Raw genomic sequence first — 101,297 nt, 5'->3', positions numbered from 1 at the left:
TAGTTCATCAAATAAATCATTTACAATTTCAGCTCTAATTAATATTAATACTAATTGCCAATTGGAACGTTTGATTGGCATCACATCGTATATTTCCTTTTACCTAATTATATTTACCGGACTTTTTCACCACTGGTTATTTATGCCTTGGATTTTTTAACCATGGACCCTTTTACTCAGACTTATTTTCCTAGGACTTTTTTACCTCAAATTTACTTGGGTAAAGAGCGAGAATATTGTTCTCGTTTCTGTATTTCAAAAATTCTATTTTGTAAACATTAACTTAAGTTAAGGTTAACTGTCATTTATGTTTAAATTACATAATATAAATAATTACCGATTTACTTTTTTTGCGGTGTAACTTTTAAATCATATCATTCATCACTTTCATTGACAATGAAAACCTACTAGATACCTTTGATAAACAATATTTTCGATTTGAGTATTTACAAACTTAATTATTTTATTTCAATACCTAGGTACCCCTGCATAGGCTATGTAGTATGTGCTAACATATTATTTCGCGCATTCAAAAAATATACCTACAATATTTCCAATAATTATTCTGGCGAGTTTTAATTCATCAATCGATGTATTTTAGGAAGTTATAGGTTTTTAATAAATAGTCGATCGTCCGAAAAAAAGAACAATTTTTTAGTTTTAATTCCATAAGTATATAATAATAATAACAAATAAATCATAAAAATACATCATACATATTTATACTTAAGAATGATATTAGTAAGACTCCCGTTGTAGTAAATTTTAAAATAATTATGGTAGGTAGGTACCTAATTTAATATATTCCTACCTATGACATTAATAGGTAATTTTCATTAAAAATATATAGGTATCTTGATATATTCGTTTTGTGTTTTTAAATATATAGATATTTGTTATCATAAATAAATGATGATAATAATAATAATAATAATATTATATTATATTAGATATGGCTATAAATATTTCTATTTGTATGGTTAAATACTGATACCTACATAATACATATTACCTGGATAATCATTTCTATGAACAAAATATGATGTCTAAATTTTAATTAAATGCCAAAGATGACAGAAACAAATTATGAACTCCTTATTAAGAACTTTTGAAATTATTTTAATATGCAGGTAAGTAGGGGCAGTAAGTCAAATCTTGAATGATACATACAACTTTTTACATTTGGGTAGATAGGCGATAAGTATCTAAATAGGTAACTATTTTTTAAATTATGTAACATTCTATTTTAATAATTTAAATGGTTATAAAAATGTATTTTGCCTTGATTCTAATTCGAACTGATATTATATCTATGCAAAACGTTTAGTAAATTATGTAAATTCTTGATGTAAATCTAGGTACGACAATAGTTTTTAGTTTAGGTATCATAATAATCAGCTGCACCAAAATGTAATTTTTTTCAAAAGGCAGATACCCAACTTTTTTAGATTACCTATTTAGTATTTAGGTACTCCGATATTTCGCATAAAGATACAAATATTAATAATAATAATATATTTTTTAAATTAACTTAAAAGGTTATCGTGTGAAAATTCCATCTGTACAAAACATAAATCTAAAACTTTAAAATCATTTTTAGTTTTATACAAACATCATTTTATTATATGTAACATGGGCACCTATTTAATTGAAAGTATTGCATATTCTAACAGAGATTATTGGTTGACCGACAAAGTAATGAATTAAGAAATTATAAATGTTTTTGTTTATTTATGTTATTTTATAAATGGTTTTAAAAAAATATAAGATACTTAATCCAGTGCTGTATCGTAGCTTGTAAGACAGTATAAGTTATCTACTAACCTGTATTTAAGATTAAGTCATGACATCATTGGGATATAATTAAATTGGTAGAATATCTACTTAAATAATAATTTCGTAACATTTATTTATTTTTATTTATTCTAACAGCTAATGTTAAAAGTTCACATTACACGATGACCGGATGACACGTATCAGATTAAATATTCAGAACTAAAATGCAGGTACATAATTGTTGTTATTTTATTGTCTATATAGTAGTTTGGGATGTGGGTATATTATATCAGTAGTATTAAAGATATCGTTGATAGTAATAATAATAATTTCTAAAAATATACTACCCAGGGAAGAGTGTTACAAGATGACGAATCGGTTTTATTTCTTTTAACAAATTATTGTATCAATTGATATTACTAGTGTAACCGATTAATACACATAATATATGATACCTAGTACTAATAACTTATTTCTGGATACCGAGATGATAATGAAAAGCATTTTATATTTTATTAATGTTTCTTATTTAAACCCATTTTGATGTTTTTAATATATTTACTGTAAAAATGTCTGAAGTACCATAATTATTATTACTCAATCGATTATATACTAAATAAATATTGTTATAGGTAAGCTATATTTTTGACGTAGGTATTTATGATAAATATGATAAATTGTACAGGCAGAAAATTAATTAAAATGTTTAAAAAATATTTATGAGGCAAGATGACATTATGTATTTTAATTTAATTTAAACTGAATAAATGTTTTTGAATCATTGTTATTTAATTAGATAATAATTTTTATCATGATGTAAATTTCAAATTTTATCATGCGTAGATACAATTTGTACACAATTTTTATAATAAAATAAAATAAATTAATTAATTCTTCAAATATTATTTGACTAAAAATACATTTACTTTGAGTTGTTTATTACAGTAATATGCATACTATTATCATAGATTAATTAGGTATAATTAATATTTATACTACATTTCACTGATTTGTCTATTGAATAATATACACCAGTCAACTTATCTCAGGTAAAGGAATAATAGATACTTTAATAAATCAAATATTTTTTCGGGCTATTATTTAATAGTTTAAGTATTAATCAATATTTAGGTTTGTCAATTTACCATAATCTCCCCTATTCAATAATTTGAAAAATTTTTATATTATACCTATATGCTATATCCGCAGACCCACAGTTGGAAAATATTTTTTTTCAGAACAGCATTGTAATAATAATAAATTAATCTTCAGCTATAACATTTTTGCGATTAAGTCGTTGAAGCGTTTCAATGAAATCACTGTATTATTTTCTACACATAAATATAAATGTTTGGACAGCGGTGAGTTTAAATGTTTTCAAATATAACAAATATAAATGGTAGTTTAATGAAATAAAAATTTTAAGTTTATTTTTTTCTAAAAAGTTTTATCATTTTCATCATCGAAATATTAAGAAACTCGTTATGGACAAAATCTTCGCAGTCTAATGCATGTAACGGCCTGTTATCTGTATATTATAGTCGTCTATTTGAACCCGTAACCATATATTATAAAATAATAATTATAATATAACATTGTCATAACAATATAATGTATTGTGTTAGAAAATGAAAAAATACATTGTAATATGGTACAATGTTAGATAGGTAGCTACTGATCAGTGCGTTCTTTTTAGGAATTCATTATTTTCATTATAACCAATTATTCCTTTTTTAAGGTGCCTGTAACTCTCGGGAGCTTATAATTATGACATATAGGTACGTCACATTATGATACCTAATATTATTACCATAGGTATTTCAATTGATGTTGAAATTTCACTACAGCCCACCCTCAGCCCTATATTTTTCACTAATACCTAAATTTTAGTATAATGATATCGATATTGGAACTAACTGCAGGCATCAAAAATGTCCAAAAAGAAAAAAAAATATAATATATTATTACCAATTCGAAGCCAACTTACAATGTGACTATTTTTTTTTCAACGGTTATAGTGGTATTTTGATATTATACTATTTTTATGTTCACAAAGAAACGTCCCCGATATCCGTTTCGAGCCGTATGCCTAAAGTTTGCGGGTTGCACGACTTCATTTCGAGATTGCACTCGTACCGGTTGGCGTACGTCGCGGACCGTCGGTGTTCGTCGTGCGCCAAGCAGCACATTATCAGACCCGGCGAATGGTCGGCGCCACCGTTGCTCATGTGATGAGTTGGCAGCTCTTGGTGACCGGTCATCAATTTGGTCATGTTCGTGGTGATGTCCGCGTCTAGCGAGACTTCCGACAACGTGCTCGAGATGTTCAGGAACCGTTTCCACGCAGACCGGAACTGTGAACGAAAATTGAACCAATTACCGTAAGTACTAGGTAGATAAAATACAATTTTAAAACACTACAACAATAATTAATCCGAAAGACAAAATCCAATATATTTGAAATAAACCACAAGACAAACAGAAAAAAGATTCCGGTAAAAACGTCATCGTAAAAAAAAATATACTCATTATTCGTTAATCATAAAAATAATAAATAATTGTACATATTAATTATTATTTTTATTGAAACTAATTATTCAAGTAATTAGTAGTTAATTACTTTTACATGAATTTTTCTCATTAAAGCCCAATAGTTCTTAAAAAAATAAGTTACGATTAAATTACGATAAGGGGGACATGGTAAGAGCCTGCACGTGGCGTCCCTTGCATCAAGATATTGAGTCTACACCTGGACATATATATCGCGAACTAATCTTACCAATACCGGTGCTAGAATGCCTAGGCGTTCAAATTCAAAACGACCCTTTTCAGGGCCACCCCCACCACCGGACACGATAAGAAGAAGAATCACGATAAGAAACTCGGTAGTTAACTAAAAAAATGTATGTGAACAATTTACTAGGGGTGATTTAATATTGGTTTATTTTCAACTAATATAGCCAATATAGGACGTAATATAAGGATGAAATGTGATAGGATTTGCAATGTGTAATATTTGTTGTTTTTAAAATAAAACTATAACGGTAGGTGTAACATATGAATAGTAGAAAATAAATAAAAAATAAATAATAATTTATGTGATTAATCGTATTTAATCGTATTTAATATATTCAATATTGTGCTACAATAAAGTATACTTATATTTCTGTATAATTAGGCACCTAGGTATATAGGATAAATATACCAAAAAATAATAATACACAGTAATAATATTACCTATAGTACCAATACGGTCTATTTATTTCCAATAACATGTAACATGCAATTTGTGTTACACATATTGTTGATTAGTGAATAACGATTCATGAGTTGCGACAATATTGAGAAATTATCGTAGTTATAAATTATAATTGTGTTTCATGTTTATCTATGTGCGAAATTGGGAAACGTCACTACTCACTAACATGATTATTCTCTTTACAGTATTTCCTTAGCTCTTCGGTCCTTTAGACTCTAAAGTTTAGAGTATTAACTATTATTATCATCATTATCATTATCATTATAATCATCATCATCATCATCATCAGTCGGGTATGCTTTATCTCGGATATTTTTTACCGTGGGTATTTTGTTCCATCTTCCGGTTGCCGTTTAAATTAAAAACAAAATAATATTATGTACCTACCTATACAACAATAATAATATCGGTTTGGTTGTCGTAGCTTACTTGCGTATTGAGTCCAATGTATATAATTGGATTCCAGCATATGCTCGACTTGGCACACAAAGCCGGTATTATGCTGACGACCGGACTGATATGAACGCCGCCAAATGCAATCATGAGAGCTAGTACTGAATACGGCATCCACGCAGTTAAAAACGCCAATATCATCACGGCCACCATAATGGCTACCCTGCATTCTGCTTTAGTCGCTTGTCCGATGACTTTTTCAGCAGATCTCTGTTGAACGCAAAACATTGCAATACGTTATTGTTATTGTCGCGCTGACAGCACGCAGGGAGTTTTTTTTAAAAAAAATTTTCACTTTATTTTTTTCATCTCTACTATATTATATTTTACTATTTTAGTGTATATTATTATATATTTCAATTATTCAGTTATTGTCTTATTGAGTAGACATAATTTTAAATAAATTACAGTACATTTTTTAGATATTTTTAATTATTAGGCATAATTATAATAACAATCAATAAACGTTCATAATATAATTCAGTACTCTTGTATAATTTGTGTTCGGATTACTTTGCAATTCATCGTCTTATTTGTCAAGAGCTATAAAATTCAAAATTATTTGACGATCGCATTTACCGCACGAAGTAAACTTCCCACCATGTTCAGTTAACTTTGAACGCCATGTCAGTCGTAACTAAAACTATACTTATTGTTAAATAATATATATATATATATATATATATACCAGCGTGTATTAGGTACGTGTTATGGCCTTATCCAGTAGGGACTGACAGGCTTAAGTCCCTCACGAAATGTCCGATGATCATTTTTGTATCAGTAAATTAATCCTTAATGATGACATTTATTTTTAAACATCAAATATTGGAGTTCTTCCCAAGAAACAAAAATCTGGCACTACAGTAGGTATAGGTACTGTTAAACTGGACCTGTACATAAAATATGTAGAACTAGACCTAATATTATCTATAATACTTGTAGTACTGAAATCGTAAATAACTTGTATCATGAAGATTTATTTTTATACATTAATATTAATGGTGGATATGGTTATATTTTTTTCTTATTATGTGTATAACGTTTAATTCCACCATGCGATAACCGTCTCTTTTGACATGAATATTTCTTTTAACATCGGCCATTCCATTTGTGGACTAAACGAATCATATTCTTAGTATTTCATCATAATCAAGTACGTTACTGAATGTCTTAGTAAATTTAATAGTAAATATAAAATTATTTTGATCACACGGCGTTATGGGTAGGTTATTTAGCTACATTGCTGTTATAGGCCTGTAAGTTACCCAGTATTTTATAAAGTTTTGTATAATATCATGGCGTAGTACATTTTAGTTAGAGTATATTTACTTCATTGATAAAATTTAATAATTCGAAAAAAAAACTGTATATTTATAATTTTTAATTTTTAAATATTATGTATTTTAATATACAATTTTTATGAAAAATCTTAATATTTTACCTTTCTTACTGTAACGACGAGGCTCACATACGAATAGATAATCACTGTAACTGGTAGAAAAAGTCCAAAAACAAATATGTATATAACATAATTGCTATGCTCACCACTCTCCCAGTCTATTGAACAACTAGAAAATATTGTTTAACTTTACTAAATTGACAACTGACAAGTGACAATACATCATGTAACTAAAACTGATTTAAGAATAAGACCTTTGATTTTATTACATGGAATATGCATATATAGTTGATAATATCGTTTTGATACTTCTTTACAATAATTGTGGTATATTATTTTATTCGAAATACAAAGAAAAAAAAATATTTAAAGTTGTATTTTTAGAAAATTTTTGAAAGGATATACTTGAAATATTGTTCTAAAAAAATTTTCCTCGATGAATGAATAATATGATTTTGTGACCAATTCCCAGTCATTGAGTTTATACACAGTACTTCTTAATATAAAAATTAGGATTCCTTTAAATTTATATTTTTACTAATTTGTGAAATCTGAAAAAATGAAACGCATGTATTTTGTTTATTTTGTTATTTTTTCTATTATCTGTTAAATAAACTATTACAAGCATAAGAATAGTCGCATAGATTAATGCCATTACGATTAGATTTTAATGGGCTCCAGGGGTACTTAATCATAGTAGATTTTCTGTAAATATTCTTTTATCACGAGTTACGTCATTGTCAGATTCAGTATTACCTGATATTTGCAGATTCGTTGACGTAACGATTCCACCCGAACAACGGAGGTCCTGTTACAGCAAACGCATATATCCATATTCCAACTATTGCGTATATTGCAGTTTCTTTTGTCAACCTGGTGCTGCTGAACGGATATCGTATCATTAAATATCGATCGTATGCCAGCACTGTTAATGTTGTTATTGACGCTATTCCTGAAAAAATAAGATTAAAAATAAGTTAACTCGGAAATTTGTGTATAGGTATGGATTTATTTATATTTAATTTATTGATTTTATTATTTGATGTAATTATGAATGATGTTTCATTTACCTACTATAATTTATGACATCATTAATATCGATAAATTAATGTTTTAGTAGGTAATGATTTTGGTAATTTTCAACTTTTTCATAGTACCTACATGTAATAAATTAACTATTAAGACGTACAGGTACTATTTGCAATAATTGTTGACGAGAGTAATTATATTTAATGTGGTCACAATATGATTAAAATATTATTTGGTTAATACCTTAATAATTTATTCCACCTACTTGAAATACTATATTATAAAGGTGAATAATATAAAATATACACGATAAATGGCTCTATTTTTTTTTTTTTAATACTTACGTCTTACGTACTTAAAAAGTAACAAATAAACTAGTAAAGATCAAACGAACATTATAAGTTTGAGGAAAATTATTTATTCTAGACTCCACTCTTTAAAATATTCATTTAATTATTTTATTTAGATTTTTGTTTGTAAATAAAATTTTGTTATTTCATGTTAACGTAAATTAAATTTGACTTTATAAGTTGCACCAACAACACTAAAAACATTAACAACATTTAGCTTAAGAAATTCAGAATTTAAGTGATGTATATTACATTATATATTAGTCTAATTCGTAATAAATAAATAATTTGTTTTTATTCAACAGAAAGTTTTATACATTTAAATAAAAAACTATTATTTATACTTGATAAGTATTTAGTTCTAGTTGAAAATGTCTTTAAAATATATGTATATAATATTTATCTCTGTACTATCATAAACAACGCATGCAATAAAAGTTTATATTTAAAAATGTCGATAAATATAATTAATGATACATTTTTGCACAAGAACCTAAACATTTTAAGTTCAAATTTGGACAAAATTACATATAATCGAGAATTTAAGTTATTTTTTTATAATTTTAACATTATTATTCATGGGTAATAGCTAGAGATTTTTAGAATAAATTGTAAATAATTTTTACACACAATGAAATTCTCAAATATAATATTTTGGAAAATAATTAATTCAACCTACTCTAATACTAAAGCCTTCTAATTATAAAAATGAATTATTTCAATCACAATAATATTATAAAAGTTATACTTGTCATATTATATGATTATTAGATTCACTCAAAATCGTTTTTCGTATGCAATGATGATTAAATTCATACAACCATTACAATGACTCTCTAGATACCTAATGTCAAACAAAGCATTACCCACTTAACCGCTTTTTAATTAATTTAAAAACTCATGACGTTATGTCTAATATAGTATTAGTTATCAATAATAATAGTCTATAAGTATAATTGTTATTCAAATAAGTTTTATATTTACGTAAATATATTTAATAATTGTTTTATAATTATAGAGTACATTAAAGTATTTTCAGATCCTTGGTATAACGATGAATATATTGATTTTACAATGATGTATATTTTGTTTTGTATGTATTCAAGGGAAGTAGTAGAAAATTGTTTCAATCTTAAAACTTTAGGGTAGGTTCTAATAGAAAATTGTATCTAGTTGCTACTTTTAAGAGGTAAAAATTAAAAACTCGCAGTATTTTTCAAAATATTTGTTAAAAACAAAAGATTGAGATTTTAAAACAAATTAACCACGCAGTATAATTTATTATAAGGGTGAATATTTACTATTGTAACATATCATTTTTAATTTACACCCACAATATTTTTATTTTATTTTATTATTGACGGGCGTTAAACCATTTGATATAATAGTACAGTAATATTAGTATTTACAACTAATAATAATATTATACAAAAATATACTGAATATTATTGGTTCTATATTAAATTATATTCTGAAGCTAAAGAAAAATACTTTTCTACATAAATAATTTAGTATATATACCTACTAATAGTCAATTATTTATAAACACTAAAGTTTGGAGAAGAGAAGTATTGGCGTAATTAGAAATTTACTTCGTTATTGCGGCGCACGATATGTTACTATACGTTAACGTATCTAAGTATTAGAGTAGATACTAGACAACAACATTTTGGTTGAAGCAAATACGTGTAAATTTCCTACGCAATCACATATGCCAAATTTGTTAGAAGTTTATACTGTAATGTGCACTGATGTATCGTTATTGGTTTATGACAGAATCGAGTTCATATCGTAGGTACTTATGAAAAATAAACACATTTTATAGTATTAGTTTATCAGAGATTATTGCAAATGATCGATTGAAGCCTCAAGTTTTTATAATATAATAAATAATACTGTAGACTGTAATATAAACAACTAAACAATTATTAAGGTGTTATAGTCGGAGCATATTAGTATACTACTGCAAGATTTTTATTTTTTTTTTATTACTTTAAAGTCTCAACAACTAATGTTATTAGCTTACATATTTAAATATTACATCTACATTAGGTACAATTTACAATACATTTTACAATATTCCAATATAATTATTTTTGATATGTGCAATGTCGAAAAGGAAAAAAAATCAAAGAAAAAATATAAAATTATATAAAGTTATACAGTTTGGTTATTTTTAGAAAGGTTAAAATATTGTTAGAATTTTAATAATCTGGTCCAAGTGTTTCATAAAGGTGTTCTGGAATGTTTAAGGAGGTTCTGGTATCAGCAAAATTGCTGCTGTAAGATTTTACTGTAAAGAATGCGTGGGGTATTGGGCACCATCGTCAAGTGTTTTGTATCACTCAACTTGGTGTTAGGTAAAATGCTTATAACTCGATCGTTAGTTCAATATGTGCAGACTTAATTATTATAAATATATTTATTTAACTTTAGCAGCATTATTATCAGAGACGAAAAATTATACCATCAATAACAAGAAACTATAATTCCTTTATACCTACTATAAATTCTGTGCGTTCGATTAAAAATTAAAAAGACAGGAATTGAGATGAGTAACATCAAGCCCAACACTCAACAGATATACATATTAATAATCTGAATTATTAGAACAAAGATTTATTAACACCTGGATAGATAAGTTTATAAATCAATACTATAGTATTTCCCAGCTATAATATTATACACAATATTATGCTCTTTTGTGTGTGTTCTTTTTCATGAAAGTGTATGTATATGTTGGCAGTTCATGTTTTGTTTGAAACTCTTTACCCAACATTCAGTACTCCATCCCATACCGTTAACGATAAGGTACTTCTTCAGCGGCAGTGAGTTATTACGTATTGTAAGAAACAATATTTAATTTGTATTCTCCACAATGGCGTTTAATATTTAATGATTAATTTCATATTGAGTACTTTTTTGTTTTGTGTGTATGTAATAATATGTATTATAATAATTTATACATGCAATTTGTATGAACCATGTATCAATATTGGTGTGATAATTATTGAAAACAATGAATTGATAATAATAATTACCAAATAATGCCATAAAGAATCCATAGATAACACATATGGTTTGACCAAAAATCCAGCCTTTGGTGATGGCAGCAGCCAAGGTAACTGGGTTTCCCAGTACAGACACGGCTAAGTCGGACGTTGCTAAGTTGAATATTATCACGTTTTGTGGGGTCCATAGCTAAATGAAAAATATTATTTAACAATTAATCGAGTGTTGATAACAATACATATTTAATAGATAATAAAATATTCTTATGCATTATACCTATATGTTATACTAAACTTTTGTGATTGTATTTTATACGTTCGACTGTCGTAGAACATCACCAAAACATTTAATATTAAACTACAATTTAATGATAAGTAGTAGATAATTGAAACTTAATTATATTTATATACTCGTAGAGTTATGAATGCAGAAAGTCTAAGGGACGCTGCCTCATAAACTAAAGTTTTAAGTATGTTATTTAATATTTGTGTATAAAATATATCATTTTATATTTCAATATTATAATGGATCGTTTTATTCGAGTGTTTTATGACTAGGGTTAGAGAAAAAAGTGGTAAAATTAAATATTTATTCTATTATTGGAACTTGAATTGAAAATTATTTAATTTTTAACTGCACACTGAACAAATAATTGAAATTATTAAATGACTACCATCGGTTAGGTTAGATTTTATTATTATATTAGGTAAATATTCGATTCAGGTCCTCGTGATTTTAAAGATTAATTAAGCCTACACAAAAATTATAACGAGATATGAGTGGTAGATGGTAGACAACTTTAAAATACAAGTATAGAAAAATCTATCAAATATGCAAACATATGCACATTCAAATTTTAGATCTAATATTATGGCACCGAGAAATGAATTTATTTTGTAAATATGTTATATTTATCAATAATTATTAAAATTATGCAAATACTAAAGCATATTTTTCAACTAATTGAATTATTTACCCGTGGATCCCTAATCATGATGAAAATGACACAAGTGTTGAAGAGGAATCCAACTATTCCGATAATACTCAGTACGATGGCAGCACCTAGGTAGATGGAATCTGAAATGTGCTGTGGCTGAGCGTATTCTCCGTTCATAAGGACACATCATAAGACCACATTGAATGCTTGACATCAACGTATTTGATTTTCAACAGCACCTAAAAACAATAAGCATAAACTATTTTAATAGGTACCTAACAGTAATTGGCTATATTATGGACAATTTGTTTTTGATTTATTTATTAGATTCTATTATCAAAATATGAGATCCACTGGTGAGGGAAAGGTAACTGACAGTAAAAGTTTTCAACTTTGAAATCACTATAATTAGTATAACTATGTTTGAGTTAAGATCGGGGCTAGATTTAGCTAAGAATGGTAAAAATGTAAATAAAAATGTAAATGTAATACATGGGTAGCTATCGGTACTGTCTATAATTCTATATATTTGTTAACGAAAACTACAGGGTAAACAAAAAAATTAAACTTGTGTGAAACGAAAACCGTAAGTAGTAAAGCTTATTTAGCAATATGGGTATCAGTTAAGTAGTCTATACTCTATAAACTAGGTATTGTTTGTATTGTATGTTAAGAGTTATGACATATAATATCATATAAATGTACCTATATAATATATGTTTGTACATTGCACCTATAGTATGTTAATATTATTATTGCACATAATGTTATAGAAAATATTAATATTATGAATGCTATTAATTATTATACGAAGAAGTTAATTACAAATATTTATTTTTAAAGTACCTACCTAATTATTATATAATATTTACAATGTTTAATTACATTTCATACTATAAGTTATGTCTTTTAAAATTCAATTAAAAATAAATAAATATACTACATAAAAGAAGACAATTATACAATAATAAGGATATTACTTATGAACATTTGAAGTATTGATTAGTGATGCTAGTGATTGGTAATTTTTACTTCTTCCAAACAGTTCAAGAAACGATCAACGATGAATAATTATAATGAGCCGTCAAAATCTTCTGAATAAGTTTATGAGTTATTGACAAGAGGTATCTCATTCAAATTAATTGGATGTTGGAAGAAAAAAATTTGGTACTTTATGAACAATACATTTAGTATAAATGAATTATTAACATGTAAAAAAAATTACTGATATCATTATGAATAGACAATTTAGATGTATTATTTTTATAGGTTGGATAGTGATACTGAAAAATCACATCAAATATTTTATTGCTTTATAATTAATGACAAAAAAGTAAAATAACAGATATGTAAGAATTACACTATAGGTATCATGTGAAACTCAAATTGACATTCCTAAACGAGGGTTTATCAATAAATATATTCTACAAAATAAATTAAAACTAAACCAAAATTAAAACGGAATCATAAGTTGTTAATAATGTATTATTTTTTATGACTAAAATTCAATGTAAAACTATCAATTCATCTACACTTCAAAACAATTTTCTTTGTAGTAAAAATGAATGGTTGAGTTAAAGGTAAAAAGAGTAAAAATATACTTTTGAGTTTTAATAGAAGACTCATTATTTAAAAATGTAGGATTGTAATTTATAATTAAAAATACGTTTTCACCTAAAGATAATATTTTTCATTGCCAACTGCTATGGAGATTGGTGCAGTTATAGTGAAAAGATTATAGATATTAACTGGTTAAACGACGGTGAAACATATTTGAATTAAAAAAAGAATTTTGGAATTAAAAATTTCTAATATCCTTTTGGTACCTTGATCATATAATTTTTATAAAATTCTTATTTTAAATTTTTGATTTGTACTAGAGCTCAACCACAGCGGTTATTACTTATTTCACTTGTTAGGTATATATGCAATAAACATTTATGATTATTAAGGTCCATAAAAAAACTATTTTTAATTTAAAATCACACATTCACCAAATATAAAATAAAAATGTCTGGCATAACATATAAATTAATACAGTCAGATTTTGTTTGTATAATATATTTTTCAAGAAATATTCAACCTATTTGGAAATTTGTATTGTATTTATTTGCTGAGTGTGAATTTTGTGAACATCTACAATGTATGGAAATATAGAACATTATAATATAAATAATGAAAATAGGTAAATGACACGAATATTCTTAGTTTATAGACATTTTGTTTGTAGAAACAAATAAATAAAAAAAATCTAGCATATATAGATACTATTTTGTAAAAATGTACGATGAAAACAATGAAATAATGAATTATTATTGGTATTACCATTGATTAAATATATATATATATATATATATATGTTTATCACTGGTTGTAACCCGTGTATAGTACTATAGTATTCCTATATACCTATCTATCTGTTATGAAACTACCTATATGGCTATATTATAAAGTGATAAAATAAACGTCCGTTGTATTTTACAGCATATAAATACATTTACGAAAAGCATGGAGATAAATTGAATCCATCAATAAAGCTTTTCGTAAATTTGGTTTCGAACGCAATTTATTGCGTTTCTCACATAGGTAGGTGACAACGGTAAAAACTTTATTATAAAGACAATAAAAAATATTTCTCGCTTCACACGGAATTCATTTTTTCTTTAAGCACAATATATGGTAGATATTTTTTCAAGTAGCCAAAAATTTATAGTTTTCAATATATATTTTGATAATCACCACATATCTATAAGTGCCAATAAGTGTTGAAAATCGCAAATAATTATAGAATATTTTGTTTACGTCACTAAATATTCTAATGGACATACAGTACCTATACGTCACATTTATAGATATTAGGAATTAGGATTATACCCATTAATTCGTCATAACCGATTTAAACGGTTTTTGCGGTAAAATACGCTATATCTAGAGAAAAATTAGTATACTTACTTGCATTCCGTCAAAAAGGTATACACGAATTGCGTTCTGTATTTTTTGGGACGCAATTCGTGTATTAAGTATTTTAATCAGGAGTTCTTAAACAACTAACAAAAATAAATATTATCACAAGGTAATTAAAAAATTGCTTATGAAATGTAATAAAAAAGTAAATAAATATTAAATCATTTAGATGTTAGATCTAATCAAAATCAAAATCAATACAGTTCATAATATAATAAATAAATAAATAAATAAATGATAATAATTATAATGCTGTATTGCTGTTAATCAAAATTTCAATCAAAAATTAGGTTTATATTTATTCATCATCGTAATTTATATCATTATCAAAACATCATATCAGAGTCTAAGGTCCCTTATATTTCTGGGATTCTACTACCTAACCTGCAATATAGTGGGACGCAATTTATGTATACCTTTTTAACGAGACGTAACTAAAGTGCCTCTATGCCCTCCCTTAAATGAATCATTGTATACAAGTGATCCACATCAGGTAATTCATCAGTTGTATTGATGTTTTAATATAAATGATAAACAGTCATTGTGTTTTTGAGAATTTATTATTATGCATTTATTTTACGATATCAATCGTCACATTTGAAAACGATTCTGAACGATGTGATAATTATTATTAAGATAGCGTCAAATAAATGTATAATGATAATAGTGATATACCTATTTGCAAACGTTACTGTAAAATGTAAGTTCATTAGAGTTAACTTGATGCAATCGTATCCAGTTAATAATGTTACTTTTCTTGATGCGAATTAAAATGGCAATTAGCTATACCTACATGCTACTAACCTCCAAACATAAACTTAATCTGTGCACATTAATGATGAAAATTAATGTGGTCGTTTTTAATATTATGTTTTAAAAAAAAAACAAAAAATGAATATGCATTTTATTAAAATAGAGATGTGCCATGAATATAATACAATATTACTTATTAAAAAATTGGCAACACTCCTGGTCAACCCAACGTACTAAACTAAACGAAATCAAACCCAGCATTCTCCCATGGCCAACCACTCCACTTACCAGGCGTCAAGAAGTAATTCTTAATAGACTTAGAATCGGTCACACATGGTTAACCCACAAACACCTAATGTCCAAAACGGATCCCGAACCTTGTCTCTCATGCGGCGAAACACCTTCAGTCAAACACATCATATGCTTCTGCCGTGAACACAACGATGTTAGAGTCAACCTCAAACTAGCTGACAATCTCTACGAAGCTCTTGGTCCTGACCCCGACAACACTCAGAAGATATTTACCTTTTTAAAATTATCTAAATTATATAACCTAATCTAAACACACCTTCACACCCCAAGCTTGAATTGTATAAATATCCCTCCTTTTATCACCATATGTTAAATTTAACTTCAGCCAATAATCTTTGTTGTTGCGGCTTAATTTTAAATAAAAAAAAAAAAAAAAATATTACTTATTGTTTATATCGATATTGATCGATATGTTTTTCAGTTTTTCACCCGTCACAATCCAAAAACCGAATACTCACTTTTACTATTTTGAAATATAGGTATAAGCTTTTGTAAAAAAGTTTTCAGTTTAATATAATATTATAAGTATACCAAATAAATTTTATATTCATACAATAATAAATTTTTCATTTCTGATTAAGGTTTTTGAAATAGTAAATAGCTAAAATTGTATGTAAAAAACACTTACCTACTGTTATAAGGATATACTTTATGAAATAAAAAGTTTAATACTGACATAGAATTATTAAATAAAATGGAGGAATATAGAGTTATTCGTTTTATGAAAATTCACGTTTTCGTCCTAATAAATATTAAACTTTGCACTTACAACAATACATATTATTATTATAAACTGCATGTGTATAAAACTATAAACCATTTGTTGGAAATACTGTGACATTAATATATATGAATTGCACCAAAATATACATCGATGAATTTAAAAATTATAATTGCAATTACAATTATATTTGTTTTTCAGTAATATTTTAGACCTGTAAAATGAAAACTATAAATATTCCACTTGAGCCAAGGCACAAGTAATATTAAGTAATAATATACATATCTCAGACACTTCATATTAAGAAATGTTGAAAATCACCTGATTTTTTGACTCAAAATACTGAATTTATGGTAGTGGCTTTTTGAGTGCTATATAAATCCAATTACAAATACCAGTTGTGAGGGTTCTCTTTCATATTAGGATGCTCGGGAATTAAATAAGCAGACTGGGTAGAAAACAAAGTCACCTTATCTCAACATTCAACAATAATAAACCTAATAACTTCAGAGACATATAATATTATCATCATTATCATCAATAACAAAATGATGGAATCATGACAGAAAATCTGTAATAACGTACAACTAACGAATATATTATAAAGAAATATAAAACTCACTATTAAAAAAATGGAAATTTCTCGTTTTGATAAAAAGAAGAGAAGAATTAATACTCGCTACCAGAGTGACACACGGATCCGACTCTTAGATCATCACCAAAAATCGACTACTGATTTAATTCCCAAAATACACTGAGCTATAGGTTTCATGTCATAATATCTTTGAAATAATATCTTCGGTCAAAATATCTTTTGTAAAAATATCTTATGAAAAAAATGTCTTTGATCAAAATATCTTTTTAACTGATTTTTTAAAATAAGATAAGATAATATTTATTGGCTAAAAAAACAAAATAGTTAAAATAAATACAAGAATAATTATTAATTACTTAATTTTTGACTTTTAATAAAAGTAAGAGTCATATTGAAGAAAAAAAATCAAAAGCCAAGTACATCAATTGACGAGTAAAACTGTTATGACAAAATTATACATAAATCTGCTCAAATTTCCAGCTAGTTAAGTTATATCTAATAAACCGATAAGGCCTTTACCATTTTTATCTTAATGGCAATATGGCATAATATGTATACGTATTAAATACCTATATAGTCTATAGTGATGGGGATCAGCAGCCAGTTTTTGTGTTATATTATATTATATTATATTTTAATATTATATTTATACAATAAAATATAAAATTTAAACCGGAAATACAATGATATGTAATAAGCTAATAAAAATAAAATAAAAAGATATTTTGTTCGAAAACATTTTTGTTTAAAGATATTTTGACTAAGATATTTTAACCAAAGATATTATTTCGAAGATATTTTTACCGGTCACCGAGCTATAGAGGCACGAAAAATCATCTACCCAGCCTCTTTACTACATACACTCAACGCAGAAAACACAGAAAACAGTAGATAATACACATGTATTTATGAACAAAATATATCAATATTAACTACCTACTCAATGTACAGACGAGTAACTACGAGTAAGTTGTTTTTAACATATAATTAGTTTTTATGGTTTTTCTATTATTTCAAATTGAATACTAGGTTGGTTATTCGAGTATGGGTCAATAAATGATTCACAAAAACATCCAATTTCATATAGTTCCACAAGAATAGACGATTAATTAAAAAACAAAAGAAAAAAAAATCAACAGTGAAATGTAATTATTAATTATCATTCAATATCATCGCATAAATTATAAATATCAAATTCAACAATAAATATAAGTAAGTACATTATTTTAATTTTATGTATTAAAATAATATGTTTTTGAAGATCTCATAAAATATTTATAACATTAAACTTAATTTAAGTTATACTATGGTATAAATTGAAATGCATAACAGATAATTATTCTAATATTGTAGGAATAAATTTATCATGACTGTTCGGTATAAACGAATAAGTGAATAAGGGAGTACAACATTTGGTGAGGTTGAAGAAGTCGTTGAGATGTTTGTTGGAATGTACAATCAGTAAATTATTTGAATTCCATAGGTATTCATAGGATAAACCAATGTTCTCAAAAAACTTATTAAATAAGAGCAGTCAAACTTCTAATAAATTGAGATCGAATTCTATGCATTGTAATTTGTAATATTATTAACTAGATCACTTACTAGAACGCTATTTTGGCTTGATTTATTAAAATGTATGAAAGAAACACAATTATAAAAATATACTTTTGTTCATATGATAATAATTATGTTCTCAAAAAATTTTTTTAACTACAATGTATAATTTTAACACTTTAATTTAAAGTTCGTTAAATTAACTTCTCCAAGTTTTAAATGTATAAAAAAAAGTATTGTAGCAACAATTATAAATAGTTTTTGGGTAATTAATACAAATACATGTTTTGTGAAAAAATAATTTAAAAAAAAGTCTTATTGAGCTTAATAACAAAAAATAAAAATGATTATACAATAATTGTTTCATAATTATCCATAGAATAATCATGCTTATTTTTAGATTAAAATATGTATATAAAATAAAGATTATTAACCATCAATTATTTAATAAACACACACGCACAGAATACCTATATAATATTATATCACGTGGATCAGCCAAGTACACTTTTGCTGTGCGTGGTGCCTCATCGGTACACTTTGGTCGACACACGCCACCAGAAAATAATTTTGACAAAGCTTGTTATAGTTGCCTGTTATATTTTTTAAAACGTCGTAATATTATTATGATAACAACCAACAAGACCAATATTTTTCCCTCCCTCCAATACCACCTTATTAGTTATTGCACAATTTTTAATAAACATTTTGTGTATCCAAGTATTTTTATTTATTTAATACCAATACGTCATATGAATATATGATACGTGTGAATATTTTGAACAGAGGAAATACAACAATACGAATAAAACACCATACTAACATAATGAAAACGAAACAGGGTTAGTATGCAAAAATATAATACACTATTGCGGTGTATGGACACCGCGTATATGCTAGCCATGTCATTTTAATGATCATCTAAATAATTAAATGATAATTAAAATTGTGTACCTACTGTAAATATTATACTGAGTTTATTAATCTAATAATAGACGGTATATAAGGTAGGTATATAAAATAATAACGACAGTTGGATGACAAAAACACAATACAAATATCACAAAGAGTAATACATATTAAATTGTTGAACTCTTCATACAAATATTATACTCCATAGACTAATAAAGTATAATATAAATTTAACATAAGAATATAAATATTCAATCACATTATATTAAAGGAAAAAAAAAGCGGAAAAGTGGATGTCGCTCTGCTGTACAGTAGGTTACAAGTGGGTTACTGTAATGGATGGAATTAAATTTGAATCCAATGATATTATATCATTGTATACGAAAAACGATTCTGAGCGAAGACGGTTTATCTGTCTAGGATATATTATAGATTATTAAAAATTTTCAAATCTTAGATTTAAAATAAAATTTTTTTATGAATTTCTAGCTAAAAATATTTGCGAAGTTTCGTGATTTTTACGTATGTTGTCAAAATTAAAATTTGATTGCTTGTAAAAAAAAATTGTGAAAGTGTATTTCTTTTATTTTTCAACTGCTATTATAAAAATATATTAGGAGCCTTGTATTAAATTTTCAAATCTTGGGTATAAAGGGAACAATTTTTAGCGTAGAATAATTTACGAATTTTCATGGTTTTTACGTATGTTATCAAAATTCAAACTTTAAATGCTTATAAAAAAAAAAATCGTATCTATGTATTTTTAATATTTTTCAACTGCTATTGTTACAATGTATTAGAAGTCTTGTATTAAATTTTCAAGCTTTTCTACCCAACAAATACATTTTTATTGATAGTTATAGGAAAAAAACCCAAAAAAGGCAAAAAAGTTAAAAAATTAAAATGTCAGTAAACAGCTTAAATAAATCTAAATATTTTGAAAATTATATCAAATATATAAAATGCCTATATAAACATTGAGTGAAAATTTCAAGTATCTACGGTCATTTGTTTTAGAGTTACACCAAAATAAGAAATTCGCTAAATGTGAAATCCAGTGAAAATCCAATGTTGTAAAAATTTAAAATTGAAATGGTCATAAAAATTTAATTTGAATTTACGGTGGACATTTTTTTGTGATAAAGATTGAAAAACTTGTAAGGAATCTTGTATTAAATTTTCAAATCTTAGATTTAAAAAGAAATTTTTTTATGAATTTCTAGCTTAAAATAATTTGCGAATTTTTACGTATTTTGTCAAAATTCAAACTTTGAATGCTTATAAAAAAAAATATATATATGGATTTATTTTATTTTTCAACTGCTATTGTAACAATATGTTGAGAGTATTGTATTAAATTTTCAAGCTCTTTTACCCAAAAAATAAATTTTTATCGATATTTATTTAAAAAAAATTAATAATTATTTAAAATTGCAAATACCTATGAGGCTATGAATAGTTCAAATTAAGTCAACATTTTTTTAAAATTGCATGGTGGATAGAATATACTTACATAAACATTCGGTGAAAATTTCATGTATCTATGATCATTTTTTTTAAAGTTACATCAAAAACCAAAATCGATTTTGTTGAAAACTGATTGTGCGTAAAATTTTCCGTTTTTCCCTTAATTTTTGTTTGTTTATCCCGATTATTTAGAAAAATATTGAGAATTTTTTACTTTTACTGGTACTGAAGTCAAAAATCGAAGTACTTTTACTGCCCCAAAACACGATGACAGACACAAAAAATTTAAAAAAAAACACACACACGGTAAAATCAATACATTCATCGCTCCGTTTAGAATCTAAAATGAACCTGGAAATTTGTAATACTATTTTTATTTAAATTTTTAAGTAATACAATGTTTTCATACTAATTGTATAATATTACATACAAAATACAATATTATTCCTTGTGTGTCGTAAGTTTTTCTACTTTGTTCTACAACATAACGTGACTTGCACTTCGTGTTTAAATAGTAAATAAGTAGTATGATTTAACTTTTCAAATTTATCAAATTAGAGACTACTTTATTTTACTTGTCAGTTATACTTTTTTTTATTCTTATTCGGACATATAATTATTATTTATTCATCACCTTATACTCAATTTATAACTAGGTACTAGTAGTGACTACTATTTTATAGGTCATACTACCATTTTTTAACTTTCTGTTTAATAGTACCAATGTTGCACACCCAAATTAAAGTCTAAACATTGAAACGGAAAATAATTGTGTTTTAGATTCTAAACGAAATGAGGAATGTATTGATTTTACAATGATGTGTATTTTTTTGTGTTTGTCATCACGTTTTGGGGAAGAAATAATGCTTTGAGTTTTTACTTCAGCCCCACTTTGAAAAAGAAAATTCATTTAGTTGACTTGGGGGGGGGGGGGTCAAAAGTAAAAAATGTCCAGTTGTTTTCAAAATGCGTGAAAAAACACCCTATAAAAGTAACGAAAAAACAGGAATTATTCTTCATAATCAGTTATCGACGAAATTGATTTTTTTATTTTGCTGTAACTCAAAAACGACGCATAAGGCATAAATATTAGTACACTTCTACTGAATGTCAAAAGAAGTATAATTACAAGTTTAACCCATGGCCAATAGCATATAGATTATTACTATTGTTGTAACGGTACAAACCACAATAAAATGGCTTTTCTCAAAGCCAACAAACGATTTGACAAAAATAGGACATAATGGCAAACTTAAATTACATCGTTTAATCTATATACCTCACAGAAGCATGCGCAAATAGAGCATCAAACACAAGATTGACCATCAAATCAGGGTATAGACCATATCGACAAACAAGTATATATACCAGCCGGTTTACTGAGACTGAATACACTTTTTCAACACTAAGCTCTCAACAACTAAGCCTAAAAAGCCAAGAAGAAACTGAAGCCGAAGAAACCAACCAGCAGCGATCAAGTATTACAGCTCTAGGCTCTAGCACGACAAAGAATACATCAGACCACGATTACGATTCCAAGCATCGCCAAGAAGAACGACCTGAACCTAGTTTCATAAACTAAACCAGCTGTCCTTGTTGATGGCGCACATTGCGGGTTGCCTACCTCACCGACTAACGGCAACTAAATCGACGAACACCTCTCAAAGTTAATCGATTATCGGCTACGATCTAATCAAAACGTCCGACGAACGCTCTCGACGTGTCGCTGATTGTGTCGGTCATCTGCGAATCGAGCACCTGCGGGATATCAGTTGTATATAGGCTAGGCTGCTCCACAGCAGCGGACATCAAAGACAGCGACATCGATCATTTTCCTTCTGTACGGCTGATACCCGTTACAGTGACAACGGGAAACCATAAAATAGCCCTTTTCAGGGCTTACAAATTTGAGTTCTCCCAAGCGAACTTGTTTAGGTCACGCATCCTGGTCGGACCTTAGTGCCAGACGCCACTTGTTTAAGCGTGCCTGACACTCGGGCATACTCTAAATTACGTTGCGTAACAGATTGCAGCGACCGCGCCATGCCAAACAACAAAGGCAGTTTAAATTGAGCTTCTACTGCATTATTGGTATTAATATTAAAGTAGATACATAGACATCTACCTATTTGTATTATTAATTACTGTACCGTTGTTAAATTTAAGTGAACTTTACTGTTATTAGTTTTACTATTTATAATACGCTGTTCATTGGTCATAGTATAGGAAACTATTGTAAAAGGTTCAAAACATTTGGAAACGCTTTAATTACTGTTTGTATTTATTTATGCCTTCATTAATAACAGCTAACGCTCCAGCACTTTCATTAGGTATGTAAAATATTTTTATATTGTTGAGTTATCATAGTTGTACTAAAAGTTCTAAAAAAAGCGTTTTAATAATCTCGTTAATTATACCATACACCTAATCGTATTTCAATAAAATGATCAGTATACTAATAACTAATCTAATGACTAATTAAACACTTAATTAATGACCGTTTCTAAGCTTTTTGAACAGTATATTTAACAATTTGATTTTTTACTATCCGTATAAATTACATTTTTAGGTATCCCTAAACTTAATCAACAAATTGAGTCTTAACAGTAATCGGGTTACATTGTGAATGTATAACCGGCGGCGTTTCAATAAAAATATATCGATTATCATCATTTAAAGCAATATGCCAATATGACTAGACCTATGCCTTGTACATTTTTATAATAAATTGTAAACCGTTTGTAAGAGTTGTGACTTATGACACAAACAATAATATCTACCGATATGACCTTGTGGGTATTGCCTATAATCGAATGTCCGTAAAAGTATGTTGGTTGTAGGTACCTAATATGCTATGCACATGCTTGTATAGCGTGAACGATATTACGAGGAACTGTAAAAACTAATAATAAAGAATATATATCCATATCATTTTACTTTTAATCTAAAATGTCATAATACAAACCTACAATGTAAACAATGTAAAAAAAAACAAGCTAAGCTAGGTAAATAAGCAAAAAAAAAAAAATTATTTATAGAAAAAACTAAAAAATACAGTGTAAAAATCGAATAAAATTATTATAAAAATGAAATGCTTTTACGCCATACTAAACGAAATTGTATCCAACTTTGTTTGTAATGTGTGCATGACTTTTATTCATAATATTATGTAACACTCGGTAAAAGTAATAAATATCATGAACATAACCCTATAGCAATGATACTAAAAATAATTTATTTTTAGTCAAACAGGTCGAGACCTATCTGGTTGAGAAAATTGAATTAAAGGTGATTATATTTTACAATCTGCATTTTGCATATTATATTATATTGTATATTAATATTATGAGATAACTTGACTAGATAGCCTGAATCCCTGACGGCCGCGTCAGGGAGAATATAATAATATGTTTTTACTGTTGTATAATATTTGAGAAAAGTTCAAAATATTAATTATTATCGTCTTCTGATAAGTTAAGTTGACATAACGAAAATAATATAACATACATTGTAGAATCATATTTAATATTATGTAGCATTAAGCATTACTTATATTATAACATTAATGTTAACCAAAAACTACAATTACCTATACAGTAATATAAAAATAAATATATACTAATATTAACAATATTTTATATTATGTTCAATATTGCATTACCTCAATCCAAATTTATCCATGATTCAATAACTGTTTTGATATATTGTGCTCTTATGTAATTGAAGATAGGTATTGACAGTAAACTTTCGTAACATAATATAATATAATAATATATTTATAATTTATGCATAATTTACTATGCGTGTTCATCGCGATATCGAGTATGAATTGCTTGCGCAAGGCGCTTGTCGAACGCAGTTTCTCGCCCGCCGCGATCACAACGAACGAAATGTTGTTTGAACAACTAAAAAACAAGACGCACGACCATCAAGTGCAGTGCGAAAGATATATATAATAATGATAGGCCACGGGCAACCTGAACCGCGGTCGGTGCTTCATTTAGAGCAGCACTGGTACCAGGACCGCAGCTGGCTGTGGCGCGTGGTTCCGTCAATGTGCCCGACGACGTCGCCGATCGGGCTGTGGCGGGAACACCAACCGCCGCGCCGGCGCTACCGCTAACCAGCTTTACACCGCAGATGTGCTCATACTATTCTGGTACACGGCTTCCTCGTTGTCAAAGAAGAAAAACAAGCAAACAAAAACGCATCAAAACGTTTCGAACGTCACCGCTGTCGGTGAACGTCTTTTTAAATGCGCGAGAGAATCGCTGAAGACGTCCACCGCCACGTTTGGCTGCAAATAAACTGTAAGCGCTGTAGCGGAATTTTCGAAAGAAGTAATGTGTTGCACGACGAATAATTATTCGAATTCATCACACCGCATTATAGGTATGCAATATAATTATAATGTGAACGAAGTTAAATATTAGAATATTAGAATTACAAATTTGTAACCACCGACAGTCGTAGCAAATAGAAAATAATATATGTGTCGGAAAAAGCAATAATTTCGTAATATTGCAAAAAATCTAGTAGAATATTGGACCAATTTAAACGAAATAATATAATAGACAAAACGCACCGTTCGATTCCCGAATATAACGTTTTAGGTAACTTGTAAGATATGTATCAGAGCATCAGACACTTATATAAAGTTATAACTTATAAGGTAAATATTTTATTTACAAGTTCCAAGTAGGAAATAGGAATAAGTTAGGTAATATAAAGTTGATGAAAGTTATAATGTTCTGCTGAAATTCTTGAAAATTGAACGATTATGATATTCCACATAAGATATTACAGTAATTTAAGTAAATTTAAAATATATAAGAAATAGGCGGGAATGAGACTTTACGGCGCAAGTGATTCAGCACCGATAGTTCGGCGAAAATTGATACAAAAAAAAAAAAATTATAATATAATGTAAAAACGTATTATAAAATTTAATTAAAATGATTAAAATTTTAATAGTAATATTTTAAATCATAAATAAATAAACCAGTCGAAATAATTATAATTATTTATAGTCAATACAGTTAAAATGTATTAATTCCACAGTCACTTTAAATCATAAATAAATAAATAAATAAATAATAATAATAATGATAGTTATATATAATATAATATAGTAAAACATTTGTATAGGTACCACAGTCCCTTAAAATTGTAAATAAATAGATCAAAATAATTATAATTATTTTTATCTAGTTAGTATAGTAATAAAGTAACATTTCTATTACAGGCATCGTCATCAAATTGACTTATCTCCGAAACGTCCATGCCAAATCGCCAGGGCCGAAAAGTCCTAGATCCGCAAGTTATTATATTATAGGTTAACTGTTCGAGTTATTTATTTTGACAAAAATCAAAAATTTGCCAATTATTTTATTATTAAAATTAATTATTATATACTTAAAACTTTTTTGATAACTAAGGCTTGAAAATTCAAGGTTTATATTATATAGGTTTTCTAATAATTTAATTAACTTGATAAAAAAAGGAAGCTTTGCGCAGGGATGTTAATTTGTTGTATAGGTATCGGGCGCATCGAAATAGCGTATCACACACGTGACGTACTGGCTTAGTACAAAATACGTATAGTCGAATGGATTTGTAGAAGGGAATATGAAAATAAAGCAAAATTACTCGTATAACAGAATCGATGAACTTTCATATAATAATAATAATAATAATAATAATAACAATAATAATAACAAACACTGATTTAAGCGAGAACCTTGGCGATTTTAGCCATCTGCAGTCCTTCATTTATGAAAGGTCTCATTTTTATTCGTTATATTTTAATATAATTATTGTATAGATTAATTTCGTTTAAGGACAGCATTTTTGTATAGATTAATATAATAACATTAATAACTATAAAAAAATAAAAAAGCCAGATATCATCAAGAGTAGTTACCAAGTGTGTTAGTCTTTTTCCTGATGAAATGGATAAAGACATTTTTATTGACAAAATGGTACAATTTCATGAGTTTAAATGTCGATGTTTAATGATGCGATTATGTGTGATTGAGTGATTGTCAAACCAACTTAAATAACTATGATAATGAACATAAAACATACATTTCCTAAAGGCTAACGTTGAAACAGATATTATACAAAAATGTCCGAGAAAAAATGTCCACGTTAAAAATGTCCGAAAAAAATGTCCAAAATCAAAAATGCCCGCAGTGAAAATGTCCGAAACCGAGAATGTCCGAGGTAAAAATGTCCCAAACCAAGAATGTCCATGGTAAAATTTTCCAAAATCGAAAAATTGATTCATCGTTATATAATAAAATGGCAACACCCTGTATCACATTAGTTATCCATTTAAAAAAAACCCTGTATGGCTGTATATTTTCTATACTATGACTGAGAATACCTGAAGATATTTATAACTACCTACCTAATTTGTGATTAACATCATGTAACGGTTATTACGAATATTACTATAAGATTATCGACACAATTTTGTGACAAGGTATTATTCGGTAGGTAACACCTAATTAATAAATTTTTTTTTTATATTATTCTAGTCAATGTTGTAAATACGCATTTAGTTCTACTATTATGTAGGTATACTGTGTATAATATTATATTTAACCTGCACATATTTTATCCTAGTTTTGATTAAAATTAAAAAAAGTATGTGAGGAGTACAACAATAATGAAAAAAGTATTGATAACTTTTTAAAATGTTTATCATTGACGTTTATAAATTTTAATTAGGTAATATGTGTTTGCGTAAATTTTATGATTTTTTTTTTTGACAATTTTGGACAACTTTACCACGGACATTTTTTTCCGGACATTTTTTAGTAAGATAATCTGACATTAGTTAGTGTTGAACATTACACAACCAAAAAATATCCTATTACGAAATGTTTGGTGATTTTTCAAAGGATTGTAGAAAAAAGACCATGTTCTTATAAATTATAATACAGTTTTTAAATAAAATACATTTTGTTTATTTATTTTTTTTAAGATCAATATGAATTGATATAGTATTTACTATTTATTATTATTGAGGTACCATTTTACAGATATGTGGTCAGACTGTGGAACTGTTACAACGTTTTTTTTTTTTGAATTTATAGCTTAAAAGTTACACACGGATTATGTTTTTAAATTGCAGTGTAATATATTTTGTTCAAATTCAAACATTATTTTATAAATTTTCTAGAATCTAGATAGAGCACAAATAAAATATATAGGTACAAACAATAATCAGGTTTTAACGAAATATTCACACCCTTATTTAGATAAAACCTAGCTCAGTTTTAAGGCAATTTTATGAAGTACCTAGATTTGTTTTATTTATCATATGTTGTAGATAATACGTTTTGAATTCATCCACTTCTGTTGTTTATAGCCTACTTACTACCTTAATAAGCCTATTCTTTTATTTCTTTTATTCGTATTGTAATACTATTCTTTTTTTAGCATATTTATCTGAAATAAAAATTCTTTGCCTTTAATAATATTTTTATAATGTTATGTAATTTCGATATATATTTTTATTAACAAAAAAAAATTAATTAACAATCTATGCATGTGAAGCACAATAAGTAAACATGGAGACATAATATGAATTATATGAGGAGGGAGGCCGTCCATTGATAGAACCTAACGCGACATATTTAAAATTTATTTTGTGTAGATATTTCGCCTGGGAGATGGAGCGTATTAAAGATAATTTCGCAATAAAAAAAACGTTAAATTAAGTATTGAAGATTAATTGCGTTTTTATTCAATTATAATATGTGGTTATTTGGACTGTTTATTCAATTTGTATAAACATAGAATAACTTTTATTTTTAGATTGCCAATTTTGATGATTTTAAAAGTATTCCTTTACATTTTTATAATATGACAATTTTATATATCAATATACAATAAATAAATTGATTTTAAAGTAGTATAGGTACATTTATAAAATAATGTCGAATGTATTATATGAATTATATTAATTGAAATGCATATAATATATATATTATATTATCATTATGTAATTATTATTTTAATCATTTTAAAATTTAAATCTATATAATGATATTTAAAATATTTTTTTCAAAAACGAACTATCTTGTAATATAAGATAGTTTAGATAATTATGGTCTGTGATATTGATCTTTCAAAATATAAAAAAATCCGATTTATATGAAATTTAAAAACCAAGATTTATAGGTAATTATTTTAAAATAAATTGTTAAATTGGTTATAATATGATAAAAAAATTAAGAATGTCATAGGTATAATCTAGGCTAATAAAATTGATGTTGGGTCAACATTTTTCGAATGAAACATCTCAACGCTGCGTTGCGATTTGTCCTTGACGTATCGTGTGATGTTTTCAAAAGTTTCATGCCACACAGGTATTTTGGCGTGAGTGAAATGCAACTATTCAAAGTTCGCCTACGCTATTGAATTTTCAACACTCCGCGGACCATTCATCTGTTGCACGCAGGGGCGGATATGTCGCCTCCTCTTAATACATCTCATCATCATCATAGACCCATCCACTCCCTTTCTACCGGAGATCGAAGTATCGTCACCGCATACAAACATAACAAACCGTGGACTGGCATCGCCTTGCGCCCCTCAGTTCACCAGCATCCAGCACACAACAAGCCACCCGTCGCAACATATACTTACGTATACTGGGTATGCTAGTCTATTTATTTTATATTTATAATATTGTACCGTACTTGATGGGATCCTGGTACTAGGCGTACGCATTCGCCGACACAACGCAACTCGGCAAAATATTTTCGACGACTTATACGAACGCTCGATTTCGGTCTGCGGTCCTGATACAAGACCGAGCGATATGCATTTCGTATGGTCGTATCGTGGTTTTTGAAAATCCGAGGGAAATTCGTGCGCACGAGTGTCGACGATCGTCGATCATCGTCGATCATCGTCGCCGCATCGGACATTTTGGAGAGAATGGTAAAAAAAAATACTTGATCGACGGATCTTCGTCGTTGATCCGGATACATTTTAATCCACAAACATCACGGCCGCATCCTATCATTATATCCATAATATGATCATAATTTAACCACTTACTCTTTCCCATACCGTCTGTCACCAGATGAATTTTTTCCACTCCAAACGCTTTTTTTTCATCGAGGTAGACCCGGTAAGCATGACTACCAGGGCAACATGCGGCCAGAACGGTGGTTTCGTAGCTTATCATACGAGTAATAATTATGCTATACAGTAATATTCTTCAAAAATGTTATACGCAATTTGTCTTTTATTTTTCGGATAGCCTATTTATGAATCAGAGTAATTTTGATGATATCTAAGTCAAGTAGTTTATTTTTTACAATTTTTCTTAAATTCAATATTTTTTTAGTTAAACTAATTTGGAAAGTAAAAACTTTTTAAAAATATGATTTTTGAAAATTTGCTTACATGAGTATATATTTCTTAAATTATTTACATAATATTAACAATTTTTTTCATATATTTAATTACCTAGCAAATTTTTTTTTGCCAGGTCTTTCTGTTACATCCTGTATGGCTGTATATTATGTATAAAAATGCTCTGAGGGTAGTATTTTAGGGGTTATTTTCGCCCCCTTGAAAATCATGTATAACTGCCACTGCGAGTCGATAGTGTTTATTTTAAAAACTTGTCGGATTCGACATCCAGATGAATTAAAATATCAATCGTTATTATAATACAATACACAATAGCAACGAAGAGTGTAACGGGAATAGTTTGAATTGTTAGGCTTCGTTAAATTTTAATATCAGATAATTATTATAGAATTAATTAAAAATGTGATATCTATATCGTATACACATTAAGATTTTATAGTTTTGTAAATTTGTAAATTTGAAGCATTTCAGGGAGCTTTAATAAGTAAACATAATATTGTGTTACGCCATTGTGGGGTTTGAGTTGTAATAATTATAGCGGAAGAAATAATATCAATTACCCATCTTTGAAAGCTAAAACAAAATGTTTGTTGTATTATTCTATATTATGTATACTGTACCTATAACTGGTACAATATATATATATATATATATACAGGTGTCCCACAGAGATCTGACATTCTGACAAATGAAATAACTTTTGTTCTGATCAATATTTAAAAAAAAATTCTTTTAAATATAATTCATAGACACTTGTGCTACATTTTTAGAATACATTTTTTATTTTTTAATACTGAAAATAAAAAACTTAAAAATTGATAAAAATTTTTTCGAAATATTCAATATAGTCAATTTGTATTAAATCTGATTTTTAGAAAAATTTATATGGTAAAAACACTTATTTAAGTCAAATGGCTGATTTTTACTATTTTTTCAAATATCAATATTTTCGTTAAGTAAATTACGATCTAGTTTATGTTAGAAATCTTGTAATTTCAAATAATAATAAAGTTTTATAAGAACATTTTTAAATAAGTGCATGTTAAAATCTAATTATTTTTTTTATTGTATTTATTTTAATAATATGTGATGTGTAAACTATAAATTTCATATAGCTACGTGTTTTTCATATTGATAAATAATATACAGCTTTTTTTGTATATAAAATAGCAATAAATAACTGATAGAAAATATATTTAAATTTTTAAAATAACACAAAATGTTTTTTATTATTTACCTGGCATGAAATAGGCATTTAGTCACATGCCTAGTCATTTAATTAAATAACTTGGCATTTAAATAAATATCTAGGCGGATAGTGAAATTGCATAAATATTAAATTCTCTGACTATATGCCTAGGCATTTAATAAAATGCCTGATTTGACTATATGCCTACGACATATAGATCTAATGATCTTAATGCATTTGTAGATTATGGTTCTAGTGCTATAATGTGTAATTTATTATTTTCTGGCAATGGTGACGCAGGACATTGTAGTGTTTTAGTTTTGATAATAATATGAATATTCAAAATTAATTTATGTTATCTAGGCTCATCAAATGTTCGTAATCATTAGAATTATAAATAGGTAGTCTATATACGAAGGCTCACCAATGAAAAATCATTTGTACACATCCCAATTATTTACCGCCAAGTTAACCACTCTTAAACTCTTAATGGTTCTTCTTGCGTGCCGAATATTAAATGTGATACGGAACGAAATAAACAATTTCCATCGCCTGGTATTGGAATTAATTGATATTCCATTTTTCGACGATGGTTCAGACGACAACACTACGACGATAACTGTTCAACAACAGTAACAATTATTAAACAATAATAATTCAACTATTTGTTTTTTTTTTATCCTAACCCGGCAGCGACGGGTAATTCAGCTAGTAGGTATAATATAATAAAGTTGTAAAGATGACAGATATGTGAGTGCACACGGCAAGCAACGCGCGTCGCTATGTAACAATAGCGCAAACTTTATACTTCCAATAAATATTTAAATAATTGTTTTTTTGGACTTTTATCTTTTAATGGCTCATCTACACACCGAGTACTTTGGTTTAAAATAAAAATCGTCAAAATTGGACAGGTAGAACTTCAGATATAAGTGTCACAAGATATCGCTTCATGTTTTAATAATATATAAAGATAAGCAATGCACTTATTTTAAATTCGCAAGCGTACACTTATCAAATATCAATTAATGTTAGATTTTATACTTATTTTAATATTTATTTATATTTTTAATTTTTTAACTATTAGTACAATAGTATCTATAATTCTATACAGCCCACATAATAAATAATTAAATGAACCTATATTTACATAACAAAATAATTATATTTATTCAAAATTCAATGTTATTAAATAAAAGTACCTATAAATATTATTGTATCCAAAATCTTTACTTATTACTTATAAAAAATCAGCAATATTTAACTCCACTTTTGAATTAACTATTTTAATGTTTAATTATAGGTATACAAATTATACTTATAATGAAAAATTATGAATAAAAATACACACATAGACCTTTGTTACATAAAGACATAAAGTGACTCGTCAGTCGTCAAGCATTCTGTTTTATTGTTCATTCTGTTATTCAAAATCAAATTTTTGGAATTTGTCTGAAGTATACTCGTAGTAGTCGTAGATAACAAATTACATTATTTAGATTTTTAGATTCTAAGCGGAGCGATGAATTTATTGATTTTACCATGATGTGTGTGTTTTTTTTTTTTTTTTTTGTGTCTGTCATCACGTTTTGGGGCAGTAAAAATGCTTCGATTTTTGATTTCAGTACCTCGTTCGATCAGAAAGTGAAGCTAGTTGGTACTTTGGGGGGTCAAAAGTAAAAAATTCTCAATACTTTTCTAAATAATCAAGAAAAACACAACAAAATTCGACAAAATCGATTTTGGTTTTTGATGTAACTTTAAAACAAATGACCGAAAATACATGAAATTTTCACCGAATGTTTATATAAGTATATTCTATCCACCATGCAATTTTCAAAAAATTTCGACTTAAGTTGAACTATTCATAGGCATTTGAAAATTTCGATCATTATTAGTTTTTTTAAAATTAATATTGATAAAAATTTATTTGTTGGACAGAAAAGCTTGAAAATTTAATACAAGGCTCTTAACATATTGTTACAATAGCAGTTGAAAAATAAAAGAAATTCATAGTCACAATTCTTTTTTATAAGCATTCAAAGTTTGAATTTTGACAAAATACGTAAAAATCACGAAAATTCACAAATTATTTTAAGCTAGGAATTCATAAAAAATTTTATTTTTATATCTAAGATTTAAAATTTTTTTACAAGATTCCTTACAAGTTTTTCAATCTTTATCACAAATAAAAAGTCCACCGGAAATTCAAATAACATTTTTATAAGCATTTGAAATTTAAATTTTTACAACATTGGATTTTCACTTTTAGCGATTTTCTTATTTTGGAGTAACTCTAAAACAAATGACCGCAGATACTTGAAACTTTGACTGAATGTTTATATAGGAATTTTATATATTTGATAAAATTTTCAAAATATTTAGATTTGTTTTGAGCTGTTTACTGACATTTTAATTTTTCAACTTTTTTAGTTTTTTTTTCATATTTTTTAGTTTTTTTTCTATAAATATCGATAAAAATTTATTTGTTCGATAGAAAAGCTTGAAAATTTAATACAAGGCTCCTAACACTATTTTACAATAGCAGTTGCAAAATAAAAGAAATTCATAGTCACAATTCTTTTTTTTAAGTATTCAAAGTTTTAGTTTTGACAACATATTATGTAAAAATCACGAAAAATCACGAAAAATCACGAAAATTCACAAATTATTTTAAGCTAGAAATTCAGAAAAAATGTTCTTTTTAAATCTAAGATTTGAAAATTTATTACAAGATTCCTTACAAATTTGTCAATCTTTATCACAAATAAAAAGTCCACGGGGAATTCAAATTAAATTTGTATGACCATTTGAAATTTAAATTTTTACAACATTGGATTTTTACTGGATTTCACATTTAGTAATTTTCTTATTTTGGTGTAACTCTAAAAGTCTAAAATAAATGACAGCAGATACTTGAAATTTTCACTGAATGTTTATATAGGCATTTTCTATATTTGATAACATTTTCAAGATATTTAGATTTGTTTTGAGCTGTTTACTGACATTTTAATTTTTCATCTTTTTTAGTTTTTTTTCTATAAATATCGATAAAAATTTATTTGTTCGGTAGAAAAGCTTGAAAATTTAATACAAGGCTTCTAACACATTTCAACAATAGCAGTTGAAAAGTAAAATAAATTCATAGTCACAACTTTTTTTTACGAGCATTCAAAGTTTGAATTTTGATAACATACGTAAAAACCATGAAAATTCGTAAATTATTCTACGCTAAAAATTCATAAAAATTGTTCCTTTTATATCCAAGATTTGAAAATTTAATACATGGCTCCTATCATATTTTTACAATAGCAATTGAAAAATAAAATAAATGCGTAGTCACAATTTTTTTTTACCAGCATTCGAAGTTTGAATTTTGACTAAATACGTAAAAATTACGGCAAAGTTCAAATTATTTTATGCTAGAAATTCATAAAAAATTTTTATTTTAAATCTAAGTTTTGATTTTTCATAATCTATAATATATCCTAGACAGATAAACCGTCTTCGCTCAGAATCGTTTTTCGTATACAATGATATAATATCATTGGGTTCAAATTTAATTCCATCCATTACAGTGACCCACTTGTAACCTACTGTACAGCAGAGCGACATCCACGACTTACTCGCCTTTTTTTTTATTTCAAGTAAGACAGTTCGCGGCAACTGTGCCCATTGGACGCATTATTTAGATTTACTACGCCGTTTATTAAGGTATACTCCTGTGGCAATTCAAAAGTATTTTTTTCAAGTAGATAGTTTTTTTTTTTCATGTATTTTAGATTCTAAGCGAAGCGATGAATGTATTGATTATACATAATGGGCGTGTTTTTTTTTTTTTTTTGTGTCAATCATCACCATTTGGGGCAGTAAAAATGCTTCGACTTTCTTCAAAAGTTTCTTTTCTCATAGGAAAGTGAATCTAATTAGTGATTTGGGAGGGGGGTCAAAAGTAAAAAACTCTAAATAGTTTTTAATAATGGTAAGAAAAACAAACATAAAATTAAGGAAGAACATGAATATTAGTATTTATTCTATACACAATAAAATTTTCAAAATATTTTGACTTGTTTTAAACCGTGTATGGATATTTTCAGTTTCCAAATATTTTAGTTTTTTTTTTCTATAAATGGCAATAAAATTTTATTTGTTAAGTAAAAGAGCTAGAAAATTTAATACAAGGCTTCTAATTTATTGCTACAATCGCAGTGGAAAATTAGTAAGAATACATAATTTTCTTTTATAAACATTCAATGTTTGAATTTTGGCAAAATACGTAAAAATGATGAAAATTTGTAGATTAGAAGTTTGAGTTGCAGGAAATCCATAAAAATGTTTCATTTTATATCTATGATTTAAAATTTTAAATAATATTCCTCATAAGTTTGTCTACCTTTATCAAAAAATAAAAAATGTCTACTAGAAAGTCAAATCAAATTTTTATGTGTTTGAAGTTCAAAGTTTTACAACATTCAATATTCGTTCGATTTTCGTTCGATTTTCTCATTCAATAATGATTTTCTTATTTTGTTGTTAATCAAAAACTATTGACCGTAGGTTCTTAAATTTTTCATTAAATGTTTATTTTATAATTTTCTTTACTTGATAAAATTTTCAAAATATTCCAATTTTGTTTAAGTTGTTCATAGTCTCATAGACACTTGACATTTTTTTTTCTATTAAGGTTAGTTTTATTTGTTAGGTCTAAAAGCTTGAAAATGTAATACAAGGTTTCCCATAAGTTAATATAATAGCAGTTGGATAATATTAAAAATAAATAGGCATGTTTTTTTTATACCTAATCGTTTAAAGTTCAAATCTTAACAAAATTTATTAAATTGAATATTTACAAATTATTTTGTTAAAATATCCTAGATTGACAAACTGTCATCTCCCCTCAGAATCGTTTTTTGTATACAATCATATCATATAATTGAATTCAAATTTAATACCATCCATTACAATGGTTAGTGACCCACTTGTAATCTACTGTACAGTAGAGCGGATGTCATTCAACCGTTTTTTTTTTTTTTGGAAAATTGTTAATGGCTAAATCTGATAACATTTTTAGAAAATGTTGATGTAAATAATTTAAATTTAAGCTTAAACGAGTAGTTTTTGAATTATTAATATGTTTAAATTATAAATAGTTTTTTAATTATAAAAAGGTGATTATCAAAAATAAGTTTTATCTAGACAGAACACTACTTAAATGGCTCCAGAAATCTAATTTGAAGATATGGTAATTATAAGTAAAAACTTCAAAAATCAGGAATTGAGTACCTAATTAATGCTTCATTAAAAGATTAAAGTTGGGTAAGTTTATTCTATTTTGAAAAGTAATATTTATTTTATGACCTGTGATCAAAAATATATATTTTCTTGAAAAATTAAGGTACCTACTTCAATCTTTGATGCTATTGTGACACGGGTTAATTATTTCCAATCATTTCCAAACTTTACAAAACTCATTGTTATCAGTATTCAAACAACTGGGAGGGGGGATATTGTATTCTGAATAAATTAGAGATCAAAAAATAAGAACCATATTAGTATATTATATTGAGTATAATGATATGCTTGCAGGGAAATCTACAGGTATACTTAAATATATGAATAAATCAGTATAATATATAAAACTAAATTTAGTTGATTTTTTTATGAGTGTCAATTAGCTAAATTATCTTAAATAAATTAAACTATAAAGTAAAAAAAGTGAGTCAGTGGATGTCGCTCTGCTGTACATTAGGAGGTGAGGTGGACCTCTGACTAGGGTAAGTTAGATTTGAATGCAATGATAGGTATCATTGTATACTAAAAACGGAGATGATTTGTCCGTCTAGGATATATTATATTTAAATATTGTCATATATTCTATTTTGAAACAAATATGTTATTTTTCAATTAGGACGCATTTTGAATAAAGCATGGTTAATCAATTTTTCCAAAAACATTGCATACATGTTTCATAATTCATAATACCTTATATTATCATAGATATACATATACCTGATTACATAAAAATTTAAAACTCAAACGCTCAAAACATTTTTCCTATAATGACCCTTCAAATTTTCTCTATAGCTATTTGAAGCAAAATTTATGTAAAACTTAGTGTTGAATTTTTTAACCTTAGATATAAATACAAACAATTTTATGAATTGTGAACTGCAAAATAATTTGCAAATATTCATGGTTTTGACGAATTTTTGTCAATATTTGAATTTCAAATGCTATTAAAAAAAAATTGTGCATATGTATTCTTATAAATTTTTAATCACTATAAGAATAACTTATGAGAAACTTTGTATTAAATATTCAAATATTTTGATAGGGCCAAAAAAATTTTATCGACACTTCAAAAAAAATTTTCAGAAAAATTGAAAATTTCAGTTGTCTATAAATACCTCAAAAAAGTCAAAATATTTTGAAAATTAAATCATGTAAAGAAAATGCCAATCTAAATAACTGGTAAAATTTTCAAGTATCTACGACTTATAATTTTTGAATAATAACAAATTTTTAAAGTCGTTTGAGGATAAATCGTTATCGTACGCTATTTCGTAAAAAGTTAAAATTCAAACGCACTTAAAATTTTCCCTATAATGATGCTTCGAGTTTTCTCTATAGCTACTTGAAAGAAAACTTATGAAAAATTTAGTGTTGTATTTTTAATTCTTAGTTATAAACACAACAATTTTTATGATTTTTCAACTTCAAAATTACTTGCAAATTTTCGCGTTTTCGACAGATTTCGTAAAAATTTGAACTATAAACGCTTATAAAAAAAAATTGTGAACCTAACAATTTTTATGTTTTTTAGCTACAATAAGAAAAACTCATAAGGAACCTTGTATAACATTTTCAAGTTTTTTTGGTCATCTAAAATTTTTTTACCGACACTTCAAAAAAAATTTTCATAAAAATCGAAAATTTCTGTCATGTATAAATAACTCAAAAAAATTCAAAAATTTTGAAAATTAACTGTATATAGATAAATAACATAAACATTTGGTGAAAATTTCAAGTATTTATAGTGATTAGTTTTTGAATTACAACCATATAAAAAAAATCGATTGGGTCGAAAACTCGTTTTGCGTAAAAATTCCTGTTTTTCTGTCATTTTTTTTTTGTTTTTCTTGATTTTTTGAATACTGTTGAAAAATTTTTACTTTTGACCTCTATAATGCACCAAGGATATTCACTTTTACATCGGAAACCACCCCCAAAGTTTGAAATTGAAGCATTATTTCGACTACTTATGCTGTACTCAGCCATCCCCCCCCAAAAAAACACAAATCATTGTAAAGTCAATTATACATTCATCACTTCTTTCAGAATCTAAAATTAAAACTTTAAATGTTGATTAATTTTAAAATGCCTCTTAAAATTTATTATTTTTTTTTTTAAATTGTTTTCTTGTATATTTTATACGCCCCTAAGCCTGGTTATAGGGTAATCATACTATACCTATAGGCTGGTTGGATAAAAAATAATAGTAAAATTTTGGTTTGTTGTAGATACGCTATGTCAAACGTCATGTTGAACTTAATATCTTGAAAAACTACAACATATTTTTGAATATAATATATGTTATATTAGGTAGAGTTGCGATATAGTTAAATAGCATAGTATGTAGTTGGATCTTTATCGATTGCATAGTCCATGACATTTCATTTTTCGATCTCTTGAGTTGTTTCCTGAACATCACAAAAAGAAATATCAAAGGAAAATGAATGTGACTTACCTTATATTCAATATACATACATTTAAACGAGACACGCAAAAAAAATAAGACGATATAGGTACTTTATTGATATATCTGAAGAAAAAAAATAAATGGAAAACGGTGAACTCGGTCAAACAATGTATAGATGTAATATAATATTGTATTATTTGTATATAGGTATCACAATGATAGCCAATAGTGCCGCGAGCTTTTATATGATTAAAAAAAAAAAAAAAAATATAAAATTTAATTATAGTATTATATAATATGATATGACTGATATAAAGCTAAATTTACCCTTATAAAATAGACGCATGTATAAAATGGAGTAGTTACAAAGATACGCAGTTTCTACACTTATAATAATAATAATATTTTTTTTTTGGTTATACGGAAATTATCTAACAACTCACGATATGTACATTATTTTATAAGCATTATATTATAGTTACTCCATTATAGTCTTCAGTAAATATCAACATCATTGAATTCATCAAAGCCACCAATCTAACCAAGTTTTAAAAAATATTTAGTTTAACTTCAATAAAAGAAAATGCGTTTAATTTAACCATTTATAATTAACTAAACATTATATTTACCTAACCTTAATAATAATAAAATAAATATTATTTTATTATTATCGAATAACATTATTACGTAAATGCAGTGGCGTATTTAGGGGATGGGTTTGGGAGTTTAACCCCCCCCCACCCCCTAGCTAAATAAATAAAACTAATAGTACCTAGCAATATTATATGTTTTTTGTATAAAAATATTATTAAGAGTACGTAACAGTGGTATTTGTTGTCTTCGTCTTACTAGTGCGTAATATAGCAAATTTACGCTCAACAGAACACCTGTAGCTCCTTTAGTTTAAAAATTACAGTGAATCGACCTATTATGAAACTTGATGGTAAGAACATTATCTGTGTTTGTACGTTGGTTTTTTACGAAAATTCAATTTTTAAGTGAGTTATGAATATATAATATACAGTACATTAAAAATGCTCATAATTCACTTAAAAATTGAATTATCGTAAAAAACCAACGTAGGTACAAACACAGATAATGTTCTTACCATCAAGTTTCATAATAAGTCGATTCACTGTAATTTTTAAACTAAAGGAGCTACAAGTGTTTGCTGAGCGTAAATTTGGTATATTACGCACTAGTAAGACGAAGACAACAAATACCACTGTTACGTACTCTTAATGCATCATTTGTGATAATATTTTCTCTCCGAGTTGAAAATATCTTAAGCCACAATGTGAACGCAAATACCTGCGATAATACATATACAATTATCACCAGTTTTACATTCCTTAGTCTGAGTAACAAATATCTTATTATATAATTTCCCAATTTCTGAGAGTATTAGATATTTTTTTTTAATTTAACGTTCAAAATATTTCCCTTGTTTGCGTTTCTTGGAATTTATTCAATATTTACCGAAATTCGGACATTGATTTATAAAATTCGCTTCAAAACAGAGATACTAAAAAAAATTTTAAATACCTCTATAATCAAAAATATTTTTTATTAATTTTATAAAACAATAGTAAATAAATTATTTTATTTTATTTTTATTAGACATTTAATGTACCTATATCGTATAGCCTATTATAGGTATACCGTATAGGTACAAATTAGTACGTATTAACAGGACCCGGAGCAAACGTATTGCGTGCGTTAAACCTTGGGGAATGTGAAATGTGTGGGAATCGGCTGTTTTGGCGGTGGCGATAGTCAAATATTCTGTGGCCCTGGTACCGAGTTCCCCTGTATTTCGTTAGTTTTGTGTCGTTGACGTCGTTGACGGCCAATGACGGGCACGTTATTATCATTATTATTATTATTATTATTATTATTGTTGTTGTTGTTATTGTTGTTGTTAAAGACGTAGCATTACACTTTAATAATAATAATAATATTATAGATGACAGAATGCGTGGTATCGTGCACGCTTGGTTGAAACGCACTCCTCACGGACGGACGCTTGACGCCCGTCGGAATGGATCGGCAAATATTAATAATAGTAATAATAATAACGATATGAATTGATTTCGGCGAATAAATTTTTGCCCGGCGCGTCTGGCTAATCAGGGGATCATGAGCACGACGGCCGTCATTCGCGGACGCACGCCGCACGCAACCGAATTGCACGTGCGCCGGCAGCAGGATACCAGCCGGTTAAGCCACCACTCACAATACGCGACGTGAGCGAGTAAAAGAAACAAATTTGTACTCATCACAATATTATTGTTATTATAGCGAAACGTGCATCAGCATCATATTATTATTATAATCATTAAAGTAAATTTGCGTCTGACGTCTCCGTGACCGTATAATATTGGTTTATCATTATGCATCGTGGAATTACAGAGTAATGGATAATATAATATTCTATGGTATTCAATGGACGGCGTACTCATGGGGGGGGGGCAAGATGGGGCACTCGCCTTCTCCTAGAATTTTACACTTGTTTTACAAAGCATTTATCAGCTGTAATGTGCAAATTTAGTAAACATTGATCACTTTTAATTTATGCATGGAATGTATAAAAAACTTAATTAAAAAAAAAAAATTAATTTTGACCACCATAAAATTTTCTGGGGACGTCCATGGGTATTACCTGCACTTTACCATACCTATTATTGTATAAATTATAAAAAAAATATATTTATAATTCTTATAGCTTGGTAATATGATTTGAAAATATTATATAATATGTTATATGTACCTACTATATTATGTACTATATGACAATATTTTATCTGCTATTATAAATCATTAGACAAGTTTAAGCTGTAAGTATATGTGTGCAGCCTATTTCTAGGAATGGTAAGGAATATGTAATAAAAGAAGATCAAACAAATTCAGTAGGTGAGGGCCATAACTCCCTCCCCACTCAAATCACTAAACTAGTAATTATTTATTTACATTAATTATTCGTTTTTGTAATGAATATTTAACATTTTCACATAATTCACAGATAATATTCTGTTTGAGGTATTTGAGTGAGTATTTTTTGTTACAAGTATTTGATTTTCCCGCAATAGTATCGATTTTATTGGCATACATGTATAATATGCTAAGTCCCTAAATATTTTCAAAGCACATACAAGGTATACCTTATGTCGTTAAAAGCGAGTGGTTTTAATGATAATTGGAAAATATATATGGAATTTCAAAAAAAAAATCTAATGAAGACTCGCTGTGTTTCTTTATTTTCCCTGGCAATTTTTTTAATCCGAATTTCATGTTTTTTTTTTTTTTCATAATCATTATAACTTTAGTTGCTTATTGCTATCAGTTTTAATTTATATTATAATTTATAAATGTTAATTCCTTTTTTTCTATTAATTAACCCGCGAAAATATAGGCCATTGTTTGGTTATGTTTCGTAGGTTTTTTTAGTTGTATCGTTGTATATGTGGGCTTTTAATGATTATGGATCAATAATAAGGAATTTCAAAAGAACGAAAAAGACAAAACGACGTATTTAAAGACATATTTTATATATTTTACAATAATAAGGCCTTACAAATGTACAAAGTGAGAAAATAGAAGTAACTGCAGTGTAAGGGGAATGTTTTGTAGAGCTTTACAAATAAAAATATGAATGTTACAGTCTCCCAAAATTGTTGCACTATTTGAAACTACACTTTCTCCACACCCTCAAACGGCTCAACTAGGCAATAGTACAGATGTAGTAACATACGAACGTCGTGTAATTAAATATAGCACACATAATATTATAGTATATTACTTATACTTAGGTATTATTCGGGAGCGCGTACACTCGCAGCGGCACAACTAAAGCTAAAATGTTGAGGAAGTTGTGACCCCCCCCTGTTATTACGTGGAAAGTAACCTCTGGGGGCGCTGCCCCTCTCCATACATCAAGAAATATTTTTAATATTTTTTCAATTATTGACATAAATTGTTTTCTTAAAAACAAATTCAAGCATACAGCTAATATTATGATATTTACTATATTTATAATAATACAATATCATAAAATAATAAATATAAAATAATCATAAGCTTTAAATAAAAATTAATTAAATACATTTTTTACGCAGCTCAATTATAAAAGGTTTTTTTTATATTTTAGGAATCAAATAATTTTTTATTTTTTTGAGGGGATAAGCTAAGTCCCTCTAGTCTCCCTAGTTTCACCTATATGCGTGAGTGTCAAGCGACATTTTCGACGTTCGGATATTAAATATCAACAAATGGATATGTCAAAATTTACGAGTGTATAGCATGTTTAGATAAAAATCGTTATACGTACCTATACATTATACTAGTTTAGTTTAAATATTTCAGCTATTGTTATGGAATCTTTTGTTATTAAGTAGGTATTTATTAAGCTTGTAAATTGTGACGGAAGTGTAATAAATAATTTTTATAGTGACAACGGGAAAATGTGTTTAACTGATGATATAGGTAGGTAAAATCATTATATACTAAATTATTGTTCTAAATAAAGTAAATGTCTCCCTTCACTAAAAATAGTTATATTGGAAATGAAAAAAAAAGTCGGTCAATAATATTAATATACACGTGCAGAAATTAATGAAAAAATTGATTAAATTATTATGCTTTCTTTTACAAAAGAATCCTCATGAGGACGCTATAGGATGCGAATCAGTTAAAATTCACGCTCGAATAGACTATACAACCCATACTCAAAATATGAATTGTAGTAATTCTAAGTTTAAAAGAATACCCATGCCATACGTTTAATTAATTTACAACTGTTTAGATACAAATGTAAAATGATACAATATATAAATAGATTTTAACTTCACGCATTACTTTTAAAATTTAATTTGTTACAATGGATTATTTTAATAGATAGTTAAGTTATAAATTAAATTAGGAACAAACTCGGTGGTTTAGTTAAAAAGATTAAAATACATTTTAACTTGGCCTTAGCTTTTAAACTAGTTAACACCCACCTTATATATATATATATATATATATACTCCTAGTTATATGTAATTATATATAACAGACATTAGTAGCACTCTCTAATACTGTTGCCGCAGTATAGACTTGAACAGTATACTTCAATACATTATTGTACATTGTAAATATCTATAAAGATTGACAATATGGCGTAGGTATAATATAATATATTATACGAAATTGTATTACTTTATTACGCTTTCGTATTGTCACTTACTCTGCTGTATGGTATCATTGACACACAATATAGTACATAGACATCTTAGAGTTGGATCATTTAATGTACACATATAATTCAAACAATAAGGTGATATAGCCATATAGGTACAATAATATTATATGCAACAGCCCTACCTCCTATAAAATATTATACAATGTTATAATAACTATATCATAAGTCATTACTAAAATCTGTTGTATTGTTAACAAAAATTAAAAACGTTTTTATCCTTTTTTCTTTTATTATTATTCTATTATATGCATAGATTCACAATTAGTAATTCAAATCATATAATGCAATAGGAACAAAATTGAAAATCTAGGAAAAACTTAATTATATTTATTTTACTGTAGTTTGGGAGCATAATAAGTCCATTCGTTATACATATACACACACATTTTTATATATATATATTAATTAAATGGGTCAAATGTCATAGATTTTTAATATTTAAAAGACACTTTTTTTGTTTTTAATTTTATTAAAACATCAGATGGTCATGGTAAGTTTGTTCACTAATTTTTTTTACTGTTGGTTTTTAAAATTTTACGATTGTGCACGTGTCATAATTAAGATTTCTAAGAATAATTATTTTGACAAAAAACATTACGATTATAAATCAATAGCTGATGATCTTTAGGTTATTATAATAAAGGGGTATTATTTTATTATTCAAATTAAATTCATACAACTAAACTAATTATCATTGGAATTTGATTCGATTTTGTAAACTAGTTAGGTACTTAACTAGGCATTATGAGTAATATATTTTATTATTATCACGACTAGCAATTAGCAAACTTGATTCGGTATTTTATTTAATTTTTCAATTAAATTTTTGAAATCACTGTAGTCCAGTGATACTAGTTATAAGTCCACAGTTCTCCTTCCATACACTTTGGTACATTTTCTCATGTGTTATTTGAACTCAGGTGGGGACTGCGTTAGTATTAATTTCACTTCAGCCACATAGTTTATTGTTCGACGATTACAAATTTAGAAATGATTTATGCAATATTCCACAAATTATTACTATTACAGGAATTTAAAAAGTCAGGTGATATCTTCTTTGGAACCTAACGAAGACATTAAACATGGGTGTATGTACATAGTAAATTGTATAGGTTACTTAAAACTATATAAGTATTTATCTAACCTATTGGTGTCTGGAAAAAAATTACATAAAAACAACAATTAGTTAATATTGCCTATAATAGGAAGTTTAGACAGCTTAAATGACTTTTAGATAATTTTTATAATTATAAAAATTAATAACTAACCATATTGTCTATATTTACCTAAATAAATGTTTTAATAAATAAACCAACCTACCCATATTGAAGTAACTTCAATGGAATAATATAAATAAATTTCCGCTTTGACAATACATGCCACTAGTGTTACATTTTTAGTAAAATACAATCATATAATAATAAATATTATGGTATATATCTTAAATAATTTTACAATATTTTAGTTGTGACTTGCAGTAGGTTTATTATTTTTATTGTTGTGTATTGAAAAATTCTATTGTGTTGGATTCATTTTCAGGGTTTGGACCTAGACTTATTCCGATGCCGTGGCTAATGTTTAGTTCTTCTTCTTTTTTTTTTAAATTGTATACACTGTTCATCCAATTAATTGTTTTCAAACTAAATTTACAAAATATTTTCCACAAAATTTCTTATTACCCATGCTTGCTATATCTTAATAATTATTATAGTGGTTATACCTACATTATGTTATGAAAGGCAGGTATACGTTTATACCACTGCATTTAAATTACCTATTATAAATATTTAATGATTATTAATTTTATATAATATTTCAAAGAATACATTTCAGTCTAATTAATTTCTTGTACTTATATTTTAAATTATTATTTATTTTAATTTGCATTACATTTTTTCAAAGTTGTTTTTGCAAATTAAAAAAATGGTGTAGCAATTATTGAAAAACTAACATAACCGGCGATTTTTTCATTGTGGTTTTATATTTAAATACGGCAATGAAACCTATCTAGGGATAAGTGTATTCCCTAAAGTGAAAAATTCAAATGATGAAAGATAATATTTAAATCATTCATAATAATAATAAAAAGTGTGTTTAAATAATCATTAAAAATATTTATTTTAAAATTAAAAGATCCCACCAATTATTTTTAAATGAAAAAGCTATTCGATACTTTTCCCTAGTGGTTATAGGGAACTTTATCATGACGAATATACACGAATACAAAATAATCCATGAGTTTATCAAGACCTTTCTTTGAATATTGTAATTTATAGGCATGTCATATTAATTTATTATACTCGTAAGTTATAATCAGTAATAGCTCTCAGAAAAGTTTGTTAATTAGTTAACCCTTAGTCTTTATTTTATATTTATGCATTTTTAATGTGTTATTACTTGTAAGTTTAAAAATGCAACATTAAAAATATATGACCTGCAAAAAATTAACAAATCTTAACAATCACGTCTTGTATCATATTATTATGATTACTAGACAAAACACTTTGTTTAGCCAATAACCAAGTTGGGAGCATATTATATTTTTAAGGGTAAAAAAATTTGCATGTTTGTGTTTCAACAATTGTATGTTTTTATTACGTTATGGACGTTATAACGCCACGATACCTATTATTTCCAAACTATTTATAATATAATATGAAACATTTTTAGGTTTTTAACAGATTATAATTAATTTACATACCTATTTGATTAATATTAGTAAATAATTCAGATAAACGAAACGAGAAATTAAACTTCTCTATACTGAATTAATTTTGAATTTTAACTAAGAAATTACTTCTGTCACGGACACCTAATACAATAATATATTATACTATTATGTAATCAGTAATCAAAATGCAGCTATTGTAGTTAAGTTAATTTTCTTAATGTGATTTATATTTGTGTACACGTGTACTTAAATATAGAGATAGATTAACGTAAGCAAATATTCAAACATATTTTAGATTTAATTAATACAAAATTAAAATTTGATATTGAGAAAAATGTTCTATGATAAATATATAATAATTTTGACACTTGAAAACATTGTTTATAACTTATTTATAATGCACATTTTAACATTAGGTTAGATAAAGATATATATGGATTTATAATAAATGTGATTATTTTTTTTTTTTAAGTTTTGCTGTTTGATACTCTTACTAGTGGGAGTGGTTAACATTTTTCTTCGCAACTTTCGACATTTGTCGACATTCACTCTTAATGAATCATTTTAATACAATATTCATCACATCATGTAATGCATGCCACAATGTTATTACTCCAACGAAGTAGACATGTTATACAATATGATTATATGTACACAGTACAATATTTATAAAGTACCTATTATCAATAATGCTATTATAAATATAATAATTGAATATCAAATTAGCGAGTATAATATTTATTTTATGACGGGTGTGTTTTCATTAAATCTTATATTTATTTATTAATTGTATTAGAAAGCGTTTTTAATCAAATTCAATTATTCATGTATCGAAGTATTTACTTAATACTTCTTCATCTTATTTCGCTGAAATTCGATTGTTACCTATTGATGCATATTAATATTATACCTGCACTATAGTACACTCTAAATCCACATTAAAAAATATCTATTAAATCTGAATAAAAAATAAAATAGAAAAAATAATTATTCAAAAAACTGCAAAGTTACAAAGTTAACACTGATAATTCACCGTAAAAAGTTTATATTCTATAAAACACTAAGATATTGAACATTTAGATTTACCTTCCTATTCATCGTTATTAAAAGGAATGTACAGCCTCACCATCCAAAATCGTGGAAAATAATTTTGTTTAGTATTTGTATCACGTCTCAGGTTGAATTGTACGTTGAAAATCACTTAAGGTAAAATATCAAGTCGAAATGTGAGATTTTTATTTATAATAATTATTTGTACGTCAGTTTACTTATCTTAACCACATTTTAGTTTCAATGAAGGTCGAGAGCATAAGCGTAGGACTTACTAAATAGCGTATTTTAAATTTATTTTAATATACAAGTTTTTAAATAATATACATGTATTTCTTCTTTGTGTAAATTAACATAATACAAACACAATATTTCTTCAGAAAAAATAAAATAATGAAACAGTTATTGTTGCTATTCGATAATATTGTAATATTTTAATAGATGGTACTCACGAATGGTTGTCACCGGGCAGTAAAGTCGTGAGTTTTGGAGAAATCGCCGAGAGCACGAAAAATATTTTAACCAAAATCGAAAGTTGCGCCAAACAACCACAATAATAATAATACGAAATTATTATTACAAACGTTACGACGAGTGGTAGTATGGTGGTATATTATGACGGAATATTTTAATATTGTTATGGATAACGGCCTGAGGCGAAACGATACCGTGGAACGTATGGTGGTAGCGACTGGTGGCTGTGACCGAACGGTTAGGGAGACTACACGGGCGCAAACAATGTATTTTTCTGTTTTATTTTTTTTTTCACCGAAAATCGCGGTACCGCAGCTGTCTACGACGATAATATCGAAGATCACACGCGCATCACGTCGTAGACGTCGTCGTCGTCTGTCGGTCTTTACACACGTTTTGAGTTCGGGGGCACTGTTGTTAAGTCGCCGCGTTAGCGCTTGGCTGGCGTATCGCGCGAACCGAACGGTGGCAAAACGGAGCGCTAATGTCCGCGAGCTGACTAGTGCGGCGGAGTACGCACCGCGACGGTCGCGTGGACGTCCATAATAATATTATATAACTGCGACGAAAATAGTATAAAATTATACGATCGACAAGCGCCGCCGTGGAAACAATTTCGTCGTACGAATTATGTATTACTATATATCATTTATACTATACTGCAGTATATTTTCAAACCGTAGTGGTTAATTAGTGAACGGCGAGTGGTTGGCGGGATTGTTATACCTATGAGCATCGAACAATGAACAATATTATGATGAATCCACTCGTCCGTAGTTTGACCGTGAAGTTCGATAGGTCCGATCGGGTTAGAAACGCCAAGTGCAATTTTCCCGACCGGTGTTTAGTGCAAACACAGTTGAAAATAATACAATACATCACTTAATTATGCACATTAGGTATTGTGTTACCTATATAACAATGTAATTAAAATTTAATAATAATGTAATATTAATACAACAATGTCGATTTTCCATGTAAAACTTGTAGTTTTTTTTTCTAATTATACTATAACCACGAATATTAGCTGTACGTCAATTCAGTGAGTATATGATTGGCCCGTGTATAATTGTGTTATTTTAATTGAAATACATTTTGCAATGTATATATTCTATGGCGTAATGACAACTGATTATTGGTTTTAATTTCTATTTTGTAAGAAGCAAAAGTATATACTAAATGAGATAATAATTATGTTGAGATGATTGAAATCTCGATTTTATTTTATTTTTAATTAAAATATTATAATTTTTGAAAAAGAGGTACCTAGTTATTTTTAATTGTGTCAATAAAAATGATTTCTGAGACTCGAAAAAAAGGTTAACACAAATTATAAAAAGTCATTCAAATTGTTGCGTGTGAAATACTGTCGTATATCATAATCCAACACATATTTTACTGAATGATGTTGAATACAGTATGTCAGGTATATTATACTAGCTATTTACATGGCTGGGTATATATTTTGTTCACGTTCTCAAAATATATTATATATATTACTCGACTTGTGCACCTATTATGCAATTATTCAGTTGCGTAACTAGGACATCATGACATAATATTATATTCAACTACGGGGTTGAAAAAAAAAACCGGCTTAACTGTCTTGTGAATGTACCTATAGTGACAAAAATTATGTTACATTAAAATAGCAGGGGCTTTCAACTGTTAGTTAGCAATAACAATAAAATATTTTATACATAAATTAAGTTTTTTTCATTTGCTCGAATTCACTCATGCGTGTACCTAATATGATACACATATTTATCGATGTGTTGATGTTCATATTCAATATAGGTACTTTATTATTAATTATAAACTTTTATTTATTATTAAGATATATATTTTATCACTCTACTAACTACGACTGTTAAAACATTTATGAAGTTAACTTATATTACCTACAGGCTACAATCCAATTTACTCATCATGTCAACATTTCAAATTTGTTACAATATTATAGTGATATTGCTCCATGTTTTCAAAAATAATTGACTAGTCTAAAAAACTATCAGATTATACCGAATTAACTTTTTTTTGTAATTATTAAGTGAAAAGTATACAGAATACTTTTATCATTCTTTTAAGTACACATTTTAACTAACATTGTCAATATAAATTGATAATCCACTCAATACAAACAAAAAAGTAATAAATGATAATGATAAAATAATAATAATAATGATCATAACAATTACAATTGTGTGAATAATAATACAAACAATTTTTTTCAATCCAATTTTAATTCAGCGTTATACAAGATTTTATCAGCTACTTAGTCAAGATTAATTATCGAGAATCTAGTTAATGTATTTAGGGACATAAAGTACACGGGTATCGTCGTAGAGTTATAATGAATGAATAATCTGGATTTTACTTTTTTCTTATATATATCTATAGATATTTAAAATAAATGGTTTACATATTTTTTTTTATAAGACTTCTAACATAGAAATGAACATATAATGGAAAATAATATATTTACTACGACGACTACTAAACTGATGAGTGGCATAGTAGATTGAATATGCAATGATGCCTCTATATTGCCTATACAATACGCCGTTCAATGTAACATTTAATATGATATTTTACACTATATGAGTATTAGATATTATATAATACGCGCATTACGTATATTTTCATGTTTGATGAGAGTCATAAATTGAAATTTAAAAATATATACATATTATGATCCATTGAGTTCTACTAAGAAAATTATATTTTAGTTTAAAAACTCAAAGCAAAAATAAATTACTTTTGTAATTTCTTTTTTTAAAACATTGAATATTGAATTAATATACAGTGGGTTCCGTTTAATGTGATCACTTTGGTGGGGTCATTTCTATTTTTTATTTATTTTTATTTAATGATTCTATATTTAGATATACATTTATGATTGAAATGAAATAAAAATAAAATAAATCCTACATTCAAAACAAATTAAAGAAGCTATATATTTTTGATTGTACTTGGCTTGACAGTCTACTAATTTAATTTTCATGTTAGCCTAAAATTAAATTAAATTTTATATTATTCATATTCATTAATTTTTAGGTTTTTTGTTTATTTGTTAACAGTATATCTACAGGGTGTCCTGTAAGGATTTACCCATTGCGATATCTCACGAAATAATGGAGATAACAATAATCTGGTTTTGTTATGAGACTCATGGGCAGTGACGGCGCGAGGGGGAGGGCAATCGGGCAGTTGCCACGGGCCCCGCGATTTTAAAACTATAATCAAGGCCCCGCAGTTCTTAAATGATATTTTATACTGTTCAGAGATTAGTTAGTTTGGATAATATGTAATGTGACTGTTATTTATTTTGCCCGGGGCCCCGCAAATCCTAGCACCGTTCCTACTCATGGGGATAAGAATTACAATTATTTCATTTTTAAATTTATTTTAATGTTTTGGTAAAATAGTTCAAAAATATTTTTTTATATTTAACTAAAAATAAATTTATATTCTTTAGATTGATGATGGCTATTTTTTGAAGTTTATTTTTAAGTAGCCTATAACGATCAAATGGGTTAATATGTCAAGTACCAGCTATGAGTACAGGAAAATATTTTTAATAAATTAGTATTTCACAAATTTACTTAGTTATTCAGAAAAAAAATGTTTGGAGGATTATAAACTGATAGCATCTCTATACTATGAAGTAACAACTAAAAATCAATGGGCATAGTTTTTGAAGTTTTTGATCTAACTAAAAAAAAAATTGTCATAAAATCCATGAAATATTTGTTTAACAATCACAGATACCACGTTGTTTTTGGAACATACGTTATTTAATATCTACCTTCTAGAGACTAGAATATAGATATTATGCATTAACATGGTACCTCAATGTAATCACTACTCTTTGAATTGTTTTCCTTTGTCAATTAAATGCCACTACTATTGTTGATTTGAAATACAATAACATAATTATTCCACTCTATAATATTACCAAAATAATTTGCATACTTGGGATTCTTACAAATACTTGTGGTACATATTACATAAAGCATAACTATATCTATGGTCGAGTTTTGAAATGTGTAATGCACTTACTACAACAGCTGTGATACATAGATAAATAATCACTGATTCAAGATGTCAATGTTTAAGTCAACAAAATTAATATACACTTGTAATTAAACAGTTTAACTTATAAGTTATAGCATAGGAAGATTAGAAAAGAGGTGACAAAATATTATATCATTATATACAAGGTATCCCGTGAGGATTAACCCATTGCGATGTCTCTCAAAATAATAGAGATATCAAAATTCTGATTTTTTAATAAGACTCACAGGGATAATGTCTAAATTATTTGATAATTTAACTAATTTTAATGTTTGGTAAAACAGTTTCGAAACTAGAAAAAATATTAAAAACTAAGATATTAATGAAAATTAAATATTGAAACTTCATTTTTCAGAAAAATAAACTTTAAAAAATGGCTATATTTAAAAAAAATATATTTTTGAGATTTTTTAACAAAACATTAAAATAAATTTAAAAATAAAATAATTATAGTTCTTATCCCTGTGAGTCTTATTATAAAATCAGAATTTTGATATCTCAATTATTTCAGGAGATACCGCGATGGGTAAATCTTCGGGGAATACTGTTTATAATAATACAATATTCTGTCTCGTCTTTTAAAATTTATTGTCTCATGCTATTATGTATAAGTGATACTGTTTTATCATAAGTGTATATTAATTTTGTTGATGTACCTAAACATTGACATATTGAATCTGTGATTATGTATGTATCTAACTATATATATCACAGCCGGAAATTATTAACGATTATAGTGCATAATGTGCATAATTGAGTATGCATTGGCATAATATTATTATAGTGGACGTAACAATTATCTAATCACTTTATGTCATTTTAAAGAACTTTAAAAAGAATACGGTCAATTTTTGTTGAGATGTTTTAGTTCCATCGACGATATTGAAATATGCTTGTTAGTTGTCCGTATGTATGTGAAATGGAAATGACACAATGAATATACGAATAATTTATTCGAGTGAAAAACAGATACGAAATAACAAACAATATGATTTTGTATAGGCTATAGGTATCATTGATTTTTAGATACATGTACGTAAACCTAAGTACATATACGCAGTTTTCTGTGGCTCATTGTTAAGGCTATCGTGTAGTTGTAGTAGTTGCATATATTGCTGTTTTTCTTCTGAATAGAATCAACATATTCATCATATGTATACATTTTGTAAATACAAGCACGCCGATAAAGTATTTTATAAATTTTATTAAAAATAAATAAATATAATACTGTCATACTGATCACGTTACAAAAACCAATGAAATAAAATAGTTGATTTCATAATAATTAAAAATTAAGAATCTTGGATTTGAATAATCTAATCCAAGTGTTGATATTATAGGTGTCTGTTGTAATTGAGATTAAATTCTAAAGGTCAATTTTTAGTCTTGTTTGTTATGTAAAAAAAAATGTTTATAAGATAATTTAAAAATTAAAAGAGTTATTCGTTAATTAAATGTAAAATGTTTAAATAACATTACTTTATGATAAAGTGATAAGCTTCTAACACAGCTTAAATAGTATAGTGATGTTTTATTAGATGATATAAATTTTGATATCTCAAAGAAAAAAAACATCCATTTAAAAATATAGGTACATCATTGGTGATTAATAAGAAATATTACCAATGTCAGTATTGTTTTTTTGTAAATAATCTATAGATGTTCATTAGGCTTAAAATCAAAAGTTATAATGAAGTAAAAATAAAATCTTGGATTTATATAGGTTGAAAACCTTTACTTTCATTATTTCAGTTGAAATAATTCATAAACTATATCATAATGAGTTATCATTGTATTCGATTAAAATACAAACCTCTTATTTTACTCTTTTCTTAGCCGTCATGAAAAATATTAATTTTATAAATATACATTTAAAATGTTTTAAATTAAATTTCAAGTATAATGACAATTATTAATTTCCACGAGGAAGAAGGAAAGAGTAATACAAATATTTTGTATTTTAATCAAATACATAATGATAATTCATTATAATGTGGTTTGTGAATTGTTTCATCTGAAATTCTCAATGGGATGGATTTTGAATAATATTACTTCTACGTCCTAAAATATAATATATTTTGTCAGCCAATGCTTCCAACTTGAATTTGTTGACGTAAATCTATTTCCTAAATTGGTGGTGTGCGTTTAAGTATATAATAAAGTATATAAATGCAAAATAATACAGTTTTTTTTAAACATTTAAGTCTCAATCTGTCTATAAATTAGTTATAATTGACAATGCTGCGACTTTGATTTAACTTTTCGTTAATTTAGTGGTTTTATTGTATATACTATGTGTATAATTAATATTAATATTTTAATATATTATATACACAATATGTGTTTTAATACTCATTATAAGTTAGAGCTTGGGTTTATAAGCACTAATAAGATTTACTTACTGAAAAACTGCAATTAAATAGTTAAAATAAAGTCAATTTATGTGCTCATAACATACATTCATAAATTCATTACAATCAAACACTAAGATATTATATAGTTCATAATAATAATAACATTTATTTCAAAACTATTCAGTAAATTCCAAAAATATTGAACATCGAAAAATAGAAAAATATGCAGTTGAAAATTATTGTATATGTGTATAATATACGTTCTAAATTTATAACAAATACAGGATAGTCGACTTAAACATTTTTACTCCCTTTTTTTCATTAGTAAAGATTTTTTTCAAATTCTGATATTTTAAAATTGTTAAATATACCTATGTTATTTTCTCAGCCATAAGCATTTTCATACTATAATTATGGTAATTTTTGAAAATGGTTTTACAAAAATATAAAATACTTGCAAAATCATTTATTATACTTTTTACCATATTAACAAATTATAAACAATAATTCTCATATTAATTATTGTCATTTTAAAAACATCATAGACCCTAAATGTTTTCCGAACCTATTATTACGGACCTTTAGTCTTTCGTATATAAAATTAAATTAAGTACTCAAAAATACATGCTCGAATTTGAAATTGATAAATCAAAATTTTCAGAAAAATTATTCGATAGATAGTTTAAAGTAAAAGTAGAAGAGAGGACCTAATTTGAAAATTGGAAGTTTTTATCTCCATAGAATACTGCTTTAGTAGTGTATAAATCTTGGGAATTAAAAATACCGTTTTTGATCATAATACAAATTCAATAAAATCATATTTTTAAAACTGCATATTTTATGAAAAAATAAGGGGAGAGCATGCTTGGCGAATCACTGTGTTTAATGTTTATAAGTAGCGATATATTTTTGTATTTATAAATACTATCCTTTGTAATAGTCGTTGACTCGATTACGTTATACAAATGTAAATATACATTTATCTAATGCAGTGTTTCCCAATCTTTTTATCTTTAACGCCCACTTTCAAAAAAAATCCGACAAACGCCCCCTTAAAAAATATATTGTTACAAAAGTATGCAATAAAAAATGAAATTTATTGTTTATAAATATACATATATAATGTATAGGTGAAGTATAAAATATAAATGGAAAAAAAATATCATAATGAGATGGATGTGGTTAGGTTAGGTTACCTTCATTTGAAAACACTTTTTGTCAAATTAGACACATTGGTACTCGGTAGTGTAATATTTGTAGGTGATTAAATAAAATCGTACTTCAAATATTCAATATTATACTGTCTACATTTTTTCTCTGATTCAGCCATGATGTGAAGAACGTTTAAAATTTAAATAAAATAATACACAACAAATAGGTACGAAAATTAATATAAAAACGACAACGAATAAGGTCTGCATTCGCGAGTGTACTAAATACAAAAATAATTCAGATAATGTAAGTCACGTAAATTGTTTCTGTTATCGAATGTCAATAGACGAAGAACGATTAATCTAAAAATACAAAATACACAATTTAGATAATTTAGATTACGCCTCCCTTTTGTAATGAAATGCGCCCCCAATTAAGTTTTTAACTTACATTGCCCCCTGGATATCTCTACCCCCTCCCCCCAAGGGGACGATATCGTCCACTTTGGGAAACACTGATCTAATGGAACATGATTGTCCATGGCTGTGTTAACTGTGCAGATTGTAACGTATTACGATAAAACATGGTCTGCATCCAAGCCTTATACATCCAGGATTTATTTTCCTTTTATAATGTTACGTAAAAAAATTTAAAACTGGTTTTGTGTAGAAATGTTAGCTTAATTAATTTTTTTTGCACCAGTTATATTGAAAGATGCTGTAAATTTTCGATTTTTACCTCTCAAAAATATCAATTAGGGACAGTAATTTTTTGGCAAAAACCACCCTAAAAGTTTAAAATTGAAGGATTTTATTTAATAATTTTTGTTTATACATATATAAGTACTAAAAACATACATAATCATAAATCAATTATTCATTACTCCGTTAAAATCTAAAATCTAATGAAATTCTAAATGTTTATCTAAATGTAAGAAGCTTATTGCAGTGATAAATACTTTATTAGTTTGACATTTTTTATATAAAATCAACGATACAAGATGAATACTATTCAAGCCTGAGTATATACTACAAATATGATATAGCTTAGCTGTGTAGTTTTATAATACCTATTTTGTTTTTATATTGTATAGCCGTATAGGTACATATGTTTTAAGGATAAAAAATATAAAATAATTTTCTATGGTCTAGAGAAGCTATGTTTGAAATAGATGTAAAAAATGGTTAATAATAGACTCTTTGTTTCTTCTGGATGCTTAATTATTCTGTATACATTAGTTTTATTAAGTTCTTATATACATCCCTAAGTTGTCATAATTAAGGACAGGAAATTTAGATTGCTAAACATTACTTGTTCTACTACCAAAAACAATTTGCATATAATTTAGTTATTTAAAACTATGTCACATTTTTCGTTTCTCTCTATTTGGTAATTTAATTATATACATTGTTAGTAAGTCGTTTATTATTTTTCAGTTTTTGCTGTTATACTAAGTTTGATGAATATGCCTTTAAAAAGTATTTTTACATTGTAAAAATACTTGGTGTATTGAAGCAATTATAATAATACATTTTTAAAAAAAATTGTATTTTTATTTCATTAATTATTGTGGCTTCTATGTAGTTTGTAGTTTTATATCTAGAAAAAAGTAAGAACTTAATACTATTGCTATTATATACATCATACGTTTTTAATAATAATACGTAATTATTATTATTAGAGACATCAAAAGAGGAATAACGTTCATTTATGCAAAGCATTCGAGTCATCTAATTAGTGAGATAATCAGAGGCCATTCATTTTGATTTGAACAGTTTTAAATTCTCGCTTAAATAATATATTGAATAGAATAAAAATAAAATAAACAGAAAATGTTGGCGTATTAACTTATTAAACTATAAAAAAAACTATAAAACAAACCAATTTAATAAGACTTTCAATATCCAAGACATACCGAGTTATCTGCTAAGGAAAAAAAGGTATACATAAGTTTATTTACCGATGAACATGAAGGAAACAAGTTTCAGTTTACGCTTATAAAATACATTTATAATATTTCAAAGGAATTTTTCAATGTCTGAGTAAATATGTTAGGAACACAGAACTCACAGTTATATAAATCAACTTTTATTTTGTATATACTAAATCAAAATTAATAATTACAAAAAAAATATTCCACATAATATCATCTGACTTATCGTCAATTAATTTTTTATGTTTATATCCATATTATATAGTGTTTTTACGGGCTGATCATAGTTAATGCGATAAATACATAGAATTCACTATATTACGTTATACATGTCAATATATTTGAGAATTGAAATAATTCTATGACTGTTGTCGTCAATGGGATACAGAGGTTTATAGAGGCTACTTCTGGTTTCCATGTGGTTTCGACAGTGCACAATGAGGTGTTTAATTGTAAGCGGTTCTCACAGATTTGGCATAGTGTGTGTTCTTCATCTCTTCGCATGAGAGGTCCATGGACATTTTTATGTGACTTATACGTAATCTGATTAAAATTACTTCATCTTTACGATCAAATAAATTGAGTTTAGGCCAGTATATGGTAATATTTTTATCTCTCTTAGATTTTTATTTGGTGTATGCCACTATTTGGGTTCCCAAAAATGAGTAATAGTTTGTAAGACATGGATAAGTTGTCGTATATGATAAGTTATCATTATCATTGATAACAATCGCCATACCTGAGTTGGGTTTGGAAGCACCTGTATTAGTTTAGAAGGTTTGACGTGGAAGAGTATAAAATTTCGTTAATTAAGTTTTTATACATAGTGTTTGGGGTTTATTTTTAGCATAATCTGATAGATTAGTGTTCACAAGAAAAGTTGGCACCTGCCAAGGAGGCACCACATTGATTTCACGTTTGATTATTAGCATAGGATCAATATTGGCTAGTGCCATTCCATTTTTCATTCTTAAACCTAATAGTTAGATTTGTATGATTAGTTAATTCTTTTTAAATAAAATCCAGTAATATCCACAGATATCTCAACCTAATATAAAAACTTATGCAGATTAAAAAAAAAATTAAAGAGCTCTTCCTAATTAAACGACAGACCGACTTGAGCTAGCAGAACACAATAAGGAGAAAAAACACAGTATTCAGCTGGTTTATCCCACTTCTTAACAGCAGAGATAGGATGATATTAAATAGATTCCACATCGGCCAAACCCATATTGCATATGAATATCTCATAACAAAAGAAGAGAATCGAACGTGCAGTTATTGTGAAAATGAACTCTTATTCAACCGCATAATTTATTACAGAATCCCAACAATACACAGAAAAAATCAGCAATCTCGACTTATTCAACATCTCAGGAGCAGCCCTCGGACCCAACACGGGCACCACCACGTTATTTTATATATTTTTTTTAATATCAAATTGTACATCTAAATATATATATATAAAAAATTGTAACTATAATGATCATTACCACCTTTTTTTTTATCAACAAAAAAATAAAATAAATTTCTTAGTAAGTATTTTCTATATCATTAATTATAGGCTAATTTGATTTAAACTGGGTTAAGTTATTAACTTCCTTATTAAACTATTTTTTAATTAATTATTATTTAGGTCAAACCATATTCTACCTAAATACATAAATACTAAGTACCTATGTGAGAAATTATTATATCATGAATGCTATTTTCCCGTTATGAGTAAAACTAATAGAAAACTTAAATATTGTCTTTTTATTAAAATGTAACCTTAATAGACCAACATCTGATTTGGGACATAGGTACATATCAAAGTCAAGCAAACACCAGATTTTGTCTTTTAGTCCAATATTAAAATTGAAACTTCCTTAAAAATAATCTTAAAATTTACCTATAATTTATCAAATATCCTTTCTGTTTCACGTTTGTATCTACGGAGTTTAATTTTTGAGTACGAAAGTATAGGAAAGTAAGTAGGTATACGAAAGTATATAAATAATGAAAGTATCCACTCCATTTTAAGATAAACAAAATAAGATTTTACACTTCTCGTCTAAAATTTCTTTATTAAATGTACACCATGTTTTATATCTTCTGCTTACGAAATAATCGTGTTTTTAATGATTAAAATAATTTTTTTGCAATGAAAAAATATAGTTGTGTTATACTATGATATGTATTACTATGTTAGATATTTAATTGTTAAGAGTACAAAAAGGATCAAATTATGGATTTTTTACTTTTAGAACTACTAGGTAGACAATTTATTTACTACTACGTTTTTGAGAAACCTAAAAATAAATAATTCTACATATCAACCACAAATCAATAATCAATAATTGAATATTAAGCTGACATAACGAAGCATGATAACATTAATAAACAATATCATAGAATAATTGTCATCCCTTCATTCTTCAATGTTAGGTTGGGGTTTTAGTTAATAATCTTTTTTTTTATTGATGAATAACTGCCTCGGCGACTGGGCCCATTGGCTACATTAAATAATTACATGAGATTAAAACTTTATCGTTATACCTATTTTATCATTACTTATTATAACAGTTTTACTGTATTTCATCGTATGATGAGATTTGGTAACTGCTGTTCGTTCGTATGTGTATAACCATCATTTCGTTATGACTAGTGGTATAAAACGTAAAGCGCTATCGATTTCGGACAAGCTCAACATTTTGAAGAAGTACGATGAAGGATTGACTGAGAAAAAAAACAAAAGGATATTGCTAACGAACTGGGGATACCTCCCTTCTTCTTAAAGTACTTTATTGAAAAACAGACGTTAAATAGAACAAAGCAGCTTGTTAGGTAGCAGCAAACGACAAAAATTAAAACACGGGAAGTATGAAGAGTTGGAAAATGTTTGATTGGAGTGGTTTCAACAAGCTCGCAGATAAATTACCTGATAAATGGAGGCGTAATCACAGAAAAGGTTATGGAGATTGCCGCACGTCTCAATTTAACAGAATTTGGTGGTTCGACTGGCTGGCTGGATAGATTTTGGAGTAGGCATGGTATTGTGTACTGGCAAATTTCAGGTGAGGCTAAATCTGTTAATAATGATGATATAGCTTCATGGCAAAATAACGTGTGGCCTTCATTAATGCGTGATTGTGCTCCTAACGATGTATACAACGCTGATGAATTCGGATTGTTTTTTAAACTTAATTTTTTTTAATAAACAATAATAAAATATGTAACAATAATATTTTTTTAAATTAAATTCAGTAGCAAAAATATAAATATATAATTTATAAGTAGTAGTTACGGAGGTTAGATTTTCCTATAAATGGTCGGTTAAAGTGTATTTCTTATGTTGAGTTTCGTACTTCCTACATTCTGTTAATATGTGTTTGACCGTCAGAAGGAATTTGCAGGTTGGGCATATTTAGTCTTCTTTTTTCATAAAAAAAACCGTGAGTTAACCTGGTATGACCTATTCTGAGCCTATTTATGATTACTTATTCTTTTCTACTGATACATTTGGCTTTGGATTGCATCTGCTGATTCAATGGCCTCTTTCGCTAGTTTGTCCGTTCATTCGTTTCCCATGACATCAGTGTGGCTAGGTGTCATCAGTAAGAAATATCCAAAAGTTAGTGTCGTCTAGATTGATTACTAGAGAAAGAGTGAGTTTGGCTTAGTATTCAGGGCTTATATAATATATTTGTCTCCCACAACTAGTTATGTGTGCAAGTTCACTTGTGTTAAACCTTCTTTGAGAACTGGTATATTTAAAGTGGTGTGGATGCCCATCTCATTTAATACTGTGCTAATTGTGTTGTGTGGGATACTGGGGTAAACATTAGACAGAATGATATGTTTTAATGGATTAATTATTTTCCTAATAGTAATTGTGTGTACGTTTATCAGTAGGGCTCAGATGTTATTGCATTTGCAATTTTTTTTTCTATTGTTCGGATTCATTGCTAAGTAAGTAATAAATTTTTTCAAACGAGTACCAATTAATATATAAACATTTTAAGTGCAACTTTTTGACCTTTTTTCAATTTTATTTCAATTTTGTTGATTGTCGTCATTTTTAACACAATTTTATATATTTTTTTTATGTTTTCACTTTTTTTTGTTAGATTATACATTGCAATAACATTCAAGGTAAGGTAAGGTTATTTAAAAAAAAGAAATCAAAAATAGTTTAAATAAAAAGTTTTACATTTTGATAAAATTATTTCTAGATATGTGAAAAAATAAGAAGACCACAAAATTTACCAGATTTTTAATGACAACTGACGAGAATTTGAATTTGAATCTTTTTTATTATCTACTCGTTTAAAACCTATCTAATAAAACTTTATAATATTACTTAATAAAATGACTTAATCCATTTCAAAAAAAATTTTGTTAATACATTTTTTTTTTTTTTTGATACAAAATATTTTTTTATTGCAATTTTTAAGTGCAATTTGGGTTTTTTTTCACAGCAATAATGCAATCAATTTTATAACACTTTTAGTGCAACAACATCCGAGCCCTATTTATCAGGATATTTTGATATAATCTAGCGATGTTTTCAGCTAATGTGTGGCTGGCAAGAAAAATACAAAAGCTGTCATTAAATATGTGGGAAGCCGAAATTATATTGGACGGCTTCATAAGTTTGCTGATGGTGATAACGAAATCGATTTGCTTAATATCTTCAATAATAGGTAGTAAGATTGCCTGACTCATGTTTTTGATTTTCGCAAAACTTTTTGAGTTATTCACTGTGTTATTGCAGTTATTTGCGAGTTCTGGTTGTTTGATATGTTATTTTGCGTGTTGGACATTGGTTTATTAATAGATTTTTTAGATGCTATAAACCTTTCATTGACAGACATTTTATTGTTGGATGGAGTGATGTTGTTGTCGTAGTTCTTTGAATGTGAGTTGTTACGAATATGCGTATTACCCTTCTGGGAGTTAGGCTCATAGGTTTTGGTATTGTACTTAGTGTAACAAATATATATCATATTATATCATAATACTGTTATTACTTATTGTATAAGACTCGTACTACTCGCTATCGTAAGCTATAAATGCGGATGTGATAAAGGCGGGACACGTATTGCTCAGACGGAGGTAAACACGAACTGTTTGGATAATAATGTAGGTATTCTTAATGGGATATATTGGAGTACCTATTGAAGAGTTGTACATTGTAGGTATATCTTTATTGTTAAAAAAATAAAATATAAGTTTCATCTGATTCATTCATACTTATGTACCCTTTTTTACTATAGTTTGACCAACAGCCACTTGAGTGATTATCACAAAAATAAATAATAATACACTCCTACGCAAAGACTATAAAGTATTATATAAAAAAATTATACTATTCAATTATTGATCAGGTAAATTTTAAACACGAGATTTTTAATAATATCACATTGCATCTTAACTCTCAATAAAGTTTTTAATAATTTATATATATACCTATAAAAAAACAACGTAAGTATCATAATTGAAACCATTTCAGTAGGCAGCAAATTATTTTATGCAATGCATATTTTAGTGATTTAAAATTTTCAAAATTTCATTGCAATATTTTAGCTTAAGATAAAGTGAAATATTTTTATACCCTCATTTTTGAAGGTTTTTATAATAACCCATACATAATAATATAATTATTAATAGAAGTAGATTAATATTGTATACGTATACTGATACTTTATTTATATATATTTATTGATACAAACAATTTTATTATATGAACTACAATCTAGTAATAACTTTATGTCTAGTTTGAACCTTAGAAAATTATAATTATATTACTAGGATATTGATAATATTAATTTAATAATATACAATAGAATATATTATGCAATTCTACTAAATACCTTTAAAAAAAAAATTTTAATTTACTTAATAGTTCATTAATGAGTGGTATGTATTACAAGTAGGTTTACCTTGAAAATAATATATTAGAAGTATGTTGTATTTATACATGTGAACATTGTGTTCCTATTTGTATCTTATAGTATGCTCAATTTCAAGAGTACATGTTTTTAAAATAAAATATATTAAAAGTTAAATGTATAGTTGGTTATTAATAGAATATTATTAATTATTTCTCTAAGCCAACGAAACTAAAAATATATTTACAAAGTGAATCTATTCATAATATACAAAAACAAAAATATCTTTACTTCTGTGAGATCTATTTTAATATAAAGTATTTCAAAAATTGTTTTTCACGATCATTGAATTCTAATATTTTGGTGTGACTTCCATTGTCTTAACACTATTGTAGTTGATGACCACTGCCAATATGATGAACACAATACCAAAAATCACAAATATGTATTTAACGTATTTTATGATGGTAATTGGCAAGTATAATTTATTTTTTATTTGATTAGTCCACGTCTTATTTAAAGCAATTCCCTGTAATTGTATGAACAAGTTTTAATAAATGCATAATTACTTGTAAAACATATTCTGAGAGGAAAGTCATTAAATATATTCATCATAGGGATAAGTTGTTAATCTAGATTATATTTACTAGACGAAAGTTGTACAACTTAAGTTCAATTTAAGTGTATTATAATTTCTGATTAATTAATTAATTCACCTCTTCAACCCAAAACAGTGGTATTAGTTTCTCATCTTCATTGAGCGTTTTCATAACGTTTATTTTTGATTCTTTCTTCAAAAACATATTGAACTGTAAACGTTTGTAACCCAATAACGGAGAACCAGTCATCTGAACAAAAAATATCATTAAATTGTATGATATAATCGGTACTATCAATAGAATACAATTAGGTTGGTAGTGTTAAGAGGTATAGGTAGTGTTTACTCACAATTTACACTTTTTGTTATTCGGTCATATGGATAAAGTGCAAATAAAATCAACTTACAGGTTCAAAGTACATTTGAATTTTATGTTTTTCAACGTTAGGGCTTAGTCCATCAACATTGTTCAGATAGTCTTCGGATTTATAAAAATGAGGAAGAGTTGCAATTATAGGCGAACCTGCAGTATAACACAATAATTAATTGTATTACAGCTTCTAAAATTTTATTTTTAATGAACTGTTAAGTATCTATTATAATATATTTGAAATCTATATTCAGACATTTAAAAATTTTAAGGGAAAATTGTAGTATATAACAACATAAAAAATACTGACCTGAACAGTTTGTCAAATCCAATGCTCCAGGTTTTAAACATTTTTTTTGATTCAGACAAAAACATTTTTCCTCTGGTTTTACTAAAATGGCCGAATACTCAAATACATTTAATCCATTATATTTTGTTTCTCGTACATAGTCGGGAACCAATGATCTACAAAAACGATTGAAACAATTTTATAAAGGCATAGTAATATTTTAAACCAAGTAAACATTAATAATAATTTTAATTATAAGTTAATAGTTTCACAACAAAATATTGGGTTTATTCCATTTTAATAGAAATTAAATTAATACATATTTTGTATTAATCTTTGTATCATTAAAAAAACAAAATAAAAACATCGGTGGTGGAGTGACCGAGTGGACCAAGGCGTCGGTTGCGACGCACGCAGTCGCCGGTTCGAATCTCGGTCACGGGCGGCATCGCTCTTTGGGAATTTCGCGGTGTCTAGAGAGAGAGCCCCCCCCCCCCCCCCCGACCGGGCATGGCAGAAACCTACGGGTGCCCATTCAAAATTCTGCCAAAAGCCCACGCGTTAAAACCTACAGTACCTTCTTCTACAGTTCCCCAAGCTAATGACATCAGTTGTTAAAGCCCTAACCCTAAAAAAAAAAAATTAAAAACATTTGTTTTCAAAGCTAAAGCAGAAATTAAAAACGAAGCTAAATAGAAATAAGCTAGGACATTAACAAAGAAAATAAATTTGAAAATGTTTTGAATAATAATAATTTACATTTCAACTCCCAAATCGAAAAAAAAATCAACTTATGTGTACAAAAATGGTATATAGTTTCTGTTACCTGTGCCATACTATTAATTCAAATATTATTATCTCACTTATGAGCCAACTTCGGAATTAAACGAAGATTTACTGTATTACCAAATATATATAAGAGTGTAAAAATATATAAAAACTAGAAACAACTTAAAGTTAAGGTATTACAGTAGGTAGGGATGTGTTAATTATTTGATACTATTTTAACTAGATAAATCACGTAAGAGGCATAAAAAAATATTGAAGTGTAGAAGAAAAATTCTAAATATAATTTATCAGTTTGTCCGTAACAGACATTGTTGCATTATGTATGTGAAGCTCATATTTTTAAATGTTCGATTCTAGTGAAATATTTCCCGGATACTTTTATGTTAATAGTTAGTGTAAACATAAAATGTTTTATTTCAAGATGCGTATATGTGTGACCTATAATATGTATAATATATAACGTAAGTACACTGCACCGACAAATATCACCGCTAAAGCTGGCCAGGTTGGTGTCCTTTGTAATGAACGGTTGAAATATCGTGGTGTCTGTCCCGTATATCTTGTTGCATTCGTCACCAGGCCACACGTCCATTTTGTGTTTGTCGTTGAATCGGATCACCTGGCCAACTTCCGTCGCTGGCGAAGTGTAGGCGCGTTTCACTGTATAACGATTGCTCTCGATGGTTCCGTTTTTCTGGACCAAAAAAACGCAATAACTATTTTAAGTGACGGCGAACAGCTGCTTAAAATGATGAATGCTACATGGATTTCCGCAGGTATAGTAAACGCGCTGCTATATTCCAATGAAACCCATCGTAAGTAAAAACGATTGGGCATTGATATTATTGTTACTATTTTTTATTTTTTTTAAACTTGTTGCTCAACCTTTTAGGCCATCCATTCGCCATAATAGAACATCGAAAGTTTATACGAAGATGATACGAAGTGATAGAACTTATTAGAGAGATAAAACTAAATAATTACAAAATCTGTACTGATGGCTGACGTTAAATAAAACTTTCACCTAATGGCAAGAGAAGAAGCTCCCAAATCATGGTTGTTGTCTGCGATGTCAGACTCGTGACGAAAAATATTGCAACTGAATGATTAAAATACGAAAGTGTCTGACATTCAATCAAAATTGACGAGACCCTTGGGCATTGACACAGCAATTGGACTCAAAACCGAAAACTACTTAAAAATGATCGAATTTTTAAAAGCATTGGAACTTTATAATTTAATTTAATAATATGTCCCCTTTTTTTATATGCTATAACGCTTTTTATACTAAATTTTATTTTATTACTCCATGTGTAAATATTGCAAGTTGTCATAACTATAATAGTATAATTATATTAATTAGGTGTTTTCTTAACAATATTTGACACCCTACTATTTTAAATTAAATGCAACATCCTTTTAAACATACCTGTAACCATTGTATGATTACCATAACTAATGGCCGAGTTCTCGTTTTTTTTTTTTTAAATATTTATTAGAAAAATAAACAATCTATACAAGAAATGTACAATAAGCTTATGTGTTAAGAGAATACATGGCATGAAAAATTGAATAAGAAGCCATCCACTGGCAACACTTAGCATGATTTATTTATATTTATGTTTTGTTTTTATTTTATTTTTTTTTATTTATTTATTTTTCCTCATGTTGAGATTAAATGAATATATACATGCAATGAACAAAGTAAATTTTAAATTTATAATTTTAGTAGGTCACGGCACCATTTACTTTTTAGCCTGCGCCTTAGATTCCCTGGGAGGGTTAGAGAGGAGAGGTTTTTAATAAAAGGATTTTGGTGGGATAGAAGTCGTGTGCGGAAGCGCAAGTAAAATGATTGAGCTTCTTCATTGATGGTTTTTAAGTGAAAATCATTATGCAATGTTAGGTTAAAGACGTATGGTGGTGCATTGGACAGACGACGAAGAGCTAGGTTTTGGAATACTTGGATTTTATTGGTATTGGATTTTTTTGCTGAGCCCCAGAGCTGAATGCCATAAGTCCAAATAGGTTTTAGGAGGGTTTTGTAAATTAGAAGTTTGGTTTTCAGATTTGTTTTATTATTTCTCGTTATTAGAGGGTTGAGGATGCGCATTCGGGCGTTGAGAGTCAGTCTTTTGGTTCGTATATGATTTTTCCATGTTAGTTGTTTATCAAGATTAAGTCCCAGGTATTTTATTGTGTCCGATGTGGGGATTGGGATGTTATTTAATGAGACAGTTGGACAAATGCCCTTCTTGAGAGTAAATGTAGTGTGACTTGATTTGTTTTGGTTTATTTTGATACGCCATTTGTTGTACCAGTTAGACATTAGGTGGCAGAGTTCTCGATTTAAAATTTAAAAAAAAAACCTCTCACCTCATAGGTACTCTTGGCACGAAAACTATAGGTTTATCCTTTAAGTATTATACATACAAACCATACAGTCATATGTTTCAATGATAAAATAATACTGTACCACTCCGAATAATGAAAATTTGAAATGTTCATTGCTGATTTTGTGTAGGCTCGCTGAATTTTGTCTTATCTGTGTACAAATAGCAACGGCTGCAAACTCTCTGGAAGTGCAATTTATATCCAATCCATTCCACATGATATCATTAGCGGTTCCCATCATAAATACACTAGTTTGATCTGGATACAAGAAAGGAATTGCTTTATTTACCAAACCCAGTGCGGCTGGTTTCATCATCTTAGTCATTGTTACCATTCCCTACACAAAGTCATAATTTAACTATATGAGAATAATTTTAATTTAAATTAATTATTTAATAACTATATATGAATATAGTCTATTTAGAATACCGCTTAAGCACCTATATATTATTAGCAAACATATTTTCAAAAATCAAACATTTAAATAGCATTACAAAGTGATATTCGTGTATAATAAGTATATTGCTAGAACTATATAATTATAATTACCTATTTAATAAAATAAATATTTTATTTCACAAAGTAATATTACGATTATATAATATAACATTGAACATACTATCATAGCCAAATGAGGCATAACTATAATTTCATCTCCAGTTAATGGTAGTGTCGACATTTCATCAAAAATAAAAGTATTTTTGAAACTAAACTCAACTGTGTCTGCATCCATATCGTCGATTAAATTTTCTTTTTCTTTCCATTCGCTTAATTACAAAATGTACGTTGTAATGCGTTCGCTGATTCAATTAATGTGAAATATAATTGCAAAAGCTTACTGATAAACATAAGGCCCAACTTCTTTGATTATAATTTTTTCACCCTTCTGGGCTTCTTCAGGATTAGTTACGTTGAACAAATAAATTTTAAAATCTGCATATATCGGAGGATGTGACCACATCTGACGCATAGCTGATCTCGGATTTATTGATTTACTCTAAAACAAACACGATTTTACGTCTCGTCAAATCATTTAAAAGTTTTAATAAGTTCTAAACATAATACTACTTTACACACTAATAATAATTTAATTACATTTTTCTTTAGATTCGTATGGTAAATATTTATGATTTTTTTAATTCAATATTAAATACGTAACACACTCCTCTCTCATCCACATAAAACGCAGTAGCTAACGTAATAATAGACTGAAAAATTGATATTTTGAATTAACGGATTAAAATTGAAAATTAAATTAATTGAAGTATATGTATCATTAATTCGTAAAATTGTATCTGTACTTAAGTGTTCGTAATTGTTTTGTATTAAAATTCATTATATTAATGAAAAAAACACATACAAAATGTAATTTATATTTTATCATTGATTTTGAGTGGGTATTGTTTTTATCTTGCTGAATTTATTGGTAATAATTTTATGAAATATTTATAATTCATTTTGATTTTTTGATTTTTAAAAGACATTAAGATAAAGTAAGTGGGTAAGTTATTATTTAACGATAAATATATAATTTAGTAAAATTATCATTGACTTGCGATGTGAGGGAAATCTTGTGATATTTTGAGGCAAGTTACAATTTAAATTGTCATTGGTGATATTTGAAAAGACCTAAATGTGTATTTATTGTTAATAAAAACTATAAGAGGCATCAGAACGATGTATTTGACGGATGTGAAGAATGTCACAGTGTTCAATTAATAATGCCATGTATAATATTATTCTAATTACATTTTTGATGCATATTTGAAAAAATTATAATATAAAATAAATTATAGGTTATTCAATCACTGTATAGGTTCATATTTTTCTATTTATTTTCTATTTGTTCCATAATACTGTAAATGAATAATACAGTTATTTCCGCACGAAAAATTCTACACAAATAGGTAACGCTTAGATCATCAAGAATATACATAATTTAACTATTTCAAATGTGAATGAATATTTTAATTACTTAGAATACTATTCATGTTTAAGTTACAATAATACATACATGTTTTATAATATCCATATATTTATAACTAATGTATATGGTTTTATGCCAAAACCTTAATAAAGTTACATAGGTAACTAAGAATCTAAGTCTAGAAAATTATATTATTATTGAATTCACTTACCAAATAAATAAATAATAAAGTATTTAACTAACGTTATTTTAGTAGAATAGTTGTTATATACACAATATTGTCATGATCATAAATATTACATATATTTTATTCACAATGTATTTTTAGATTCTGAGATAAGCGATGAATGTATTGGTCTTCCAATATTGTGATTTTTTTGGTCTGAAAACACTTTTTATAGTAGAAAAAAATGCTTATGTTTTCAACTTTGAAAGTGGTTTTACAAAATTTTTTAGACATGATATACATTTAAAAATATTTTGATTCTTTTTGTGTTATTTTTTTAAAAATTTTAAATTAAAAAAAATATATATTATAGGCCACATACTTATATGTGAGTGATTGAAGTTTATATTATGTTAATGGCATTGGTTATTCATACTAAAAATAACGATTTCGTTCTTACAATTTTTGTTATTTTATTAAAATTGAAAAAAAAATATTAATCATACGTACTTAAAAATTTCACTATTGCTTAAATAAATTATTACTTTCTATAAACAATGGCATTTTGAAAATATTTAGTTCAAAACCAGAGAAATAAATATTATTATAACTCTGAAATACATAAAATAAAATTTATAATAAAAACATGTTGAAAATATATGTATTAGATAAACAAAATAACTATATAATAAAAAATGATTCCAGAATTTTTAAAAATAATTTTTATTTCACATAATAATCTATAGGTATTAGTATTTTGAGTTTAAAATGTCAGCTATTTACTATAGTAAAATTACAATTTTAGATGCATATATAATAAAATTAGTAAATAGTAAATTTTTAGTAAAATAATATTTAATGTAAGGAACTTAAAAACTAGAATCAAGTCTTCTACATGACTGCATGTTACATACAAAATTAGTCAGCATATATCTATTCTAATTTTCGAGTTTATTAGTGAGGAGTTTGAAAACTTCTGTTAAGGAAATAAATTAAAAGGGGAAAATAAATACATAGTACATTAAAATGTACGTACAAGTATAGAGGAGGGTCTGATTGGATGTTATGAACTGTAAAAGCTTACCACGAATATTTTGTAAAGAAGACAATAAAATAAATGTATTCGTAATTTCAATAATTCAAATTTTATTTTGCTTTAATGCTTTTGCATAATGATTCAAAATGTTTAGTATAATATAATCCATTTTATAATATTTTCAATAATTTAATACAATCATATTATACTCGAATAAAATTTATCTTATGCAAATATGTTTTCCGATGTATATATTGTATTAAATGCAATAAATAAATACAGTAAACACATATTGATATCACATGTTTTACTCAGAATACATGTAATTCTTATTTAATTCATAAACATTAATTTACATTTTTCCTTAAATATTGGACTTTTTTTCCTTAAAATCTTAAACAATCAGCAATCTGATTTATCATTAAATAAAGACTACAATTTGAATACTTATATTATTCTCGCACTTAACTAAAAGAGCGTACCTAGTAGTTTCATTCATTGGACAGATATTTAAGGGAAACAAGGCAGGGACTTCGGAGCCTCGGTTTTCGGTGATTAAGCAAAGACAGATATCTTAGAAAGCTTGAATGATTCTCTTATTATAGTACATAGCAAAACCCCATATTACAATGCCATACTTCATAGTAGATTTAGGAATGTAATATATAGAATGAAATCAAGAGATAATATTAAGTTTTAACGTAGATATAGCCTTAATTAGTGAAGCTTATAATGATAAGTAAAATTATAGTACAGTTAATTAATATATTTTAAATTAACTTTTAATTTGTCTCGATTTTGATGTCAACGTTTACTTTTCTAAAAAATTTAATTTAAATTAAAAAGTTTAGATATAATTTATAATTATAGATTTTTATTTAAATGCTTCATACATTTTTTTTTTGTAGTGGTAGCTTATCCGTTGTACACATCCTAATATATCTGAATTTCCATTTAAATATTTGACTATATTTACTTCAATTAGAATGGAAACAATATTTTTTACATATATATATATATATTTAAGAATCGATCATCGCAATTGAAGTACCTTCAAAATTTTTTATATCATCCGTACATTTTTCTTATCTCATATTAATTTGAATAGCCAATTACTAAAAAATACAAAACATAAACCCACCATTTTATGAGTTTTTTTATTATAAATTAACGTATACTATTATATGACGCCTGCTGGATGCTTCTTCATGAGACACATTATTCCTATTATACTCAATGGTACTACCTAGCTCTATATCAATTAAATCGGCATACAACGAAAAAATATTCTATTCCATTGTTTTATAGTTTATACGGATATTTTTTGTAATATAGATCTTGCTTATTTATTTTTAAAGAAATAATTAATATCATTTAAAATAGTTTGTTTTCATTTTTTTCAATGTAATATGCAATCTTTACAATTTAGGTACAATAAGCATATGCGAACAAAGTAACACAACAAATAAAGCAAAAAAAAAGGAATTTAAAATATAAAATTTAAAATTTACAGAATTGTATAAAAAATGAAGTAGGTATTCTGGTAGGTACTCATTACATTTATAATTATATAGCTGTTTATCATTTATAATGTTCAGTTGGTAAAGAATTCTTCAGGTCAATGGTTGATAATTGGTTGTTAAATTACGTCTATTAAAAAAAATCTATGTACAAATTAAGTATTTTAATAAGACTTACTACATTGCATGTAATTTGTGTGTAATAACTAAAATAGATAATACGTAATATTATATATTATATAATTACTTTTAAGAGTAATAAAATGTTTTTATACTTATAAAAAATAAATAAACTGGTAATATTTTTTTTTATTTATAATAATATCTGATATTCTTTTACTCCGAAAGAACTATTTATATCAACCGCATACAATTAAATAAATGGTTCGTTAAATTATGTAAAATTGATAACAATGTAATTTATGCATTAAGTGAAGAGTACTCAAAAAGAGGGAGAACGACAAAAAAGTTATGCATGGGAAAAAATTAATTGTATTACGGAATAACATTATAATATTATACTACTGAACACAAGTTAGAATAGTGTGGTAGAGTACCTTTTTTTTTTTCCCGTTTTAACCGACGAAACCGCGGGATCTGCTTTCGCACTGCTTCCGCGGCGCCGCCATCGTTTATTGACAGTATCAAATATTAATTACATTACAAGTTTTACTTGACTTCTTCCTGTCCTTCTCGAGCCGACCGGAGTCTGCCGCCCTTGAATGTCATCCGATTGGCGAGCCGACCGGAGTCCACCACTCTGGATGTTTCATTCTCCATCAGGGCGGTCGCACGTTTTCCTGTGCCCTTCGCAAGGCATCTTCCTCATGTTCATCCTTTTCCTTGGTCGACAGAATCGTCTCGACCATGCGGATGAACTCCAGGCGATTGGTTTCGAACTGTTTAATAATTCTCCTTCGGGCTTGGGCGTCTTCTGGCAAGTCATGTGACAGGGGACCACACAGGATTTCCTCAACGTCGCCCGCGTTCGGAGGTCGCCTCATAATCTCAGTCATTCGAACGCGGTCGTTCTCGAGCAATCCATCTTGGGCAGGTGAAAACTGTGTGCTCAGCAGTGTCATCGGGGTTGACGCAGTATAAGCAATAACTGTCGTCCGCCCGATTAAACCTCTTCAGGTAGCTCCGGAAGCACCCGTGCCCCGAAAGCACCTGCGTCAGTCGGAAAGTCAGGGTTAGCGGTGGCTTTGTTAACCAGCGCCCAACGTCAGGGAGGAGCCGGTATGTCCATCTGCCTTTATCAGACCGGTCCCACCGAGCTTGCCAAGCTGCAATGCTGATTATTCTCTCTTGGTTTTAACAGGTCTGCAGGTAGCATTGAGGCCAATACTGACGAAGCGTCGGCCGAGACTGTCCTGTAGGCACGTGTTATGCGGAGTGTGACGGCCCTCTGCGCTCTTGCCAATTCTGCGCGATTCTTAGCCGTTTTTGTCCCGCGGACGGCCCAGGTCTGCGAGGCGTACAGCGTCTTACTGTTTGCCACAGTGCCAAGAAGCGCTCTTTTGCTTTGCGACGGTCCGCCGATGTTGGGCATCAGTCTGCCTTTGGCTGTCGCTGAGTCGGTAGCCTTACGGGAGGCCTGTTGTATGTGTTTGGTGAAAGAGAGCCGAGTGTCGATCTCAACACCAAGGTATCGCATTGATCGTTTAATAGGAATTACGTGTCCTTCAACCAGAAGCTCCGGGTTGTCATATTTGTTTTTCCTTGTCAGGACTACAGCCTCAGTTTTGGTGGGGGCTAACTTCAGTCCGTTTTGTTCCATCCAAGCCGATACCCTAGCTAACACAGGATTAAGCAGGGTAGCGGCTGCCTCGCCTGTGCGGGCGATGCCTATGACGCACACATCATCGGCAAATGCCACGAGTTGGACACCCGAAAGGGTTCCCATGTCCAATAAATCATCGTAAAAGACATTCCACAAGGCTGGTCCAAGAACCAAGCCCTGGGGCACGCCACACGTCGTACTTCGACGGTGGAGTGTTTCGCCAACCAATATGGATCGATCCTGTAGGTAGGATCTTATCATTTTCACAAGGTAAGAGGGTACATTCTTAACCCGGAGGGCATTATCTACCTTCTTCCAAGGAGCCGTGTTGAATGCATTCTTCACATCTAGAGACACAGCCACGCAAATATCCCTGTGCTGTGCCGCATCTAACGCTGCGCCGTGTGCGGCGTTCAGCAGTTGTTCAATTGCGTTAGAAGTCGAGCTGCCTTGGCGAAACCCGTATTGGTTTGGTGATCTATGACCGGTGCTATCGAGGTGCGTGTCGAGTCTTGCCAGAATTAGCCGCTCTAAGATTTTCCCCGAGGAATCAAGCATACACAGCGGCCTATAGCTGGACGGTTCGGTTGTCGGCTTGCCGGGGCCTTTGTGCAATAGTACTAGTCTGGATTCCTTCCATCGGGAAGGGGACGTGGTGTTGGCCAAGCAGTTGTTGTAGACGCTGAGTAGGATGTTAGGCTTCCGGAGGAACACCTTGGCTAGAACCTCGTTGGGGATACCATCAGGGCCGGTTGCCTTGCCAGGGGGAAGTCTTTTGCAGGCTTGGGCCAGTTCGGCCAGGGTGAAGTCTTCAACGGTTTCATCTTCTGCGGTTTCTGGTGGGTGGGGCTCTAGTGCCCAGTCCGTCGCTGGGGGGTTGGGAAAGAGGTGATCGGCGATCTCCGACTCCATGCCGCGGGCTTCAATTCCTGGACGCCGACGACCGATGCGTTTGGTGACGTTTTTGTAAGGAAGACCCCACGGGCCAGAGTCAACGGATCTGCATAGGTCGGACCAGCATTTAGCCTGGGAGGATCTTATTGCCTGCTGCAATACCTTCCTCTTGACCTTATATGCGGTTCGGTAAACATCCAGTTGTTCGTGTGACTCTCGCCTTCTTGCCGCCGTGTGGTAACTCCTACGCAGTCGACCGTATTCGTCGCGTAGCGTGGCAATTTCTTGGTTCCACCAGTGGGTTTGCCTTCTGCCGTGAGGCGGTGGTGCCCTGGGCGGCATGCATGCGTCGCAAGCAGATGTCAAGTATGAAATATGCTGGTCAGCAGCTTGATCAGTGGGCGTGTTTTCATCAGTAACGGGCAGAGGTGCTATTGCCAGGTGGGAAGTTAGTGCGTCTAAATTGAACCATCTGTAGGCTCATCCCCTGAGGCGTTCCGGGGGATCGTCCTGATCAGGAGTCCATTCTAACCGTTCTAACCGGAACTGAATGTATCTGTGGTCACTCGCCGATTCGACTTCGTCTATGACTCTCCAATGGGTGAGGGCGAGGCAAGGTCGACAGCGGTGGAATGTGACATCGATCACCGACTCAGCGTTTATTCTGCGGTACGTAGGCTTGGTGCAAACGTTACCGACCAACAGGTCCAAACTAGCAGCTAGGTCAGCTAATTGGTCGCCTCTAGCATCGTTCCACGCTGAGCCCCACTCCTGCGACCAGGCATTAAAATCGCCTCCGATGATAACCGAGCAGTGCAAGTCTGCCGAGCGAACAGACTGCTCGACGTCTCCCAGGAAGTTGGCGAAGTTAGCATCCGTGTCGTTCCGGGAGATGTAGCAGCTGTATATCCTAAAGCTCCGTGACTGAATCCAGGCGAAGCCGTGACCCGAACCGATCGAGTCAGGTACAAAGTCAGCGGTGGCCGTGAGTGCAACTGCACAAGTTCCATCGGTGCTGGCTACCCATCGGTCATCATGAGTCGGATTCCAGTTCTGTTCAGAGACTATGAGAATTTGAGCGCCTGTGGCAGCGGAAGTCTGTTGGAGCAAGCTCTGTGGTATGGAACTCCGTTGAAGATTGATCTGTAGGCAGCGAATCATTTCAGCGTGCTTACTCCATCTCTGCTGCCTACCTGCTGAGACTGGGTTTGTGGATTGCGCCCGGTTGGCTTCTTGATTGCCTCCTTCCTGGCTTTGCACGTACCTGAGCCAGGCTTATGCTCGTAGCGCACAAAGCCAGCTCTCTCACACGCTACACATAAGTCTTTGTCTGCCAGGCATTGTTTTAGCTCGTGCCCTGGTTCTCCACAGCGTTTGCAATTGGACGATAGGTCGGGCCCGGAGCAATTACCACTTTTGTGTCCAAATCCGTGGCATCGGAAGCACTTTTCTGGTTCAGACTGCCTAGGGCGAACGCGGCACATTGTCCATCCAATTGGTACTCGGCTTATTCTAGAGGCGGCGGCTCTAATCATTCTGGCAGTAGCAATCTGCTGGCTGGACCTAGTGGGCCAGAGACCAGTGATCCACATAGCCTGCGGTTCACAGATGGCAGCTTGGTCGTCATCAGATCCTGGTATTGCCACCAGTGTTGTAGAGTACCTACCTATATTGTGTCTAACTGGACAATTTGCGAAAAAAGAAATGCTATAATTATGTGATAGCCCTCCTACATTTAATTCGACAAATCATGGAAATTTGTGTCAATTAGTAATCAATATACCATGTACCACCAATGAATTGAAGCAGCACCATTCGTGTTACTTCCGGAGATGAATTGATTTAACTTTAGAAAAAGAAAATAGGAGAAAAAATAATATTTACTATTCAGTCTGAAATGTTTTATTTTTTATTTTTCGATATGAATTTATACTCGAGAAAAAAGTGGCCATTAAATCAATGATATAACTACGAGTTTATCTAAAAAATAATATTATATACCGATTATCGATATATCAATTTGTGAACATTAGAGTAGGAATACCTGTAATATATTGTAAACAATAGGGGCTCCGTTTAAGTGTTTACGCTATTTACAGCCACAATTTCAAAAAGTTTTTTTATTCATAATTTGATATCATTGTGGGACTATATTTTATAATTAATATTTTTTACTATTTTTATCGTTTTAGTTTTTTGAACACCATATTTTCCGAAGTACTATGTAAAAAACTATTTTTGAAACAATAATTAAAACTAGTTATGATAATTATCTATTTAAAATACAGATTAGGTGAGTAGAGTTGCACAGAGCTATTCTACAAAATGTTAGTCCACTTCAATGCTTATTAAAACTTAAAATACTTCGAGATATGAAACTAAAAATGTATGTTGTCGTTCAAACAATTAAATAACTTAGAAATAAATTGCAATAAAAAACTGAAGAAGAAGATATTTTTTCCATCAAAAATGTTGTTTTCAAATGTCATAAAATTATATAAAAATATTAAAACTTCGAAATAATAAGTGTTTAAAATAGAGGCTTAAATTGCTCACATTTTGGTTTTTTGCAATAAGTGTTTATAGCATCTTCATATTTGATTAAATGAAACGTATAAAAGCATTAATAATTTAGTTATTATTATAAAGAAATAGCTTATTCGAATAAAGTAAGTTGTGCGTATTGCTTATTGACAAAGACATGCGCTGATTTGGTCGCAATGTACCTATGTGAAATATTGTGAAAGAAATATTTATTTTGCTGATAAAATGTGCCAACAAATAAATAAACACTTACACGAATGCTTTGAAAATATTTATTATTGCAGCTGTTATTATTATAACTACTACTTCTTGTTAGAAAATATAATAGATTTTTAAACATTGATTTTGTTGAAAAATAAAACTGATTCTATAAAGATGTGTTTTTGAAAAGGATACATTCCATATTTCTTGTCGTTAACATCGATCGTACCTACATATAGCATTTTTCAATTTTATTTCAATTATTATTATTTTTTTTTTTGGATTTTATGTACTCTAAAAGAACGTGATTCTAGAAAATTATTTGGGTTCAGTCATAGTGTAACGTACAGATTGAATACAACGCAATATGCTTGATTTTTATTACATTTTCTTCTGCAGATAATGGTGTTTGACCGGTGAATTAACAAATATAAAATTGAACATTCATCGTATGCGCTGTACAAAATATAAATTATATTATTAATATAATAATTCGGGTTTTTTTTTAATTTACTCTACAGACTCATTTCAAGGTATTATACGCGTAATACTGTTTAAAGTGATGTTTACATAGGTAGGTTATGAACAATATGTTTACACAATTAAAACTAGCTATATACAGTGGCGCCCAGACAGGTTAGCAAGAAATGCAACTGCATGTGTTCTCGAGGGGGGTGGGTCTGTACTACTGCAGGTTTCATAGAGAAATTAAAAATGTATAACATAAACTAGTCTATACTAATTGATTTCTTTGAATTACAGTGAACAAAAATGAAAATATTTGTTATAAATAAAAAATTGGGTGGGTGGGTGGCTAACTTTTTTTAACTGCATGTGCTCTTAAAATACCTCTGTGCGCCACTGGCTATATACATTGTATAGAATAATTTTAATCAGGAACGGTCATATTATTTTCCATCTATTAGAAAACATTACACTATCACTGTTAAGATGTTTATGATTTTATGACCGTATGGATGGTGTGTTAGAGACTAAAAATCAGTTAAAATTTTAATGAAATTAAATTGTATCATCATAATTTTGAAAAATATTCATGTCTAAAATTACAGATTGAAGATTGCTTTCCAAAATTTATATCTATATACGTATTAATATGTGTTGATAGTATTGCACAAATAAAACAGGTCAATGTATAGTTGCCTAATCGGAGTAACTGTATAGACTGCTGATGAGCTTGACAGACATCAGGTTGCCTAACCTAAATTTTACGGGGGATCATTAAAAAGTATTGATGTGCTTAGATATGCTCCAAAGGCATAATATAATTTAGAACAAATAATTATACATCATGATGGCATGATGTATGTAAATACATTATATGCAGTTGATGTGGTAAGGCTATTATTGAATTTCAATTTATTAAAATTAGTAATGTGTATTAATGTCATAGAAATTAGAATATTTTATCTATAATATTTTGAGTAGTTACAAATTAGTCATAAATCATAATGATTTAATAACTATTGAAGCAATTTATTGCCATATTTGAAATTTATAAATTATATTAAATAAGCGGGTAAGTGGATGCTGCTTTAACTGTACAGTAGGTTACAAGTGGATTACTTTTGGGGGTATTGAATTTTAATTCAAGGATATAATATCATTTTATACTAAAAACAATTCTGAGCTGAGACGGTTTGTCAATCTAGCATATGTTATTCGATATTAATTATATTGTTATTAGAATTAAATGTATTTTCTAATAAAATTTCTAATGTTAGTTTCGAAAAGGAAAACTGTTATAAGTTTTTAACTGAAAAGTGATTTAAAAAATTTGAAAATTTTTTCATGGCTATAAATTAAATAGTGCCAAAATAGCTTGAAAATTTTACCACGTATGGAAAATGTTAGTAAAAATATTTTTGAAAATTTCAAGTCTACGGTTATTCGTTTTCGAATTACAACAGAATATCAAAAATCCACAGATGGAAAATTTTTAATTTACTGATGAAAATTAAATAACATTTTAAATTCGAATACTAGTGAAAAATAAATGTTATTTTTTTTAAGGTAAAAAAGTTTGTAGGGGATCTTTTATTAAAAATCTATAAATAGAAAAAATTTTGCGAATAAATTTCAAACTGAAAAATACTAGGTTATGTAAAAATTAAACACTTTTTTTGAGCAAACATAGTTGTAAGTACCTGTGTAATTTACCTAAAATAAAATACAATAAGCCAATAACATATGATTACATACCTACAAAAATGTTGCCTACGTTTCTATTTCAACAATGAGTAATGACATGAATTTGTGTTATGTAATTAGAAATAATTTTAGTAATTACTAGTATAATGTGCAACGAATGGTGTATAGTTATAATAACGTATGTATAATAGTCTGGAATAAGGCAATAGACACTTGTTATTAAAATATATAATGTCGTGCTGCCTATATAAAATTAGAGAAGAAACCGATTTTGAAATCAATTTTTATCCAAGGCAAGACATTAATAACTTAGTTTCACAAATAGACAATTTAAAATATCTGGAAATCGGAAATTAGTATTTAAGAATCCAGCTGTATATAGGCGTTTGCAGTGACCGGATGTAAGACAATTGCTCGGTCTTGATCATTCTAACATAGGGATAGGATAGAGGTATTTTCTAATATTTAATTTTGAAAACCACAATAAACTACACAATTTAAAATTTATTATGAGTCGATAGCTTGTTTAAATATGGGTCAGTTAACATTTCAGATTCTGAGTGAAGCAATGAATGTATTTTTCATTTGTTTTACAGTTCTCTGTTGCTTTTCATACTACATAGCTTGTGTCTAAGAAAATCTAATGAGAAAATGAAAAATTACTTCATTGAAATAATAACATAGATATTTTTTTAGTCTCTAATACTCTATTTCGGATTTCCAGTAATTACTATTTACCCTTATAAGAATATATTATGTTTTCAATATTTTTAGCATTTATTCTACCTAAGCTGTATATACACCATTGTAAAATTTACCAAAATTTTTTTTTCAATGTACCAACCTTAAATTTTTTTTTAATGATAATCTTTATTGCAGATATTAACTGCATTAAAAAAAAATAATAGTTAACATCTTACAGGAAACGTAATATGCTACAACAAATTAAAAATAATGATAAACATTTTGAATTTTTTTTTATCTTTAAGCATGAAATGTTTGAAAGGTAAAACTAACTTTTCTCAGATGTCGTTGATCCTCATAATTCTCTTGACTAGGCCTTGAGTTCATCATCAATTAATAGCTATAATTTAATTCAGGTTCTATATGATGACTCATTCGTTTTTCAATCATAGTTTAGTGTGTCGGGACATATTTGTATATAACATTTCAAATTGTTAACTCAAATGATATTTTATATTTCATGATTTTTGTAAAATATTATTATATTATAGAATTAATATTTTTTTATACGTAGTTATAATTTAAAAATTTATTTTAAAACTACGTTTTCAATTATGACGTCGATGATATTTTGTCGTTAGCTATTGATGTCACTAACAGTTTGATGTACCTATTAGGTAACTATATTATATCTATAAGTTTGTGTTATTAATATTTATTTCACGCTTAAATATTCGGTGAGATCTAATATAGATTAGTAAACACATTGGAGGATGTTTGCTGAACTATAATTTTCCCATTTCCATGTATTATTTATATAATATATACTATATTATATTGTATTATAATGTTGAGTTAGTTTCTTGTAAAATATGACTAGTAAGTTAGTTCACAATAGTTAGATATTATACTAAAAGATTTGCTAACCTAAAACTAAGTAATGTAATTAAATAGTTACATAAAAGTGTATATAAAAAAATTATCGAACTATAATTTTTCGAACTGGTCAAAAACCAGTCAAATAAAAAAAAAATCTATTTCTGACCCTCTTATCATAATGTAACTAAAATATTTATTTTGTGATAAATAATACAATTTATTAGAATGTAACTAAATAACGGTTTTTTTATTCATGAATATAAGAAACATATTGAATCTTGAATTAATACATATTATGTCTACATTTATTTCAGTTGTAAATAATAATATTTAATATATATATATATATATATATATATATATATATATATATATAATATAAAAAAATACCTGATAGTTTTTTATTCACAATGATGTAAATTTGAAAAAAAAAAGGAATGAGGTTAACGTGAGCATCACTTGTAATAAACCATGGTATTATACCTTTAAACTAAATTAATCTGAACTTAAAGAACCTTATTAGTACTTTATTAAATGAAAACAAGAAACTATTGGTTCAATATTTAATATTCATGCAATACTTTTTTCAAAAGTATTGTGCTTTTAAAAATTAAAAATTTGGATAAATACATAAAATGTCTATGATATTATTAGGTATTTATTTATTTTTATTGTAGTTATTATAATAATCTTTACCTCCAATATTTTTTTGTGTATCATCTTTGGAAAAGCGAACCATCCAACGAAAACGCCAAACAACAAAAATATTATACCAATAACGGAAAGCGTCGTCGGTGCTCCCATATCAATAGAATAACGCCGTCACCACCAATGAATAAAAATTAGTCACTGCTTCCAAACACAAGACGAAGTCGTTTCTGAATATGATTCGTCAACCAAGGAATTCCGTCAAGTTAGATATTCAGATATGTTTATTATAATAAATCTACACAATAAATAAAATAATATTATTATGAGTATCACAATGGAGATGTACTATGCTAATAAGTCAGTATTCCTTGTAAACGGTTGTCCATGAAAATGTGATGGAAATTATAATATTAGTTCCACCGCAATTCAGCACACCACAATATATATTTTACACCTAGCCTTATAATAAATTATTTGCGATAAGAGGTTTTTCACCGGTCATAAAATTTAGGATGCATTTCGCAACGTGGTCCACAAAGATTACGATCAGTCTGTCGTCTTTGGTTTTACACTAAGTCTTGTCGAATGAAATTTAACTAATTTGAATTATTAATAATTAAAATTATGATTTTATGATTTAATAAATAAAACCAGTACCTACGATAGAAATAAAAATAATAATATATGGCCTGCACCTATAAACTTGTTGAACTAGCTTATTATGTCACGTACCAAATGGAATAATCTGCAACGACGTTAACTATATTTGCAGTAGAACGAGAGAGCACTGGGAAGTGATCTGTGTCGATTATTCGGTTGAAACGTTTTCTTTTCTCTGAACTTTCAACTTACGTGTCACCAGACAAACGACCTGCTCAAATTTTTCACGCACTAACCGGCTTATCAACCGACCGATTTACTACTACTGGCCGCGGTCAGCGTACAATAGGCGAACCGATTTTTTGGTCGAAGAATTTCAAGGCTCTTATAGCGCGTGCTGTATTTTAGACGATCGCGTGGAATACGGTATTGGATATGGTCGAGGCGTCTATAATATTATACAACGGCATAATATGCATACTATCTATCGTAACCCATCATTAGTACACAGTTCTTTTTCCTACGGAATCCAGTGACATGGTAAATAAATTATGATACTACAACGAAGTCCCACTCCCGCCGATACAATCACCCGTGTCCCCCGTGGCAACCTCGATAGCTCGATCCCTGTTCACCGTATATAATATGACATACGAAATAATATTATTTTTTTAGGTATATTATATTCGTTGGTATATCTGTAATATATATATATGTATATGCGTATATTATACGACCACACGATTGTATATTATTTTATATTACGATGTAATACGTCCTAAATATTAATCTAATATAATATAAGTATAAAGTTGTCGTGTTTTTTTTTAAGTTTTACTCATGTATGTATAATATATTATTATAGTGTTCCATGGTGGCGGTGGCGGTGGTGGTGGGTTGACAGATACACGTATACGGAGTTGCCGACGATAATTAATATTAATTGGTATTTGGTAGTATGGTGGCAAAAAGAATAATAATAATATAACGATAACGTTTTTGAGTTGGAGTTGGACGAACGGTGAGTGCGAAGGTCCTGTCTGGCGCCGTTCTTTCGATGAGCATTTTTTTTTTTTTTCATGCCTAATTTTGTATATCAACAGACGCGATACCGTTGCTATGATAACACATACAGTTATAGAATTATGAGTATGACATATTATTTTACATGTAATTTTCACTCTGAAATATTTCAAACTTAAAACTTTCATCCTACTTGAAATATTGAAAAATATATTTCTTTCAATTTTTTTTGTTTTTTGGTATGGTGCATAAAACCTTGAACTAAGATATACTATAAATCTTAGTTCATGCATAAAACCATAATTATATGTTCCAATTGATATAATACTTGATTAGTGATTGTCAATATTTAATTTCCGATGACGAGGTAAAAACGATATTTAATTTATATAATGTACGATGTAATTCATATTTCTCTAATATGCATTGTACACTTAACATTTATCTAAGTATAGAGGTGCTTACAGAATACAGAACACCCAACAATATTATTAACTCATTATTTTATTTTTATTTTTCATCAAAATGAATAATTTTATAAAAGTTTCGTGTAATATTTCAAATATTATCAAAAATTAAATATATTTCATGAAATTTTAGATCCCTACATACAGGCATACAGCAAACAGAGCATTCAAAACTTTGCATGGATTTGGGTGTTATGAATATTCTAACTGTTGCAAGAAACTAACATATAGTGGTATTTTGAGAACACGTGCTGTAAAACATCCACCCACCTATTTTTTAAGGTTAAAGGCGTACCTTTCATCTTTTGTTTTAATTTAATGTTTAATTAATTTAGTTATTCAATTAATAATCACTGAAGTAGTTTTGTAGTTCACTGAAGAGAATTATTATAGAATATAGTTTATATTATAAATGTATACCTAAACTTCCCTGTGAGGCTGTGACTCCAGTAATTTACACCCACTTCCTTCGAGAGTACATTTAGTTGCAGCACTTTAGTAAAATGTGGACCACTGTAATTTGTCCACAATATTGTAAAAATATTTGTGAAATTCTAAACATCTAAGTTATTCTGACTGTTTATTATTAAACACGACCAATTAAATGTTAGCGACACGTCAAGGAATGACCGACACATACTAAAAATGTATTTATTTATTTATATTTTTGTGGTGTACAATACGTGAATAAAATTACAACCCATGTTTGTATACGCACGAATAACTGAGGTCCTAGAGCTAAGAGTTTTGACTAATGACTATATATAATTATTATGAGCGTATTATAGTATACATTTTTGTATTGCTGAATAATGTAATAAATTTGCATTGCAGGCTTTTCTATTACTTAAAGTGATTTAAATAATCATAAATTCTGCTTTTATACATGCCATTATATGTAAATATAGACATACTGTACCTACTACATTATGTTGCTACAAAAAATTTGATATTTGAATATATATTTACGTGAAGACGACAGATAAGCGTTCAGATAAAACTCATTAATGACTGATGCTTAAAAAGTATATAACTTATAATGTGTAAATAAGTATTTTGTGATTCACTCGTTTTAATGACGGAAAATTGGTTCAAGATCTAACACAATAATCTGAGGTTGTAGGTATGAACAATAATATTAATACAGTAGTCTCAAACATGTGGCTAGCGATCCTTTTCAGAGAGGTCCGCAATAAACATTTATTTCTTCAAAAATGTCGATGTATGTACATCTTTGTAATACCAAGTATTAAAATAAACAGTTATAATTTATATTATAATATATTATAATCAATAGCAAAAATAAATTTGGTTTCATTTATTTTGGATTCAGTAATGAGATGAGTAAAAAAAAAAGATATTTTCACGTGAATCTTTGACATATAAATACATGGTACTCTGATAATTTGAGTTTGAGACCACCAAATTATAAAACATATAAGTAATATGTAAATATTCTTTAGAATCGTTTTGTGCCTTTAATATAAAATCAATATAATACTAATAGTTTATGGAACTCGATGAATGTTTGTGCGTGTTATAAAAATAGGTGACTTTCGTAAATATATTTTTTATAGTTATTAATAATTTAGAAAACTTTTATGATATTAAAAGCACCAAAATTATTATCATTTGAATTTTAACATTCTTAGCTTTACATATTATTATTATTAAATAACAAACTCAATTAAAAATCCAATTTTGTGTAGTAAAAAAATTTATAGGTATGTGACAAATATATATTTACAAAACTGTATAATAAGGGTGATATGCAAATATAATACTTTTTTTGAAATTGAGTTAAATAAATTAAGGATTAAGAAACAAATCTATTATAAATTCAAATGGTTATGTATTAGTTTTAAACTATTTTATTTAAAGTACTACTGAAACCCGAAAAATGTATTAAAATATGAACCTACACAGGTTTATTAAGCAAAAGAGCAATGGTCAGGTTTACATAGTAATACTATATAACAATGATAAAAACTTGAGCGACCTCTACAAAAACTGTGACACTACTATCGTTATCATAGTACAATATGACGTGCATTATCATGAAGAAATTGTTCTTTGATTGAACACGTGTTACAAAACATGACCAATGTCGCTGACCATAGTCGTCTGATTAATAAGTTATTAATATCATACAGCTATTAAAAGCCACCATTTTCGATTTAAATTAAATAATTGAAAATTGATAAACGCACACCATATTATAATAAATCATAAAATATGTATTATCACTGTAGCAATCGTATACTCAATTTTTAATAGGAGCCTAATACCTATACAAATTAATAAACATAGGTTTAAAAATAGCTATTATAATTTATAATGCTACTCCATTGTCATTCGAAATGTTGTTTGCTGACAAAAGTATATTATAGCAGCTGTATTATGTTTTCAAGTTCATAAATGGAAGAGTGCGCTTTGCAATTGTTATAAAAATACACATTATGTGTGTTTATATGATGTATTGTAAGGTACATGATAATACTGTGTAGCAGTGTAGCTATACACTAGTGCTAATTTATTTTTAAACATTAACATCGGGTATTAAAGTATATTGAAAATTTTAATTTTAATCTTACCAATATTTTAAGTTTTGTATAAGTAACTAATTAAATTTGTTTTACGTGATATCATAGTATAGTTTAATAAAACTACTAGTAATTAGTATTATGGAATACAAAAGTTTAATTCATACTACAATATTATTAAATAGGAATTTTCGATAGTGGGCCAGAAAGGGTGGCAAACTGTGGGTGACATATTATATAAAATATTCATTCTTACAGTTGAAAAATAAAATGATGAACACTTATCGTCGTTTTGCAGTCATTCAGTGCTCTTGATCTATTGTGTCGAGTGCCAATATCGATGATTACAAAATATAATATGATAGCACATAAATGAACGGGTGAGTGAGCGCTCGTAAGCTTTCGTTTTCAGGAAATCGCATACACAATTATGTAGAAGCAAACACATATTATTTTTATTTAAGCCGCAACAACTAAGGTTATTAGCATATTGTATAATGTAAACATTAAATTAAGTGCTAGACAACATTATGAGTATTAAGTACAATGTGGATTATTTATAAAGGTATAACGTTAAAATATAGAGGTAGAGCATTGGAAGTGAGAGAAAGATGAACAGAAAAAAAAAAAAAACAAAAACAAAAACAAAATACAAAGTACAAAATAGATACAGATACAAATACAAATACAAATACAAATACAAATGTCAGATAAGGTTATACAATTTGGTTATTTAAAGAAACTTTATGATTTTGACAGTATTTTCATGATCGGGTCCAAGTGCTTCAAATAGATGCTCAGGTATGCTTAAGGCTGTTCTGGTGTCTGCGTAGTTTCGACAGTATAGGAGGATATGTTTGACAGTTAAAGCTTCCCCACAAGTTGTACATAGGTCAGGGTCTTCTCGTCTCATGAGGTGACGATGTGTAAGCCAGGTATGTCCAATTCTTAGTCTATTGATTACTACTCCATGACGTCTTTTGGTAAGGTAAGTTGGCCAAGGGTTAATGGAGAGTTTAATTTCATTTAGTTTTGTTTGAGAAGAAGCCCAACGATGTTGCCACTTTTCCAGTGTCAGGGCCTATATGACGCCCTTGATGTCACTCAGAGAACATGTCTCTCAGGACAGAGATGGCAAAACACATATTTATATAATGTCAATCGTGGACGTATAAAGCGTAGTCAGTCTCCTGTATAAACGAACAAACACAACTCGTTATGATATTAACTGATTATTTTTACGAGAAATATTATAACGAAATGTATTACCTATGTTGGTGTTTAAGTGTGAAATGGTGTTGTTTCATGAAATATCTATTGGTAATTTTAACACCAACCAAATTAAACGATAATCCAAATAATTTATAATTTAACTAAATATTTCATAAATTACTTTGTGATCGTAACAGTTATATTGTATATGTTAGAAGCCGTTACTAGTTAGGATAAAATGAGATCTCTGCAGTGCATCGCGTATGAACTGATCGGTGTAGATTTCGATATCAATAACAGGTACGACGGTTAAATTGATTATTGTGTCAATTTAATAATAATTAATAATATAATAATATCAATGGTACAAACCACCAGATAGTACAGATAGTTATTAATACTTGTTAGTACGCATCGACGCTTAAATCATTATTCATACCATAAGGTATCTATGAACATGTCACCAAAATCTATATTGTAATAATAAATATTATTCAACAATCCCGCATTCTAAATTTAGGCAATTAGTAAATTAACTTTATTTTTAAGATATTGCAAATTAATTGTTAGGTACCTATTATATGTAGATATAGTTATAGGTGTTTTGTATATTGCTTATATTATTTTCATGTACCTAATCATACTGAAATATTATCAAACTTTTTATGTATTTTTTTCACTTAGATATCCTAGAATAACTTCTTATTCTGTATAATTTCTAGATCGAGTATTAATTTAAATTCAATGTAAATACTTGAAATATAAAGAATTTTGTTAAATAATAAAATAACAGATTTCATGCTTAAACGATCACTAGCAATACCTTACCTGCGTGCATTATTGCTATAGTTCCATACAAAGACTATACACAATTAGACGAAATAGAATTGTTTTTAAAAATCAAATTTAGATCGTGATGAGATAGTTGAGTTTGTGTTTACGTTTTTAACATGTTTTATGCATAACGACGAAAATGCGTGACAACTTATGTATTATATTTTATGACATTATTATTTATATAATAACACTTTTGGATTTATAATTGTATGCCATTCTGTGCAAATATATGGACTGACCAGGCGCACAGTCTTAAATAGGTCGTACTCGTACACATTTGACAATATCCTAACTTAGGATCCCTAAGGTCATATATTTGAGTGAAAATAGCTTGGTCGAGTGCTCATTTCACAAAAATACCATTTGGATGAATAACTCTGAATAGGATTGTAGCTAAATATTTCTGCCACCTGAGTACTAATTGAAAAAATAATATAAGCCACATACAATATACCTACATAATTAATAATTATTAATTGTTTAGTCAAAATTACTAGACTCGCTTATACAGCCATCACTCTTAAGTTTTCTCCAAGTTTTTTTTTTTTTTGAATTTTGAAATATTTAAGAAATGGTACATTATTTTTATCACTCGTTAATTGTTCTTTAGTTATAGACGATATTTTCAAACATGAAATATAGAATTTATTTACATCCAATATAATATATATAGGTAATTTCGGAGGACCTAAAAAAGTTGCATTAATTTGACGTATAATCAGGCTTTTCGTTAAAAAAATTAATACCTCGCAAACATGACAGCAACTTAGGAAAGAACAACGCACGTGTAAAATTCTACACAAGATTGCAGGTTGAAGCAGATCTACTTTAAAGGCGCATTCCATTCAATCGAACAAGTAATCAATACAAATTCGGACTTCCAAATGTATCGTTCAGGTGAAATATAAATTACTAGAGATACATATTAAGTATAATATAAATATTTTGTACAATAGTATATTTTGTATACGTACATTTCTATCGGGATAATAATATATTAACAGGAAAGAATAAAATATATAATATTTGGAATAAAAAAACATAAAATGCTTGTATTATACATATATATATGTTTTTATTATTGAGTGAATTAATTCTACATCGTAATAAATTAATTACATGTAATGACAAAATATATTATACATGATTAAAGATTGTGAAATTTTCTACGGCCACATCCACTGCATCAGTGTAATCGGACGGTTGGTCTGTCTTTGGCACGTGAAATGTTTTCAGAATCTAGAAAATAAATACAAATGGTATTAAACACACGAATCAACTGTTTAGTGGGCGTGTGTGGTGTGGCAAACTTGTGGTTCACAAGTTTCCGTGCGCGTTTCAGGTGCGGAATGATTGAATTTGAGATTTTTTTTTTCAGATGACTAAAATCGTCGAGGTAACACGTTTTCGCATTTTTTTTACCGTTTTAAATCGGTGTATCATATTGTTATCAAACATTCATAAGAAAACCACATCCCGACGAAAAAAACAGGAACATTTTTACTTTGCGGTTACGTTAATTTATAAGAATCTTGCGATGTCACCATTCCGGGAAAATTGTAATAAAAGTATGGTTCAACGAATCAAAACACGATGCACAGATGGCTTTCGTTAGTCCGACGGCTAACCACCGTACCGTTTTCGCTTACCGTCACGTCGTCCGTTCAGCGACGGTGGTAGTACACTGGATGAGCTGGTGCGTAGACAGGGGCGCTGGCCACAACGGCTGGGTGCGAGATGCTGACGCTGGAGTAGGACGTAGCGGCGGCCGGTGCGTGGTAAACGGTCGGTGCGTGGTACACGGCTGGTGCGTGGTACACGGCCGGTGCATGGTACACGGCCGGTGCGTGGTACACGGACGGTGCGTGGTACACAGCGGGTGCGTGGTAGACGGCCGGAGCGTGGTATACAGACGGGGCGACGGCTGAAGATCAAAAGCAGACGTGACATAAACATAATATAATAAGTTAACCAACCTAACGATGACGGCAGATGACATTAAGTAAACACATCTAGAAAAATGTTTCGATTATAGTCGTTTGCTTTTGCGAAGAATTACAAAAATATTAAGATTGGGTCAGAGACAGGAGATATATAATGTTATATCGCTGTGATATATCAAATAATTAATATCATCGTCGTAACTGTAGTTATATAGTAATAATAAAAACAACGCGAGCGATATCGCGGTGACTCACCGTAGATGGCGCGCTTGTCCTTAACGGATTCGGACTTGTCGGCAGCGGGCTTGTCGGCGATCGGGGAAGCGACGGCGGCGGCTACGAGCACAAAGGCGATCAACACCTGCATCCGGGATAAAAAAAAAAAAAATTACTTTAGACATTAGGGTAGGTACGGCGAAACGACGACGCCGAGTCGCAACAACGATAATAATGCTACTTCAGCAGAACCCTTACGGTGAATTGCATGATGGCGATGTTGGTTGTTGGAGGTGTTTGTAATAAATAATTAAACTGTTTGTGGTGCGGTTGTCGTTTGTCGGAGACTTGGACGAGCTGCTGATGACTGATGACTTTGGGCTTCGGACGCACAACTTTTATACTGAGCCGCAGACGCATAGCTCCCACCCACCCAGGACCTACCCTTCTCCGCAACGACCGGCGGAGCAGTTTCGCAAAGTTGCGTATATAGCGCGCGACGAGATCGGCATACCGTCGTTGTCGTCAACTCGAGCGAGTCCCAAAACAGTAAAACGGGCACCGCACCCGGTCGTCCGGTAGCTTGATGTTGTGAGAAAGTGGCATGATAGGAGGAACGAGGGGTGGCCATTCGGACTTAGTGAGGTCACGTACACAATACCATGTTGGAGCGGTAGGGTAGGTAGGTAGGTACCGGCCATGTTGATTATTGCCGTCGTCGACGTGAGTGGGTTTAATATGATAGTAAAATTAACATCATCGCCACCGTCGTAGTGTGATATCGATATGACCATCATAATAACAATATTATTATCGTGATAATGGTGATATTATACGCGGGCAGCCGACCTCGAACCGATAATTTTGGCCTGTCATTGCAGCAGGACTAACTGGCGCCGTCAGCTGCAGTCGCGTCACGCCGGTCGGACCGCGTCCACTTGCACGTTTACATCGATTACTTAGCGCACACTACAATAATCACTGCCAATGCTAAATTACGGAAAGTCTAATGATATTTAATTGTATTTAGAAGTCAATAAGAATTTATATTTTATTATGAAATTTTTTCAATGTTCAAGTCAATATGAAAATATTGAAAATATAATCAAACATATTTTATCTTTTTTTAATTTTGTTTTTAACCGTCGTCGTGGTTGTCGATGACAGGGATTCCCGTATTCCCGTTTCAATCATTAGTAGCAGTATTTCCTCGAAATAAACAAAAACCTAATCTATATTCAATAACAAAGACAATTTAATAGACGTGTAATATGTTTTAATAAAATGTGGAAATGTGTGCACTTAGTCATTGATTTCATACTGCGCCAATGAGACGTAGCGATTCATTGGACGGACTCCCATGATGATGATATTATTCACTCGACTTTTTGGTTTCATTATTCTCCGTTTTTCAATAAAAACAGTTAATTTTTTCATTTCATATAATAGCGTTTAAAGTTTAAGCGATTAAGTTAAGTGCAGTAATTAACAGTCTTGAATGAACTAACTCACCGCGTTTTTTGGATATTTCAAAAGTTTATTATCATTCATAATCGTTATATAAATGTAAAATATAAATTGACATTTAAATATTTATCATATATTTTGGGTAGAATGAATACTCTAAATAAGAAGTTGAATATTATAAAAAAGATAGATGTGCAATCTAAAGTATCAGTTATCCGTATAATAATACCGGCTGTAAAATAAATCAATTATGAATTATTATTTTCGTATGTGATTAAACATTATATTAGTAAATAATAAATTGGTCTCCATGTATTTATTTTTACCTATTCAAATTCAAGTACATAATTTAACAATTGTTTGTATTTGATTTCGTTGTGTGCAATTTATTTATATCATTATAATAAATATATCTATAAGTTAATAAACGCCATTTCAGTTTTATGGCTAAGTATGTGTTTTTCGTTTTATTTGAAATTATAATTTTTTGCTCCATCTCTGTCTTTATCTGCTTTTAAAAATAAGCTTAGGAAAGTTCAACTCATTTAAACAAATATCACGTGCAAATAATAATTCTGTCAAACTAATAAGTTTTTAAATCTATTATAAACACGTATTTAAGCTGTTCAAAGCGTCCAAAATAAAATGTCAACAAAGGTTGAATTACAAAGTAAAAGTAGAAAAAGCTTTTCAAACGAAATGATTTTAAATATATTGTACGTAGAGGTTTTATGGAAAATGTTAATAATATTGAATATATATATATGATACAAATACGGGTATCATATGTTTTTTAATTAATGGTGTTCTAAACAAGAGACTGCTTAGTACTTTTAATCTTTTAGCCATTTTTTTATTTTAAACAATACAGCCAGGTTTACTATTTGTTATATTATTCAACATCTCGTATTTTACTGTAATACGTGTATTATGCATAATCTTGAGCATTACACGTGGCTAAGCACTCTATACGTCCTATACTTTTACTTATTATGTACATAATTGTGATGGAAATTCATAATTTGTGTTATATTTTATAAAAAACCATGCTTAATTTTACAATACTGATATATAGATACCTAAAATATATTTTCGCCTTAATCCTTGATTTTTTAATTGAATTTATATTTTGTTCTGAAATAAATAAATAATATTATACTGAGAAAACAAAATATATTTCGTATGTAACTGGCCAAAAATATATGCACCTATTAGTCATAGTTTTTTATAGTATGTATTGACGACTATCATTGTAATTATTTTTAATTGAGCATATATTTATTTTTAACGTCATATTATTAAATGAATGTATATGCGATTTGTTTGAATATTTTTAAAAGTAATTATATATAATATATATATATATATATATTTTAATGTCTGTTAGCCAAGATAAACCACCTACAAAAATGACGTTGGACCAATTTGTCAAGACTGCGTTTGTTAATCGACCATTAAGAATTGCACATAAAGAATTGATGAATGAAATAATTAAGGGTTAGAAATGTCATATTTAAGTATTCAAAATACTATTATAATTCTAAATAATTTTCAAGATGATTGATAATAAGTTATCATAGGTGTAAGTCTAAAAAAAACCGTTCAGCTTGTGCCAAGAAAACAAGAAGTTTCCAACGAATTATCAATGATATTGAGAAGACGTATAGCGTTTGAGTTATCAAGTTCAAGCAGTGAAAGCTTGTGCAACGATCAATCAGATGATTGGAATATTAACTATGATAATTGATTTTTAAATTCCGTTTCAAGTTTCAATACCTAATATAAAAAATAATATTAAATTATCGTTTATGAAATATTTTTTTGAGATAGATGATGGGGATTTTTAAAGTGCTAAGTATCTAATTTAAATAATCAAAATGAATTTGTTTACAATATTATATCTTATGAAGCCTATAATTCTAAAAATATAAATTTAATTCTAGTATTAAAAGTAAATATTCGAATTCAAGGAAATTAAATAAAAAAAAAAATAATTTGTAATTCGCAACCTACAATAATATTTTATTAAATAAAGAATACTGTAAAGAAAAATTTATAATATAAAATCTAGTTTTAATTTTATTTACTTGCAAGAATGAGTTCAATGATAATTATATTTACTAAATACTTATCATAATATTTTTTTAATACAAATACAATATAAAATTAATATTATTGAATAAAGTCAATGATATAAAAATGAGTAAAAAATTGTTTAAATAATAATATATTACGAGAGCTTTGATAAATTAGGAGTTATATGTTTCTATAAAAATAAATATTCTTAAAAGTTTTATAAGTTAGAACATAGGTTTACAAATAGAGCAGGCTTCATATATTATTTTTTCAAGTATTATAAATAACCAATTTTAAAGTAGCCATAACTAGTTAAATTATTTTTAATAGTGTTCATAAATGTGTTTTAAAATAATCAATCACATAGATGTAAATAATAATATTGTATTAAACCCAACACTAGTATAGTCAAGTTAAGTATAAATTATACATATTATAATATTATAATCTAAGATTTAGTATAATTAGGGAATGTAGTTATTATTCATAGTTTATGAATCATAAATAACCCAAATAACAGGAAGCCTAGGTCAAAAGTGAAAACAACAAGTTGTTTTTATCTATTCATTAAAGAATGAAAATTAGACAGTAAAAGGAAGTAATATTAGAATATTGAAATATCATGCGATCGTACGCCATTGATAGAACCCATATAAATACAGGTAGAGAACTTAACGGTTTTAGAGAGATAATTGCATCAGTCGAAGTCCTTTGAGCTTACGATTTTGCACCTAGTTATTGTAACTTAATAAATACTTATAGTAATAAACATTTAATTGTATTAAACTTAATAAATCGAAGTGTTGAGTTTTTCATGACTCTAACCTAACCTATCTCTTCTCAACAACGTCTAAAGATTGTAACGAACGTGCTACGTCGTTAAATAATTATTGTGGTACCGATCCTCGCGTCCTGCGCAGCGATCACTACAATATTGATCTGATTTCTTTATTTTTTCAATATTTTGATAGTACCATTAGTGCCATAATCCAATGTAAGCCGTTCTAAAAACTGTTGTTAAAAGGTTTTGAAGCATTTCAAACTGTATACGAGTAAACATAATCATATTTTTTTCATCAACACAACAATTTATGGAGAAATAAATTGATATGAGTTGAATTTACTAGCTGCACAAATCAAACACACCTGGACGAGTGGACTTAACGATTCCGAATAGAATATGTACCATTCAGAGACCCAAATGTCTATAAGATTATATCATAATAATATGATAGGTGTCTGTTATTGAATATACAGTTGTGTATCTAACCCAATATTATGGACTGCCGCCGACTCGTCTTGGGCGCGGGCGTTATACTACACGTGATGAAATCGGACGGGAACGGGGAAACAGTAGAATAATAATAATAATACTATATCATACCAATATATTATCATACGGTTGTACACGGCCAGTTGCGTTTGTATAACCTTGTCCGGCCGGTAAGACCTATAAACGTTTTCCCGACACCGAAAGATCCGTGTCAAGTGCTCGGTCCGACGAATTTGGTACGGTATGTATACAACGAGCTCTTCACACTCTCACACACACAAGCGTGCGCGTGGAAAGTAGGCAGATACCTATTACATATTATATCAAATTATTATTATTATACAGGTTGTTCCACCAAGCATGCTCTCTGTTCACCTACACTTTTCCTTTAATCAATACATTTATTCAAATTGTTAATCGTATATTAAATAATTTTAATGTATCTAAATTAAAAATTCTTACGAGTAGTTGTAGTTGTTGATTTATTTTTAAATTATTTATATCATAGTATACCAAGAATATAAGGTCCATGATAATGGATGTGGGAGGTATGTGAAATATTATAATTATTGACTATAGAAAACTTAAGTAGCTTATATTAATATCAATATTAAATATTAAAATAAGAATGTGATGTGCATGCTTGTGACTCACGCTGTAATGCTGTATGGATAAGTACTACTATTGGTTTTTTGTATTGTCCACCGTTGCCTACTCTTCAATACGGATAATTCAAAGTATATGCGATGTCTGTTGCATATATATATATATATGTGTGTATATAATAAGACTAAGTCATTTAGATATAGGTGTGTACGCAATATTCAGCTATTAGGTCTATAATAATAAATACCACGAACGTGGTTTGTATTTAGTAACCATATTATGATATGTAATTGCGCAACCCACAGCGAGCAGTTGTTACTGGACCGCTGCTTCTTAATAGCGTTTACAATGTTATGCGCAGACCACATCACAGTTATCATAATAATATTTTATACTTAGGTATCTATTAAACGACGACGACGAATCTGGACAACGTTGACTCTTTAGGTACCTTAAGACGCACCAGTGGATTCGGCTGATTTTCTCGACCTTACAATTTACAAAAGATAATATATCATATTATTACATAATATTGAATCAGCACCAACTCATCATTACTCGTATTTACTTGAGGTTAACCGACCGACCGGCCATTAACGAACTTAAAAGTTAAAAGTTGTTTTTATCTTACCACAATGCTTTTGACTCAATTAACTAACTTTTGGCATGTAGGTAATGATGAATTACGGCTGATGATTGACTTTTTACAAGTTACAATGACACGAATTGCTGTTATTAATTTAAAATTAAAGATTATACAGTATACAGATTTATTTTAAACGTGATATAATTTCTTGAAAATATTTAGTTTACAACAATAATATTAATATAATTAACGTTGTTCCCTATGTTTCAATCAACAAATTTAATTATATAAAAAAAAAAAATTGTTATATTTATCTTCTTTCTTGTTATTTGATCCAGTTAAAATATTTTCCCCTGCGATTAATTGCAATTATAATTATTGTACTAAAAACCCGCACTCACGAGGCCATGTCAGTAAAAACAAGTTAAAACTATTTTTGAATATAATGGCCTTTAACGTGTGTTATCTGAATTTGAGATTTGAGTAATCCGTATTCCGTAGGATTTAATAAAATTATAATGGTGAAATATACCATAATACTATAATATATCATATTATTAATTAGTTTTACAAACTTTGTTTTATTAAAGTTGGTTTTGTTAGTTTTCTATCAATATCAAAAAAGAAACATTGGATTCAACTCAAACTAGTTTAAAAAAAATAATAATAATAATAACTCGTCCTTCAGCCTTGATTACTGACAATATCACCATGCTTTGTGTAGTTGTGTGCTATTGATTGCGAGTAAATTCCTCACATTTTTTATGAAAAATGTATTTCATCAATCGTCATTGCCAACTAATCATTGCTGGTCAGAATAAACTCACACTTTTTTTCTGAAAAATAAAATACTCCAAAATCCCTTAAATTAATTTACATTGTCATATTCCAAATATATTCAATCTTTGAATTTGCAGAAGTATTCCAATATCTGCTGAGACATAGGCGTACTAAAATCTCCCATGATTTTATGTACATAAAGTAAAATAAAATAATATAACAAAATATGAACTTACAATTGTTACATAAGAATTTGTCTAAAAAACATTAAAAATCTGTTTAAAAAAATATGTTTATGTCAAGTAAAACATCAAGGAAGTAACCTATATTATATTGCGTACTAAAAAATAATACTCTTTCCAAGACAGTTATACCAATAAAAATGAATATAAATGAATTTTTATAAATGACCCGCGTGAAACTTCGAAATTAAATATTTACATCAGTGCTTACAGCTTTTGTGTTGTATCGGTATGAACTTCTCTGGATACGTACATTTTAATGTAAAGACTATAAACGCTGTGTTTGAAAATGACAAAAAACATGTTTAAACATTTTGAACTAAACGCACAAGACGTACTTGACATTTAGAACAAATTGCCGGTGACGATGATGTGGATAATCAATCAAAAAAATGTCTATACTTCTATAAGCCCAACCATATTATTCTATATCTTTATTGTATTGCCTATGACTATCCGTTTTCTCGGCCACCAGCATACACGACAATGAAAACTAGATTGTGAGCTATTGTGAAGAAAGCAAATAAAATACTTTCAATTATTATGTCGTTTTTTTCTTGTATCACGTCCCGGTAATTATTATAGGTACGGCATCTGTTCAAGTGCGCCTGTTTGTAACTCGAGAGGCCATTTGTAATCGCCATTTACAGAAATCATGACCTAAACTGAAAATATTTCGTAATACTGACGGTGAAATTAATTTAAAAATATATGTATAAATATATATATATATATATGACAAAGAAAAATATATTTTGAGAAACACATAAAATGTGACATCCATTAGATTATAAATAAAAATAGAAATATAATGGTATATTATTTCATATTTGGCCACACTTTATGATCATTTACTGCACTGGAAATACTTACATTCAAATAAATAAAACCGTAAACATTCATCAACTGTTACTGATTGAGTCAGAATAAAACAAATAGATGTTGGTCTAAGTTTATTACGTTTGATCGCTCATGTGAAACATTTAAAATTGTAAATCATTAAATAAATTATCTTGCTATACTATACCTCAATTAATAGCTAATTGATTTAATTTTTAATTTTACAAAATTCCGTTAACATACATGACAACAAAAATAGAGTTTGACATTATGTTTTTTGCTAGTTCATACTCAGAATTTAAATTTCATAAGTCATAAAAGTTTTCAGCCCCACAAATTGGTGCATATAAATATATTTTAAAATAAATAGTTATTATTATGAGCTATTATTTATTGGTATGGTATACTATAAAAGTTACAACCATAATACAATAAAATAGAAATTGAAGTATATAACATAATATTATAACATATATAATTTTAAAATCTTAGAATTTTAGTTGACGATTTTCATTTAAAATTCTTAACATAGGTTTAGAGTATCAGATGTAGGTAAAATTAATTAGATAGTTTTTAAAAATGTTAACAGCCATTCGCACACTACAGTGTTAAACATACTGATATAAGAGTGTGGATATTGTAGGCCTAGCCGCCTAGGTATGCGCTTTTTAATCTACTGAAATATTATATACTGCTATAATATTGACATACATATACGTAAAATGGATAGTATGCACAATTTTATTTGGCTGTTTTAGAATCGGAGCGCTGCAAGAATATGCAAATTGTTTGCAGGACTTACAATGATGTGTGTTTATTTAATCCTATATTATGTGTCAGTCATCACCTTTTGGAGTACCTTTTCAACTTTAAGGTACGTGGTGGTTACAAAATGGATGATATTTAATTGGTTTTAGTTGTTACTTTCCTGTTCTTTGAAAATATTCAGGAAAAACTAAAAAAATTGCTGAAAAACTAAAATATTTTAAAGGACACCAGTTTTTTCTACGTATACATATTTTTAAATTTTTACAAGATATTTTTATAATTATTTTATACACATGTAATAACATAACTTTTAACTAT

The 101,297-nt window shown here is 28.4% G+C and overlaps 3 protein-coding genes across 5 annotated transcripts; all 3 read right to left on the bottom strand.

The window, feature by feature from the left end:
* Window positions 1-3,718: 3,718 nt before the first annotated feature.
* LOC107167473 (rhodopsin-like) lies at window positions 3,719-49,673 on the bottom strand. 2 transcript variants are annotated; one of them, XM_015516522.2, is made up of 7 exons: window positions 49,196-49,673; window positions 12,255-12,454; window positions 11,308-11,467; window positions 7,644-7,839; window positions 6,930-7,056; window positions 5,465-5,698; window positions 3,719-4,130 (listed from the first exon to the last, which is right to left on the bottom strand). In XM_015516522.2, the coding sequence occupies exons 2-7, from the start codon at window positions 12,390-12,392 to the stop codon at window positions 3,825-3,827; spliced, it is 1,161 nt and encodes a 386-aa protein (XP_015372008.2). In that variant the 5' UTR covers window positions 12,393-12,454; window positions 49,196-49,673; the 3' UTR covers window positions 3,719-3,824. The 2 variants fall into 2 exon arrangements, with proteins under 2 accessions (XP_015372008.2, XP_015372009.2); XM_015516523.2 differs by lacking the exon at window positions 49,196-49,673 and adding an exon at window positions 25,158-25,346.
* Window positions 49,674-64,494: 14,821 nt separating this feature from the next.
* On the bottom strand, window positions 64,495-84,411 carry LOC107167472 (sensory neuron membrane protein 1). The gene is made up of 10 exons (XM_015516521.2): window positions 84,233-84,411; window positions 83,546-83,795; window positions 69,886-70,043; window positions 69,666-69,813; window positions 69,129-69,383; window positions 67,129-67,346; window positions 65,885-66,039; window positions 65,612-65,727; window positions 65,323-65,454; window positions 64,495-65,135 (listed from the first exon to the last, which is right to left on the bottom strand). The coding sequence occupies exons 2-10, from the start codon at window positions 83,651-83,653 to the stop codon at window positions 64,959-64,961; spliced, it is 1,467 nt and encodes a 488-aa protein (XP_015372007.1). The 5' UTR covers window positions 83,654-83,795; window positions 84,233-84,411; the 3' UTR covers window positions 64,495-64,958.
* Window positions 84,412-91,229: 6,818 nt separating this feature from the next.
* Window positions 91,230-92,725, bottom strand: LOC107167477 (uncharacterized). 2 transcript variants are annotated; one of them, XM_015516530.2, is made up of 4 exons: window positions 92,600-92,725; window positions 92,381-92,486; window positions 91,819-92,106; window positions 91,230-91,421 (listed from the first exon to the last, which is right to left on the bottom strand). In XM_015516530.2, the coding sequence occupies exons 1-3, from the start codon at window positions 92,609-92,611 to the stop codon at window positions 91,847-91,849; spliced, it is 378 nt and encodes a 125-aa protein (XP_015372016.2). In that variant the 5' UTR covers window positions 92,612-92,725; the 3' UTR covers window positions 91,230-91,421; window positions 91,819-91,846. The 2 variants fall into 2 exon arrangements, with proteins under 2 accessions (XP_015372016.2, XP_015372013.2); XM_015516527.2 differs by having other exon boundaries at window positions 91,832-92,106.
* Window positions 92,726-101,297: the final 8,572 nt, after the last annotated feature.

The sequence above is a fragment of the Diuraphis noxia genome, unplaced genomic scaffold (genome assembly GCF_037042655.1).
Source record: "Diuraphis noxia isolate RWA-SAM2 unplaced genomic scaffold, SU_Dnox_SAM2 contig0003, whole genome shotgun sequence".
Lineage (NCBI taxonomy): Eukaryota > Metazoa > Arthropoda > Insecta > Hemiptera > Aphididae > Diuraphis > Diuraphis noxia.
This window is presented reverse-complemented; position numbering and strand designations above follow the sequence as displayed.

Coding starts and splice junctions, on each gene's coding strand:
- LOC107167473 (XM_015516522.2), bottom strand. CDS start 12,392: ATGAACGGAGAATACGCTCAGCCACAGCACATTTCAGATTCCATCTAC. Junction 7,057..7,643: donor AACGAATCTGCAAATATCAG/GTAATACTGAAT, acceptor AATATTTTCTAG/TTGTTCAATAGACTGGGAGA. Junction 5,699..6,929: donor TCGTCGTTACAGTAAGAAAG/GTAAAATATTAA, acceptor TGCGTTCAACAG/AGATCTGCTGAAAAAGTCAT.
- LOC107167472 (XM_015516521.2), bottom strand. CDS start 83,653: ATGGGAGCACCGACGACGCTTTCCGTTATTGGTATAATATTTTTGTTG. Junction 70,044..83,545: donor TACACAAAAAAATATTGGAG/GTAAAGATTATT, acceptor TGTTTGTTTTAG/AGTAAATCAATAAATCCGAG. Junction 65,136..65,322: donor CACTGTTTTGGGTTGAAGAG/GTGAATTAATTA, acceptor ATACAATTACAG/GGAATTGCTTTAAATAAGAC.
- LOC107167477 (XM_015516530.2), bottom strand. Junction 92,107..92,380: donor GGACAAGCGCGCCATCTACG/GTGAGTCACCGC, acceptor TTTGATCTTCAG/CCGTCGCCCCGTCTGTATAC.